We start from the raw sequence: 118,758 nt of genomic DNA on the forward strand, positions 1-118,758 counted from the left end.
TGAAATCTAAGGGTGCTCTAACTTTCTTGTGCTATTTCGGATCCAGTGAGTTACTGTAATAGGGATATTAAGGATGACATTTCCTTCTAACAATGAGTGGTTTTTGCTTATTTAATTCTAAGTTATCCCATACTATCTTCAAAATTATCAGAAAAGCACTTAAATTGAGGATTTTGAAATATGCAAATTTAATCGGTTAAAGGGCAGATGATAATCAACTACGGTTTCTTTAATTGGTTGAGAGCACTAATTAAAATGCAAAAAGCCCCAGGCACTCTTGAGGGATTGTATGCATTAACCCAACACTCATTATAATTGCAATTGGATAGTGGATCACATTACTCAGGATGCACAACCCTAGATTAGTCTGGATCTCTGCTCTACCCTAGATTCATTGAAGGTGCTTTCAGAAATCACCCCTAGCTACCATGACAGTGCTGAGCCAGGAAGCAGAGCAAGCAATGCCTCAGTAAGGAGGTTTTTTTCATGTGCCGGAGATTCAGAACTATCATTGCTAGGTATAGCTATGCTGAGCCTCCTAAGTCCTATTCATGCATATACTCACCCATAGGAGCTGGGGTGGGGCTGTGCTTCTGCATCTGCTTGTGCAAAGGATTCCCTGACTCTGGTTCTCAACACTCAAAGACTGGAGTAACGCAGTGATGGGGATGCAGTGTTGGGAGCTGGGGTGGCCACTAGCAGCTGGCACGATCCACTGCAGCCTGCCAACAGTGACATCCCCACCACTTACCAGGAGATGCCAGCAGCAGTGAGTCTGGGTCTGTGTAGGCTCAACGTAGAACCAATCCAGTTCTCCATCTGGTGTGGCCATGATGCCCTGATCTCACCACTGCTCTGTCCCGTCACTGCCCAAGTAGGCAGGAGTCTTGCCACTGTCTGACAGGCACCTCTGCCACCACTGCCTGACCAGACCAGCCATTCCCAAGCTCCCCAAGTGTCCCCATTTTCCAGGGGACAGAAGCCATCCCAGTTTCTGATTTGACCCCAGAATGTCCCGCTTTTCCTTAGGATACCCCTATTTTCATCAGAGAAATGTCAGAGGGTATAGAGTTATGTGACACCCGAGCCAAGGAAATAAGTAACTATACAATGTTTAGAAGACATCTGAAGGCAGCCCTGTATAGGGATGTTTCTAAATGTTTAATGGGTGGCATATAAATATATTCATCATCATCGTCATCATCATCATTAAATATCTCTATTTTCATCAGAAAAATGTTGGAGGCTATGCATTCCTGCACCTTTTACAGTTCTTCAATATCCTTTTTGAGGTGAGGTGACCAAAACGGTACAAGGCAATTCATGTAAGGTCTCATGAGGGCTTTTAGAATATGGACAGTTTTATTTTCAGACCCTGTCCTAACGATCCCTAACATGGAACTTTGACCGTATATGTATATGCTCACACTGATTGAGGGCACCCATAAACACCCAGGAAATATCTTTAATGTCCTTGGGTATGTCACTGTTTTATAGTTGTAAAAGTACTGCAAAAGTATTAAGGCTTTAATTCATATGACTGTTGGGACAGAAAACCTAAGCTTTACAAAGCCCTTTGGGCAGTTAAAGTGCTACGAAAATTGTTAACAATTATTTAACGAAACTAGGGCAAACTCTCATCTGCCTAGAAGCCGCCTGAGTGTTGTGACATGATGTGATACAGCTTTTAATCCACTGTGTGCTAGTTGTTGCTTCCTTCTTGCTTCTGCATTTTCACACACACACACACACACACACACACACACACACACACGACCTTTTTCTTTTTTTAGAAAAAATCATTGACGAAATATCAGAGCCTATAATCACTGTAAATTCTGTGCATCCAGCATGCATCATTTCAGACAAGTCTCCTTTTTGACATTCCTTGCACATCAAGTCCTTGGAAGGCACCTCAAGCCAAGTGCCTCCTCCCCAAATCTGTGCCATCCACAATCATTACTCACACGCTCAGATTTAGCCTCCCTATCTGGCTAATTGCGACTTGTGCTCATTTGTCTAAATGGAGTGTATAGAAATGCAATTAAACAAAATTAGTTACTGTATCACAGAAAGAGTCGGTGCCGGCTGCTATAGCAACCAAGGAGAGCACATCCTCTGCTAAATTTCATGGCAATAATGACAAATCCATTTGCAGCTAAAGTGGGGTGTAAGGCCATAAAAATGACCGTTTGCTGCCTTATTTTGTGGTGGCCCGTCCTAGAAATGAGTATAAATTTTGCCTCTGATGGCGATGGTTTAGTTGCTGTTCTCGTTTCTGGGCTTAGTATGAAATGGCAAAAGACTGAAATGAAGACGCTTGTAAGGTCCACAAATGTTGATGGAGCAATCCCACGGAGTTTAGCAGGCATTTCAGTTCCATTTATATCAACAAGACTTGATTTTGGGATATGTAACTGCACTAGACTAGATTGTGGTAGATGTTGCATAGGCGTCCGGTCTATTCACGACTATCTTGCAATGTTTTATAATTACACAGGATCTGGATCCCACCAACCCCTATGCCAGGCATAGCTGCCAAGTTTTCCCTTTTCTTGCGAGGAAGCCTATTCAGCATAAGGGAATTTCCCTTTAAAAAAGGGAGAACTTGGCAGCTATGATGCCAGGTATGGGGAACCTTTGGCTCTCCAGATGTTGGAGGACTACAGCTCCCATCATCCCTAGCCATTGGTCATGCTCCATGGGGCTGATAAGAGTTGTTGCTTAGGAACATCTGGAGGGCCAAAGATTCCCCACACCTGCCTTAGGCCATGACTTCCATGACTTAATGGGAACTGATGAGCTTCAGCTGCCTAATTGTTTCCTAAGCACCACCACTCAGACAATGAAGACCTATGCCTCTCTTTTTTAAATAAAAAAAAACCAACAACAACAACTTACTGGTGCTCTGTTATGGACAATATACATTGAAGGTCAGTATTTGGGAAATACATTTCCAAAATATTTATCAGGGGAAGTAGTCAAACATTGTTTTAAAATGAATTACCATCTAAGCATGTAACAAAGGCAGAATGTGTGTGGTGTTGTTACATGAATAAGACTACAAACCTATGCACAGTTTCCTTGGACTGAGTCCCATTGAACTGAGTAAACATATATGAGATTGCACTGGAAATGACAAAAAAAGAGAAGGAAATTCATGTGTGCTTGAAAAGCTGGTGTTCGTTTGAGCCTTAAGTGGGCTCAAACTAGGGGTAGGCAACCTAAGGCCCATGGGCCTGATGCGGCCCAATCACCTTCTCAATCCAGCCCATGGACGGTCCGGGAATCAGTATGTTTTTACATGAGTAGAATGTGTCCTTTTATTTAAAATGCATCTCTGGGTTATTTGTGGGACCTGCCTGGTGTTTTGACATGAGTAGAACGTGTGCTTTTATTTAAAATGCATCTCTGGGTTATTTGTGGGGCATAGGAATTCGTTCATATTTTTTTCAAAATATAGTCTGGCCCACCACATGGTCTGAGGGACAGTGGACCGGCCCACGGCTGAGAAAGGTTGCTGACCCCTGGCTCAAACTGTCCTTAATTGCCCTTATGAAGAGCAGTTGAGGGAGCTGGGAATGTTCAGCTTGGAGAAGAGAAGACTGAGAAGTGATGTGACACCTCTCTTCAAATATCTGAAGAGCTGTCACATGGAAGGTTGAGCAAGCTTGTTTCCTCCTGCTTCATAGGGTTGGACTGGAACCAATGGATTCAAATACAAGAAAGGAGATTCCAAATAAATGTTAGGAAGAACTTTCTGAAGGTAGGAGCTGTTCAACAGTGGAATGGACTACCTCGAAAGGTGGTGGACTCCTCTTCATTGGCTTATCTGCCTATCGGTCTAGAGGTCTGGCATTATCAATGGCTACTAGCCATGAGGACTATGTTGTATCTCCACTGTCAGAGGTGCTATGCTTCTGAATACCTGCTGCTGGAAAGCACAGGAGAGGAGAGTGTTGTTGTGCTCAAGTCTTGCTTGTGGGCTTTCTATGGGCATTTGGTTGACCACTGTTAGAAGATAAAGTTGAACTAGATGAGCCATTGGCTGATCCATCAGAGCTCTTCTTATGTTGTCTTCTGATTGTTGTTGTTGTTGTTTAGTCGTTTAGTCGTGTCCGACTCTTCGTGACCCCATGGACCATAGCACACCAGGCACTCCTGTCTTCCACTGCCTCCCGTAGTTTGGTCAAACTCATGTTCGTAGCTTCGAGAACACTGTCCAACCATCTTGTCCTCTGTCGTCCCCTTCTCCTAGTGCCCTCAATCTTTCCCAACATCAGGGTCTTTTCCAAGGATTCTTCTCTTCTCATGAGGTGGCCAAAGTATTGGAGCCTCAGCTTCACGATCTGTCCTTCCAGGGAGCACTCAGGGCTGATTTCCTTAAGAATGGATAGGTTTGATCTTCTAGCAGTCCATGGGACTCTCAAGAGTCTCCTCCAGCACCATAATTCAAAAGCATCAATTCTTTGGCGATCAGCCTTCTTTATGGTCCAGCTCTCACTTCCATACATCACTACTGGGAAAACCATAGCTTTAACTATACGGACCTTTGTCGGCAAGGTGATGTCTCTGCTTTTTAAGATGCTGTCTAGGTTTGTCATTGCTTTTCTCCCAAGAAGCAGGCGTCTTTTAATTTCGTTACTGCTGTCACCATCTGCAGTGATCAAGGAGCCCAAGAAGGTAAAATCTCTCACTGCCTCCATTTCTTCCCCTTCTATTTGCCAGGAGGTGATGGGACCAGTGGCCATGATCTTGGTTTTTTTGATGTTGAGCTTCAGACCATATTTTGCGCTCTCCTCTTTCACCCTCATTAAAAGGTTCTTTAATTCCTCCTCGCTTTCTGCCATCAAGGTTGTGTCATCTGCATATCTGAGGTTGTTGATATTTCTTCCGGCAATCTTAATTCCGGCTTGGGATTCATCTAGTCCAGCCTTTCGCATGATGAATTCTGCATATAAGTTAAATAAGCAGGGAGACAATATACAACCTTGTCGTACTCCTTTCCCAATTTTGAACCACTCAGTTGTTCCATATCCAGTTCTAACTGTAGCTTCTTGTCCCACATAAAGATTTCTCAGGAGACAGATGAGGTGATCAGGCACTCCCATTTCTTTCAGAACTTGCCATAGTTTGCTGTGGTCGACACAGTCAAAGGCTTTTGCATAGTCAATGAAGCAGAAGTAGACGTTTTTCTGGAACTCTCTAGCTTTCTCCATAATCCAGCGCATGTTTGCTATTTGGTCTTTGGTTCCTCTGCCCTTTCGAAATCCAGCTTGCACTTCTGGGAGTTCTCGGTCCACATACTGCCTAAGCCTGCCTTGTAGAATTTTAAGCATAACCTTGCTAGCGTGTGAAATGAGCACAATTGTGCGGTAGTTGGAGCATTCTTTGGCACTGCCCTTCTTTGGAATTGGGATGTAGACTGATCTTCTCCAATCCTCTGGCCATTGCTGAGTTTTCCAAACTTGCTGGCATATTGGGTGTAGCACCTTAACAGCATCATCTTTTAAAATTTTAAATAGTTCAGCTGGAATATCATCACTTCCACTGGCCTTGTTATTAGCAGTGCTTTCTAAGGCCCATTTGACTTCACTCTCCAAGATGTCTGGCTCAAGGTCAGCAACCACACTACCTGGGGTGTACGAAACCTCCATGTCTTTCTGGTATAATTCCTCTGTGTATTCTTGCCACCTCTTCTTGATGTCTTCTGCTTCTGTTAGGTCCTTACCACTTTTGTCCTTGATTATGGTAATCTTTGTACGAAATGTTCCTTTCATATCTCCAATTTTCTTGAACAGATCTCTGGTTTTCCCCATTCTATTGTTTTCCTCTATTTCTTTGCATTGCTCATTTAAGAAGACCCTCTTGTCTCTCCTTGCTGTTTTTTGGAAATCTGCATTCAGTTTCCTGTATCTTTCCCTATCTCCCTTGCATTTTGCTTGCCTCCTCTCCTCCGCTATTTGTAAGGCCTCGTTGGACAGCCATTTTGCTTTCTTGCATTTCCTTTTCCTTGGGATGGTTTTCGTTGCTGCCTCCTGTATAATGTTACGAGCCTCCATCCATAGTTCTTCAGGCACTCTGTCCACCAAATCTAAATCCTTAAACCTGTTCCTCACTTCCACTGTGGGATTTGATTCAGATTGTATCTTACTGGCCCAGTGGTTTTTCCTACTTTCTTCAGTTTAAGCTGGAATTTTGCTATAAGAAGCTGATGATCTGAGTTACAGTCAGCTCCAGGTCTTGTTTTTGCTGATTGTATAGAGCTTCTCCATCTTTGGCTGCAGAGAATATAATCAATCTGATTTCGATGCTGCCCATTTGGTGATATCCATGTGTAGAGTCGTCTCTTGTGTTGTTGGAAGAGAGTGTTTGTGATGACCAGCTTGTTCTCTTGACAGAACTCTATTAGCCTTTGCCCTGCTTCATTTTGAACTCCAAGGCCAAACTCGCCAGTTGTTCCTTTTATCTCTTGATTCCCTGTCTTCTGATAGGGTGATGAAATAATAAAAAAGAGGGTTGTGCTCCTGAGCAGCCATACAGAGAGAGAGAGAATAAGTTTCTACATTTTTTATTATCACATGCTGAGCTTCACCTGCACAAATGGCATTCTGTACAGAAGTATGAACCATTGCCTTCTTTGCATCCTACCTTGTGTCTGACAAGTGCAGCCTGCAATGCTCTGTGAGGTCTCAGTGCAAAAGATCAGTTCCCCCAAGTGGAAGGGAGAAGTTTTTTGACATTGCATGCCACCTTGCCTGAAGAAACTCAGGTGAGCTCTAGATCAAAAGGCAGTGAGTTGGCAAAGCTGTCAGGTTGAGGAAATTCAGAAGTGCATGAACGGTATGCAAACTCCCTGCAACATAGCAACCCCTGCGTCCTCTCAGCTGTCCAGTGGCCCATTGAGTGGATATGTTCTGCACCTATCTGTCCCTTTAGAATTGCCTTTTTCTAGACACGCACAGTAGAGAGTGGAGGAGTTCTGGGAAGCACTCTGAAGATTTCTCTAAAGATCCCAGAAGCAAAATTTCGTAATCTCTTACACTGAACCGTAATCTCTTACTAAACTGTAATCTCTAACACTGAACCTTCTAATGCACAACACTTCCTATTTAAGGTAAAGGGACCCCTGACTATTAGGTCCAGTTGTGACCGACTCTGGGGTTGCGGCGCTCATCTCGTGTTATTGGCTGAGGGAGCTGGCGTACAGCTTCATGGTCATGTGGCCAGCATGACAAAGCCGCTTCCTATTTAGCCTCTTTTAATTAACTCTCCTTCCCACTCCTACTTTTGGGGAGGGTACCTGGTCCTTCTACATAACACATTTGCTGAATCTAAGATTACCTGAGTTCTTCAGAGAATTTTACAGCTGCAAAAGAGAATCTACCTCAGTCTAGGCTGCCCTGCAAAGGCAAAGTGGGGGAAATTGCTCTTGATGATCCTATCAGATAATAGTCCTTCATTAACTAAAACGGAATATGTAAAAGGTGTTTTTATAGCAGAGTTTGCCTGGGAATAGGGAGAAGCTGGAAGGATTTGTGTGACGGCTCCTGAGGATGCATCCAGAGGGGTGTTTATTGTGGGATGGGGCCCTTTTTCCCTTTTCCTTTTTTCAGCATCCACATGTTATGGACTGGCTGGATGCAGAGGAGTGGGGGGGGGTCTCAGAGCTAGGAGATTGGTGGTGGGATGATGATGATGAGTGGTCAGAGGGAGAAGGAGCAGAATGGGAGAATGAAGTGTCAGAAGCAGAAAAGGCGGCAGGGTTTAGTGAACAGGAAGAGGCTGTGACAGAGAGCAGTTCAGACTCTGAGGCTGAAGCGGAGGCTGGAGGAGAGGGCGGGCAAGAGGCAGGTTGGAGATAGGCTGCTGAAGAATCCAGGGAGTCTCCCTCTCCTGCTGTGACCAGCTCCCCTCCCCCCGGTCTCCTAGAACTTGCTGAGAAATGAAACTGGCAGAGCAGAGGGTTGTTGGGAGATGCACAGCTTTACCAAAAGCCTTTATCAGCTCACCTGCCCTCCCCTGTTGCCAGCAGAAGCAGAGCAAATTGGGTAAATAAGCAAATGTATGCAGGTACACCCTGTCTGCATAATTTATACCATCATGAGCAAACTGACGACTGTGACTCATCTGATGTATCAGAAACAGGGCTGTTGTACCTGTTTGTTTATGTGTGCATGCATATTTTTAATTGTGCTCATGGTAACTGGTGGGCTGCATTATTCACTGTAAACACAGATCACCAACACATCGCATTCAGCTGAGAATCACTGTTTGGTGCAGCTGATGAGTACCTTTACCCAGCAGACTCCATCTAAGAAATCAAATCACAAACAAGTCAACAAAGCCCCTCCCTCCCCCACCTCCCTTTGCATTTTGACAGATGACGGCAAGTTCCCTGGAGGCTGTGTTCTTTTCTCTCTTTTTTAAAGGCTTAAACTGTGTATTATTGGAATGTTCAGCAACACTTTGCAAACTGTGGTCTTTTAATATGCACCTAAATTTTGGAATGCTCTCAGAGGAGGAAAGATGTTCCAAGTAGAATTAGCATGATGTTGCCATCTGTCGGAAATGTCATTCTGTCAAAGCAGTTTGTCACTGCTCTATTTAGAAGGTTACTGATGATGGCTTAGGTTGCTGAATAATGTGGGGTGGAGAGACGACCTCAAGATGATTTTGCCTTGCAAAGGGCAAGGTGATCTATTTTGTAAAGCCTCGCAAAATGACCTCATTGGGTATCAATGAAAGCATCAGGGCAAAACAGATATTAAGCATTCTATTATTCTTATCTCCCAGCTTTGCGTGATGCCAATGCAGACCTCCTCAACCTGGTGCCCCCCAGATAGATATTTTGGATTACAGCTCCCATCAATCCCAACCAGCATGGTTTGCTGGAGCTGATGGATGGTGTGTGGTCCAAAATATCTGGAGGGCACCAGGCTGGGAAAGGCTGGGCTGGTACAAAACACAAGCAGAGCACATGGGCAAAGGAGATTGAGAAAGGGTTTTTGTGGAGGAGTCAGGCATAGGGGCTACAGAAGGGGTTTGAATTAAACCTCAGGGTTTGGGGACATTTCAGTCAGTCAGTCAGTCAGTCAGTCAGTCTATCCAGCACACCTTTTCCTCTATGGAACTCTCAAGGTGGTGTATGTGGTTCCCCCTATTTTATCCTCACAACAACTCTGTGAGGTAGGTTAAGCTGAGAGACCATGACTAGCCCAAGTGAGCTTCATGGTTGATTTAAATCCTGATCTCCCAAGTCTTGGTCTGACACTCTAACCACTACACCACAGGTTTGTATTAAATGAAGGCTTGGGTGCCATCCACAAGGATTTCTCCACGTGCAGTGGGATGTTCTCCCCCTCTCCTCCCACCAGCTGCCCCCTAAATCTGTCCTGGGGGGTTCCCCCAACTTTCTGGAGCAGATAAGGTGGTGGTGTGCATAGGGGTGGAGAGCAAAGAAATTCCCATTGCACCAGCAGCGATTCTCGCCTGAGTGAATTATTTAGTTGGATACCACCCACAGACTCACACGGTTAGAACACTATGTTTTACCTCATCAGAGAAAATGGCTGGGTCTCTCCTTCCCCAGGTGGCACGGGACCCACGGAGTTGGGGGGGTGTCCCATCGCAGGCACCAACAACGGATTTCCTCTGAGTGCAATTATCAGCTTCAAATCACTAAGGGGGCAGACTGTTGAGGTGGACATCTGGGCCCCTGCGGCCCCTGCTCTCAACTCAGTTGGCAGGAAATCCCATCCTCCAAATGGAATACCAGAGAAGCAAATGAGAGGGGAGGACCCTCAGGACCCCACATCTCCCCTGCCATTGCTGGCAGCTCAGCCAGCAGTACCTCCCAGAGAAGGGCTGTTCTTCAGCACCTCAGCAGGGAAGGGCAGGAGTACAGGGAGAGTTGGGGTGCCCTTGGGTCGTATACTAGTCTGGTCACTGTAGCAAAAGGGTGCCGGACTAGATGATGCCTCTGATGTGTGATGCAGCAAGGCTCTGGTTAGGCTCTCCTGAAAGGGTTAAATTCCCCTGCCTCACCTGACCAGCAGCTCTGATCCTATTAATTCTGAGCACTCTCTTGCTGATGCAATTCATTTTTTAAAAAAAATAAAACCCACAACTTCAATGCAAACAAGCATTCAATGCAAACACGCTTCTCATCTTCAGGCAATGGATTGATGCAGTGCATAATGACAAGCAGAAAAGTGTGTTCCATTCCCCTTAATTTTTTAGACTGACGTCACGCATGTCACTTGAGATATTCTTTTTTAGCATCTTTCCCACCATTAGTATACATGCATGAAAGAGAGAATGATTCTTGTGTCAGGTTTTTTTAAATGCTTGCTTGGCAAGCAGGAAGCTGAATATATGACCTTCCTACTTCTTTTTCCTTTTTGCTATCTGTGGAATAAATACAAGCTAGCAGAAGCATGTTTTTAAATCCTCCACTCACCATTTTCCGCCATAGAGTGGAAGGCATTTGAGCATCACTTTTTCCAGACTTTAACCACCACTTCTGAGGATATGTTAGTCATTGTTGAAAGGCTCCAGCAATATTCCTTTATTTGTTTGTTTATTTATTTATTTATATTTATTATTTCCATTCATAGGCCACTTTACTAGCTAAAAGATCAAATGATTTGCATAGCAAAATACATAAATAATATCCATAAATATGCAGTTAATGTCAGTAATCTGTCAAAAAATGCATAAACCAGGGTATAAAGCGTGCATAAAAATGCATATATTTGTATTTTTTTAAAAAAAAAACCACGCACAAATGTGTTGGATTAGGAAATGTGTATGTTTGGGGAAATTCACACAAAAATGCTGATGAATTTTCACAGGGACTTTTTCCTTTTCCTTTTTTAAAATTGCTAACTGATGTGAAAACGCAGAACACTAAAGTTGAGACAGGCCAAGTAAAATACCAAGAGACACCAAATTGACAGATTCCTACATCCCTAGTTGATCCTGGAATCTTCTGCATACAAAGCAGACGTTCTGCCGCTGAGCTACAGCGTCAACCACATCATGATGAAGGGACAGATTTTTAGTCTAGCTCCAGAGAAGCTGAGAGCACCATCTGGAGAAGGAGAGCAGGAGAGGAAGTCTTCTCCTAGTAGAGATTGTGGTGACATTGATAGTGGGGGAAATGTAACTTGTGAATGGTGTTATGGTGTACGGGACGGGCAATTCCCGAGGGATTGCTAAAGCACATGAAAACAACACACATGCCTTTCAAAAAGCTGATTTGACCATTTAATTAAATGACCTAAGCAAAGTCAGCATTGTTGCCTTTTCTTGCCAGGAGCTATTTAGCAGCTTCTTGACTCCCTCTCTCCCTCTCCCACCACCACCCTCTCCGGGTCCTGTCGCTAGAAAGCAAATGCAGAGCCGCCTGCAGTTTAATCGACCGGCTGTGCCGAAATAAACAGTTGCCTTTACAAAAGGAACATGCAGGCCGATCCCCTCTGCCAATGCCTTTGAGGACCCATTGTCAAGCCGCCTTGTATCCAAGAAGACAGAAACAATTTGCAAAGCGAATGCTGAGCCAGGAAGACAAAAGATAAATCCTATCATAACTGGGGGAAATGATAAGTAACTCCAGGGGCTTCTCTGGGGAAATGTGTGTTGCTGAATAGCCAAGGTTGTTGCTGTTTCCCCCCCCCCTCTTTCTTCTCCTTTTTCATTTGAAGGCACTTGAGTCTCTCATGCAGAAATCTTCTGAAAGATATACCTTAGAGGAATATTGGGAAATATTGACAGATAAATATTTCACACTTATTATGAGGAGCTCAGCAGGTGGCACACACACACTGCAGCATGCACAAAGGAGGTAAGATCTTCTGGGGCTCCATCTTCTTCTATAGCATGCCTGCAGTTGGTTTGCCATTGTAGGAAGCAACAAAAGAAACGTGTCTTGAAATAGTAGCTGGGAGCATCAAATATAGGCAGTCATGTATGGTCACAGCATAGATGACTCCAAGGCAAAACCGCCACTATTGCAACTAAGAGTGTCAGAGGTTCTTGTGGCTACTCTTGAGTAACGACGCTCCACACCTCCTTGTCTTTAAAGTGTCTTTATTGTGCATATTATTTACAGTGCAAAGAGTCTGGAAAACATGTCTGCTCAGTCAGAGTCCGAACCTTGCAATGGCTTCTTTCTGTTCCGTGCCCAACATAAGAGCTTGGGAACCCCAAAGCGCCTCCCTCTCGCCCTACAGGGTGCTGTGCGCCTCAATTCAGGCGTCGGGGGCGGCGGAAGAGCCGTCCTTCTGACTGCTCTCCAGTGGCCAATCCCATCATTTCCTCCCCAGCTGCTTCCTTCTCTACTCCGTGTTGAGGCTCTCGCATGCTGTCAGAACCTCTCTCCTCCCTCTCTACTTCCTGATTCCTGTAATCTGATCCGCTACTGGACTTGCTGCTCTGCAAAGAACTCGTCCTGATGGAGGGGGGCTGTTCCCTATAAGGCCTCCCCCTTACAAAGAGCATGGCAGCTCTGAGTGCTGGTGGGGTCATGACAACAGGCAGGAGTAAGAGTCAGATGTCAAGCAAGGATGTTTATCCAGTAACACGGGACAAGCATACAGCTTGGGTTTCATTGAAATCCCAGTTCATAAGAAGAGCCCTGCTGGGTCTGGTCAAAGAACCATCTACTCCAGCATCCTGTTCTCAGCCTTGACTGTGCACTCCAAGGAAGCTCTACAGAGACTCCTCAACTGTTTTGCTCAAGTCTGTGGGGAGTTCAGCTGTACCATCAGCCTGACAGAGACTAATATCCTGGGTTAGGACATTGCCAGCACTCTATGCATCAGCACTGGTGGTCACATGCTTGAAGCGGTAGATGATTTTGTTTACCTGGGCTCCACCATAACCAGCAACCTTTCCACCAGTGCTTGGCAAGACAGCTACAGCAATGGCTCACCTCTCCAAAAGGGTATGGGAGAATGTGATGCTAGCCAAGATGAATACCAAGACCAAGATGAAGGTTTACCAGCCTTGCATGTTGAGCACACCTCTTTCTGGAAGTGAGTCGTGGGTAATAAGTCTTCCACATGCACAGCTTCAGGAATATTTTGAGCAACACATGGCAGAACAGAGTCTCAGGCAAAGATGCGCTCTCCCAAGCCCACATTCCCAGCATGCACACACTTCTTTCTCAGCAACACATACGCTGGCTTGGTCATGCCCACAGAATGGAAGATGGCAGGATCCCCAAGGACATGCTCTATGGGGAGCTGGCTTCAGACACCAGGCCCATTTGTAGGCCAACTCTGCATTGCAAAAATGTCTGCAGATGACACACGAAGGCTGGCGACATCACCCTCACCATGTGGAAATTTATTGCAGGCTACTGCAGTGCCTGAAGACAAGTCATGCATCCACAGCAATGACCAAAGGAGGAATTACCACTGGGAGGAGCACAGAGAGAAGAAACACCATACTCCGCAAGCTGAGCAAAATGAAAGAGATGGATGAAAGAGACCTCATCCTTCTGCTGGCAGCCCTTTCATCTGGTTTCCCCATAACCACTTACTAAGATTCTAGGTTTCCTGAACAAGCATGAAGATGGGGTCAGATGCCTAGAAAACCCAGCACACTGGCTTTAATACCTTACTATGCAGCAGCTATAATTACTTGGAGGAAATAATTGCCTGCAAGTGCCTGTAATTGATTAACTGGGTTAAAAAGCAGATGATTTAATCACCTAACATTCTGTAATTGGTTGGCAGCATTTACACTTAAGTTTTGTTTAATTACCCATTAATATTTATACGGCACCCTTCCTCTGAAGAGCTCAGAGCAGTATTTTTGACAACAGTCTTGTAAGGCAGGCTATGCCAGGACATGATGAATTGTCTGTGGCCTTTTGTGATGCTCATATAGCCAAGGGAGAATTTGAAAGTGGCTTCCTTGCCGGCAAGCTAGGCTGGCCAAATACAAAAGAAGACAAGGCTCTTACACCTGTGCTAGCCCCGCCTGCTGAATTTCCCTCTTCTGCACAGCTATTGAAGGTGTGAGAAGTCTCACCCACTCCCACCACTGTCAACTGCATCCCCCACCCCACATCCTGGTTGACATGAGTAACTATTTCTGGATGGTATCCAGCTCAGCAGTTCCACTAGTGCAAGTGCTTTTGGCTGGGCAACAAACCCCAAATCTGCTGCGGGATGGTGGGGAAAACCCCAGAACATATTTAGACATGCATGGGAGGAGAACAGAGAGAGGATGTTGCATTCCCTACCTGAAGGTGCTTGTATGGTGTAGTGGTTAGAATGTCAGACTAGGACCTGGGAGACCAGAGTTTGAATCCCCATTTAATCTTGAAGCTCTCTGGGTGACCTTGGGCCAAGCACTGCTTCTCAGCCTAACCTACTTCATAGGGTTGTTGTGAGGATAATATGAATGGGTATGCCACCCCACCTTGGAGGAAAAGGTGGGATGTAAATGAAACAAATAAACTGCCTAGTTGGTTCCCACCCTTTGTATTGTTATCAGATATTATGATGTTTTCTTCTGATTTTAAAACTTACAATTTGAATTTTATTTTATTTTTTCATTTGCTTTTCCTTAAGATTTTGTGTCCCTATCAGAGCACAATGATATGCTGGAAAGGATGAGTTCTGAGCTCTGAAACACTCGCTTTTGTTTACGTTGCACAAGTGCTAACTAAAGGAAATTAAATAGGTGGGCTTCTCCCAGTGTTTTACTAGGGACTCAGTGACATGAGTAAAGATAACAGCGGTTTGAGTGTGCTATAAACATGCAACACCAGATGGTGCCAGAGAGCAGGAAATTTTAAAACATGGTTTTCTATAGAGATTTCTTGTGTTAAAATTTCTCACCTATTTATAGTGGTCCCACCCTCCCGTGTCTGGATCCATCCTAGCTGTGTTTTTGTGCCTGAGACAGAGACATTATACTGGTATAGATTATCCCACTAGTTATCCTGCTATCCTGTCTGTGATAGCAAAGGCCGATCTAGGGTTCAGTTGCACAACTCCTGGGGTGCTGTAACAGGTGCCACAACTTTGAGGTCCACTAGAAGGCAAGAGGCAGGGAGGTGCTGGATTTTGGCATTGCACAAGACACCACTGAAATTTGAGACACCAAAACCTGCCACTGGTGTTCAGTTGCTATTGAAGGCAAATATCAGGAACGGGGAACCTGAGACTCTCCGGGTATCTGTTTTTGCTATTGCTGGACTTTAACTCCCATCTGCCACAGCCAGCACAGCCACCAACAGTGACTGGAGGGCAACAGATTCCCCATTTCCAGTGCTTTTTTTTCTGGGGGGATGCAGAGCTACGGATACCCCTAAACATTTTATGAATCTAGGTTTGGCCTCGTTGAGGGGCAGTATTTCAATCTAAGTAGGAAAATGAGAGTACCCCTAAACATTTTTTAGAATAAAAACACTGCCCATTTCTGAAAAAGACAGGAGGTCTCAACATTTTGTGTGTGTGTGTGTGTGTGTGTGTGTGTGTGTGTGTGTGTGTGTGTGTGTGTTTAAAGGCCATTATAGACATTAAGGATGTTTTTTTTAATATTTCTTTTTTTATTTTAATTTTTATTAAAGGTTTTCTTGGTTTAGCATAACTGTTTTTTATTATATTTGATGTGGGCTTTCCATTCCATTGCTACCTACCCAAGTACAGTCATACCTCGGTTTAAGTACGCTTTCAGTTTAAGTATTCTGCGGACCCGTCTGGAACGGATTAATCCACTTTCCATTACTTTCAATGGGAAAGTTCGCTTCAAGTTAAGTACGCTTCAGGTTAAGTACGGACTTCCAGAACCAATTACACTCATACTTTGGGTTAAGTACACTTCAGGTTGAGTACTCCGCAGACCTGTCTGGAATGGATTAATCCACTTTCCATTACTTTCAATGGGAAAGTTCGCTTCAGGTTAAGTACAGACTTCCGGAACCAATTGTGTACTTAAACCAAGGTACCACTGTACTTCAGGCATGTCAAACTAGAATTAAAGTCATTAACAAACCCTGAAGCAATCACCCAATCCTCTTTTATATCTCCTTCCCCATTATTTCTTCACATGACTTATTGCTGCAGTCATGAGCACACTTTGTGAGTAGTGAGCCCCATGGACACAATGGGATTTCTGAGGTTTAGGATGCACTATCACACAATCCTCTTTTATTTAGATGCTGAATGCATAGTGCAATCCAATAGCCACTGGGAATGAGCCCCGTTAAACTGAATGGAACTCACTTCTGAGTAGCATTCTGGGTGGCATTCTGCTGTGAAACTATAAATCTTGCAAGGCGCAGACACCCTTTGCACACAATGAATTGCCAATTCAAATTTAGATATAAATGCATGGCCTCATTTTCCAGGGGTCTCCAGAACCTGCGAGTCAGAAAATGCATCGCTGGCTGCAGTATTGGATAACAAGGGGAGATACAGACACTGCATACTTTCTCATCCCTCTCGAATGACTTTTTTTTCTAGTGAGAGAAACTATCTTGTCTCATAATTTGCAATGATTAAATAAAAGCAGAGAAGTGATCGATACAAGAGCTGCTTCGTTATCAATTCTGCCAGAAAACTATTGTTCATTATTAGGCTGGGGGGAGGGTAGAGGTGAAATGTCATCACTTTGACAGCCGGCTGCCTTTCAATCCAATGCCCTTGGGAGCATCATCCTACTGGTCAAACACCCAAAGATTGGGGGTGGGGGAATATTCATGGTGGCCTACGGCAGTGTGGCATTATGCAAAATAATTTTACAGTAACTGGTTTCAATAATCTGATTTGCAAATAGCCCGGAAATTGCATTTTTAAAGGGTGATTAATAAATCAATGATGATAATAATAATTTATTAGGCAGGGGAGAACTTAACTGCATTTGAATGCAGGGGAGGGTGGAGAGTGTGACATGGAAATACCTGTTCCCACCGCTGGTGTTTGAAGCCAAGTGCACCTGATGTTAGCCACAATCTATATCTATCCTGTAGTTTCTTGAGAAAGGCTTCTGCCGGATGCATTTTCCGTCAACCAGCTGCAGTCCAATTTGAAAATCTGAGCCACATTCACTTCACAGTTAAGCTGAGCTGTGATTGGAGACAACTACTGCATGTGTCCAGGTGACAGCTTCTTGAATAGGGGTTTGGGAGCGCAGGTGCAGGGAAACCCAACAGGTAATGCACATTAGATGAAGGCATCCACCACTCCTTCTCTGGTGTGTACAGCAATATGCACTTGTGATTTGAAGCACAGTGGGGGGGGGGGGGAAGGACCTTGCTGCATTTTAAGTCACTGACGTGTACATAACCAGCTATTCGGTAGGCACATGGTAATATTTTTTGCTTGGCTACCCAACAGTACTCATGCCAGGTGCAAAGGTATGGGGAGCAGGCAGGACTAGAACCCAAAACACACAGTGCATGGAGCTGCTCTTTTAACCATTGTGTTAGGGGGACTCCCTACCGGGAGCCTCCCCCCATCATCCTGACCAGCACTTTGCCCAGCGACAGCGCTAGCAGCGGGTCAGGAGGAAGCGGATTGGAGGAGGGAAGGCTCAGAGAGGCACCAGAGCCCTGGCAACGCTCTGGGGAATGCACCACTCTGACCAACAAGGGAAGGAGGGACAGCTCAGGGAGGTGTCGGAGCCCAGGCACTGCCCCAGCCAGCAAGGGGAAGAAGGGGCACCGCTCCTTCCGGCACCCGAATTGAGGTGCACGCCCAAACGCAGGGCTAAGGGGCGGCGTTTCAGGGTGCCCAGGTTATTATGCTGGCCTCAAAGCAGACAGGCGCCATTGCCAGATTCTGAGAGTGACTAGAAGGTCACGTTTTCCACTATCTCTGCACTGTAAATAGTATGCAAAATAAAACATTTAAAGACACAACGGACTGGAGCGTCTTTACTTGGGAGTAGCCGCAACAACTCCCTGACACATTGGCTATATAGAAATCTCTGTTCTAAAATATATTAAACAAATGCCTTGGGAACTGGAAGAAATGTCTCATGAATAGTTCACAGATCTTTCTGAGGATTTTCCTAATTAAACATTGGTGGAGGAAGACTTCAGGGTCTTGTTGGGGGGGGCAGGTATGAAAATGATGTTTAAACCACTTACTTTATTAAGTGAGATTTGCAAAACAAAACATTTGCAACTAATTTTCCGTGAAGTGTCTGTGTTTACCTGGTAGCATCAGAAAGAAGTCTGAGCAAACTAGCACTCCTCAGAAACAGCAGGCGTTCTGTCATAAGGCCAGAACTCTTAAACTGCCTAGATATTTTGCATGTAAAGTGTGACCTTGCAAGAAAAATAATTCATGAAGGAGAGAGGGGGGGGAGGGAGGGAGACAGACAGAGAGAGAGAGAGAGAGAGAGAGAGAGAGAGAGAGAGAGAGAGAGAGAGAGAGAGAGAGATATTTAATGGGAAAGGCTAGAAAAACAAAGCTTATAAAGTTTTTAAATATATATACCTGTATTGGTACATTAGATATTTTTTTTTTAAAAAAAAATACATTTGCAGAATGATACCTTTATTGGGATCCAGAAAATGTTACAAAATATTCACCAACCTTGTTGAAACCTTATTCAGGCTGGATGATATAATAAACAGAAATAGCCAGTGTGGGATAAGTGCTTTGGGGGCAGGATAGAAAATCCCCAGTAGGGGCCACGGTGCAATTTCAGAAATGCGGAAATCACCATTTCAATATACAGTAAATATAAAAATGAAGGCTTATTAGATTGTGTATGGGATGGGAATGTGGTACAGTACTATGTGGGTTGAGGGCCTTTGTTGCAAGTTTGCATGAGTCTGCAGAAAATGATGCTTGGGCCCCAATCACTCTTTCTTTTGGGATATAACGTTGCCTAGGAAGAGGTTTGTTCCCACCTTGGTTGACCTTGACATGCTGACACGGCATCAAATGGTCCCATCCTGGTGCCCACTTGCAACCCAGCTCTTGGGGCGAGGATGCAGCTTTGCAAAGCTCCAACGCTCAGCTTTGTTTTGTTGGCTTGCATCCAGACAGAAAGAGATTCACTTTTAATTATTCAGAACTCATCTTTCCTCCCATTAAAAGCAAATGGGAAACGGATGGGTTTGGGCAATGAATCCCCAGCAGGATATTTAGGTTTAAAACAAAAACCTGTCCAGTTAAATGTTTCCTTACAGAAATGGATTTGATTACTCTAATCTTCCCCCTTCAGTTTGTGTAGTTTGAGGCAAGCACTGTGCAAGGGATATATAAAAAGCTGTATTTAAAAAAAGAAGAAAGAAAAAGAAGAAAGCCTGACACGGGATTTGCAGTGATGCCTTTAATGTTTTCTTCAATCAGGAGGAGAAAAGAAGGGAGGATTTAGGTTTTGTTTCTGCTTGGCTCTGCTTTGTGTGGCCTGTTTGATTCACATCCAAGACCACTCTTCTCCCTTGTCTCTGTAGGCCACGTGTGGGCACCTGTTGAAACCAGAAATGAAAAGGAGGCACAAAACCAATTTGAAGTCCTATTCACTGCATTGTTTGGCTGAGGCCTGGGTGAAGTGATCAAGGGAAAATATTCGTTGCATTTGTACCCCTCCAAAGCAGCCATCTAAGGTAAGCATGGTGTACATTGTGAAATATGTTGTGTTTATACTGAACTGGGCTTAATGGTGGCTAATGGTGGCTGTTAGCTTTCAGCTTCATAGACACAAGATGGAACCTACATCATAGGTTTGTTAGTTATCCCCTTGGTTCCCAAGCAGGGGGTGGAGCGGGATCCTCATTCCTGGGTCTGGAAAGTTGTCATCCAAAAGCCTGGTCTACCTAACAGGGATGTCATTGAACTAAAGTTGCCCCTAGGAAAGATGGAATACTGATATCTTAAACAAATGGCAGGTACTCCGGGGAAAAGATGAATAAATGCAACCACAGGCCCAGTATCTGATTATAATTGCCATGTTTACTTCTCTTGCATCCCACAAAATCTCCTGCTGGAGACTCTATGACAGACAATATGGAGGTGATGTTATGGCATCAGAAAGTACCAAAAGGTTTCAGACAAGACTCTTTGGCTTCTTTCCCGTGGACTGCTTTGAAATAACTAAAAGCTTCTGGAACAAAAGTGCAATTTGGGGGAGATTACGGGCATTTGCCTGTCCAAGCCTTCATTAACAAACCGTATTACAGGCATTTCTCTCCATGTCAGCTTTCATTTTCCACACACTAATTTTTTCTCTCTTTCACATGGAGAACAATCTTCTCTGCTGAAAATGTGGTGTTAGATTTGAAAGAATGGGAAGTGATTGGCGCTATTGGCTGCACTAAAGACGTCACCACTGGCTCCACTCTTCACGAGATCTGACACAGTAGCCCTGCTTCTTGATGGGTTGTTACTGTAAGTCAACCAATCAAAAAACTGTTCCACCTTCCCTACTTTCCAGCGTGGTGTAGTGATTAAGAACGATGGACACATAATCTGGTGAACCGGGTTCGCTTCCCTGCTCCTCCACATGCAGCTTCTGGGTGACCTTGGGCTAGTCACACTTCTCTGAAGTCTCTCAGCCTCAATCACCTCACAGAGTGTTTGTTGTGGGGGAGGAAGGGAAAGGAGATTGTTAGCCGCTTTGAGACTCCTTAACGGGAGTGAAAGGTGGGATATTGTCACAGGGGCCGGAGCGGGCTACTTCAGAGTAACGACTCTACACAGCTCTGCATTTTATTCTTTTATTGGTGCTGCGTATTTACAGTGCTGAAGTCATTGCTATTTACACGGAGCTATGTGTTCAGTCGGGTTCAGAACCTCCGAATGGCTTTTGGCGCGTCTTTCTCCAACACAAAAGCCTGGGTAGACCCATCCTCTTTCCCCTCCTCTTTCTGTGCAATTCCGGAGTTGGGGGGATGGGTCTCCCCCCCTTATTTGCCCCTTCCTGTCCCACCGGGGACCCTGGCTCCGCTACCTTGCCTGAGCCTCGGACATGACTTCCTGCTTCCCCACTGGAATCGGAACTCTCTCTGCTTTCCCCTGTGCTCGGGGATGGGCTTGAACTCAGGAGGGGAGGGACTTCGCGATATCCCCTGTCCCTCACATCCACCCCCCTCCCAAGCTCCCCTTCTCCCCTCCCCAGGTCCCCCCCAGGTGTCGGTGACGACTGGAAGCCTAAGAACTCAGTACTTTCCGAGCCCGTTGGTGTGAACACCTCCCCCCAGTCCTGCGAGCCCCCCCCCGTCCGCCTGGGAGGACTGGAATCCCAAAAAGTCCGTGGCGTCAGAGCTGGTGGGGGTAAAAATGTGCTGCCAGTCTGCTTCTTCCTCTGACTGGGTGGATCTCGGCGACGCCCATACTTCTTCCTCTGGTTCCTCAAACTCTGCTTCCCATCCCCATGGTGAACTGCTCTCCAGTACTTCCTCCCCCTCCCCCTCCCCCTCCCTTTCCATGTGCCAGGGCTTGGGTCTGTGGGGAAAGAGGGCATGAAATTCTTCCACCAAGAATTCCTCCTGTATCTGAGTGGCTGGGACCCATTCATTCTGGGAAGGCGGGGCATCCTCCCATGCCATGAGGTACTCCAGGCCCCCCACCCCTCTCCGTGAATCAAGGATGGCCGTGGCCTCATTGAGTTGCTCCCTGCCTTCCCTCTCCCCCCCTCCCTCGGGGGTTTGTTCGCTGTCTCGGAGCCTGCTGCTTTCCCTGTACGGCGACAGCAGCGATCTATGAAACACTGGATGCACCCTCATGTCCTCTGGTAGTGCCAATCTGAAGGCCACCGGATTGACCTGTTGCGTGACCGTGAAGGGGCCCAGCCGTCTGGGCGCCAGCTTTTTGCACCTCCCTCTAATGGGAAGGCCCTCCGAGGACAACCAAACCTTGTCCCCCACCCTGATGACCTCCCCTTGTCGCCTGTGGCGATCTGCCCCCTTCTTGTACGCTTCCTTGGCCCTCTCCAAGTGTTCTCTGAGCTGCTGGTGCACCGTCTCCAGTTCCTCTGCCCAATCCTCTGCCAGTGGGCCCTCCTCCTCCTCCTCCCCCTCCCTCTCCGGGAAAGATCTGAGGTCGCGCCCATAATTGGCCTTAAAGAGCGACACCCCTGTGGAGACGTGCACTGCATTATTGTAGGCAAATTCTGCCAGTGGCAGGCGATCCACCCAGTCCGTTTGTCTCTGGCTGACGTAGCATCTTAGGTACTGCTGCAGAATGGCGTTGACCCTCTCCGCCTGTCCATTGGTCTGCGGGTGTCTCGCCGTCGATAAGCTGACCTCCACCTGCAGGAGGTTCATGAGCCGCCTCCAGAACCTGGAAACAAATTGGCGGCCACGATCCGAAATAACCCTTAAAGGTAATCCATGCAGTCTGAATACGTGGTCAACAAACAGTTTGGCTGTCTCTTCTGCAGAGACCGCCCTGGCACACGGTATAAAGTGGCACATTTTGGACATAAGGTCCACCACCACCAACACTGCGGTCTTGCCCCTGGACGCCGGCAGGTCCGTGATGAAGTCCATGGACACCACTTCCCACGGCCTGTGTGGTGTGGCTAAGGGCTCCAGCAATCCTGCTGGGGCTGCTCTGACTACCTTTGCCCGCTGGCAGGTGTCACAGCCCCGTACATAGTCTCTAACATCTTCCAGCACCCCTGGCCACCAGAAGTGTCTCATGACTAGGTGAGCGGTTTTGTCCCTTCCAAAATGACCCGCCGTTGGGTTGTCGTGCATCTGCTTGAGGACCTTACGTCTAAGCTGGGTGGTGGGCAGGTACAGTGCCCCCTTGTAGAAAAGCAGCCCCCTGCGTTCTGCAAAGTCTTTTGCCTGCTCCCTCCCCCCTCTCAGTTCTCTGAAGATGCGGGTGGCAAACTCATCAGCTGCTGTCAGTGCTGTGAGTTCTGCCTCGCTCACCACTGCTGCTCCGCAGGACCATGCTGATGGGGGGAAGATGTGCCTGGGTGCTGGTGGCAACTCCTGCTCCATGTACTCTGGTTTGCGGGAGAGGGCATCCGCCCTGACATTCTGCTCCCCCGGGATGTAGTGGATGGAGAAGTTGAAGTTCGAGAAGAACTCTGCCCACCGTATCTGCCACTGGTTGAGCACCCTGGCTGTTCTCCAGAACTCCAGGTTCTTGTGGTCTGTGCACACCTGGATGGGGTGCTTGGCGCCCACCAGGAAGTGTCGCCAGTGCTGGAAAGCAGCGTGGATCGCAAGAAGTTCCCTATCAAACACTTTGTAGTTGCGCTCTGGTTGGGTCAGCTTTCTGGAGAAGAAGGCACAGGGTCTCCACTCTCTGTTGGCATCCAGTTGCAGCAAAATGGCGCCCAAAGCCCTGTCTGAAGCATCTGTCTCCACGCGTAGGGGCGCATCCTGCACCACGTGGAACAGGTTTTGGTCTGAAGCGAACACCCTCTTGAGGCTTTCGAACGCTGCTTGCGCTTCTGGTGTCCACCTGAACTTCTGCTTGCCTCTCAGGCAGTCCGTGATGGGAGCCGTAACCCTCGAGAAGTTCTTGATGAATTTCCTGTAGAAGTTGGCGAAGCCTAGGAGGCGTTGGGCATCTTTGCGCGTCCTGGGGCTGTGCCAGTCCAGGATGGCCTGCACCTTGTCCTTGTCCATCGCCAGCCCCTTGTCTGACAGTTTGTAGCCCAGGAAGTCTACTTCCCTGGTGTGAAACTTGCACTTCTCCAGCTTCACATACAGGTGGTTCTCCTTCAGGCGCTGCAACACCTCCCTGACATCCTTCACATGTTGCACTGGGTCATTGGAATAGATAAGGATGTCATCCAGGAAGACCAAGCAGTTCTTGAAGAGGAGGGACCCCAGGACGTGGTGCATGAAGGCCTGGAAGCATGCTGAGCCCCCTTGCAACCCGAAGGGCATCACCAGATATTCAAAAGAGCCCAGAGGCGTGAACATCGTGGTTTTCCACTCATCGCCTTCCCGGATCCTGATCAAGTTGTACGCCCCCCTCAGGTCTAGCTTGGTGAAAATCTTGCCCCTGCGTGCCGCTGTCAGGAGATCGTCCACTCTGGGCATGGGGAAAGCCACTGGCTCTGTTACTGAATTGAGCCGTCTAAAATCCACCACAAGACGGCGCTGTTGCGTGTCTTTCTTGTCCACCCAGAAGACCGGGCTGCCCCCTGCTGCCTTGCTTTCTCTGATGAACCCCCGTTTGAGGTTCTTGTCTATAAACGCACGCAGATCCTCCAGTTCCTGATCTGACATGGCGTACAGCTTGGCTGGGGGTATCGTTGCCCCTGGCACCAGGTTGATCTGGCAGTCGAAAGACCTGTGTGGGGGTAGGTGGTCGGACTCCGCTTCGCTGAAGACCTCCTGCAGGTCCCAGTATGGTTTGGGTATCGCCTCACCCCCCTTGACGTGCATGGTGGCCACCGTGGCTATTGGAGGCCCCTCCCCTGGTTGGTGCTGCATGCAATGTTCCAGACAAAAGTCCGACCCAAACGTGATGCATCTCTGGTGCCAACTGATGGAGGGGTCGTGGCGCGCCAGCCAGCTCATGCCCAAGACGATGGGGGGGTCTGAGATGGTGGTGACGTTGAATGCCAGTGTCTCTGAGTGTCTCCCCACCGTCATTCTCATGGGGGGGTCTGGTGGGTGATGGCCCCTCCCAGCAACTCCCTGCCGTCAATGGTGGCTACGTGCAGGGGAAAGTCCAGCTGCAGAAGCTGGATCTTGTGCTCTTCTGCAAAGTTTCTCGAGAAGAAGTTAGCTGATGCACCACTGTCAATTAAGGCGAGGACCGTCAGGGGATAGCCATTTGGGAGCGTTAGCGTCACTTCTAGAACCACTCCTGCTCTGGGAGGGGTGGGCTGGCTCTGCTCCGCGCTGTGCGGGTGGGCGGGCTGGGGCTGTTGTCTGCTGACTGCGCCTGGCTGCTGCCCCTTGTCTCCTGCAACCAGGCTTTCCCGTTTCCCTGCTGTGGTGCTGCGTCAGTGGGGGAGGGCACAACCGTTCCCACCTTTCCTTGCCACTCCCTGCGATGTGGGCAGTCTCTGACGAGATGATGGGGGGAGTTGCAGAGAAAGCAATTCCCGCCCCTTCCCTCCTTGCGTCTTGCCGCCGCTGGGGTTTGAAAAGCCCCCGCGCGCGCGCTATCAATTTGCATGGGTTCCTGGTCCTGGCTGGCCCCTGGCATGGCATGAGATGGCTGTTGGGGGAGTGGCTTCTCCTGCGACCGTGGGAACCAAGCCCGCTTTGCGCGCGTTGCTTGCTTGTCGTTCCACCGGGATTCCTGTCTCACCCCCACCGCCAGAGCCGCTTTGCTCAGCTGATCCATATTACTGGGCTTTGGACCTCTCGAGAGCTCATCTTTCACATCCTCATTCAACCCCAGGTAGAACGCTGCTTCCATCGGAGGCGAGTGCAGTTCCCACCCCAGTCTGTGCACTAGCATGGTGAATCTCGCCCAATATTCGCGAACTGTCATTGTTCTTTGCCTTAAATTATGCAGTTCCTCCTTAGTCTGGTCCATATGGCTATCTGACGCATACATAGTTTTTAAAGCCTCTAGAAATAGTTTGACATTCTTCATGCAAGGATTTTTTGTCGCGATTAACGGTCTTAGCCACTCCCTGGCTGCCCCTGTAAGGTGTTCCACAATAAACGCTACCCTGTGCTCATCATCAGGGAACTCATCATGGTGCAGCTCAAGAGCATACACGATCTCAGTCTCAAAGCCATGATATTCCCTCGGGTCTCCATTGAACTTGCTTACTAGGGTCCCCGCTCTCCTTCCTGGCAGCACTTGGAGTTGGGGGGCCCCTCCCGCCTTGTTTTTCTCGGCATCCAACTTGTTTTGGAGCTCTACCGCCACCGCCCTTAATTGCTGCTCTTTTTCCTGAAGCGCTCTCACCTGTTCCGCAAGTTGTAGCCGGTCCTCCTGGACCTTCTTGGTTTCTTCTTTAGCTGCCTTTAATTCCCCCTGTGCCTGCAGCGCCAGTTGCTGCAGGTCCTGTTGGGCTTTCTCCGCGATCTGCCGCCATTTCTCCGCCTCTGACGCACTCATCCCGGCAACTCCAAAGTAGCCCAAAAAAAGATTCGGAGGTTGCTGTCACAGGGGCCGGAGCGGGCTACTTCAGAGTAACGACTCTACACAGCTCTGCATTTTATTCTTTTATTGGTGCTGCGTATTTACAGTGCTGAAGTCATTGCTATTTACACGGAGCTATGTGTTCAGTCGGGTTCAGAACATTCCGAATGGCTTTTGGCGCGTCTTTCTCCAACACAAAAGCCTGGGTAGACCCATCCTCTTTCCCCTCCTCTTTCTGCGCAATTCCGGAGTTGGGGGGATGGGTCTGCCCCCCTTATTTGCCCCTTCCTGTCCCACCGGGGACCCTGGCTCCGCTACCTTGCCTGAGCCTCGGACACGACTTCCTGCTTCCCCACTGGAATCGGAACTCTCTCTGCTTTCCCCTGTGCTCGGGGATGGGCTTGAACTCAGGAGGGGAGGGACTTCGCGATATCCCCTGTCCCTCACAGATATCAAGTTCAAACTCCTCCTCCTCCTCCTCCTCTTCTTTCCCTGTTGGCTAATTCCAGCAGCAGAGATATGGGTATGAAGAGTGTGCACAGAATCAGGACCCCATGAGGCTGAGGGGGGTGGCAAGATCTTGGTATACATTGCTAACTGAGAGGATACCTTTGAAATGTGACTACAATGAATTGTCATTGTTGAATTCTAGTCTTTTAGTCTGTTGTGTTGTTTCCTTTCTTCATTTCTCTGATGGAAGTCAGTGGAGACTGGTCCCTTAGGCCAACAAGGGCTTAGCCCTACCAAGAGAAATATCCAGCAATCTTTTCTACAGTGGGAAAAGAACCCCACGCATGTATGCAATAAAGACATGATTGACAGATGAGTTGTCCATCCCACTTGCCTCCAGGATGGAGTTAAAGATCTGTCCTCCAGAGACAAAAAAAGGAGGGGAAGGGATGGGTTCCCCACCCTACTTTAGATCATTATTGCCAGTTTAGCAGACAACTGTGGGCAAAACATACTAATGGTCTGACTCACTATAAGGTAGGATCACATAACCAGTTCATAGAGGAACCTGTAATCAGGATCTAGGAATCTTCATGGGCATGAATGCAATAGTAAACCTCTCTTATGGGCCCAATTTTATAGCTTCTTCCAACCGGCAAATGGTGTGCCACATTCATCCTATTGGTCAACTGAAATGAGCCACTTGGTTTGTTCAGTTTTTCCCTTGGGTTGTTTAGCCAGTTTGTTCAATTGTATTGCCCAATAAATTTTGATGAGCACCATGTATATGAAGTTTGGAAAATGAGAGTACTTCATTTTTGGACCAGAGCCAAGGAAACCTTCTCTGTTCAGTGGATATTATCTTCTGTGGATGCTCCTGCCAAAGTCTTTTTCATTCATCAAGTATGTTTTTGTGTGCTCTTATTTGAAAGGAATTCAGCCTAAACAAAGTCTACTGCCTCGTGAATGTGAAAGGAGCCTGTTGTTGTTGTTGTTTTCAAAGCAAATTAAATCTGTAGCAATGACAGCAAAAAACCCAATTGTGTGTGGTTTTGCAAAGCTTCCCTTTTGAGTCTTCTTGGCTCAAATGACAAGAACCTTCTTTTTCATCATTCCTTATGCTTCACAGTTAATCTAACAATTAGAAGGTTTTCCTTTGGTTTCTTCCAGAAGACCTGTATATATTTTGCATTCATTTGTCTGCACAAAATTTGTTTGGCGATTGTTCATGGTGTTGTTGTCAGATGGTCGTTTTTCCAGGGTGTTCCCTCATCACTTTTCTTCCTGCAAAAGTCTAGTTACTTTGATACACAGAGGCACTGTAGTACCCTTCCTATGTATTGCAATGCACCTGCTTTCTTAAGAGTGAGCTACGGACACAAACCTCATTGCATCAAGGACATACATATATATACCAGCATCTACTCAGATAGGTGAGACATCTGTGCAAAAGTGCTGATGTTATGGAAGCATCCTTTGTAGCCCTCAAACACTTAAATAGCAACATTAGCTGTATGCAAAAGGCCAGAGCAGAGCAGTTTGTGCACATGAGTGCTTTGACCCAGGTTAGAGTGGCTAGGATATGACATGGGCAATAATTTGCCCACAGTTCACTACACACCACATTGTGACTGCACATGCAGAGACCAAGTGAATCATGTGAGTAGACCATTGCATAAGCCTTTTTAACATGGCAAAGTCTGGGTTACTGTCCTCCTTCCCAGTAATGATGCACCAGCCCTTCCTAGATGATTAGATGACCTCCACAGTCTCTTCCAACTCTGCTTTGTTTATACCTGTATGTACCCGTATATACCCCTAGTGGATTGCATGCCCACAACCTGAAACTTCTCCTGCATAGAAGTCATTACTGCTAAAAACTGCTTCAAGTGCCTCCTGGTTCTTGAAGACTGTGGGATGGGAGAAGGTGGGGAGTCTACCGACCTGTCTATTGCCAGAGAAGCCTCTTCTTCCTCCCCACCTGCCCTGATTCTTCCTCTTTCCCTTGCCCTGGCTCCTCCTTGCAGGCATTGCTAATCCCCATAAATCATTGCCCCCATCTCCTGGGTCACTCCCCTGGTCCCCTGCCTCCACCACACACTCTTCAGAGCCCTGCCAGTCTCCTGCAATCACTCCCCCAAAATAAATATAAAATAAGGACTGAGAGGCCATATATACAGCAGTTCAGTTCTAATTAAATGTTCGCACAAAGGAGAAGCATGTGTGTGTTTGTGTATGAGTGTTCTTACAGCACACAGTTGCCAGCCTTACCTGCTGTTGCTAGCATGCATCCCTAAACATTATGCAAGCTCCCATCCAATACGACAGCATTGCTTCTCTTTACAGGAACAGCTCGCGTTCCCCATTCCCCAGGGGGATTTGCTGAGGCATTCCACTGCACAGATGGATTAGGCAAGCGGTCAGAGAAGGCAGAAAAGAGCAAGCATTCCTGTATGTCCTGAGAGTTGGCATGAAGGTTCCACATGATCCAGTCTATTTATGAAGCCACAGGGAGAAATCATCCAAACCTTTTGGCGTCAGGTGTCATCTCCCCCCTCTATTTTAAGCCTTCAAACCACTGTGTGGAGAGCAGACTTAACTGAATGAGTGTCAGTCAGCTGAAAGTAGAAGCGATTACAGTTTGGGGTCCTTGGAATATATAGAGGAGAGCAGCCTATTGGTATGAATATCCCTCCAGTGGCAGATCAGGCCTATAGGTTAGATAACCTCCTAAGCTAAGGTGACAGCACTGTTCAAGCACATTCTACTAGCTACACTTTCTCTGGCAAATGTAGAAGCAACTGGAAGAAGCAACTATCACCCATGAGGCAAGGGAAGGTGACTGCCTCAGGGAACAGAATCCACAGGGGCAGCAGATCCCGAAGGAGATATTTCTTTCGTCCCCATTGTTCCTGATGTAGACATTCCCTGTCCACATCTTCCCTGGCAGGAAAGGGTGTGCAATGGTTTGCCTCAGGTGTCACCCCTGCTATCACCCATCTGAACATAAGGAGACAAGAAGATCCCTATTGGATCAGACCAAAGATCCATCTAGGGCAGCATCCTTTTCCCACTGTGGCCAACCAAAGAGCTATGGGAAACCTACAAGCAGGGCATTAGGAAAACAACCCACACTCCCCACTTATGTTCCCCAGAAACTGGTATTTGGAGGCATACAGCCTCCAATACTGGAGATGAAACAGCCATCATGGTTAGTAGCCGTGCTCTGTAACTCTCCCAGCCACTGAATCTTTAGCAGAAGCCTTGCTTCAAGTCTCCAGGCATATGCTACTCCTTCTGTAAAGGCGGCTGTCAAAGTCTGTTACTAACCTTCAAGAAGAGGATTAAAAACATTTTTTGTTTAAGGAAACATTTGATGGCATCTGATGAGGGGTGCTTTTCCCTACCAGGAACTGGTGAGCATTGAATTTGCCATTTTGGAAGCATTTTTCAGGGTTGGTAACCTTATTGATAGCCCCCCCACCCACCCACTCCCTTTCTCTATCTTTTTCTTTCCATCCAAGACAGAATGTAAATATCCAAAGTCCGTTTCAGAAAAAAGAAAGCCTAGAATTATGCTAAGTGGTGAGAACAGGCAAAAATTCCAAGGAGAAGATTATCTACTCTGCATTACTTCCACTTCTTTTCTTTTCTTTTACCATTGTTCTGTGGGATAAATACCTTGCTTTGGCCTAGACAATAAGCTCAGTGTTGTCAAAGAAGAACAGTCTTTGCTACCATCTAGTGGCAAGACAATGCTGGAGAACTGGCTTCTAAATGGCATGTTCATTTCAGGATGTCTTTCTGAAGTTGTGTATATCTCTTTGTTCGACCTAGTAGTTCTTGCTCTCAATGGGTATACCTTGAAATTCAGCACCTGATTAACCTGCTGCTTTCCTGGTCAGGGCCGGCGAGTCCATTTAGGCAAACTAGGCCATTGCCTAGGGCGCCAAAATGGAGGGGGCGCTGACCAGCCTGCCCCCCAAAAACCCCGTGCCACTGCCCGCCGCCGCCCTCCCACGTCGCACCTGTGTGCTGTGGCTTCCTTTTTTAGTTTTTCTCCTCCCGACGTTGCCAGGCGAGGAGCGGGCCAGCGAGGAGGGGCGTCACGCCAGTCAGCCACTAACATGGTGCCTCGCTAGCCCGCCCCTCGCCTGGCAACGTAGGGAGAAGCAGCCCCGTGAGCCTGAGATGTTTAAATTCTATTTTCTTCCTTTTTATTTTATGGACCTTCCTTCAACTGTGCATTGCTGTGGCTACTTATTTAGATAGCAGGTAAAACACCCAACCCTTTTCTCCATTTCCAAAGCTTTAAAAACCCAGGATGTCACCCCCTCCTCCCCCCCTGCACCTTTGAAGGGCCACCTTTGCAAGGAAACACTTGCCCCACCCCCAGCCCGTAACAGGACCCCCAAGGCTCCTGCTTCAGCTCTTCAGCTCCCCAGCTCTTCAGCCCCTCTTCAGGCCCTTAGAGACAAACAGAGTTTGTCACTGGTATGAACTTTCGTGTGCATGCACACTTCTTTGGATATACTGGTGAATAGGATAGTTTTGGGGAATATTTTAAAAAATATACTAAAATCAATTTACAAGCAAGGGTATTCCTATGAACAACAGTTAAATACAGGGAGGGATTAGAAGAGGGAAAGTAGGGTGGACTAATAAACTTTATATGATGCAGCAACGTTCAAAATACCATGGAAGGTCAGGTTGGGAAGTCTGCACAGAAATTATGTATGATGGTAAAGTATGATGTGTAAATAAGAAAAATGGAAAATGCATAAACAATTTTTTTAAAATGGCTTTCTGGGGTCCTGAAGAGCTGCTGTTTCCCCTATCCCTTTTAATGTACTTTCCCCATTAGTGTTTCATTTTCTAGGCAGAAATTCCACAGGTCAAACCTTTTCTCCCTATGGCAATGCTATTTTGGTGGAAAGTTTTGCCATGGTGGTTCTCCCCCTCATTTTGTGTTGTGCCACACCTCCCCCACCCCACCCATGGCAACTAATTTGTGACTGGACCCTCCCTCCCTCCCTCCTTCCCTCTCCCTCCCTCCCTCCCTCTCTCTTTCATCCCTTCCATCCTTGTCTTCCTTCCTTCCTTCCTTCTCTCTCTCTTCCCCCTCCCTCCCCACCCTGCACTATTATTCTGTGGTAGCAGGATTGCCACTGCTTTGGAACATGTAGCAGAGATCATGGTTACAAGGAACAGGTTGGATGTGAAATACATCTGTGTTTGAAATATGATTGGCGGGGGGGGGCACCAGAAGGTGATCTTGCTTAGGGCGCAAAAAACCCTAGCACCAGCCCTGTTCCTGGTGAAGCCAAACTACGTGTGACACTGATTGTATACATACTATGCCCCTGTAATTTTGCTTCACCAAATGTAGCTGTGAAGGCTGCAAACTAAAGTTGAAAGTGTATACGTGTGTTTCTGCATGTGGGTCTGTGTACACTCTTGCTTCTTGAGTTATTTTTCTGCTAATAACCATTCCCCTTTCTTGGTGGGTGGCTGTGATGCTGTTATGCACAAGTTTGAATTACTTTTCCCTTTAAAAATCAACAAAGCTTGAGCCTGTGCATCTTCCTGAAGTGCTCAAACGTATATACATGTGCAAGTCATGTATATTAAAGCTCGTATACTTGAGTGTGTCTTTGAGTGGAATTCAACTAACTAATTCCATCAGAGGAAGCCTGCTTTAGGACTTCCACTAGCACAGCTGGGCTTGTTTTCAGCCATCCCTTTCTCCCCTAAGTCTCCCTCCCTTCCTGTTCCCATGGCCACTGCTGCTGTACAACCTGCCTTCACTTTTGCTCCCCATCCCACTCTGATGTCATGCATACCTAGGAGTGTGATGAGGCTCCCATGAGGGCTATATTCTGACTTCATGCAAATCCAGGACTGGGATGAGACACTACAAATCCTCCAATGGGGGATGTGCGATGACAATATTACATTTTTTTATATAGAGCGTGGTTAAAGCATCCAATATACCATATTATGCAAGTGCTGTAAATTAAAAGCATCTTTATATTTTATGTTAAACACTATCCCTTTCCCAGTAACCACCGTCACTGGTTCTGCTTTTTGAGGGCAGCCATCTTGATTGCAATAACATTATTTATAGTTCCTTAGAACACTGAAATGATTCAGACCTTGATTTGGATCCAGCTCTAATGCTATTCATGGTGCTTCTGTTGAGCTTTCCTTCCTCCCATTCCTCATTTGACTTATTGTGGGTTCTATTTTCCCCCTTTGTTCTTAAGCTAATTGCTTAAGCATCCTTCTAGGGCTATTTAGTGTCTGCTCCTCACTGCATATTTGGAGAATCTGAATGGAAGAGACTTTGCCACCTGCATTTTTCATGATTCCCTTCCTGTGTTGTAATAATTCACCAAGGAATTAGATTCCAATAAGCAAAGACACCTGTGTTTACAGACTGCATAAGTGAAAGAAAAAAACCCACCACTGTAATAAAACCTGACTGGTCAACTTTTGCTTCTCTGCATTAAATGAGGAATTGCCTTCTTAAGTGTTCACATGCTTCCCAAGCACTTTATGTTCAGATAAATCCCATTAGTGGTTCTGTTGATTTAAAGAATCCTGATGTACAAAGCAAATTTTCAAGCAAATTAAATAAAAGCACAAGAGTGAAGCTAAGTGGAGCTGGAAAAAAAAGACATTTAGGACTCACAAAAGAAGAAACATTTGGACAAGAATGCTGAAAATGGCAGTAATTGTGAACACATTCATATCCCTTATTGCACTAGAATTGCTGCATTATAAAACCCGCAAGTGTTTAAACCTTGATGTTAAATACTTTTTAATGAGCTGGCCTATCCATAGCATCTATTCAGGCCTCGTGTTTTACATTCTGCACATATTTATCCTTTAGCTATGCTCCTCTCGCATCCCTTTGTGTTTCCTTGTTTTGCCAGCAGTCTCCAATTGACAGAAGCATTTAAAAGGAACAGCACGCGCCTTTGTATGTTTACTCTGAAGTAAGTCCCACTTTGTTCAATGGGGATTACTTCCAAGTTACTCTGCACAGGATTACAGCCTTAGGTGTCACCCTAACCTCATGTAGGGAAATACCAGTTTATTTAGCTTTAGATGCATATTTTTTTTCTTTTATAAATGTGGAGGTGAGGGCCTGGGAGCATTCTGCAGGTATTTCCCACTCTTCACCCACTCCTGGACACTGTTTCTGTGAACATGCAAATGCTAGAATGTTTTGTGGTAATAGACCCATTGAAAACTTGGCGTTTTTGCATGTGGATGTTCATTTCCTTCAAAAGCACACACACACACACACACACACACACACACACACACACACACACCTCTGGCAAATATCAGAACATACTGGTTCAAAATAAATATTGTCTGCCCCCGAGCATTTGCATATTACCATCAGCAACCTCTTCACTGGAAGGCATCCCTTAGCTTAGTACCGGTATTTGCCTTAGGAGACTCGGGGAGCTGTTCGTGGTGCTGAATTCCTAAACAGCAAATGGTGAGTAAATACCAAGCGAGGCTCCAAGCACTTGCTGTATTTTTTATTATCATTCAGACAGCACATTTCCCCTGTCTCCACAGGTGCTGAAATGATCCTCTACACTGTTTACTGTACATGGTTTTTTTGATTTATTCATTACAGATACCATCTTCAAAGCTCTGCACTATCTTGATCTAATGCTCTAAGAGTTGTTTCCTCTTCTTTCCTTTGAACTCTTCCATAAGGAAAAATTGTGCGAGCCCAAGGCAATCACTCTACACTTTCTTTGAATGGGCTTGCCCTTTTTTATTCTGCAAAAAGAAAAAGAAAAATTAGCAATGTTCCACTTGGAGATTACCCCTCTCCGTGAAGATGGGAGACGTAACAGAGCAGCTTGTTTTCTTTCCTTGTTCCCTTCTCTTATCTCGATTGATTAGGAGCGTCTGATCTTTTTTTAAAAAATCAAATCAAAACAACCCTCTTTTCTTAACTTCGCTGAGAAATCAAAGGGCAGCTGACAAGCAGATCTAATTTTATCATCACTTTGGTACTCAAGAATCCCAAGTCATTACAGTGAAACTGTAGTGAGGGAACCAAAGGCTGGAGCACATAATGAAATGTAGCATCAGGTGAATAAAGTCAGCCTATGTTTCTGGGCTTTGCTAAAAAGCTCCATCCCAGAAATGGGTGCAGTTGTAGGGAGCTGGGCTGAAGGAAGTGAATTTTACTTTTGAAAAGGAGAGCCCCTCTTTGTGACATTTCTGTGTAAAGCAGGGGTGGAGACTGTGACTCTTCAGATGCTGCTGTCCTACATCATCATCATCACCACCACCACCACCATTATTTACAGTTGTTTTAAAGATGCCATTATTTTAGATATGCATGTTACATTGTTACTAGAGCCTCAGGTTCCTGGGTAGGAAAAAAGGGGTATTTGAAAACATGGTATGAATGCGATTCTTAGTACCTAGGAGAGTGTCTCAGGAGCCATAGGATTTTGTGGATCTTCATCTCTGCAGGTAGAGGTCTGCCCTCAGCAACTTCCTCCCAGCTTCCATAACAATGCCCAAAGCCATTGCTCTTGCTCAGTGCTCTGATGGAGGCAAAGCGCGCGCACACACACACACACACACACAAAACGATCAGTGGGGATGCTTTGGTTTCACTAGATCTGAAGCCCCACTAAACCCTCAATGTGCTTCATGAATGGAAGAAAACTATGTCAGCCATGGGGCTTGTATACTCAAGTTTCCCTGCCATTGGGATCCATCAGAATGGAAACCTTTAAAGTAAAAAAAAGAGCAAAAGAGAAAGGAAAAGACACTCATACAGCCCTTCTCTCCTGTCAGCACAACCCTGGCAGGGCTCTGGATTAGACAGCCCCTCCTCTGTTAACTTTCCCTCGCCTATAAAATTCTTCTCCCTTTTTATTCATTTTTTAAGTTCTCAGTGTCTCATGTGAAATAGTAATGGAGAGATTGGGGAAGTAAGCATTATGACCTCTGGATTTCATAGTAGACAACAGAGGATTCTGATCAGGATGAGGTTATTATTATTATTATTATTATTATTATTATTATTATTATTTATATCCTGTCCATCTGGCCGGGTTTCCCCAGCCACTCTGGGTGGCTTCCAACAGAATATTAAAATACAATCATCTATTAAACATTAAAAGCTTCCCTAAACAGGGTTGCCTTCAGATGTCTGGTAGTTGTTTTTCTCTTTGACATCTGGTGGGAGGGCATTCCACAGGGCGGGTGCCACTACAGAGAAGGCCCTCTGCCTGGTTCCCTGTAACTTGGCTTCTCACAACGAGGGAACCGCCAGAACGCCCTTGGCGCTGGACCTCAGTGTCCAGGCAGAACGATGGGGGTGGAGACGCTCCTTCAGGTTCAGGCTGCTTCCAGGTTTAGTGGGGTGGGCATCAATATATTTCAGCCAGAAGACATATCTCTTCTGCCACCCTTGGATTCAGAAGATGAATCTCCTGCAATACAACTATTTCCCCCCAGCCATGCAGAATTCAGGGACTATGAAATAAGATGAGGGCCGCGGGGAGGCAGAGCATATCACATCAGCCTGGATAGCTTAGTTGGTTAGAGCATGGTGTTGATAACACCAAGGTTTCAGGTTTGAACCCTGTATGGGACATCTGCATATTCCTCCATTGCAGGGGTTGGAATAGATGATCCTCAGGGTCCCTTCCAACTCTACAATTCTATGATTCTATGACACCCCAGCTCTTGTCAGCTTATACAAGCATTCAGTTGGCTCTAGCTCCCTGCAAATATTTTACTTAGATATTCCAGGATACGAATGTTCCAGCCAGCTATCCAAAGTCGTCTTTTTGCGTGTTTGGGCTAGACCCTGCCTGCTTCCCCTGTGAGCTTCAAGTTCCCATGAAACAACGAAAAAGTGTGATTCAAAGATAGAATGCAATATAAAGGGCATGAAAACTGGATTCTTCCTTTTCATGGACTTGCAAATCTCTTCTTAGAGTCCATTTTGCTTTTCGTTTCATGCACCACTAATTACAGCATAACAAGAAGAAAGAGCCTAACATTGCCCAGAGACCATATCTGGGTTCTTCCCCTGCTGTAAATTATGAGTAGATACAGCAGATGGAGCACTGGGATATTAATTTCTGTTGTTGAAAACCACAGGGCCATCCACTTTAAATTTACAACTCAATAATAAATGGCATTGGTAAAATAATCAGTAGAGATAAAGATGCTTCAGTAAATCATACATTTGGCTCATAAAAGCTTTATGGAACAGTCCATCTGGGAGATTGTTTAAGTAGCAGTTGTTATGCCTAAGCTTTGGCAAGTAGGCGTTTGACTGATGCTGGTTTCCAAAAATGTCTAGCAAATCATGAGGCATGGCTGTTAACTGCAGGGCTTGTCTCAGCTATCTCTATGAGCTGGCCACGTTTCCAAAAACAAGTGATATGGAAGACTTCCGTAGCTTTGCAAATGTATCCATTTGCAAATGGATTATTCTGGAGCAGTTTCATTGCAATCAGGACTGATGGAGATCATGGCAACACGAGCAAGCTCTGGACCTGTGGACTGAAACGGAAATGCTCTGGTTCTAAAAGAGGCATCAGTTGGCTCCCCACTTTCCTAGGAGATGCTGCCAAAATGCCAGAATCATATGAGATGTTTGTGATAGGTTCCAGCTTGGTTACCACATCTGTGTACATAAGCTATGAGTAGACTGGTTGTACACAACTTGCTGGGATGAGAGCCCATGTGCTTATTATGTATATGAGTTCAGAAGCCATAGCCAAACACAGCTGCCAATCGCATCTAATGACTTAGTGGAGAAAACTGAACCTTTTTAGCAATTGATACCAGTTTGGTCCAGATGAGAAAAAATGGTGCTCATTCATCTTTCAATCCCTTCTTTCTTCCCATGCATCTCCAGGGCATTGGAGAGGTTACACATTTTCCTGGTTCAAGACAGCTACTTTGGAAAGATGAAGAAGCGCCAAAATGAGGCAATTAAAAGTTTCAAGAGGAAATGAAAGTTAGATGAGATGGCTATTGACATGCATTTGGGGTTTGCTATATAAATTGGTTGGGTCCTGTAAAACAAATGGCACGCAAAGGGGGACTGGAAGAAGAACTGGAATCATGTACAAGTTGTTTTCCCCCATTTGTATTATTGTAAGATGAGAAAAGTTCATTGTGAATGTGATGGATGCTGAGAAAATCTCTGGCCATAGTGAAAGACTTGGTGGTGAATGCATTGGGTGTTGAAGACTCTCAGAGAGCAGTGTCAAAGATTGGCACAGATCATCTCAAGCACAGTAGCTTTAAAACAAATAATCTTTCTAGTCTTTACAGCTGAAATAAGAAAACGAGCACTTGCTCTGGTGGAGAAAGAGGGTTAAGAGCACCAGTGGGCCTATTCAAATGATACCTGAGAAGTCCAAACTGGCCCCACACATGGAGGTGATGGGCCAGCCCTGGTCATCCACATGGTGGCAGTACATATGATTGTAGCCCTACAAACACAGGCCAGTACAGTACTGTCCATTTGGGGACAGTACTGCCACCCAGTGGCCACCCAGTTGCCTTTGGGAAATGTATGCAGGTGTTTCATGCCTGTTGGCATGTTTAGATTGCCTGTCTCCCTTCTTGGATGGCAAGTGCCATTAGAGTTATAGGTTGATTCCACAAAAGAGGCTGGCCAACAAAAGAGGTCAACAAAAGAGGTTTAAAGACTGTCTCAAGACAAATCTTTAAAAATGTAGTATAAACACCACCAACTGGGAAACACTGGCCTGCGAGCGCTCCAGTTGGAGAACAGCCTTTACCAAAGGTGTCATGGGCTTTGAAGATGCTCGAACTCTGGATGAAAGGGAGAAATGTACAAAAAGGAAGGCACGCTTGGCAAATCCACACCATGATCAACTCCCACCTGGAAACCTGTGTCTCCACTGTGGAAGGATGTGTGAATCCAGAATTGGCCTCCACAGTCTCTTATGGACTCAATGTTATGGACACACAATCTTACTCAGCTGTGAGTGATTGCTGAAGAAGAGGAGGAGGCTGTTTCCACAATAGGAGAGACTAGACCAAAAAAGGAGAGGCATGGAGAAACGGCTATATTGTACACACACCAAAATACACCAGACAAACAGTCTGTTATAGAGAGCAGCAACAGTGGGATTGCAATGGAAGGTTAGTTTGCACATGACTTGATAAAATGGCAAGACCACATATTTGCCATGTCAGATAAAGGGCTCCAGACTGAGAAACACCCCCAATTTGATAATCAGCAAGTGCTCACCACAAGTCCTTACATGTTTTATTTATTTTGTTCTGTTTTGTTTGTATGTATGTACGTATGTATGTAATGCATTTAGTGAAACTAATAAAGTTTATTTTAAAAAAAAACAAGTAACAGACACAACAAAATGATTGCATGTTGACTTGACACCACATAGCAAGGGCAAACCAGCTTCACACTGGACTCTCCACTTGGGCTCCACTGGAAAGCTATAGCTCTGCTACCTCTGTAGCTGGAGCCGTGTGGCGGGAAATGGCTGAAATCTATGGACATTCCAATTACCCTGAATCACTAGGGTACAAAATGGCCCGCTTTAGGGGATTGTTTCTATTGAAAATTGCCTGCAGAAGAAAACCATTTAGCTAGAACTTGGCATGTGTGGCTGATGGCAGGCAGAGGGGGAGGGGGAGATACACCAACAAATTACAGTAGTAAAAAAAAAAATGTGTGACTCCATTATCAGGGGAGTCAGGAATTGGCTTCTGAATCCATGTTCAGGACTGTGACAGTAACCATATAATAGGCTTTTAAATGTCAATGGGATAAACATGGTCTAATAGCAACAAATAATATGCCAAGCTGGGAAGCGTGTAACAAAACAGATGGAGGGATAGCTCTACCTATTATCTGCTCCCTGCAAAAGAGAGAGAGAGAAGACGATGCAGGTTTATGCTCAATCTAGTGTGTAAATCTCAGGCAGCCGATGTTTTCTTTTTCCCCAGAAATAAGTTGGGGGTGGGGAGGGAGTGAAGGAGAGAGAGAGAGACAGGAGAGGAGATGATAAAATATAATTAGTTTGTTTTCAGAACCATTTCTTGCTTTCAACCAGGCAGGCTCAGGTGAGCTGTACAAATGAGATACATAACATTTTCAAGCTTGCTGCAGGCAAGGGGGGGGAAATGGGGCAGAGGGGAAGGAGGAAAAGTACCAAGTAGTTTCGTTCAGCAATTTAATCCTAGCATCTGCAGCAGCAGATGTCCCCTGTGTGTGGTCAGCAGAGCCAATAATAAGTTGAATGTATGTGTGGCCATGCTCATGGCAGGAGAATTCCTTTACCTGCTTCTCCCTTGCCCACTCAGAAATGTTTGTGGGACCATGGAGGTTGGTGCATTTTTTTCCTGGCATGTGTCCTCTCTGGGACCCACAGCATCAGTAGGAATCTCTTGCAGAATGGACTATCCAGGGTTCAGTGTTGTAGCTGTATGGATTGTAAGGGATGGATGAGCCCATCTGAGACCTGGCCCTTTCCCAAAAGTCCATACAGGCATGTGTTGTATGCTTGTACGGGTGAGTGAATATCTCATGTTGGACAGTAATCAAGAAGAAATTAACAGGGTGCATCTGAAAACTCTCTACAAAAGAAGCCCAGATTTCTTTGCATGAAAATGGCTTTCTCTCATGGGAAGTGTTTAGGACTGAGGGAAAGTGAGCTCTGGCCTTTGCTTCTACCAGAGGCACAAGAAGCATTGGGAGGCTACACACTCTGCCTTAAGGTCATGGCAAGGGAGAGACCAACCAGTCCTTGTCCTTCAGTCTGAGAAGTAACAGCTGCGAAAAGAACAACTCCAAAAGCTCCAATTTTTTGTCTTGTCTCCAGTTTCTCCTGGCAGGTGCAAACATGGCAGATATTCTAGGCTGCCTTTTGTATTTTCACCTCATAGATAACTTATAGTAGTCTATTTTTCCATTGCAGTTTCCCATTGCCCTTTCTGCCAGTTAAAAGAGGGAACATTTCATACTGTAACTGCAAACATGACTCTTCCTAGTTTTCTGTAAAAAGAAGAAGAAGGAGAAGACTTTAGTTCCTGAAACGCCCACCGAGAATGCCAACTGTCTCTCAGGGAGACAAGTCATTGCTTCAGAGTTTTTCCCTCAGCTACTTTGTGTGGTCTGAGCTGCTGTAAAGGTCAATAGAAAGGCTGAACACGCAGCCACAAAATTCTGCTTTCTAATCATATCTTTCTTCCACACACATTTAATAGACGGAGCATATTTTTTCTCAGGGAAGGCGGGCGAGGGGGGGATGAATGACAACATGTACGGAGTAAATCCCCATTGTCCTATGTGGAAGAGGAAGGTATTTGAGCAGACATTTTCAGCTGTGAATGGAATACGATTTGCATAAATCATAAATGGAGCAGAGCTATTGTTGTTTCTATATTGCACAGCCTATCATTACATTTGATGACTTTTTTAAACACACACACACACACACACACACACACACACACACACACCTCTGTTGGTTTAAGGCTAGAGTCAATGCTCTGTCATGTTGGCTCCAGCTCCACAAAGTTGGGAAACTGGAAGCCAAGGATGATGCCATAACAGGTGTACTCAAAGATCAGCAATGGTGTTGTGCAATGTCATAAAGTGTGCTTGCTTACAACTTACCCCTCCATGCACTCACACTTTTGCTTGGTCTTTCAGGCCTAGATCTAGATGGGGTTAGGGTTGAGGATAAAGGACCTGGGGCCAGCAAAGATACCCAGTGCTGTTCATATTGCCTTATGAAGCCTCTGAGCCTTACTGCATTACTAGAGGAATCCTCCTTTGTGCTGACCCATGCCTGTTTGCTGCTTACGTCAGTAGCTGGCACGATGGGTTAAATCAGGCATAGGCAACCTTGGCTCTCCAGATGTTTTGGAACTACAACTCCCATGATCCCTAACTAACAGGGACAGTGGTCAGGGATCATGGGAGTTGTAGTTCCAAAACATCTGGAGAGCCAAGGTTGCCTATGCCTGGGTTAAACAGTGGGAGATTGGGAGGTGTGACCTCCCCTGATGTAGTGCCCCTTTAAATTTCTCTCTTTCAAAGTATCATTTCCAAAGATGTTGTTGTTGTTTAGTCGTTTAGTCGTGTCTGACTCTTTGTGACCCCATGGACCACAGCACGCCAGGCACTCCTGTCTTGCACTGCCTCCCACAGTTTGGTCAGACTCATGTTCATAGCTTCGAGAACACTGTCCAACCATCTCGTCCTCTGTCATCCCCTTCTCCTAGTGCCCTCAATCTTTCCCAACATCAGGGTTTTTTCCAAGGATTCTTCTCTTCTCATGAGGTGGCCAAAGTATTGGAGCCTCAGCTTCACGATCTGTCCTTCCAGTGAGCACTCAGGGCTGATTTCCTTCAGAATGGATAGGTTTGATCTTCTTGCAGTCCATGGGACTCTCAAGAGTCTCCTCCAGCACCATAATTCAAAAGCATCAATTCTTCGGCGATCAGCCTTCTTTATGGTCCAGCTCTCACTTCCATACATCACTACTGGGAAAACCATAGCTTTAACTATACGGACCTTTGTCGGCAAGGTGATGTCTCTGCTTTTTAAGATGCTGTCTAGGTTTGTCATTGCTTTTCTCCCAAGAATCTCCAAATCCAAAGATGAGATGCCCTCTTATTTCCCCTCCTGCAAAATCTATGGGAAATTATCGTTGCATGATCTGTAAATACCAGACATTGTAAAACTTTCCTAAGCAACTGGGCTATTATAATCAAGGTGAATCAATGCTGAACTTGCATATCACATTTTGATACCATGGCAATTGCAGATTTAAAAGGCACATCTGGAATAATTAATGGTGCAAAGTTCACAGGCATGCATTCACCCGTTGTTAATAAACCATTTATTGAAGCAGCTCTTATGGGTTTTTCTACTTTTTATTAGCTACTAGAAAATGCCCATAATTCTGATGGTGGAGTGGGTTCAGAAGGAAGGTTCAAGAGGAGGTGGTAGGCGGAAAGGCAGGCAGGCAGACACATCCACACTCACACATGCACATCCACACATTCTAGGCGAAGCACATGGTGACTGTGTCTCTGCATATTTCACTGGTATTTTTTTTAAGGGCTGCTGCTTTATATTGCATAACTTATTTTATTGACCTCTTTACACATGAATGGGTTTTTTTAATTGGAAATGCTGATTTGTAAGCTGCCTTAAATTTTATGAGTATAAATGCATCCATTAATTATTGCGGGGACCCTAGAGTGGCACAATGTCCTTTGGTGTGGTGTGCCACATAATTCTACCCCTGCCTGCCCACACATCTTCAATGAAAAGTGGCATCACCTAGTCTTAGGAAACAATTTCCTTCCACAGCAATCATGTCCACACAGTTCAGGATGGCTGTCCCAGCTTGTTGTCTCCACTGCTAGGCAGGCAGTCATGCTGGGCAGAGCTTAGTTTAAAAATAAAAAAGGATGACTTGCTGAAATCAGACAGGCTTGCCAAGAAGCTGGAGGATATGGTTGTGCTGAGAGTTCAAGGATTTGTGGTTGACTATATCTGACAGATACGCACAGACACGGGCTCCGGGGAATCACTACATCATGCAATGGAGGCACAGATAGGGGTCATGAGGTCTAATATCTCAGACTGAGTCAAGCCATATATGCCTCCAGAAGCATTTGAGTCTTGTGCAGCCCCATCCTTTGCCTGTATACTCAGAAATGAGTCCCAGTGAGATCAGTACATAGGATTGCATTATAAGTCTGCAATCCTATGCATGTATGCTCAGAAGTCCATCCCATTGAGCTCCATGTGGTTTGTATCTGATAAGCAAGTTTAGAATTGCAGCCTTAGGATCTGTGAAAGGCAAAGATCAGGCAAAGCAAAAAAGAGCAGTCATGTTGGCAGAGTTGATGATCTGTATACATGCTAAACAGAAATTATTTAGGTCAAACTCCATGATGTTACCAAATAACGTTAATATAAGGTTTGGTGTAATGGTATCTTAGAACAAAGTCCCACTTCTCAAAATTTGCAATCAGTAGAATATCGATCTAGCAATCAGTGCAAAGAAATCTCCAAGCCTCGTCCAATGTTTGCACATCCCATTCCTGAGGTTCAGAACTATTTTCAGGAAATACCAACTCTTATTAACCCTTAGGGAATGTTGGAACCTGATTGGTTGTTGGCCTGGACCTTGGAAAGGAGGAAAGCAAGAGGTCAGCACTCAATAATATTCATGGAAGAAATGTTGGCAGCAAGAGAAATCATCACATCTGGAGGGAGTCAGAGGAGCTAAGAGGAATTAAATGCAGTTAGCACCAAGGGGTTGATTTCAACAAATTTGATTATTTTTTTCCCCTGGAAGGGGATGTGAAATACAAATGTGTTTGAATCAGTTGCAATCAAACATATGCAAATTTACTGAAGCACTCCCTTAAAAAAAACTATTTAAAGACATCGTTGAAATCAGCTGGATTTATTTTTATTTTCATTTCTCACGACGCAGAGATAACCAGGTTTCTTCGTACCACACAAAGACTAGCATTTACTGGAGCTGTTATCTAGAATTCCCTAATGCTGACCTACTTACATTTAAATTGGGCTACAGGGCTAACATGGCACTATCCACAAACTACTTGTCAGCTTCCCCACCCCCACCCCAGAGCTAAGGGCAACTACTGTGCCTCTCCTAGAGGTGGAATCGAACCCAAATCAATCAACCCAAACCCAGTTAAGTCAAAGTTGATCAAATTCCTTTGCTCATGAACAGATTGTCAGTTTGCAGCCCAATCCAAAATACTTTTATTCAGAGGTGTGACCTCCTTGAGTTCAGCGGAACTTACTTCCAGGTAAGGATATGAGGGTTGTAGCAGCTGTCCTTTCACATTAAAATCACACCGGCACCATTGAGAGCTGCATTCTCTCCATATTCTGGAAAACCATTTTACCATGCAACTAAAAAATGCCTGCAGACACACACCATCTTTTTGTTGGAGATTCATTCCCCTTGTCCGCTGTCATAGGATTGCTGTTTATCACATGATGGTGTATGTTTTCATTCCACAGAGTCGGACATAACGGAAGCAGGATGTTTGTGTTACTGTGTTTCCTGAAGTGGGACTGTTGTCCTTTGTTCTTTCTCTTTGCTGCCTGATGCTAAAAAGAGAGAGAGCCACGTTGCAGTGCTTAATGTGTGTTTATATGTAAATAAAATAGATTACCCAAAATGCTGAGTTGCTGAGGTCTGTTACACAATTGCACAAACTCTGCGGATCCGTAAGTGCGCTGATGTTTCTTGGCATCAGTCGCTGTGATGTTTGGGCTGGAGAAAGCTTTTGAAGCTCCCGATCGCCCAGGAGGAAGGGAACATGCCAGTCGGGCGTATGTCTCTGCCAGGGCCCTACTCGTGAGTAGGAGATCCTAACACTTTTAAGGCTGAAATCCTGTAACCATTTAACCTGGGATGAGGCCCCACTGAACTCAGAGGGTTGTACCCAATGTAGCACTAAGTCCACTTAGTGGCCTATTTGTTGCACTGGCAGAATGTTGTGCACAGTAAAAATCACATAGTCACACAATGGATTTCATAGCAAGATTTCACAGATGTTGCGCAACAAGATTTTGCTAGTGCAACTGTTGCACCAGATTCATTTGCTGCGCCATCTTTAAACCCTGCCATCTGCTGATATAAAGTATCTTACATTAGTGAGACAGAGTATATTGGATACAGTCTAATGGCACGTACTTCCCAGAAGGGTGGTGGTAGTGGTTATTTTATTATTTATACCCTGCTCATCTGGCTGGGTACTCTAGTCCGTTCTTTTAACTGTCTTTGACAGCTGCCTGGAAATCCTGATTCAAAAACTTCCAGCAACAGAGGCTTCCCTTGTTTCAGTCAGGTAACTTGGTCCACAGTCACCTGTTCTTGCAAAAGGGAATGTCGAAAATTGGCCTTTGGGGTGCAATTCTGTACACAGTGTATCTGGGAATATAAGCCCCCACAATAATTTAGGGCTTACATCGGGGTGCCCTGGGCTGCTCAAAGGGCAGCTGCAATTTGTTTTTTAGCCATTTATGTCTTGAGAGATAAGCGCCTTTGATACAGCCCCGTTCAGAAGCCGGCCTTGGAACGCACGACGGTAGGATTCCATTCAGACCCCGAGAGGGCGCTCTATAACTTTAGGCGCGAACCTCGGAGCCGTGAAGTGAGCGTCACAGAGTTGGAGTCCTAGAGCGGGAGCCCTTTGCTTCCTGCGGATCGCTTCCGCCCTCGAGCCGTGGCCTGAGTTCCGCTTCCGAGTGAGTTGTGCGCGCGCGTGCGCTTTTGGCTGCAGGAGGGTCTGGTGGAAGGTTTGCCTTTCGCGGGCGGCGGGGCTCTCGAGGCGGCGTGGGGGGGGGAGAGGGCGGCGTGTGCGGCCTTCCCTTTTCTCTCCACGCGCTTCACCATAGGACGTGGACGGGGCTGCTGCTGGCAAGAGCTTAGCCTTAATAAATGGTCAGGGTGCCGAACCAGGACCTGGTTCGAACTCCGCACTCTGCCATTATGCTCACCTGGGGTGGCCCTAGCGGTGCCGGACGCTGCCTCTCTTAGCCTAGCCTAACCTTCCTCGCAGGGTTGTCGTGGGGATTGAGTGAGACGGGGAGAGCCATGTATACCACCTCGAATTCCTTGTTGGAGAAAAGGGGTATAAATGCAGTAAATTAATATTATCGCCTCGCCGCCGCCGCCAAAATAGTCTTTTCTTCATTGCCTTACTCCTATAGTTAACAGTACGCGGGAGTTTACTTCCCAGGGCCCAGGGGTGCTCATTTGGACTTTCAGCAAGACTGCCTTGCCTCTCTTAGATTGATTAGTGGGCCATGGAGTAAGGTGGTTTGTGGCAACATGTAGATCAGGCATCCCCAAACTTCGGCCCTCCAGATGTTTTGGACTACAATCCCCATCATCCCTGACCACTGGTCCTGTTAGCTAGGGATCGTGGGAGTTGTAGGCCAAAACATCTGGAGGGCCGCAGTTTGGGGATGCCTGATGTAGATCTTCTGCTCTTGTGGGTAAGAATGTAAAAAGACTGGGCCCAATGGCCCATCTGGTCCAACATCCTGTTCTCACAGTGGCCAGTAAGATGCCTGTGGGAAACCTGCAAACAAGACCTGAGCACAGGAGCACTCCTGTGATTTTCAGCAGCTGGGACTCGGAAGCAATACTGCCTGGGATGGTGAAGGTGAAATCTTTATTGGAACATGTATTTATGTATGGGTCTGTCTGCTTTACTTGATTTTGGGTGCAGTGATTACTCTCTGTGGAATAAAGGTTTTAAGAAGGGGACTTGAGAAAATGCAGCAGAGTAGGTGGGAAGTCCCATGGCTCCAGATAACAGGGAGATTGTAGAAATTGAGCACTGTACTTGGAAAGTAAAGGGAGTTGGGTGATGTGGCTGGGAATTGGGTCATACCACTTGCTCCACCTTTCTGTCTTTGGTCTTCTGGCAGAAGCCAAATTTTAGGGGAAGTAAGAGGTTTTGAACTAGGGCTTGCCGATCAGAAGGTTGGCGGTCCGAATCCCCGCGACGGGGTGAGCTCCCATTGCTCGGTCCCAGCTCCTGCCAACCTAGCAGTTCGAAAGGACGTCAAAGTGCAAGTAGATAAATAGATACCGCTACAGCAGGAAAGTATACTGTGTTTCCGTGTGCTGCTCTGGTTTGCCAGAAGCAGCTTTGTCATGCTGGCCACATGACCTGGAAGCTGTACGCCAGCTCCCTTGGCCAATAATGTGAGATGAGTGCCGCAACCCCAGAGTCGGTCACGACTGGACCTAATGGTCAGGGGTCCCTTTACCTTTAAATTAAAGAGGTTTTGAACTTGCTAGAAGATACATAGAGGGTAAAAATCCAGTTGAGAAAGCAAGACAGTGGGAATTATGTATGCAAGTAATTTTTAAATTATAATATTCAATATTTGACATTCATTGGAGAAATGGTTACAGGTAGGTAGCCGTGTTGGTCTGGATCGAAGTAAAATAAAAAAATTCCTTCAGTAGCACCTTAAAGACCAACTAAGTTTTTATTTTGGTATGAGCTTTCGTGTGCATGCACACTTCTTCAGATACAGTGAAATGGAAGTTTCCAGGCACTTATGTAGAGAAGGGGTGGGGAGGGGTGGGGATGGGGAGGGGGGATCACTCAGAAGGGTGGTGGAAATGGGTGATTGACTGACTGATAGCTGTTGATGACCGCAAACGACTGCAAATGGTTTTGCATGAAAAAGCAAGGGTTGAGATGGCTGAAGATCGCTTATCATGTATAATGAGATAAGAACCCGATATCTCTGTTCAAACCAGGTCCCTCCATGGTTTTGAGCTTGGTGATAAGTTGCAATTCAGCAACTTCTCTTTCCAGTCTATTTCTGAAATTCTTTTGTAGTAAGACAGCTACTTTGAGATCTTGTATAGAATGTCCTGGGAGATTGAAGTGTTCTCCTACTGGTTTTTCTGTCTTCTGGTTCCTGATGTCAGATTTATGTCCATTTATCCTTTGGCGTAGGGTTTGGCCTGTTTGTCCAATATAGAGAGCTGAAGGGCACTGTTGGCATTTGATGGCATACACAATGTTAGAGGATGAGCAATTAAATAGTCCTGAGATGGTATGTTGGATGTTGTTGGGGCCAGTAATGGTGTTGTCTGGGTGTATGTGGCAGCAAAGTTGGCATCTGGGTTTATTGCAGGCTCTGGTACCAGTGTCCATGTTAAGTCTGGTGGTTGTATTATTGTGGGTGAGGAGTTGTTTAAGATTGGGTGGCTGTCTGTAGGCAATGAAAGGTCTTCCTCCCAGAGCTTGAGAAAGGGAGCGGTCATTGTCCAGGAGAGGCTGTAGATCTCTGATGATGCGTTGTACTGTTTTAGCTTGGGAGCTGTATGTGATGACTAGTGGTGTTCTGTTATTTTCTTTTTTGGGTCTGTCTTGCAGCAAGTTCTCTCTAGGTATCTGTCTGGCTCTGTTGATCTGTTGTTTAACTTCATCAGGTGGATATTTTAGTTCTAAAAAGGTTTGCTGTAGATCTCTTAGGTGAGATTCTCTGTCTGTAGAGTTGGAACAGATGCGGTTGTAACGTAAGGCCTGGCTGTATACGATGGATTGTTTGGTATGTTTGGGATGGTAGCTAGAAGCATGTAGATATGTTTGTCGGTCAGTTGGTTTTCTGTATAAGGTGGTGTCTATACGTCCATCCTGTATTTTTATAGTAGTGTCCAAAAAATGTATTTCTTGCATAGATTGGTTCATTGTTAGGTTGATGGTGGGGTGAAAGTCATTGAATGTCTGGTGGAAGGTTTCCAGGGTCTGTTGTCCATGTGTCCAGATAATAAAAATATCGTCAATGTATCGCAGGTACAGGAGAGGTTTGAGTGGGTAGGAGTTAAGGAAACGTTGTTCTAAATCTGCCATGAAGATGTTGGCATACTGTGGGGCCATGCGGGTGCCCATGGCTGTGCCGCTGATCTGGAGGAACAGGTCATCACCAAATTTGAAGTGGTTGTGGGTAAGGACAAAGTGGCAGAGTTTGGTAGCAAAGTCCGCTGTGGACTCAGGAACAACCCAGACATTATAATTAAAGAGGCAGACAAGGGTGGAGCTGTCGTCATCATGAACAAAACTGATTACATCCAAGAGGCCCACAGACAACTTTCCAATACTGCCTTTTACATGAAATTGGACTCAGACCCCACACAAGCATACAAAAAAGAACTGAACAAGATTATTAAGGAGCTACCCCTACACATCCAAGAACAGATCCTCACAAACACACCAGCGGAACCTCGGCCAGGAACTTTCTATCTTCTACCCAAAATACACAAACCAGGAAACCCAGGACGCCCCATCATCTCAGGTATTGGCACCATTACAGTGGGTGTTTCCGGCTATATGGACTCTGTTCTGAAACCATATGCTATCAGTGCTCCCAGCTACGTACGTGACACCACAGATTTTCTGAGGAAAATACAATATTTGAACAATCTTCCTAACAATACTATACTAGCCACTATGGATGTGGAATCTCTATATACCAACATCCCACACAATGATGGTTTACAAGCCATAAGGAACACCATTTCAGATAAAACCACAGCGGACTTTGCTACCAAACTCTGCCACTTTGTCCTTACCCACAACCACTTCAAATTTGGTGATGACCTGTTCCTCCAGATCAGCGGCACAGCCATGGGCACCCGCATGGCCCCACAGTATGCCAACATCTTCATGGCAGATTTAGAACAACGTTTCCTTAACTCCTACCCACTCAAACCTCTCCTGTACCTGCGATACATTGACGATATTTTTATTATCTGGACACATGGACAACAGACCCTGGAAACCTTCCACCAGACATTCAATGACTTTCACCCCACCATCAACCTAACAATGAACCAATCTATGCAAGAAATACATTTTTTGGACACTACTATAAAAATACAGGATGGACGTATAGACACCACCTTATACAGAAAACCAACTGACCGACAAACATATCTACATGCTTCTAGCTACCATCCCAAACATACCAAACAATCCATCGTATACAGCCAGGCCTTACGTTACAACCGCATCTGTTCCAACTCTACAGACAGAGAATCTCACCTAAGAGATCTACAGCAAACCTTTTTAGAACTAAAATATCCACCTGATGAAGTTAAACAACAGATCAACAGAGCCAGACAGATACCTAGAGAGAACCTGCTGCAAGACAGACCCAAAAAAGAAAATAACAGAACACCACTAGTCATCACATACAGCTCCCAAGCTAAAACAGTACAACGCATCATCAGAGATCTACAGCCTCTCCTGGACAATGACCGCTCCCTTTCTCAAGCTCTGGGAGGAAGACCTTTCATTGCCTACAGACAGCCACCCAATCTTAAACAACTCCTCACCCACAATAATACAACCACCAGACTTAACATGGACACTGGTACCAGAGCCTGCAATAAACCCAGATGCCAACTTTGCTGCCACATACACCCAGACAACACCATTACTGGCCCCAACAACATCCAACATACCATCTCAGGACTATTTAATTGCTCATCCTCTAACATTGTGTATGCCATCAAATGCCAACAGTGCCCTTCAGCTCTCTATATTGGACAAACAGGCCAAACCCTACGCCAAAGGATAAATGGACATAAATCTGACATCAGGAACCAGAAGACAGAAAAACCAGTAGGAGAACACTTCAATCTCCCAGGACATTCTATACAAGATCTCAAAGTAGCTGTCTTACTACAAAAGAATTTCAGAAATAGACTGGAAAGAGAAGTTGCTGAATTGCAACTTATCACCAAGCTCAAAACCATGGAGGGACCTGGTTTGAACAGAGATATCGGGTTCTTATCTCATTATACATGATAAGCGATCTTCAGCCATCTCAACCCTTGCTTTTTCATGCAAAACCATTTGCAGTCGTTTGCGGTCATCAACAGCTATCAGTCAGTCAATCACCCATTTCCACCACCCTTCTGAGTGATCCCCCCTCCCCATCCCCACCCCTCCCCACCCCTTCTCTACATAAGTGCCTGGAAACTTCCATTTCACTGTATCTGAAGAAGTGTGCATGCACACGAAAGCTCATACCAAAATAAAAACTTAGTTGGTCTTTAAGGTGCTACTGAAGGAATTTTTTTATTGGAGAAATGATAACCTATTATGGGAAGGACCAAGCTACTTTTAATGGATCCAGATTACATAAAGTACTTCCCTCTCCGATGAATCCTGTCACTCAGGTGGACCCAAATATACTTTAGAACAGGCTTCCTCAACCTCGGCCCTTTAGATGTTTTGAGACTACAATTCCCATCATCCCTGACCACTGGTCCTGCTAGCTAGGGATCATGGGAGTTGTAGGCCAAAAACATCTGGAGGGCCGAGATTGAGGAACCCTTTTTTAAAATATTGAGTGAGTGGGCCCTTCACCTTTGGTAATGGAAAGGGAACAATCTGTATACTGTACTTTTTATTGTTGGTGCTTAGAAGGTAAATATTTTTGCCAATGTTCATGCTTTGCTCATACTGCAACTTTCTTTATATGTAGTAGTGGAACCACCCCCAGGGTAAAAGCTATTTGCATTTGGACAAGTTGACTCTACCATTTTGGAAGTACTGCATTTTTTTCCTTGAGGTAAGACATTTGTTGTGATTTGACTTTAAGAAGGAGGTTTGATAAAAAACAAACAAAACCCAGAATGAGTATTTGCTGCTTGGTATAAAGCCCATGGGCTGGGAAATGGTTGCTGCGTAGCTGGGCCTGCTGTGGTCCTGCCTTGTACCAGCTAGCCTGACCTTGCCCTATATGAAAACCTGGCAGCCTCCTTTTTGGGGTCTGCCCTGTGCAGTAACAGGTGTGAACATTCTAGCAGCAGCTTGATGGTCATGTATGATACTGCATACAGATCTGTTGCGACATGCAGAGAAAACCCAGACTGCATTCTGTTCTGTCAAGTGTCTAATTAAGAGTGGAGGCAAAACTGAGTAACTGCTGGATTTTATATTCCCAAAAATGGAGGGAGGGAGGAGACAGTCAGCCATTATGTGTTCATTCATCTCAGCAGCCTTTGGTACAACCTGAAACTTGCATAGTGCCTGACATAACATCATTTGAATGCCTGCTACCTCTTCCCATATTCCATCTAAATATTGTAATGTAGATTCCATGGCTTCACCATCAGCAAACTTTTTCTTACTTTCCATTTCCCCCCTCCCCACTTCATTTATCATGTAGCCCAGGGATAGACAACATGGTGTCCTCCAGATGCTGTTCTGATCTTCAGCTAACATCATTCCTGGCCTCCGGCCATGCTGGTTGGCACTGTTGGGAGTTGGGAGTCCAACAACATCTGCAGGGCCCCAGCTTGTTTATCTATGATCTCTAGGCTGATGAAGAATTCTGGCAAACTTGGAAGTTGGCATGCTATTTGTGACATTCTGATGGCCGAATAAATATATGAAACCTGATTCAGATTTTTGAATTTGTCTAATAGAGTTATTCATGTAATTGACTTTTCGAGCCCTGCTGCCCAGGACTGGTTTGAGAGGAAGGGTGAGAAAGAAATGCAATTAATAAATTAAATTAAAGGGCATAGACATACTGCTTGTGGTATCTAACTTAGTCTCTAACTTCCACATTCTACTTGGTCCTGGGTGCGTGGCATTGATTTGTCACGCTGTTTAAATTCTGTAGCTGTTTAAATTGTTATAGGGCCACCATTGCTAGATAAGGTGTGTCTGAAAGATGCAAGCAACCATCCTGTGATACGAAGTCTGTTTGTTTCCTGACAATACTTGATACCAGGGTGGGCCCTTTTAAAATTCCAAGGATCGTCATGCTAAATAGTGACGCAGAGTTCTAATATGCCTGTAGCTGATCTGTTAATCATTTCATTTAAAAGTTTAGAAATGTCCTCTTGTACAATGAACTTTGATCATATAAAAAATGACACCATGACAGTGACTATCAAATATATCCTGTAGGTACTGATGGGCCAAAAACAGTACAGAAAAAGGATTCTCGTAGGTAAGTATGACTTATTTGAGATCTACCTAAGAGGTTCTAGATGCATGCAGGGGGACCTGTTACGTATTAGGCCATATGCTAGAGATACAAATTGTATATTTCTATTGTACAGTAGGCCTTGGAGAGGGGAAAAGAATGACTAGGGACACTAGATCTCATTTGTGCATTATCACATGCCTTATTGGTCCCTCTGTGTGTTCTTGTTTTTATTAATTAGCAAGCCATTGTGCCTCTCATCAGTGGAAGCTCAGTGCTTGAAATATGGCTGCTTTAATAATTTGTCCTAATATTCCATACTTAGCAGAAGCCACTGTCCCTGTAATTTTGAAAAATGACTTGGAATGTCTTCTTACATTTCAAAATAAACTTGGTGTAACTTAAAGAGTAAATCAGCCAGCAGCAAATACAGTTTGAGTACTACCGGTATACAGAATAGGTGTTGGGATGATTGCCTCATTTAAGGTTGCTGATTAATTATCACAATGGGGAATTGCTGCAGCTGCTTGGTGGGCAGCAGTTTTATCAGGTAAGGCGTCTGGAGGCCTGAAAACAGAGATAGGGAAAGCTCCAGTGCCTGACTATCTGGGGTGCTCATTGGACTGGGACCAACTGATGGAGGAATAAAAACCAGGCAATACAAGTATTCCAAGCCTGAACATGAGAACTGCAACTATTGGCATGCTTTCCAAGTTGCTTTCTGCCTGTTCTTTCATGTTGCTGAACTGGGCCTTCATCTCCTGGAGGCATGGAGCAGCTTGAGCTCTGCACTCTGTTATTCCACAGGTAGCGTATTAGTTTTGTTTACCTTTGTTCATGGAGTGCTAAACTATCAGGCCACCTTGGCACAGGGAGCCCTTGTGTGCAGTTTTGGAACTCCTCTGTAAAGGTGGCCGACATCATTCCCTCAAAGTGTGAAACACTTAGGATCTGTCCCAAGAGTGTATTTGAACTTTAAAAGCTGTACTCAGGCATCTCATTCTCTGTACTTACCATAAGTCTCATACCAGCCTGGGGAACTTTAGGTTCAGGGTAGTATTCAACTACATTTTACTCAGAATAGACTAACCTGGTTGTGTTCATTTCAGCGAGTAAAACTTAGTTGAACACCACTTTTCCCCCACCAAATCATGAAGTGATCTTGGGCTATTTGCCATCTCCCCTTAATTCACTACATACATGTGATGAATCAGTGTTTTGGGCTTGTAAATTTCCAGCCATTAGGCAATCATGGATCTGGGACATATTCAAAAATGCAGGGGATTGTGAGTAACTCCTACTGTTACTCACAAATAAAACACTTGCAAATAAAGAGAATCTCCAGTTTTAATTCAGAAATAAGTGGATCTGTTCAATTGGAGACTATGGGGAAACACTAGCTTCTGATTTTAGGTGTGAAGCTTCTGACTTGACTTTTCCTTGCCATAATGACCATTATAACTTTTATATTCCAGGTAAGTGCTGTTGGAAGAGCAGTGCTCAGGTTCTGCAGAGGAAAGAGTTGTCAAAATTCCATTTTGTTCTCATGTGTCATTCTGGTTTGTGTAAAGTCACTTCATTAAAATCAGATGTTCTATCCCAACTGTGGCTTGAGTGTTAATGTCCTGCAGAAGGCACACTTCTCAAAATATTTATTTTTGTCTACATGCTGTTAAACAGAAATGCTCCTATCTTCATTATCCCTGCCTATATCCACTTTGTGATGTGGCATCTACAGTGGAACCTCGGTTTGCGACCGCCTCCATTTGCAACGAACTCTGAGAACGACCGCCGTGGACCCGGAAGTATTTACATCTGGGTTCCGCGTGCGCGGATACGCAGAAGCGATCTGTGCAGCACGTGCATGCGCAGAAGCATGCCTTCGGTGCGCGGCGAACTCGGGGAGCAACCGGCTCCCCGGAACAGATTGTCGTCATAAACCGAGGTACCACTGTATCTGCATTCTCAAATTATTCTGGCTGTTGCATCCCTTTCTACCACTAGGGGGCGAAGAATTATACAAAATGACAGTTTGTGTCTCTCTGGTGTCTCTTCTGCAGCAAACAAAAGGCTGCAATTTACATTCCAGGAATTGTTGTCATAATAGATTACACAAGGGTGCTAGATGTTCTATGGTGGTTGGATTTTTTAAATTATTATTACAGTACTGAGCTTTTAGCAACCTACTTTAGAAAGCCTGGAAGAGCATCTCTTTAGAAGCTTCCAACAATGCACACTGCACAAATTCTCTGCACACACATTGCTCTTTAATTCAAACTTCTGCTTGAGATCTGAAGTTATGAGAGCAAGAATGGGGGAGGAGGAGAACAGAGGGGCAAGGTGTGCATAAGGGTAATAAAATGCTGTTTTGTTATACCAACTTGTATCCACACACCCCTATAGTTCTTGTGGTGCTGCATTATTTTAACACTTTCTGCACAATTGAGAGATCTAGAAGCACACCTTATAAAGGCTTAGTTCCTCAGGATTGCAGAAAGCCCCTAACTTCAGACAATGAGTTTACAGTCTTGTTTTACAGAACCATCATGCTCTGTAGCATATATGTGATGTTGATGAGTATGTGGCAATGGTTTCAGAATATGAAACTATTATTATTTATTCAATTTATATACTGCCCTTTATCAAAAGATCCCCGGGCAGTGTACATTAAAAACAAGAGTCTTGTGTGCATACATAGCCTAAAGGGAAATTAAGGTGCACATTCTGCCAATGGTTGTATTTGCTAGGAAGAGAATAGCTCAAGTGCATCTTCTCACTTAATATACTTGCACTTTGCATTATGCATATTCTATTAATAGCTCATCAGCTGTGGCCCCCACCCTAAAATTCGTAGCCACACAAAACTGCAAAAGTGGGGTAATGCTACTAGAACGCTACAAAAGCAAATTCCTTTGAATGACTTTTGGCAAGGGAAGGGATTGTGGAGAAGCAAGGCAATTAAAGGAAGGGGGCAGGTCATGGGAAGCTGCAGAAAAAGTCATTTGGGCTTAGGCACAATTACATATTTTCATGTTTTCTACAATGGAGAGGTCTATAAACATAAATACTTCTGAATAAATTCTTGTGTGCTAAGCTCAGTTAATATGTCCCTGCATTTGGCAATCCTGTTCACAGACTTCTGCAATGGGTCGCCAGCTTGAGCTGTCAACATAGCCTAGTACGTTGCACTTCATACTTGTGTAACCTTTATCCTGATCTGTAAATGCCATGTTGTGTCAGCAGGAGAAAATATCTGGTGTCTCTAGAAAGAAGAGTATTGGCTAATGGTAAGTGAGTCCTTAAGCTTTCTTAAGCTAAACAGCTGGAATTGGGAAGGGCTCCTGTTATATAATCTTTCCATATTTTGTAATGGTCATTCTGGCATAAACTGTTGGGAGTGGGTGTAGCTCGCCTGAGCTAATCACATTTTCCCCCCTGTTGATAAATGTTGGGTGTGTTTGAACACATTTGCGTCAAGGATCCTGTTCCTTAGGGCCATGTACAAACTTTGTTTTGGGGTCTTAAGTGAGCCTTTCCTGCCTGCCTGCATTAACTTCTAATCCAGCCAAGAAGGGGGAATTATTGTAGCTTATAAGGTGATTCACATTTGAAGTTGGGAGTATAACTGGAGCAGCTATACAGTCATGGGCGTAGGCAGGGGGGGCAGGAGGGGGCAATTGCCCCCCCTAGAGCAGCGGGGTACCGGAGGGCGGTACGCGCCCGCGCCCGGGCCGCCAAAAAGGAGAGAGAGCGCTTTTTTCTTCTCTCCGTGTTCGGCAGGGGAAAGCAAAGCCTAGAGCATAGGACTGCCCCCTCCCCTTGGGGAGCGTGGGCGTTGGCCACGCCCCCCCAAGGGGAGGGGGCAGTCCTATGCTCTAGCTTTCCCCTGCCGAACACGGAGGGGAAAAGAAGATGGAGGAGCCAAGGAGAGAGAAGAAAAAAGCGCGCTTTTTTCTTCTCTCTCCTTGGCTCCTCCATCTTCTTTTCCCCTCCGTGTTCGGCAGGGGAAAGCAAAGCCTAGAGCATAGGACTGCCCCCTCCCCTTGGGGAGCGTGGGCGTTGGCCACGCCCCCCCAAGGGGAGGGGGCAGTCCTATGCTCTAGCTTTGCCTTCCGGACACGGAGGGGAAAAGAAGATGGAGGAGCCAAGGAGAGAGAAGAAAAAAGCGTGCTTTTTTCTTCTCTCTCCTTGGCTCCTCCATCTTCTTTTCCCCTCCGTGTTCGGCAGGGGAAAGCAAAGCCTAGAGCATAGGACTGCCCGCTCCCCTTGGGGAGCGTGGGCGTTGGCCACGCCCCCCCAAGGGGAGGGGGCAGTCCTATGCTCTAGGCTTTGCTTTCCCCTGCCGAACACGGAGGGGAAAAGAAGACGGAGGAGCCAAGGAGGAGAGAAAAGGTGATCCCGGCCACGTCACCGCCAGCCAGCCAATCGGGTGGCTGGAGGTGGGGGGCGTGGCTGGGCCACCTTTAAACTAGCGCGCGAGCGGAGAGTCTTCCTTTCCGCTCACGCTTTTCCTTGCCTTGCCTGCCTTTCCTTGCCTGCCGGGCGCCTCCAGAGCTCCCTGCCTGCCTTGCCGCTTGCAGACCGGTCACCAGCAAAGCGGCGCTTGCCTTGCTGGGCGCCTCCAGAGCTCCAGACCTCACCGGACCCTGCCTTGTCGGCCTCCACCAGGTGAGTCTGAGCCACATGTGCTTGGGGGGGGGGGCTTTGCCGCCACTGCTGCTAGCCCTGGAAGACAGAGCCTGGCCGAGGGAGGGAGGGGGTTGCAGGAGGGGGCGTTTGCGGCCATGAACTGAGACTGAGACACAAGCCCCAGGCTAGGCAGGCAGGCAACCTCTGGGGGACCGGGGAGGAAGGAGGTTCATGGTGTTCAGGAAACTCTTCTGTTGGATCCCTGGCCTTTAAGTAAAGTATTGTGCTTTACTTGAACCATGCAGAGCTGGTCCAGGAAGTCTCATTGCCTAAAATGCCCAGCTCTTGAAGTTCATTTGGGGGTTGGGGGAATGCTTTGATGGTGTTTCCTGCTTGGCAGGGGGTTGGACTGGATGGCCCTTGTGGTCTCTTCCAACTCTATGATTCTATGATTTCACTGAGATTATACTGTATTTCATTTACAAACCTTATCTCTGGAAATGTAATGCTGTACTACTTAATGTTTGCTTCTTGAGTCTATTGAAACCAAGAGCCAGAAGTCTGCCCCCCCCCCGCATATGCCCCTGGGCTGGACCCAGGGGATGTGAGGGAGGGGGGAGCTGCAGAGGGTTGGGGGGTGTTTGTGTGTGTGTGTTTGAAGCTGCCCCCCCCCCGAAACTTGAGCCCCAAGGAATCAATTGCCAAGCGCATCCACCCTTGCTCCATCCATGCGCTCAGGTAGCCAAGTGGATGTTTTTTTCTTTTTGCAGGGTTGCCTTGCAAGAGGGTTTCTGTGTCCCCCCCCCCAAACAGTGCTGTGTCTTGGTTAGAGGGTTGAATTAGGAGTGAGGAGACCTGGGTTCAAAGCCCCACTCAGACATGAAGTTCAGTGGTCAGCCTTTGGACACCCCCTCCTCTCAGACTGGCCTACCTTGCAGGGTTGTTGAGAGGAGGAATTGGGGGTGAGGAGGCAATGTCGCCCGCCTTGAGCTCCTTGCAGGAGAGCAAGGTTAGAGACATGATAAGTTAATCTTCTTTTTCTTTGGCGATCACTCGTAGCCGAGTGTCTTCCATAAACACGATTTTAACAATGGGTCCGTATGTGACTGTGGAGGCCAATTCTGGATCCACATGTCCTTCCACAGTGGAGACATTGGTTTCCAGGCAGGAGTTCATCACAGTGTGGATTTGCCAGTAAATAATATGTGAATGCTTCTTCCATGATCTACATGATCCCCCCCCCCCCCGTGCGGCTTCTGTTTTCTTAATATGTGGAACAGTGCTGCTTACCTGAATCATTAACAGCCTATAAGAGGAGGATGATCAATAAAAAGAAGTGAGCTGGCTGTGTTAATTATGGCTGAGTTAATTCTGTGCATCTCCTGGCTGTGTTTATTTAGTACTTCTGCCTGCCTCATTGCCTGCTTGTCTTGCTGCTTAAGGTTTGCTAGGGCATCCTGATAGCCACCATTTTGTTGGTGCCACATGTGCACCATGTGGGAAGTTTTACCTGTTGAACTCTTTCTAGTGGCCTACGGGGGTTTAAAATAAATAAACTGTTTTCCAGTCTGGATTTGAAGTTGATAGATAAATAGTTGATACTGTTAAATAATTTACATAGATAAAAAAACGTGGGCATCAATTATCCCATAATTTGGCCCGGTAGTGTTGTTCTTTTTTTCTGAATTTGGTCACTCCCCCCCCCCTTTAGACCTGAGCTTGGCTCATGTTAATCAGAGCAAAAAAACATTAGTGCACTGGTGAGCAGAGGTGAATTATATTTGATTTGTTAGTAGAATAAGGTAATTTAATCTGAGTTGGTTAGCAATTTGAATTTATATCCGTGGTAGAGGCTTGTTATTTCAGTTCATTTGTGGACAGGGTTTGGTGCCTGATTTGAAGTAAAGTAATAATTATATAACAAATAGGGTGGCAATTTATTTGATGGTTGCAGGAAATATTGGTGCTTGATTAGCCTAATCAATGTTCATAAATGTACCAAGCAAACAGTACAGGAAGACAGGCCTGGAAACCATTTTGACTCCCAAACTGACCAAATGTTTCTCTATGGGGAGGGAGGAAATGGGGGGCAATATATTTTCCTCAAAAAGCATTTTATTTAAAAAAATCCAATTTAAATCAAAAAAATTCGATTTTTGGGATTTTTTTAAAAAAATAATAATTGATTTTTATCCACCCTGCTCGGCACGCATTTATATATAATAAAATTTTGGTTTCATTTTGCACAACCTGGATGACCATGGTCTGCCCCCCCCTAGATTTGATCCTGGCTACGCCCATGCATACAGTATGGCTTCTGCCTAACCAACGACTACTTGGACTACTTAGCCTTGCCTAAGTGATTCCTGTGTGCACATCTAACTGAGTAGAGTGGGGAGAAGCATCAGATGCTGTACAAAAGAACGGTGGCTCCCATACCACTGCAAGAAAGTGGATCTCTGATTGGCAAAAGGCAGCTCCCATTATCCCAGACTATTGGTCATCCTGACAGGGGCTGATGGGAGCTTGCATCCAACAGTGTCTAGATGGCACCTTGTTGGCTGCAGTTGACCTACTTACAGTTTTCTCACTAAGGATTTTTGTAGCTGTGCTATGTTAGTAAGCCAAGTGGTGATTGCTGAGTAAGAGAAGGTAAATTAGAGTCATTTCACTCATTCAGGGAAGGGGAAACGAGACAATGGACTTTATATTTATTTTGATTTTCTCCCCAGCTGCCTTTGCAGGGCAGAAAAGCCTTCTCAAGGTGGTTTACAGAAATAGCACAAAACAACTTTTAAAAGGATGGTTTAAAAGAGTAAAATGGCAGCATGAAATGGTTCAAAGCCAAACCAGCCAATCACAGAAAGAAAGATGAAATAGTATCAGTGGCACATTGGAAGGTCCTGGTTTAAAATGGCTAAACAGGCAGACAAAACAGATGCCCTGTGTGAGTGAGCCACTGGGCCACCACTGAACCAGCCTTGCAATCTGATTGACCTTAGCTATGAATCTGTGAGCAGGGCCCCGGTAGCTGCTTTTGGGACCCAGCCAGGTTCATATGAGTACACACAGTATAAAAGGATGGGTTGTTTTTCTGCTTTAAAGAAAAGCAAGCTGTCTTTTTGTTGTGTAAGATTTTGTTTCAATGCAACAGACTGAGAATACCTGTTACTTAAACCGTTTTTATGACCTGTTGCTGTAAAGTTAAATAGCAGCTTTAAGCAAGGAATGCATCCATTACCGTATATAGCCTTTAGCTGAAAACGTCTGGGCTTGGTTCATGTGAACAGGTAATTTCAATGCTCAACCTTCTTGTTTTTTAAAAGTAGATTGACTGCATCACTCTGCCCAAATGTGTTGCAAAAGGAAAGGGTGAGGCGAGTTAAAGGTTATATGTGGCTTGGAGAACTGTAACTTTCCTTTTTGATGGAACGACAATGCTTAAAGGCCAGCCGTTTTGCTTTACAAGTGTTAGAGCAACCTGACTGTTGGGCTCCTTTTACTTTAGCATTCTTTCTCTCTTAAAATGGCTCGTTTGTCATACGCAGGCATTACTACCAAGGACCCTAAGAGGGCTCAGTTTCTCTTCTAGCCTTCCACAAAGTGCTATCCTTCAGATGTTGCTAGACTACAACTCCCATCATTGCCGACCAATGGCCATGCTGGCTCAGACTGATGGGAGCTGGAGCCCAACAACATCAGGATGGTGCCAGGTTGAAGAAGGCTAGTTCAGTTGATTCATTCTGCACCTCTAGTGCTCAACCTTGTAATTCATAAGACCAATCTGGTCTGTGGCACTGTTGCGGCAAACGTCTCACCGAGCCCCATCTCCTCCTTTGGTCTGGTAAGGATGTGAGGCAATGCAGGGGAATGCAATATGTGCAGTTGATAATGTCATCTACCTATGCGGAGTTATTAATCTGAATAGGGATACAGTGGTATTCATAGGAAAACCTAGGCCTCTATTGCAGGCACAACATAGCAGCAGCCTGTTTCTTCTTCTTCCCTGCCCCAAACATGTGCATCAATAGGTAGGGAGCCTTTTTCGGTCATCAAGGTCATCATGCTCTTTCACACATAGGTTTTTGTGTGGATGAAGCGCAGGGGTGGGCTTACAAACAACTTAAAATTTCCATTGTCAATGTAGTACAGAATTATTCCCATATAGTGGCTAAGCCTGAGTAAATTGACAAACCTGTACTGTAATCCATTGAACCAAGTCCACTGTTTACATGTCCATACTGCAGATTGGTGTGGGCACTACAACAGTCCTGTGTTTGCATTTGGAATGGAAGCTGGTTTGCAGGAAAAGCATCAAATTAGTATTTTTAAAGAAACTACAGGATACAGATAGACTCTGGCAAACATGATGTACACTCAGCATCAAACACCAGTAGTGTGATAATGTGTAGGTACGTGCCCATTGTTTTTCTGTAATTTTATTATTGTGAGTCCCCCTAAGCTCCCTGTGGGGAGGAAATTTGAAATGATCATTTAGCATATATTCTGGAAAGCAAGGTGGAATGCGTTTGGACACTACATAAGGTATTGTTAACAAATTTTGCATGATAGTCCCTGAGATCAAGGAACACATTTTCATCTGTGCTTGGATACGATTAGATGCTATTTTGAAACAAGATGGTGGGCTCAAGTTTTCAAAACAGCACTGATTTTAACCACTGATTTGTTCAAAAGTATACTGATTTTTCATTGTTTGCTGCTTAGAATTCCTGAGGTGTGAGGCTGCCGGCAATAAACAAAATAACAAGGGATCATGCCCCACCAAACAAAATTTTGAGATAAAAAAACAATTGAATAGGATAGACAACAGGAGCTTGTGGAAACTTAAAAGGCTAAAAAAATTATTTTTGCATAAGCTTCTGTGAGCTACATACTGTGGGTGTTCTCTCAGCTTCATTCTGTATTCAAAAAGCAGGGCTTTTAGAATTGCTCCAAAACAGAAGCTGTGGACCAGCACAAATTGGCTATGTAAAGTAACTACTAAATCATGACTACAATCTGTGAAATTCTGTGGAAACTGTGTGCAAACTATTCTATGGAGCATGTGATGTGACTTCTGATTAGGCCGTTCTGGCGTTACTAATGTAGTTCAGAGAACTGGGCACAGCTTCACTGTGGTACTTACTGCCATCATAATATTTACCTAAAGTGCTGTGGATACCTATATCTTGATTGTCTCCTTTTTTCCCATCTCAAGCAATCAGTGGTGCTCAGTAAACCTGCCACCCCCTTTCACAGTAAACAGTCCCATTATTAGTGATGTCTTTAAAAATAATAATAATACAGCTCTGAACAGTGTTGTTTGCTCAAGTTTCCAGTGTAAAGTTGGATTGTTGTTTTTCCTGAATGGGTAAGATCCTGAATGGTCACTTACTCTACATGGGCCTCTAGAGGAATGATCTTATCTGCTTGGAGTAATGCCATGTGTCGATTGAACGTCAAAGAGGAAATGTCCATTCTGTTTGAGGAACACGCTAATTATTTTCCGTTTTTAAAAACACAACAACAACCTCTCGCTAGCGGTTCCTGCTTCTACTTGCACTTTGGTTCTAGCATTATGGGCTGTAACCACACTTACCTGAAATAAGTTCACTTAAAATTAAGTAGACTAAACAAACATATCTAGGATTGGGGTATAAGAGCCATTGCACTTCAATAACCACGTTGGAATGTAGTGTGAGAGCAGAGCTGAAATTTGGTCTAGTGCTTGTCTCTTTTCCCCCCTTTTTCTTTTTCTTTTTCTCATCTCACAACATGGAATAGGGATGGGAAGCCACAGGCCTGGGGGCCAAATGTGACCTCCAGGCCTCTCAGTGCAGCCCTCAGGCCTTTCCCCAGATGACACTTTCCCTCACTTTGCACTGTTGTGGAATCACTTGCCCACGCCCATTCCTAACGTGCGCAGTCTGGCACATAAGGGCTGCACTTAACACTTACCCCCTCATGTTGTTTCAGCTGAAAATTCTCCCCTTGCTCCTAGTTCTGCTACCCAATCAGGATAAAGCTTGCCTTTTTCTTTTGAGTCCCAATCCATGTAGCCTCCTAGAGGAAGAGCACAAGGTAAACAGAGGATGATGCTGCTGTCACCGCTCACTTGTTTAGCAGGGATGACCTTAACCATTGAGTGTTATTCTTCAGCAGCCTGCAAACTCTTCTCTTCCTCCAGCATGTATGAAGAAGCCTGCTGGGTCAGGGCAGTTGCCCATTTAGTCCAGCATCCTTTTCTCACAGTGGCCAACCAGATGCCCATGGGAAACCCTCAAGAGAACACAAGAGCGCTCTCCTCACTTGTGAGTCCCCCCAGTCACTGTTATTCAGAGGCCTACTGCCTCCCAACACTGAAGGAGCAACATAGCCATCATAACTGGTGGCCGTTGATAGCCTTATCCTCCAGGAATTTGCCAAAAACTCTCTTAAAGCCATCCAGGTTGGTGGCCATCATTACATCTTGTGGAAGTGAATTCCACAGTTTTAAGTATGTGCTGTGTTCAGAAGTACTTTTTCCCACCCTGAACCTTCCAGTGCTGCGATTCTAGTGCTGTATCCACGTTCTCCACACCATGCCTACTTTTATTTGCCTCTATTTATACACCTTCCAAATCATTCCCTAGTGAGCAACAACAGCAAAACACCAAACAAAAACAAACAAAAACCGAACAGCTTGCAGTCAGGGAAACTGCAGGAACACTTAAGAATTTCCTCTGAGATAAATTCTTGGTCCTTTTCCACTTGGTAAACACACAAGGCTTTTAATTCCAGGGTTTGCTGACTGTTTTGGATTTAGTGGTCCCCCAAGAAACTTTTCATCCACAAACCATTTCGTAGTTAATTGCCTGACGTCGGGTGCTTCAGTACACTCTATGTTTAGCAAGAGCAGCGGTCTGTCCTTTCTACAAACTGCCAGAAAGGTCAGCATGTTGTTTTGGGAGTGTTCAAGAATGATCCCAAGTCTCACAGTCAGGTACGCTTTATAGATATTAAGAGAGAGAGAGAGAATTTTTCATGAGTGCAGGAGCATCATGGCACTTAGGTTCCCATATAATTATTGTCAGGGGTTTTTTTTGTTCTTTTTTAGCAGGAACTCAGTTCTAGCACCACGCAAGTAGTGCCATTACCATTATAACAGAACAAGAGAGGCTTTCATAGTTCCGGCACCTCTTTTTCTAGAAAAATAGCACAAGGCTATCATGTAGGTTACTTGTGCAAACTCACATAGGAGTTTTTGCATAGGAGGGAGCTAAACAAAAGAGTTAAAGGTAAAGGACCTCTGACGGTTAAGTCCAGTCGCAGATGACTGGAGTTGCGGCGCTCATCTCGCTTTACAGGCCAAGGGGGCTGGCGTTTGTCCGCAGACAGTTTTTCCAGGTCATGTGGCCAGCATGACTAAGCCGCTTCTGGCGCAACGGATCACCGAAACCAGAGCAGTGCACGGAAACGCCGTTTACCTTCCTGCCGGAGCGGTACCTATTTATCTACTTGCACTGGCGTGCTTTCAAACTGCTAGGTTGACAGGAGCTGGGACCAAGCAATGGGAGCTCACCCCATCATGGGGATTAGAACTGCCAACCTTCTGAAAGGCAAGCCCAAGAGTCTCAGTGGTTTAGACCACAGCGCCCCCTGCGTCCCAGGAGGGAGCTAAATCACATCATAACACTCCAGTTTTTTTCAGCTCTAATGACAGAGATTGTGGAATAGTGGAAGTTAGGTCAATCCTCATATTACTAAGGTCACATGAGCCAGGTCATTCCATGCAACTGCTCATAAATGAATACACACGTCTGAAAGAGATGGGTTCATGTACATTTTTCCCATTTGGAAGTGGCCTGGCCAGGCCAGGAAAAGCATAGCCATATATCACAGGGGGTCACCCTGCTTGCCTTTAAGAGATGAAGCCTGGGGTCCAGTTTGGTGACCATGGATTGTGGAAGAGCGATGAGTGGAGGTGGTTCTTTTGCAGCCTAGGTGGATATGTGGCTGCTTGTTGCTTGCCTGTCCTTTTTAGAAAGAAGAGTGCTTTTATTTTCCCAGTTCTTCAGCTAAACTTGTTTGCCTTTAAGAAGTTGTCTCTAAGACCCGTCATCAATATGGGAGGTGTTGATTTCATGGAACTGTGAGTAGGCCCTGCACTGGTTTCCTGCGTGTTCCGTTGTAATTCTATCTCGCCTTGAATGTTTGTGCCAAGTCTATAGTCTACATCAGACAGATAAAATAGGAAATTGGGGGAGGAGATGCACAGTACACAGGTGCAAGCTTGTAAAAGGAGGTGAGTCAAATGGCAGTGGAGGAGGAAGAGATACGAGGAAGCTGCATTTTCTTCGTCAGAGAGGAATGGGTCTTGTAGGGGGATTTGAAAGAGGAAAGAATCTTGAATGAATTATCTCCAGCCTCTCTCATGATGAAATACTTTTGTCTGTACATGTATCCTAGTCCTTTTCATTCGTTTGTTAGGCTCATCTGTGCTTCAGGAATCTTCAAGGACCTGAGAGCATGGGCACATGTTCCATGCCAGCTTCTAGAGCTCTCACTAGAGTCTAATTGTGCTTACAGCACAAAATGAAGTTCTTGGAGAGGTGCCTATGAATGTGAGATGGCATAAAATGATAAGGTCTTGATTGGTCCTTCCCAGCATAGCCTCTGTTTCTGCTAGGGGCAACATGCAATGTATCTTGGGGCTTCTCGCCATTACCATAGCAGCACAGCAAGGGGGTAACATGAGGAAGGGCAGTAGCATAGGGACAGGGAGAAACTTGATTCACTTCCCAGTTAAGGCAAACTTCGCTAATTCACATGTTCCGAAACTTATATGGAAACCAAATCACAGCTATCCTTTGAAATTCACCTTCCTTCCAATTTTGCAATGCTGTTCTCCAGCCAATTAATGGGTACAAAAATACATTATGCTAGGGGGAAATGTTCACAAAAATCCATATACAAGTGAAAATAACATACAGAAATGCATTCTACCAGGAAAGATTGCTTTGCAAAAATGTGCAGAGTAGGCAAATTGGCATACAAAAATCAGGAGAAAGCCGCACTAAAATGATGGTGGATTTTCATGGGGACTTTCCCCCCTAAAAATTGTAAACTGATCTGGAAATGTGAAGAACTGGATTTAAGACTGGGGGAAAAACAAGAAATGGGGGGGACCTCAAATTTGCTCATTCCTCCTGCAACTCAGTGGTGGTATAGCACCCTCTCTGCATGCAGAAGATCCCATGTTCATTTCCTAACATCTCCACTAGGACTGGCAATGCCTGAAACCCTGGTCATTGTAGACCAGGGATGGAAAACCTTTTCCAGCCTGAAGACCACATTGCCATGTAGACAACCTTCATGGGGATGCATGCCATTGGTGGGTGGGGCCAGAGGCAAAAATGGGTGGAGCAACAGATGGGACTCATTTGTACGGTAAAGGTAAAGGGACCCCTGACCATTAGGTCCAGTCGTGACCGACTCTGGGGTTGCGCGCTCATCTCGCATTATTGGCCGAGGGAGCCGGCGTATAGCTTCCAGGTCATGTGGCCAGCATGACAAAGCCACTTCTGGCAAACCAGAGCAGCACATGGAAACGCAGTTTACCTTCCCGCTGTAGCGGTTCCTATTTATCTACTTGCATTTTGACGTGCTTTCGAACTGCTAGGTTGGCAGGAGCTGGGACCAAGCAACGGGAGCTCACCCCGTCACAGGGATTCGAACCGCCAACCTTCTGATCAGCAAGCCCTAGGCTCAGTGGTTTAACCACAGCGCCACCTGGGTCCCCATTTGTACGGTAGGCTACATTAACCCATGCAAAAGTCAAAGGTTTCTACACATGCATCTCTACATATAGGCAAGCAATGGACACTATCGTACTTCAGTGGCATCTTCCAGCCAGGCAGAAGCAGTTAAAGGAAGGCATAGCACCGGGTGGTCAGCAACAGGAGAAAGATAGGCTTGGAAGGCCACATTCTGCCCCAGGACTTGAAGTGCTGCACCCCTGTCATAGACCATACTATTTAGATGGACTGATAGTGTGACTTAGTAAGGCAGCTTTCTGCGCTCCTCATGTTCCAAACTGCAGTGGTAACAATGCACCGATCACCTTAACACTGAAGAATATGTCTAAACATGCAATCTTGCCTTCCCGTGTTCTTTAAAAACAGAGCAACGCTCTGTTTTGTATGTGCTCAAATAAATTAGCCTGTTGTGATGCATGGGATGGAGTCCCACCCTGGCTCCAGGCTCCTGCCAGTAGTGTGCGAAGCACAAAAACAGCACAGACAAAAGTCTGAAGTCAAGAAGTGATAAAGGAAAAACTTCGCCTCTCCTTGCCCTGGAAATAGATCAGCTGGTCTAAATGCAGCTATAGCCAGTTAATATAGTTCCTCCATGAAGTTTCTGATCATGGGTGTAGCCGAGGGGAGGGGAGGACAGCTGCCCCCCTAAATCAATAAAAATATGTACTTAACTGACTGAGGTTCTGCCCACCTTAATATAAAGCCTGCCCCCCTTAACATAAATCCTGGCTATGCCCTGTTTCTGATCTGTTGTGGGTACCACAGCCTTGCCTAAGAAATATGGAAGCTAGTTCTATTGCTTTTATTATTTTACTCTTAATGTTGTAAACTCATCTGAATAACTTGGCAAAGCAGTATAGCAACTTTATGTTTAAAACAGACAATACAAGAGGTGGTGGTGGAATCCTTTGGACGTGACATGAGTTCTACCTGGATCTCTCGTTTACTGTCACTGCCAGGTTGACATAACAATGGTGACATAACTATGGTGAGAAACCAGGAATTCTTTGTTGTATCCCAACGTTAGAAAACATATAACCATAGAATTGTAGATGAAAAGGGAAATGCTAGTCCTGGAAATACTTGAATGAGCGCACTGCCTGTTTTCAAAAAAACATAATTGGACGGCCATTTCTTAAATATTTAAAGAGCTGCTGGGAATAAACTGAACACAGCTGTGCAGTGACCTAAATTCCACTTGCTGTAGATTTCGTTAGAAAGTGGATTTGTTTGCTTGCCAAAAATCTGACCAAGGCCATTTGCTGCTTCAAAGAGTGCCGTTGTCAGCAGACTGTAAAAAGTGTGAAGTTAGCAAAGCTTCTTCCAGCCTCATTCCTCTCCTCCTCCCTGCACCCCAATGCATTTTTTTAAAACGAGCAAATGTTGCTAACCAATTCAAAATAAAGACTAAATGCAGAAGCACCATACAGGCCCCTTACCCTGAGATGGGGGTGAAGCTGCTTTGCTTCCGTATAATAAGCACTGGCCCTAGTCATTGCCATCTATGGCAAACACTTTCCACTTCTTACTCAGTTAGGCTCTGCAATAGGAACATGTGGCATAACTGGAATGTACCCCTGGAGATAAAACAGCAACAGGCAAGACCTGATTCAAGGGCATTGGCAACTTCCCAATAATTCCTAACATTTCCATTTGCTCTCTGATTGTCGGAGTCCTTCTCATACACAGTTTCTCAACTACAAGATTTAACACAGAATCAATGCACTGCATTAAACCCTTGAACCTGGTGACATTGAGTAGTAATGTGTAAGATTGTTTATACCTCTTCAAGATTGATCTGAGACTACATATATATATGTATATTCTTTAAGCTCGCATTATTCCGAGTTCTAGTACATGTTGCATTGAGAGATTTAGTGTACATTACAATATTCTCTTATTCCGTATTCAGGGTTGTGCTTGATGAGGTTCTACTCTCTGTATTCCTTCGTTGTTTGATACTGTTCTCCAGTTGCAGCATCCTGAGTTAACATTTGTGCTAAGATCACCTTCGGTGACTCTAGGATCTCTTTCATGAATTGGAAATTCTAATTTTAGAACTCAGGCTTGCGTGTGCATAGTACTTGCAATTATCTACCATATTTCTCCAGCATGCATCCTTTCCAGGACACAATCATTCTTAATTTTTTAATTTTTTCTTACCAAACGTCTCTGAACTTACACCAACTGCACTTTTGACACCAGTGATGTTTTTGCATCTATGGCTGCATCCACATTACCACTTACTCCAGCTTCATCGTCTTCTGAGTATGCATGACATTGGCCGCAATCCATTTGTATCCTATAGTTTCTTGAGAATTACCCATTTGATGCATTTCCTCTTAAAGCAGTCTCCATCTTATTTGAAAAAAAAAGTCAGCTGCAGTTGAGCTGAGGTGTGTATATTTCATATATCCATTGCTGTGTGCGCAGATGACAGCTTTATTGGAGTTTGGGTGTGTGAGTGCAGGGAAACAAATTGGGTAACGTGCATCAGGTAAAGACATCCCCACACCCTCTCTGGTCTGGACAGCAAGGTAAAAATACCCATTGAAATGCAGCAGAGGGGAAATTACCTCATGGTGTTTTCAGCCACTAATGTGTATCTTGCTTTCAGTGGGTTGGCTGGTAACTTTCCATCTGGGCTTGTAAACCAGAGAAATCTTCAGGACTGAGGTAAGGAGCAAAATATACAGCAGCCACCTTTCCATTAACTGCCTGCCAATTGTTGGCTTCTTTTTCTGAGCAAATTCTGAAAGGGAATGTGATTATTTTGCTTCCTGGCACAAAAGAAGCCTCAGAAGCAGCAAATTATACTGGTGAACATGCTTCTGGTAAGCCACCTTGAATTTGCCTGCCCTCAGAAAGCTGGATACAAAGATAATGAACATACGGTACTGGAAGGCAAATATTTTGTTTAAAAAGAAACATAAAAACTTCAATATCCTTCTGTTCACCCTGATGGCTGCTTTTGCTTTGAGCCTGCTTTGAGTCTTGATAATAATATGTATTCCACAGAAGCACAGACAACCTATAGATTGTGGTATTGGGTGTGATATCATTAGTTTCTTGACCATCTTCTTAGCTGTCTTTTTCTCAGTCATCATAGTTTGGGAAGTGTGAGGCATTCCTGAGGAGCTCTCAAAAGTCAATATGTGGTCTGTGGTGCTTGGGGAAGTATGCTTTCCAGCGCTCAGGTGAAGTGCCTTTGTTCTCCCCACAATTAAAAGAAGCAAACTAAACAATGCAAGAATGAGCATAATATGCACATTTGTTTCATGCACATAATTTATAAATGTTATTTCCTTCAGCTTTTCTCTGTGTGACTCTTTCCTCTTTTTATGGCTGAGCTGCTAATGGTTTATTAGGAGGAGTTGGGCAGGAAGTTTTTAAGTGGAAATTTTACAGCTGCGCTCCCCACCCCACTCCGTGACCATATCCTGTTCTGTTTCAGACTCATTGAGTTAGGATTTAGTTCAGGTGGTTCTCTCTCTCTCTCTCTCTCTCTCTCTCTCTCTCTCTCTCTCTCTCTCTCTCTCTCTCTCTCTCTCTCTCTCTCTCTCTCTCTCTCTCTCTCTCTCTCTCTCTCTCTCTCTCTCTCTTGATCACACATGAAGTGGAGGGGCTTCCCAACCCAGACTTCCTCTCCCAGTTTCTGAGAAGCTAGGAAAACTTTGCGTGAGTTGCTCACAAGATCATTATATTCCACCGGAACAACCACAAAAGGTGACTCACAAAAAAGTCAGGTATTTTCCTACAGCTGCTGATAATTTACTTTAAGCTAAGTGATGTTGTACCTTCTGGGGGCAACACACACTACTGGGCCTCATCCACAGTTGCAAGCATTCAGTCAAACTTTTGTTAGGGAGTGGCATAGGGTCTCACATCCTTCCGATAATTCACTCAGCCTCTGTCTCTTCTCAGAAGGCCCCTCCAATTACAGTTTGTAGGACACATTTCTTTATATCCCACAAGGTGTGTGTGTGTGTTGGAGAGAGAGAGCTCTATTGTGCATTTCATAGAAACTTACTGAACTAAAGGGATGTATTTCTGAGTACAGAAACGTGGAATGCTTGTATTGTTAATCCCTGAAAGTATTCAAGACAGGAAAGGATTTTCCCCCTCCTGTATATAACTTCAGAGAAATGTTGAAATCTTGATCTTATTCTGTGTCCCCCACCTTTGTTCTCCTAGCTCTTGTCATCTGCCAACATATGACAATTAGAGAGATGTTTGCTGTTGGTGATGAAAGAACCAAATGGTGGATGCTTCCATACAAGCTGTTTTGTCTGGAGCTGTTATTCTAAATTCATTCATTTTTATGCAACAATGTTATTTCAAACCATTCATTCTGCTGTGCACCACAGTCCTCCCATTCCACCCAGGTGATTTTTGGGAGGTGGGGTGGTGAAAACTCCTGCAACTTGACATATAACACTTAAAATTACTAATGCTTACGATCTCTCAAACTTTGGTTCCAAAAGTTCCATAGTAAAAAACAACAACCCTGAATGTAACATTGAAGGGTGTGCTTTTATAGGGTTTTTAAAAAAAATAATTTTGTATTAGTTTTCAATTACGGTCCAATAATAGCCTCATTATAATAATACCAATTTATAATACAGTTATTAATACCAATTGTTCAAATACCAAATTATATAATTTAGATAAAGTGGGCCCCCGATTGCTAGATTTGATGGTTTGATGATTTTCCTTATTTCTGCATTGCAAAAACTTGCTAATTTCAATTACATTCTGGTGATAATCACTGATACAACAACTGCAATATTAATAACTCCGATTTGTGTTGACATATTAAATGATTTATAAAATTACAAGTGAGGAACTCAAACTATATCCTTGTTCTTCCTGTGTATGGCAATTATTCTGTCCGTGGTGTTTATTCCTGTCCTTGTAAGATGTTATGTCTTTCTTTCCCCTGGTTGTTGCTGTTATTCATCATGTATAGTTGTAATTTTGACCAAATCTCAAATTCGGGCAAAATTCCAATTTGGCTTACATTTATAGAACTGACATTTCATTTAAATTATATCAAAACTGCCTCCATTTGTGCGTATGTGCCATTTCCTATGATGTCAGCAAGATGAAGGGAACACTGTGGATGTAGCCTATCTTGATTTCAGCAAGGCCTTTGACAAGGTGCCCCATGATATTCTTGTAAAGAAGCTGGTAAAATGCGGGCTAGACAATGCTACCATTCAGTGGATTTGTAACTGGCTGGCTGACCGAGCCCAAAGGGTGCTCATCAATGGCTCCTCCTCATCATGGAGAGTAGTGACTAGTGGGGTGCCACAGGGTTCTGTCTTGAGGGCCGAAGTTTGGGGATGCCTGACTTGGATGATGGGCTTGAGGGCATCCTGAGCAAGTTTGCAGATGACACCAAATTGGGAGGGGTGGCTAATACCCCAGAAGACAGGATCATACTTCAAAATGACCTTAACAGATTAGACAACTGGGTCAAAGCAAACAAGATGAATTTTAACAAGGAGAAATGTAAAGTACTACACTTGGGCAAAAAAATTGAAAGGCACAAATACAGGGTGGGAGACACCTGGCTTGAGAGCAGTACATGTGAAAAGGATCTAGGAGTCTTGGTAGACCACAAACTTGACATGAGTTAGCAGTGTGATGCAGCAGCTAAAAAAGCCAATGCAATTCTGGGCTGCATCAATAGGAGTATAGCATCTAGATCAAGGGAAGAAATATGGTAGTACCATTGTATTCTGCTCTGGTCAGACCTCACCTGGAGTACTGTGTCCAGTTTTGGGCACCACAGTTCAAGAAGGATACTGACAAGCTGGAACGTGTCCAGAAGAGGGCAACCAAAATGGTCAAAGGCTTAGGGAGCTGGGTATGTTTAGCCTGGAGAAGAGAAGGTTAAGGGGTGATATGATAGCCATGTTAAAATATATAAAAGGATGTCATATAGAGGAGGGTGAAAGGTTGTTTTCTGCTGCTCCAGAGAAGCGGACACGGAGCAATGGATTCAAACTACAAGAAAGAAGATTCCACCTAAAGATTAGGAAGAACTTCCTGACAGTAAGAGCTGTTCGGCAGTGGAATTTGCTACCAAGGAGTGTGATGGAGTCTCCTTCTGTGGAGGTCCTTAAGCAGAGGCTTGACAGGCATATGTCAAGAATGCTTTGATGGTGTTTCATGCTTGGCAGGGGGTTGGACTGGATGGCCCTTGTGGTCCCTTCCAACTCTATGATTCTATGCTTTGCGGCTTCATTAATCCTAAGACCTGGTGAATGATGGCACTTAATTCTGTATCTGTTTGGAAACCGTGGCATGAATTGCTTTTTGGCTTTGCAGGAAGGAAATAGGGGTTTGGCTTGCCAAGGTTGTTGTGACCACGTGCTTACCCTGTTTCATAACCTCCATGAGTCAGGCTTGGGGCTTAGATGCATGCCACTTCTGGTTTTGCATAAACTTTGGGCAATAGTACATTGACTTTGGAAGATGGGAAGGCAGAATGCTGACACCTGAACTTATTTGATCTGTCCATAATAATTTTAATGGGAACGGATGAATGAAGACCAATCAGAAATAGTACAAGAAGCTGAGGGGGGGGAAGGCAAGTTGAATGTTATAAACAGACTGAAAACGAAAACGGCGGGTATTGTAGCGCCATTTTATCCATAGCATAACCACATATGGAATCCTGTGCACAGTTCTGGTTGCCACATGTAAAGAAAAATGATTTAACAGCATTGAATGAATAGAAAAAGAGAATTTCAAAGGTTAGAGCACCTTTCCTACTGAAACAACTAAAGAGGCTAATGAGGGGAGGGAGGCAATAAGTGAATCAAATCTGGCGCAGATTAAGCCCCCGCCTGTGCCAGAAACATTTCCAGCCTGAGAAGTCCGTATTGCTTTCTGGACCACCATCTGAGGGTGACATGTCGGTGAACTTCTCCCCAAGAGGAGCAACAAATGTCATTTTTAGTTTTGAGCAGTAGGCTAGCTTCTAAACTCCCTCCCTCCTTCCCTCCCTCCCATCTATGCAGGAAAGAATAATTATCAGAGTACAAGTACATATCCAGCCAAGCAAAAACACATGAGGATTGGAGGAGGGGCAGTGGGGCACCTGGTGAAAGTTCCAACTAAAACTTGACCAGCCTAGAGGGATGCATTTGGCCCCTCGGACTGACATTCCCCATCCCGTTGTTGTTGTTGTTGTTGTTGTTGTTGTTGTTGTTTAGTCGTGTCCGTCTTTTCGTGTCGTGATCCCATAGACCAGAGCACGCCAGGCACTCCTGTCTTGCACTGCCTCCCGCAGTTTGGTCAGACTCATGTTCGTAGCTTCGAGAACACTGTCCAACCATCTCGTCCTCTGTCGTCCCCTTCTCCTTGTGCCCTCCATCTTTCCCAACATCAGGGTCTTCCAGGGAGTCTTCCCCTCTCATGAGGTGGCCAAAGTATTGGAGCCTCAGCTTCAGGATCTGTCCTTCCAGTGAGCACTCAGGGCTGATTTCCTTCAAAATGGATAGGTTTTATCTTCTTGCAGTCCATGGGACTCTCAAGAGTCTCCTCCAGCACCATAGTTCAAAAGCATCAATTCTTCCCCATCCCTACCCTAAGGCAAACTGTTTCTCCTCTCACTTCCAGGTATTTGCAGCAAAGAGGAAGCTAGAGCCAATTTTTAACTAGAAGGAGGGAGGGAGGGAGGGAATAAGCAACCATCCAATGAGAAGCCACAGGTACCTTGTGTTGGCCGGATAGGTTTATACGCAACAGCAAGATGATGTAATGTGCTGAGGTTATATGATGCCAATCCAGAAATTGCTGATTTGGAAAAGTGCCCATTTTCAGAAGCTTGTGTCCTACTTTCAGGAAATGACTACATAATGAGAATCTGTGTTTCTCATTCTGTGTTGCAAGCAAAGTAGAGTTGCTTAATATGGGTTTGTTTTCACAAAACACTCTGCACTCTTGAGGGAGCCGGGAAAGGTTTCATTGCAACATGTTAAATTTAAATCAAAATGTTTTTCTTTAGAATCAGGGGATGAACATTTAAGATAGTGATGAATGGTAAACTACTTTCCTTATACTTCACACACACAAAAATGTTAACGCTTTGTTAAAATGCTATCTATAGAGACGTCTTCTCTTTTAAAATCTATCTCTCCATTCGCAAGCTGAGCTTTTAAATATGCCACATATGGCCCAGGAATAATTTAATCCTGCCAAACAAAGAACTATAAACCCCTGACATGAATAAGGAAAACTGAAATACCATGTATTTTTATGCCAAAAAAAAGATCATACATTACATTATAATGCTGGGAACCTTTTGTATTATCCTTCATATAGAAATTAGTTCATTTCATTACAACATATTAGATAAGGAAAGATAAAGTAATTTTAGAAACTACAGTAGTTAAAGTGATTTCATAAAAAGGATACAATCAGTAGGGGAGTTTGGGACTGCATATATATACTGTGGCTTATTAAACATCAGTTCTAGATTAAAGTATTTATTGAACAATCAGAGACAGAGTAACTTACTCTTGGAAATTTTCCACCATTCCTCATTCCTCTCACATTGCTCTCTGATGACATCCATAGCCTAGTAATGTTGCCAACTTTTTAAACAGGCCCCTGCTCATTTGCCTTCAACAGCTTGATCTGCAGGTGTTAACAGGTGATGATGCTTATGCCAATATCATGAAAGGTTTCATCTTCTGATTTTGGCAGGTGACCTGGCTGTCTTTAAAAGGAGCTTGGACAAATTAAGAGGGAAAGGCCACTGTTGCACGCCACCCCAATCTCTGAGTGGTGCGAGATTCCAGGGGTTCCAGGTGGTCACCCAGGGTATTTCCTTTCAGAATGAGGCACAGCAGAGACTGTGGTGTCTTTATGATATATGGTTTATTTACACACATATATACAACCTGAACCTACAATGGAGGGGTTCACAGCATTTACACCCCAAAATGATATTGTTTCTCCCACAGGAAGCTTTGGATTCAAACAGAAATAAAACATTACTCTCACAGCTTCTGGCTTGCATCACACACTTTCTGCTCTGGTCTTTTGTTTTTCAAACCATGAGCTGGGGGAAGGGGCCCCATCCATTTGCAGAGCCCCTTTCCTTTGTTTTCCTTAATGGCCAATCTCCCAGGCTGTCTCTTCAACACAGGAAGGTAGCCTGGCTTCTAATCCAGGGGTTAGAAGGATCTCGCCTACAGTCTGCTCTCCCACCCCAAACTCATGTTGTTGTTGTTTAGTCGTTTAGTCGTGTCCGACTCTTCGTGACCCCATGGACCATAGCACGCCAGGCACTCCTGTCTTGCACTGCCTCCCGTAGTTTGGTCAAACTCATGTTCGTAGCTTCGAGAACACTGTCCAACCATCTTGTCCTCTGTCGTCCCCTTCTCCTAGTGCCCTCAATCTTTCCCAACATCAGGGTCTTTTCCAAGGATTCTTCTCTTCTCATGAGGTGGCCAAAGTATTGGAGCCTCAGCTTCACGATCTGTCCTTCCAGGGAGCACTCAGGGCTGATTTCCTTAAGAATGGATAGGTTTGATCTTCTAGCAGTCCATGGGACTCTCAAGAGTCTCCTCCAGCACCATAATTCAAAAGCATCAATTCTTCGGCGATCAGCCTTCTTTATGGTCCAGCTCTCACTTCCATACATCACTACTGGGAAAACCATAGCTTTAACTATACGGACCTTTGTCGGCAAGGTGATGTCTCTGCTTTTTAAGATGCTGTCTAGGTTTGTCATTGCTTTTCTCCCAAGAAGCAGGCGTCTTTTAATTTCGTGACTGCTGTCACCATCTGCAGTGATCAAGGAGCCCAAGAAAGTAAAATCTCTCACTGCCTCCATTTCTTCCCCTTCTATTTGCCAGGAGGTGATGGGACCAGTGGCCATGACCTTGGTTTTTTTGATGTTGAGCTTCAGACCATATTTTGCGCTCTCCTCTTTCACCCTCATTAAAAGGTTCTTTAATTCCTCCTCGCTTTCTGCCATCAAGGTTGTGTCATCTGCATATCTGAGGTTGTTGATATTTCTTCCGGCAATCTTAATTCCTGCTTGGGATTCATCTAGTCCAGCCTTTCGCATGATGAATTCTGCATATAAGTTAAATAAGCAGGGAGACAATATACAACCTTGTCGTACTCCTTTCCCAATTTTGAACCAATCAGTTGTTCCATATCCAGTTCTAACTGTAGCTTCTTGTCCCACATAGAGATTTCTCAGGAGACAGATGAGGTGATCAGGCACTCCCATTTCTTTAAGAACTTGCCATAGTTTGCTGTGGTCGACACAGTCAAAGGCTTTTGCATAGTCAATGAAGCAGAAGTAGACGTTTTTCTGGAACTCTCTAGCTTTCTCCATAATCCAGCGCATGTTTGCTATTTGGTCTCTGGTTCCTCTGCCCTTTCGAAATCCAGCTTGCACTTCTGGGAGTTCTCGGTCCACATACTGCCTAAGCCTGCCTTGTAGAATTTTAAGCATAACCTTGCTAGCGTGTGAAATGAGCGCAATTGTGCGGTAGTTGGAGCATTCTTTGGCACTGCCCTTCTTTGGAATTGGGATGTAGACTGATCTTCTCCAATCCTCTGGCCATTGCTGAGTTTTCCAAACTTGCTGGCATATTGGGTGTAGCACCTTAACAGCATCATCTTTTAAAATTTTAAATAGTTCAGCTGGAATATCATCACTTCCACTGGCTTTGTTACCCCAAACTCATAACAGCCACTATCTACCTTACCTCCAATAGCAGTGAACTGTGTGCTGGGGAGCACAAGTACTGTGGACTGTTGTGGGCATCCCATAGGCTGGCCACTGTGGAAAGATTGACTGCTAGAGTGGTCTGATCCAGCTGGGTGGTTCTTATGTTTTTAAGCTGCTATTAAAGGCACAGGAATTGGGTTTTTGTTTTTGTTTTGTTTTTTGGTAAATTAAGAGACTACAATGTAGTAAATCACTTTTCTTAAGAGTAATCCTGGAGCATATGTATATATTAAAACAAGTCAAATATTCATTACTCTGGAGGAAGAGTTTGTTAACAGTAGCTTGAGAACTTCTGATGGGGGAAAGGAAAAATAACTAAGGAAATTCTTGCACAGAACAGCAAACCAAATCCCAAATTTTGGCAGTGTGAGAAGGAACCATGTGAGGGTCACAACCTAAATAACTCATGCCAGATTCTGTCTCAACGGCCATTAATAAGCAGTAAAAGTTTGTATCTGGAAGAATATTATTATGGCTTGATTTCAAAGTCTACACCGTTTACACTCACCCTTTTCTGGTTACAGACAAACACATTGGCTAATATTTAATTAAAACAAAACAAAACTTGCTCCTCCCTTGAGGCTAACAAAAAATGACTCAACAATAATATAAATACTGATTTCCCCACTCCGCCCATAAAAGCATGAGAACTATTTACAGTTGTTTTCTTGAGTAACCGCACAGAGACCGATTCTTAAAATACGGCATTGGGCTTTCAAGCTGCATTCCTAGGAACTCTGGACTTGAGCAGAAGCTTAACAGAAGTTGCTTAATTAGAAGCTCACTAACACGGTGGGCAACTTGAAAGAGAGCTTGTTCACCAGGTTCAAGCTTCTCTTCCAAAACACAAAACCAGTTGGTGCATTAGGAGTGTTGTAGGGTTCACTCTCATGAGTTGACAGCTAAGTTCACCAGGCTTAGACTGCAAACACCAGAACATGTCCCAGAATCCCCAGTCAAGTGCACAGAAGTAAAATATCCAAATATAAGAATGCTCCCTGCAGAACATGCCTCTGAGACATTCCTTCCCACGTATCTGACCCAGTGAATAGTTGGGTAGCATTACATTGACATGCCCATGCAAATTTGCCTGTTATAGGGTGTTAAGACAAGCAAAATTCTTCCTGGTCTATGACACCGTAGGGGTGAAACCAGCCTCCTGAAGAGCTGTGTTTGGGGCATGATTAACTCCCACAAGTCTTCCTGAAAACAGCAGACTCTCTACTGTTCCAAGGATGCTGCAATGAGATTCTGAAACTTGCAGTTTTATAAGAATAGTGTTTGCTCACACTAAGCTGGCAGGCTTAGATGTTTTGGCTTTGGGATGAAGAGCACAGGACTGGAGCAGACTGAAGCAAAAACACAGCAGGTACAGCTGCTGAAGTTTACATGGAAGTTCACTTGCATCAGCTCAGATTTTCAATGGTGAGGCACAGATGATCTGCTCTCAGAGGCACTTTTAATTTTTTAAAAACTGACATGTTCTAGGGCTGAATCCTGGTATTAAAAACAAACAAAATCCAGCTTGTGCTAATTTATTATGGAACTAGTATCATGAAGCCCATTAAAATAACGGGTGCTAGAGCAGACCTGTTGCTCTAGCAACGTCGGGGACATGTCTCTCTCATCCCCGTGGGGCACATGCGCAGTAGCACAAACCCAGGGACCATAGCTGCCAAGTTATCCCTTATTTTAAGGGATTTTCCCTTATGCTGAATAGGCTTCCTCGCGAGAAAAGGGAAAACTTGGCAGCTATGCCAGGGACTGGACGCAGAGACACTTGGACTTTATTATATAGGATTATAATATTGTTTACCACAATTCCCCAAGTAGTGATTTTACTTCTTTTGGAATAAGGTCAAATGAGGCTTACTGGTCTTTTGTAATATTGGTCTTTATTTGAAAATATGCAGGTCGAGTGTAGGTGAAGGCACAGCATCAAATCCTCCACTAGGCACCCAAAGTTCACTGCAGCCACTCAGTTTTCCAGGTCTATTACTTACACACATATGTGTGGCAGGGGTGAGGCAGATCATGGAAATCTTTGCTGGCCACTGATACAGAGAGTAATTAAGAGTAACCCGCCTTCAATTTCTGTAACAAGCAAAACATGTCCAACCTGTTTAACACTAACAGAATCCCCAAAATGAAAGGGAACCAAAGAGAAAATCCAGCTCAGTCCCCCATCCATAACACTATGCATGGCATATAATTGTACAGTACTGTGTCACATTAAAATGAATTTAAAGTAACACATCGGTAAGTTGTATACACAGTACAAATGAACACGAGGTTTTTATGTGCGTGATGTTGTGTCACACATAATTATGATGTTTTATGTTCTTTCACATTTTTGAGCGTAAATAAAAGGTCATATGGGTGGACAACCTGCCTGTGACATGATAGTCACAAATAAGTAAGCATGACACAGACAGTGGGAATTTGGAGTCCACTTGGACCCAGGTGGTGCTGTGGGTTAAACCACAGAGTCTAGGGCTTGCTGATCAGAAGGTCGGCAGTTCGAATCCCTGCAACGGGGTGAGCTCCCATTGCTTGGTCCCAGCTCCTGCCCACCTAGCAGTTCAAAAGCACGTCAAAGTGCAAGTAGATAAATAGGGACTGCTCCAGCGGGAAGGTAAACAGCGTTTCCGTGCGCTGCTCTGGTTCGCCAGAAGCAGCTTTGTCATGCTGGCCACATGACCCGGAAGCTGTCTGCGGACAAACGCTGGCTCCCTCGGCCTATAGAGTGAGATGAGTGCCGCAACCCCAGAGTCGGACACGACTGGACCTGATGGTCAGGGGCCCCTTTAACCTTTACCTTTTTTGGAGGGGAGCAGAAAGGTCTGTGAACCTAGGGGCAGTTGTGCCCCACACTCCTGCCTGTCCTTCAGGCATTGTGCAGCCAGCTGCTTCACAATTCAGTAGCCTAGACTAGAAGCAAACTTATTTGGGAATGTTGCCCCCTGCCCCCACCAGTTGGGAGGGGTGTTTTGACACTGGCGGCAGCTACTTCAGCCTGCCTTATGAGTGAGCCGGCTCCAGAAAGTGTAGGGGCGTTCTCTCTCTCTCTCTGCTTTAATTTGAGTTTTACTGATTTTCAGTTATGAATGAATCGGATATACAGAAGGAGGGGGGAAATAACAATACCAACAGATCGGAGTACAGACACATCACAAAAAAGAGGGAAATGTTATAACCGAAACAATCCCAGCTGTGGTTCGCTGGATGCACGCTATTCAGATAAAAGTGCCATTGCACCATGTTCCGAATGTTCTGCTGGTGGACGAAAGCCATGCTCGATCGACTGCGCCCATTCAGCGTCGTTCTCTATACCAATCAGCTGCCACAGCAACACGGTGGAAACTACCCCACTTGCTGCGCAAAAACAGCTGCGCGCCTTCGCTCTGAGCGTTCCATACAACCTGCGCGAGCCGCCTCTTGGGAGCATGCGCAGACAAGAGGTGCAGGGGTGGGGTGGAGCGTCCTCTCGCCTCCTCACAGTGCGCAGGCGCACGGGTTGGAAGGCAGCCGGGCCCCTCCTCTGCTCCGTCACTGGCTAACAACGAGCCGGGCCGTCTCCGCTCTCTGTTCCCCCCTCCCTCCTCCTCCTCTTCACCCCTCCGGAACCGGCGGGGGCAGCAACACCCGAAGGAGGGAGCCGAGCAGAGAGTCGACATGAGACAAGAGACCAGCCGGCCTTGGCAATAGAAGAAGAAGGTGGGTCCCGCGGCAGCGGCGGTGGAGCTCGGCTTCTCCGTTCATCCGCTCGGCTGCTTCCCTCGTCGCTTCCCCAAACAGCGTCTTCCTCGGGCTGCTCTCCCCACCCCCTGAGGAGGCCCCCTTCACCCCCCCCCAGCCGCCCCCGGGTTCCCCTTCCCCTTCCCCTTTTAAGCACCTTCTCTTCCCCCCCAGTTCCCTTTGACTCCCACCCTCAGTGCTCCTCTCCCCCAGCTGCCCCCCCCATCCACGAATATGGTATCCCCCTGCGCCTCCTTTTCGCTCTTCTTCCTCCTCTTCACCTATGGCCATCTCCCATCCTCTTTCTCCTTTTCCTCTTCCTCCTCCTCCTCCTCTCGGTCCTTCTTCCCTCGCCTAATCTCAGCTGCTTTCCTCGGCCCAGCCCCTCCCGAGTCCCTCCACACCTGGCTTGCCTTCCCTCTCAGGGTCTTCTCTCTTCCTCAGCTCCTCCCCCCCCCCTTCTCGGTCACCACGACTTCCCTCTCTTTCTCTGGCTTATGCCTCTTTTGAGGATTATCCTCCCCCCCCCTTACCTCTCTGCCCCAAAGTGGCTGGTGCAACCCAGCCAGATGAGCGGGATATCATTATTTTATTTATTTATTTCCCTGTTCCTGGCTTCCCACTTCTACCTGACTCTCAGCATTCTCAGTGCATCCTACCTCTTACCTCCGCAATCCTTTCCTCTATCTGCCTGCCTGCCTGCCTCTTCCCTTCCACCCACCACTTTCTGGTACCCAAACTGTACCTCTTCCCCATATTCACATTCACATTCCCTCTTCCAGCTTTCCCACATGTGCCATTGCTGTCTTTCTCTGGCTTCTTTCCCATTGATCTCTCCCCACGCTTGTCCTTAAAATGCCTTGGCTTTCCCCTTTGTCCCCTGGCAGCTCTTGGCTGTTCCCTACTCTCTTTTAATTTTCTTCTCAGTTTATTAACCCCAAACTCGGGCTTTGTTTACTTGAGTGCCCTTTGCTTTGCCCCAGAATACTACTTTCTTTCTCATCCAGCCCCCACCACACTCCCCCACTGTGGCTTTTTGTTTGTTATGCTATTCTTCTGCTTGCATATTCTGAAGTTAGGCAGTTGTTCCCTAGCTGGCTCCTAAAACAATTGCCCTACCTCCAAATAAGTCAGATGGATAGTGGCCAAATCTTTGGGAAGCTTCCTCCCTGCTCACTGATTCTCTTCTGTGGTTCTTAAACCCTTCCCCCCTTTTTTTAAGTTTAGGGAAAGTTATTTGTCCCATTAAAACCTGCCTTTTCAACTTCAGTTGCTGGAAAGGGGCTACAGTGCACAGGAGATTATTAAAATTTGCTAAAGTCACTTAATTCTATGAGTCTGTGGTAGATGAATTCAGAATAAATAGACCCCAAACTTAGTCACACTTGATGACTTTTTCTGTTTCTGCTCTCGACTGCTTTGCAGGCTGCAAGTGTGGTGAGAAAGAGGGAAAAAACTGTTTCGAGCCTGTACTTTATCATTATTTGGATTGGGTTTTTCTGCTTAGATGTGTCAAAAATACTGTGACCAAACGTTTCTTTTCAGTTCTTGTCTTTCTAGCTTCCTAAGAATAATGGTTTGGTGGCTTGCTGACAAACCGATCACTGTGTTGCAGGGAGTTGATCTTCCTCCAACATTCTTCCCTTTAGCTGCTTACAGAATTATTGTTGGAATCTTGGAAGAGACTGTTAACTTCCATTGGCATTCTGAAGCTAATTTGGAAAAGCAGCCGTTTGTAGACTTTTTTCTGTAGCTGTAGAAACTGGTCCTTGCCACCCAGACTGGCTGGAACAACCCAGTCAGATGGGTGCGGGACAAATAATAAATAATAAATAGAATGGCCTCCTAACACCCATTTATGTTGGCTGTGTACACAAGATTTGTGTACATTCTTGTGTGTGTGGAAGAAGTCTTGATTGTTAAGCAATACACACCAGGCAGTAATATTCAGTCCCATGAATTCCTTAAGGGCGTTCCTACTAAGTGCCCTAGTGGCAATTAATTATCTGTAGAGCATTGTATTTTTCATCAGCTTCTGTGTGCTTGTGCAGAAGTAAATTAACTAAACATATACCAAATGTATGCCTGGAAGGTATTTATTTTACTACTTACCATCTTTATTGTGTTTATAAGAATGAAATATTCATTATTCTTTTCGTAACTTTAAAATATTTACTGTCTATTAAAATGATTGGTACCAGCCCTGAGTCTTGGGGAAAGACTGAGCTAAATTTCAATAATTAGCCCATGTTGCATTTAGATTTCAAAATAGGTCAGTTTTTTATTTACAGTTTTGCAACATGTCACTCTTAGATATCAATTCAAAAATCTTATTCTAGGTATACTGAATAATTTCCATACTTTTTGCTAAAAACAGATGTTGTTCAGAGCCACTTTAATGGGAAAAATCAATAGAGAAAGTAATAATAAAATCTTATTCCTAGTTTCCCCATTATATTCAATATACAGTACCTTGTCCCATTTTTAAAAAAGAAGTTGCCTGCTACATTTTCCAGTTAAAGTTGTTGAGTCTGTGGCTATTTTGTTTACATTATATAGATCTGCTAGTTTTAGTATGAGAACATACTGTATTTTTAGAAGGTACCCCCCCCCCCAATTTCCTTTTCAGAGGAACTTATTTGAATATATGCTTAAGTAGCACATAGCATAGAAACCTGTTCTAAGGCTTTGTATTTGCCACTTGTCAAGTAACATAACTTACACCATTGAGATGAACGAATCCTTTTCTGACTTTCAGCTTCTTGGAGTTAAGTAAAGATAAGAATTGCTACCTCCCAAGGTGCAGGTGCCAAGTATAATACAGGGAGTCTTGCAGACGTGATTGGAAATATGTGGGTGTAGGATTGCATTCTTAGTTGCCTTTTGACTATTGGTTATTTCAAATGCATTTATTAGTGTATTCAAGCTTATGTAAAACCATGAGGACCACAACCTTGAAATGCCATGGCTGAAGTGAAAACACATGCGTAGTACAAATATTGCTTTGTACTTCCTGTGGTTGATGATGTAATGCTTGTTCCTGGTCTGTATCAGTAACTGTGCATGGTGTTCTGCCATCCTCTGAATGTGAAATTATAAATTGAGCCAGAAATGTGTTGCTTAAAATAGTAGATTAAGTACCCCTCCCCCAAACACACATATTTTAGCCCATGTAAATGATACTAATTTATGACTTAGTATAGTTATTCAGATTCCATGATGATAATGACCTTGGCTATTGCCTTTTTAAACATGTGGTGAACAGTGAACGTATTCTGATAGTAGCACCACCAGTAGAAATTATTGACCTTGAGTTCTTAGTCCTCAAAATATTCTTGCATATGTCATCAGGATGTGGAATTTTGGTGATGGAAAGGAACATGCAAAAAGTCTCCATGGTAACTGTTTAAATTAGTGTCAATGAATGCATTTATTTCCCACTATTTTTGTTCTCTTTTCCCAGATCTGTATAGTACTAACTCTGTGCAACCATGGTGCAGAAATACCAATCTCCCGTGAGGGTGTATAAGAAGCCCTTTGAGTTAATTATGGCTGTAAGTATCAGTTTATAATATATTAATAAATTACTCATTTGCTTGGGTGGGTAACATTGGTTAATAAAAACTGAGTGCCATGGGGTATCTTTGCTCTGAAGTGGGTGCTATGTAAGGCAATTTCCCGTTAACAAATAATTTAGGCAGGCCTTTCACATTTGCTCCAGGATATGATGGTTGAAAAGTTTCAGCAGGTGATCTGGAGAAATACCTGAGGGAAATTAGAACAGTATGTTCTGTGTTTCTTGCTGTCTGTTCATCTAGATTAGGCAGTTCATGGGATCATTTCCATCACCACACCAAACCATGATTAATGAAACTTAGCTATAGTTTTAGCATGATATGTGAGTTGATAAACAATAGTTATGGTTGTTGCTCTGTCCCCAGAGCCTGTTGCATCTAGAGATCAGATTAGATGAAAAACAAAAGCAGTCAGGCAGCTCTAAAGCCATTGTATTTTTAAAATATATGAGACTATGGTTTGCTCTCAGACTTTGGTTAGGTATGCCATGGTTTGATGTGATGTCTGAATTGAAGCCACTGAAGCATATGGTTTAGGCATTGCGATGTTGCACATATCTTTTCTTAGTGTAGTCTTGAGATAAGCAACGTCTTTGGGGAGGAGTGAAATACGTATTTGTAACTTTTAAAAAACCTCTTGCTCTGAAGCCTAGCAGGAACTCCGACAGACTTGTTGTAGGAGGCACAGCAAGTCTGAAGGTGTTGGCAATGGCCTTTTAAGCAGATCACCAGGACATGCTGTGCAAAACAGCTTCTTTTGACTATAGTGCCAAGATATATTTGAAACACTGGTAAAGAGGATCAGTTCAAGTTGGCACTGTTTATACCTATGACTTGGAGATACGTCAGCACAAGTATAGGAGCAGGAAGAAGAACTCCTACATTAAGACAGTATTAAGTGATGATATTAATGCATGTATTTAATCTGATTTTCCTTCTTAAAGTCTCCTCAGTTGTAATGACATTCCTGTGACTTGTCTATGCACACCTTGTCTGAAGTGATGTTGAAATCTGGGGGGGGGGAAGAGATCTTACCACCATTATATTTTATTTTCTAAACATCCTAACTGAGCATAGCATGATAACTCATGGGAATAGGGGTCAAAAAGAAGTTAGGGTTTGGTTAAGTGAGAAAGAGAGCTGAAGCCATCCTTTTTGTGTTTGTAGGAATTTGCATAAATGAACATAGAAGGCAGCAAGATTAATAAAAAACAGAACAAAACCCAACCATGCTAATAGAACTTCAGTTTTGTTGGCAACATGTCTCAACCCTGAGCATGCATCTTAAGGACAGAAATTGTGCCGATGAGCACATGAGACAGATGTGTTCAGTCAAGTTCTGCTGATGCTTTTAGCAAGTTTGCAGATAAAAGTGCATGTTTGTGGACATGCTGAAGGGGTTGTTATTTCTCATTTTGCACAAGGGCTTAAACAAAGTTCGGTTCAGGAAACAGTATCCTAGATCTAGGAAATTCTACTAAGTATCCTTGTTCAGAAGTCCTTGAGAAATCTTAGCCTGGTAATGGTATCTCCTTAACACAGTGGCCAACCTTCCCTCCCCCACCTCCCAAATTCCTCATGGGAATGGACTGGCAGCAAACAATGTGAACACTTGCTAGGGTGAGACTTGTTATTGGTAAGTAAAGACTTCCAACACTTCCCAAAAAACCACCTTCAAAAAATAAAGTGACGTTAGAAATCACTAGGCACCAAAGCAAAATAATGTGTATTTTTGGTACTTCTGCTTACAGTTTTAAGGCAGAGGTTTGTCTATGAAAGATGGAGACATGAGAGTTCTCAGCGGTTTCAAGCATAAGCTTTGGGCTTCACTTTGAAGCCTTTGTTCATGGCCCACTAGCCATATATTGCAAACATCTTTGCAATAAGTATACAATAATAAGTACTGTATGTAGAGTTCTGCTCTAGTTGTGTAAAACATAATTTGTGCATCATACCTAGAAGCCCCCATATATGCAGTGAAAATGTTCAGCCTGTTGAAAAGAAGACGAAACCAAGTTTACCAATATCTTTGTAAATATCTTCAAAACCTAGCAAGAGCAAGCTCTTTATTGCTGGCGTAAATGGGTTTCATGCATGAGCAGTGCAAACAGCTTAATGGATTTGTTCAAGCTTGGAATATATAACCTACTGAGCTCTGAACAGCAGATGCATTTCAAAAATACACACTTAAAATTTGAGAATTTGGCTGAAGGGGTGCTTTATAAAAAAATACCCCTGTAATGCAACTAAGTGATTTATTTTAAAAACTAGACTCCCTGAGCTCAGTCCTGCAAATATGTGTACAGTATAGCAACACAGTTCTAGATTAAACAACGTTATCTTTGTCCTGATGAGGAGTTGCAGCCAAAGTTGGTCAGGGCTTGATAACAATGAGGGTGGAGTAGGAATGTTTTTTGAGAAGGAAACTGAAAGAGAAGGTGGTGGTAATTCCTTTGCGCTGTTCTCTTCTTTCAAGCAAAAGCCTTTTCAGTGGAATTAGATTTCAAAAAGGGAAAGTGTTGCATGTAATTAGGAAACCTTTAAAAGGCTTCATTACTTCATGCTTCATAATGCTAACTATATTGATTCTTTTCTTTAGTAGGGGAGAAGTGTGGCCTAGCCAGAAACCAATAGAGCAGGATTGGTCTACATAGATTTTAATCAGTTTTATTGATGCTGAAGATGGAAGATGCAAGCTTTTCTTGTCAAGAGTTGCTAAAAAATCAGCAAATGTCTGACTGGCAGGCACCATAAATATTGGCTTGAAGTTCAGTTCTGTTGATGTCTGTTGCTTCTGTAATGCTGGCTAATAGTAGTTTTGGCTTTTATAAGATTGTTGTATCGAAAAATGAGACTTTTCTTGAGTGTAGTATGCTTAGGCTTGTGGCTGCACTTGATCTTGGCAGGGTTGTTGAGGGTTTGGAGAAGACGACACTACCTGTGAGACAGAAGTTCTTTGCAAAGCGGAGGCCTTATTTACATCTCTTTTAAAGCTGCATATGTGATTTCCTGAGTGCAACCTTTATTTGCAGCAGAATCCTATACAGGCTGCTCAGAAGTAAGTCCCATTGAGTTCATTGTGGCTTACTCCTATGTACCGTAAGTGGGTGTGGAATTGCAGCTTTAGTGTAATGTTAGGCTGACATGCAGAGAACCACATGTCTAGTTACCTGAAGATTATAGTTGGCTGTTAAAATGAGAAAAGTGACCTCTCAAATTACAAATATTGTGTGTAGTTTTGTTTTGTTTTTAAGACTATTAAGCATGCTAAGTTTTATGTATATATGGCTCCTGGCACAGCAATGTAAAATGGGAGCTGCATAGAAATCAGCCAACTTTTTAAAAGCCCTGTCTCTAGATCATGAAATTAGCCTTGGAATCCTGTGACTTGAAAAATCAGAGTGTGTTTGGATTTTGTATCTGTTACACTGCTCCTTATTCTTATTTCAGAGCATTCTTCCTCATTTAACTTATTTAAATGTCAGATTTAAAGCATTATTTTACAGTAAGTGATTACATAAAAAGAACTCTTAAGAAAGCTTAAGTAAAACGCAGGAGTTTCTGTTCCTCTATTAACAGCCAAAGAAATTGTGGGGAACTTAACTCTGCTTTTGTACTATACTCCTATGAATTAAGGGAGAGGCTAGTTATTGCATTGTGGATTGGGTGTTTTATTGGCTTCCAGCCTTTTTGCCAAAGTCTCTCCCTCCAGAAAGTATTTGCTGAAAAGGATGGTTGGGGGTTAGCATCAACCTGCCTTGATGCTTATGTTTTGAAGATTCACTACCCCTATTTCAGTCTATAAAAAAAATAACCGAGAAATGTAGCACAAAATGAAATTGAGGCTGTTTCTGGCACCTGAATAGGAAATCAGTTTTCTTTTTCTTTTTCAATTGTTTTATTTTTTTCATGCTTATTTCCATGCATATTACATACACACACAAAAACAATTCCAAAAAGGGGTACTACTTAAGAGGGGAGGGAAAAGGAAAGAAATTAACATTTTCACAATTTATAAATGTTTATATTTATATAAGCAATTAATAAAAACTGCTGGGATCACTCAAAAGCTGCTACAGATTTTAACATGGTATAATTCTGTTTAAGATATGCTCTGAAGGCCTCCCATTTTGATACAAATTCAATTTTTTTTCAGATAGACTATCTAATTCTGCATATTCAGTCAATTTTTGTATCCACTCTTGTCTAGAAGGAATTATGTCGCTCTTCCACCTTGTAGCTATAAGAACTCTCGCTGCCACTTTTGCATACAAAAAAAATCTTTAAATTTTTTAGGAATATCTGAATCAGTAATGCCCAACAGATATGCCTCTGGTTTCCTAATAAATGAGATTCTTAACATTTTTTCTAGTTCAAAGTGGATTTCTTCCCAAAATTTCTTTATTTTGCTACACTGTCACCATGTATGGTGCAGTGAGCCTATTTGTCCCACCTATCATTGCTCCAGCTTTGGTTTCACCTGTGCTTGGCTCCAGCTGTGGTTCTGACCTGCCAGTCTGTTACTACCATGTGCTGATAACAAGAAGCTGCTCTCAAGGTACCCTAACATAATGGCCTTTCTGAACATGTGTTGTGGTTTAATGCAGCAGCAGACATTGATGTTATCATGCTTTTGCTTCGATAATATTGTGATACATACACCCTGTGTGATTAAAAAGGGCACATTTATTGTATTTGTAGCCTCTTGTCTCCCACAACATTGTGGGAACAAATGTCATGGGATTTAGATATGCTCGGGCCACAATAGGAGAGCAAGCAATGAGTTTCCTGACAGAATTGCTTACTTTTCCAAATCTTATTGTGTTTCTCCACTTGCTGGAAAATGTGAGTGACATCAGCCTTGGATTTAGTTCCAAGAACCTAAGTTGTTCTGCCAGTAGGTCTTCCTCCCTCTTGAGGGTGTTTTCTAAATCTGTGTACTGAAAAACACCCTTTGCTTTTGAGTATACACTTTCTGTTCTGCAACTTGTCAGAATTTAGTTGTCAACTTCGCAGTTCTTCCTGTGTGCTTTTGTGGTGGTAGTTCATGGTCTGTAAACTGCAGATGCTGCTGTTGTCACAATTTGTCTATAATGTGAGGGGCTGGTTGTAAATTTATTTGTCAATACTTTCTGGGGTGGTTTGGTTGGACTCCCAAAGCTGGGGAAGGAAGAAGAGGCAATGTCAAAGGAGGGTTTATAAAGGATGTTGGGGCATAGTAGGAAAGCATTTGCCAAAAGAGACTCTCAACTGTTCTTCTTTGATGTTGAGACTTTGAGAATGGAATTAAATGTAGTGCAGTGCTCAGCAGATATCTGTATCAGCACAAGCATTTCTACTTGTCTGATGGAACAATCTGTCCTCTCTTCCCCCTGCACACTGTTTCAGGGATTCTCCCACCCGCCATGTGGTGGAGAGAAGCCTCGTTGTACTAGTGGAAGTCCTTATGCAAGCTTTGGCTGGCAAGGCTTGTTAGTTGAATCTCAACCATAATTTACATTTTTGTAAGGCTACTAACTCCTGGCACTGCATTTTTGCATTTTACCCTACTTTCTGAGTTTAGGTAGCCTACCGCTACAAAGCCTAGTGTTCACAACTGTTTTCCAATGATAGTTGGAGCGTATATGTCCCATTTTGACTCCTGTACTGCATTGGCTACTGCTGCAGTTAATGGTATGACTTCGGTAAAGGTAAAGGGATCCCTGACCATTAGGTCCAGTCACAGACGACTCTGGGGTTGCTGCGCTCATCTCGCTTTACTGGCCGAGGGAGCCAGCGTACTGCTTCCGGGTCATGTGGCCAGCATAACTGAGCTGTTCTGGTGAACCAGAAGCAGTACCTATTTATCTACTTGCACTTTAATGTGCTTTCGAACTGCTAGGTTGGCAGGAGCAAGGACCGAGCAACGGGAGCTCATCCCGTCGCGGGGATTTGAACCACCGACCTTCTGATCAGCAAGCCCTAGGTTTTGTGGTTTAGACCACAGCTCCACCTGCATCCCATGACTTCTGTACTGAATCACAAATTATGGGCGATACTCTGCTAAGTTTTACTCTGAGCAAATCCATTGAAATCGGTGACCATGACTAAGTTAGGCCCATTAATTTCATTAGGTCTACTCTCAGTAAAATTTAGCTACCATCCTACATAAGGAGAAAACACCATAGTAGTGTTCGAAATTAGCCAGGTGCCAGGATGGCACTTGACACCTCCACCATCTGGGGATCATTGGATCTGGACTGTTTTCACACACTAATACCCCATACTGTAGAATTATACCAGTTATATTTTTTCTGCACAATCGGAATGAATTTTGGGAACCAAATTGCTTTTTTGTGCAGCCTGAGGAGGAGCAGTCACAATTAAGAAAAAGTGGACTGTCCCTGGATCAAGTGACTTTTCTTGTTTAAATTCTCAAAGCTCTTAACCTAGCTCAAGGTTGTCATTTGAACTAGTCAGATGTTTAACTGATGATCAATCACAGTAAGTTCATCATTTGAAAAATATGACCATCAGGCCCAAAAATGGCACCTAGGCATTCTGTAACCTTGGTTTAAGGAGTGATTTCGCGCCTAGCATACATATCTGAGTTTCTAACACTGATCCATATGTCCACCATATGGTGGTTTTATGATTGTGTATGCTGCCAAGCAAGTGAATGCAGCTGGTGTTATATCCTTATATGTGGTTTTTGGCTATATTTATATCGAGTCCCATTGCCTTGTGACTTCCTTGCAGACATCTGTTTGCCTTATAGGGGAAATGCCTGACTTTCCTGTCTTGTAGCATTTGTGGAAGACCATAGCATCAGCACAAGGGAACCTGTTAACATAGCATGCCATCCCTCCATTTCCCTTATAAGCCTGCCTAATATTCCATCATTTTCAGTAAGAGGACACCTCAAACTCCCCTGCCATTTGCACTTTATCACAGTCTTTGCTATTGACAGACAGTTCAGGGTTTTCTTGCTGAGCGAAGGAGAAGCTTGCTATTCCAGTTTTGTGAGTAGCCCGTAGCAGTAGAAGAAATAAACATAATTGCAGAACAATTGCATAACTGGAGAACAAAAGGTCACAGCTGCCATGCTGGTGGTCTGTACCTTGTTGCGCAGGATTCTCCTGAAATTCCATTATTGCAGTGAGCTAACCAAGATTTAACTGGGGTAGACCACACTGTAGCAGCTGCATCTGGAATCCTGGCAGTATTCTCTGAGTTGGGTCCTGCTAATTGAATCTGGGAGACCAGAAGACGTTTTTGGTCTTAAATGTTTATTTGGGGAATGGACATGGTGTGTAGAATGAGGTGGTGGTATCCATATGCATAGATCTATGCCCTTGGAACAAATTCAGGTTCATTGTGAGTGCAGTTTCTTCAAACTGCCATTTCATTGAACTCCAGGTTGGCTGCCAAAGTCAGCTCTACTGTGTGACCTACTCACCATGTGGAAAATTGTATCTAAGGGGAGGGAGTGGTTTGCACAAAATTGCAAAGCTTCAGTATCTGAGACCCTTAACCAATGTTCCAGCCACTGAGCCATGCATTCCGAGTTAGAAAGTTTTGCTCACCCCACAAAGGCGCAGGCTTCAATGATTACTTGACGTCTTAAGAACAGGGAAATGAGTTAATTAAAACATTCCAGCCGCTTAAAATTTTGTGATGGATTTAGCATAACCCAGTAAGGCGACAGGCAACCTTTTAATGCTGGGCTTCACTGATACATCGTTACTAGAAAGCCTTCTAAAATTTACCCAAATGAGACCTGAAGCTGTGCAAGTTCAGAACAGCATTTAATAGCTAAGCTACCCTTTCAACCAAAATTTATTTTAAATCTTATGGTTGCTAGGCAACCCTCTGCATTGTCATGGGTTGAGCTGAGATTTTAAGCTAGGGGAGGGTAATGTCGGACGCTCTTCTCCACTGTCTCAGCTGGTGACAGGCTCTGTCATTTCCCAGCATACCAATTGCTGTGGGAAAATGAAATGGTACAGCCGTTGACTGTGCACAGATCATGAGGGAAGTCTAGCTGCTGAATGTCTTGATAGAAATAGAGAATGTCTGTTGTAATCAGATTTTCACTGAAGAGTTCTAAGCATGGCTGCGTTTAGAACACCACCATCAACCAAAATCATGCACTAGCCACACTTAAAATTGTGTAGCCATAGAGCAAAGTAGAAACTAGTAATGCTGATTAGGCCAATGTTTCCAGATCTAGATGTCATCCTTAGTGTTGAACAAAATGTCTACTACTAACATGGAGCAATTACAGGCCAATCAAATATCAATAGTTACCTGAAACTATGATGTTTGTGTTGAGGCATCAACTTATTGCAAGACAGCTACAATGCACACCACATATTTCAATATATACCGGTATATTTGAATTGTTAAAGCTAAACATATGTTACCATTTTCAGATCCAAGCTTAGGCTCACTTTCTCCAGTCTTCTGAACTAGAATGAATTATTTGCACAATTATAATTACAGTCATTTGTACAAATCATGCTTGCTCTTCATGCACAATTCTTTTAAGCTTGAGAGTAAGAGAAAGCATTTGGTCTCCTAAGTTCCTCATGCTCTACTATGTATTTAGTTTACCTGCCCAGTCTTGTAGTAGTGCTTTAGTTTTGTTCTTTTCATAATCCAGCTGCTTCCTTTTGAGTCACATAATAAGTATGATGGGGTATTCATGTGCTTTGCACCTTCAGGGGTTCAAAGCCAGCTTTAAAATAAGATGCCATTGCCTCTTTAAATACAAACTATAATCGCATTTGATTCTGCTTTTCAGCTACATTTGGGGCACTGAACAAAATGTGATCAGCACTATAATCCCAGAACCTAGGGTTTTAAGAGTGAATGGTAGGGGCACAGAAAAAGAAACATTCAAATGAATTTAATAAGCTTCCTTAAGATACTGATTCACAGGAATGTTGAGTGCAAGCAAGAGCAGCAGTTAGTCTATGTGGAAATAATGCAAAATACATTATGTAAGTAGATTCTGCTGGGGAGCTTATTTCTCTTGTAATCCTGTTCAGAAGCAGAATTTGTTTCCAAACCATGGTACTTGATTGTCTGAGCGCACCTATTTCGGGCGATATTTGGAAACCCATTGCTCCTGCCAAAATTAAGGTGACTTAAATGGGTGCACGAACAGCCTCCTTGGTGTCTTGAATGCAAGAAAAATACTGTTAAAATGCTATTTTTTATGGTATGTGTAGCGGGGCCATCATGACATTTGGTATATCACAATGAATGCAGGGTTTTGTTAAGGTATTGGGGTGGATTCATCAAGCATTTGGAGTGTTATATAAGTTGAGACAGTTATTTAGATGGCTGAAGACAACATAGTCATACTAAGTACTGCAGAATCTTGAGACAGATCATTGCTGTGGAAGTGGATTTGATATGGAAGCTGCATTAGACTCCTCTGTATTTTGGGAAACAGTGATTTGTCAAAAGCCTCCTAAGTGAATTTATGACTGAGTTAGGATTTGAACTCAAATCAACTCGCAATATCCATTGACCCAGATGACTCCATTTGTTGGCAGTCTTGATGAACTGCCAGATTAAATCAGTTCAGACCAAGTTCACACCTCAAGTTTTGCAATATAGAAATAGAGGCTATCCAGTTGGCAGAATGCTTTTTGTGGACTGGATTGCATCAAGGCTGCAAGTTTATGACGGCTTTGGGTGTACTTCATATTTGAATGTTCTCCACCAAATGAACTTTCTGCACATGCTGTTTTTCTATGGCATGTGCTTCACTCCCCCCTCCCCCAGCATGTGTGTTTGTGTGTGTGGTCTGTGCACTGCAGAGCATTCCAACATTCAGCTGCCCTCCTTCACTGGTACAGCTCAAGGAAAGCATTCCCACCTGTTTCTGCTGACTATATAAGTTGGCCCAGAGTTATGCTTGGTCTTGGAATACCATTATTCTCTCTCTCTCTCCCCCCCCCCCCAATTTCTCTGTTAAATTTGGGAGTAGAAAAGCTGAGCCTTTTCAGTAACTGACACCTTGGACTGAGTTAGCAGTTTTGTTTTGTTTTTTACATAATAAGTAACTTCATAGAGTTACTTAATTCTACATTGTTATTTAATTCCACGAAGCTACATAGCTTGGGCAAGTTATAGAAAATAACCGTTTCTCAGTCCTGGTGGGCAGAGTGTTGATTTTATGCTCATGACTAATATCAGGTGAAAATGAAATGCCTGTGTTCAGTAGATCAGAGTGTAAATATTGATATTTGATTAATGATCAGACCGGTTCCTCATTTGCACAGAAAAACTTTCCTTAATGCTGAGTGCTTTGTGGTGACATTGAATCAGTTTAGGCCAGCTTTCACCAACTTGGTGTCCTCTGGGTGTTTTGAACTAGGACTTCCAGCAGCACCAGCCCAGCCAGCACTTGCACTATAGCTGTATAGCACAGCCTAGCATGAAGAAGCAACTGCGCAGGTTCCAGGAGAGGAGATGGCAACAACTTTGCTGCTGTGCTAAATCTTGGTTTGGTTTAACATTTTGTCTAAACCCAAGACAAACCACAAGCTATGGACCATAGTTGGTTGTTGTGTCTTCAAAAGCCCCCTTCAAAGTGTTATTTCACACAGCACTTTAAAAGGCACTTCATAGGCCCCTTTAAGCCAAGTCAGGTTTTTACCTGCTCTGTTTTTGACATCATACGACATGAAGTATAGAGCAGCTGGGTGTATCCTGTCGGAAATTGCCTCTTGTGCCAAAAGGGGAGGCCTGTAAATAAACCCACCCAGTTTTGATGAAAAATGAAGAAATTCGCATGTGCTTGAGAGAGATCAAAAGTCTGATGTGGTTCAGTGCAGCGGAGATTCTTTACTTGCAGAAGTGGACAAGAGCAAGGATTTCACTTCTGCATTTAAGAATTCATTTGAATGTGACCTTCAGTTTGTTGCTGTTGTGGTAAACCTGTGTCTGGGCTGTGCCACTTCAGATTGTTGGTAGGCTTCTCACGATTGAATACTCCTTCCAACTGAATACTAGTGTCTTAGTCGGGTGGGCTTTGTGTGCTAGGCTTTCAACCTTTCTCATGGACTTGTAGCTTTGCATATGAAGAGAGAGGTGCAGGAGTTGTGTGTGTGTTTGTACAGAGGAGCCTCCACTTGCAGTCTGAAGCAGTACAAACTGGACACTGTTTAACCAACTAAGTCAGAACTAGGCCTAAATCAATCTGTGCCCTGGACATCATGCCTGCATGCTGCTGCTGTTGCAGCTGGGTCTCTACTCTGGCCATTCTAGCCAGGCTGCCATTTTAAGACATTTTACTTCCCTTGTAGGCAATAGTATTAATGCTTCTACTTCCTTATTCCTCTCTCAGATCAATTCCTTTAGGGTGTATGTATGTTTCTCTTGAGTAAATTTGTTGCCATGAGAGATGGGAAAGGGTATCAATTTAACAATTCAGCCACCTACCCTGTTGTTTTCAGCTGCATGCTTCCAGCCCATAGAATCCCCATCTCTTCTCATGACATCTCCATGAAACAGTCCACTGTGAAATAAAGTAAAATGGAACAGAAAAAAAGTCCTGATTCTATAATTGGGCATTATGGGAGAATAATGGTATTGGATACATGTACACAACACAACTGTTCTCTCTGCTTCATGTGAGGCCTTGATAATAGGGAATGCAAAACAGTTTGTCAGTCTGTGTTCAGGGATTTGAAGGGATTCCAACCCTTGGAATTTGTCTTTTGGAGTTGTCTGGGTTTTTTCTTGAAATGCAGTACCATTTGGGGGGCGATTCAAAGGTTTATGGATGCTGTGACCATGTTCTTTGTTTAGTTGAACTGAGGACATTGCTGTGTGAGTAACTTACTAAAAGGCATTAAGTTCTTAGGCACAAGTATAGTCTGGTAATGGCACATTGTAGTCATTACATGAATGTAGCTATTGTGCTTGGGGAGAGCTATTATTGCAAGGAACAGACCTTGAAAGTCTTTACTAGCCTCTGGGGAAGTACTTTCGAGAGTCGCCTGGAGAGCTTTCACAAGGAGTGAAAATTAGACTCAGAGCCTGCTAGTGCCACATACTGTTGTTGGTAGATACTTGAAGTGCACAAATCATCATCCTTTAATTACTTTAACAACTTGAAGAAAATGCAACGGGTTGTGATCAGCTTTAACTCAAACATATTACAATGCTATCTGGAAAGTCTTGTAAACGGAGCTTTGACATTTGTTCTTCCTTTCTTTTACAGGCTTACGAAAAAAGGTTTCCTACATGCCCCCTCATTCCCATGTTTGTAGGCAGTGATACTGTGAACGAATTCAAGAGCGAGGACAAGGCCATCCACATAATTGAAAGGCGCTGTAAACTGGACGTAGATGCACCACGGCTCCTGAAAAAGGTAGCTGAATAACAATGGTTGGCCTGGATAGCAGTCTGCAAGGCTGCTGCTACTCCAGTTTAACTTTGCCTCTTCCCTTCTCTCAGATTGCAGGAGTTGATTATGTTTACTTCATCCAGAAGAACTCGCTGAACAGAAGAGACCGCACTTTGCACATAGAGGCCCACAACGAGACTTTCTCAAATAGGGTCGTCATTAATGAACACTGCTGTTACACGGTGAGTCAAGGCAGGTTGGTGTGGTTTAAGCCTTTGGGGGCATTCAGTGGAGGCTTGCACTTTGGCTTTTCCTTCAATAAGGAAGTCCAATGCTGCACATATTTCGCTGGCATTTTTAAGCTTTTGGGAATTTTATTGTTTTGGACAGAATCCCATAACACCAAATCTAGTCAGATCTAGTCATATTTAACATTCTGTGCTCAGGCAGTACAAACATATTGAATATGTTAGGACTGGCATGTGTTCAGAACACTTCATTTTCATTCTGATTTAAGTCTGCATGGGTGCTAGCAGGTGTTCAGACTCCCACTTGATAGTATGTCAGTGCCAGGGCATAGGATATGATGCAGGTGAGTCGGCAAGTTCTTGTTCCAGTGTCTTTTAAACTTCCAGACAGCCATGATTTTATTTTTATTTTTAGGAAAAGCTGGTAAAGAACTCTGTTGCATGCATAAGTTTCCACATTCTTGCCAACAGGAAAATCTAAATACCAGGTGAAATAGGCATATAAATCAAGCCTATGTTCACTGTCTGCTTTTTTGTTTTGTTTTTTGTTTTTGCTTTTAATGAGGGTTAAACACCAGAGCTGAAAAATCTAGAGATAGCAAATCAATTTTTTCAATGATAAGGGTTTTTTAGCCATAAAAGGGGTTTTAGCCATAAAAACTCTTAGCTGCTAAGAAGAAATAGGAGTAGTGTGTTGCATTTTGAATATTAAAACCCAATTTTGATTCTGGCTGCTAACCCCAAACATTTAATATTCCATTAGAATTACTTTGAAGGCATACACCATAATCAGTCATAATTTTCCAAGTAGAATTAATTTAGCAACGTACAGGAGTTGCCTGCCCAAGTTAAATGTGCCAGATCTCTGCTTTCAGCCTTGCCGTATGCAGAGTTATATTAGCCCAATTAATCAACTCCAGTGAATGTAGGAATGCCTTAAGTCTGCACAGGAACAGGCTGTTAAATTCCTTATGCCTTGAGTTAGACAATGCACAGCAGTTCCTTTCTCTGTGGCAGTTTTCAGGATGACTTGTGTGATTTGTGACAGGAATTGAGAAAAGTTGACTTCTGTGATGGTGGAAGCCATGTTGAGAAACTAGCAAAGAGTTGCCCCAATAACTTGAATGTGAATACTTGGAATAGTTCTGCTGAAATGCAGAGAATACACATGTGTCTTGCCTTTTTGGATCTTGAAATGGGACTAAAAACCAAGAGAACTGAAAACTCATAATAGAGCCCACTTAGGTTGATTACTATTTTCAAACCTGAGTCCTTGACCAAAGTACCATGGCACTCTTAAGCCACTGTGGTTTACATTGCATAGTGGTGCAACTTTAAAGTGAAGCTTAGTTGTGTTGTGCATTGGTGAGCCCGCCAGTTGGCTGCACTAAAAAAGAACATTGTATGCTGCACGTCAGAATTTTCTTGTGATACTTGATCAGATTTCTCACACTATGTGCCAACCTTTTGTTTCTCAACTCCCCAGGTGCATCCAGACAATGAAGACTGGACATGTTTTGAGCAGTCTGCAAGCCTTGATATTAAATCTTTCTTTGGATTTGAAAGCACAGTAGAAAAGATTGCCATGAAACAATACACCAGCAATATTAAAAAGGTGAGTTTTCAAGTTGGCCTGCTGGCTCTCGATATTGCAGCTGGAGTGATTTTGAGCCCATTTGGGATTTGTCCAGCCAGGTACGGCTTTATTGGTGGCTGTTCTTGTCTTCTATGAATGGTGCATTCTTATTTAGACAATATTGATTGATCTGCTCTTGTTGCAAATAGAGGAGCCCATGTGTGCACTGACTTTGTGATTTGACAGTTGATTATGCGGTTCCTGGAATGCGTCATAGGTCCTTAAACTCTTTGTTATAACAAAGTAAATAAGACACTGCTTTTTTTTTATTAATCTCCCTAGAGGCAGTTGCCCAACTGCAAGCTTGGCTTGGATTGGCAGTACTTTAAGTCATACTGTGCCAAACAGCATGCGACTTTAGAAGAAGTTTCCCCACAAGAATAAAACAACTTGTCAAAAATAGGAGGTTGCCTAGCTTATTGCGTCCAGGCTTTAACCTGTGTGTAGAGGAGATGCTCAATTGCCCTTGTCAAAAGTGGGAGCTCCATGCTTCCCAGACCAACCGTATCCATGCTTGGCCAAAAAGCAGTCGGTGGGCACCTGCATTGCCCTAGGTCTCCTTGTGACTTTGAGTTGGTGTATCTTTTGAGTACCATGGAAATAGGTTCATTCTTTTCTAAAATAGTTCATGCTCTAGGAGGGGTGATGCTTAAATGTAGAAGCATGTAGTGGGGCTCTCACTTTCTTAGAGCACACCTTGTTTTACATAAGGAAGAACTAATAGTGCAATTTCCTCTGAAAACATGCCCAAAGAGAAGTTTGCATTGACTAAAGAACTGCCTTGTTTTCAAAGGGCAAAGAAATAATCGAGTACTACTTGAAGCAGCTAGAAGAGGAGGGAATTAATTATATTCCTCGTTGGAGTCCCCCGGCTAAATTTACGTTTGAACGTGGTGCATCTCATGTAAGGCGGCCACTGTCCCCTCCAATCAACATACCTGAAACTACCACCAAGGAGGGACTCAGCCCTAAGGAAACCAACAATTGCAACAATGCATCAGAGCCCACAGCTGGAACACCCGATGGTGCGTTGTTTGCCTGGCCTGTCTCCCTTTTGGGGTTATTTTGTGTGTCTCCATTAATATAACAGCTATAGTTTAAGCAAGGAGTTAGTGAATCTCTATTTCTTTGCTGAAAGTCTTCAATTTCTGTAGCCAAACTTCATGATTTTACCTGCATAGCATAAATAGCACAAACAACTGCACACTGATATGTTTTCAGATATAAAATCTGTAGGTTGCATTTTATTAACAGAGACCTTGAGTGAGGGAAAGGCACCTAGTATTGACTAGGGTGATGCCTAGCTGGAACTGGTGGAAGAAAAACAGCTCAGCTAGTAGCATTTTATTCTTTTCAAACTATGTATTAAAAATGGCAGCTTGCTCTGCAAAGGGACAAGCCAGAGCTTCAGCTTGAAGAATGTATACTGAAAGCTATTTGTTAATTGATCCAGCAATCATTGATTCTAATAGCATTTGTGTAAATAATGGTTTCAGACAAGCTGGATGCAGACTACATCAAGAGGTATTTGGGAGATTTGACACCACTTCAGGAAAGCTGCCTCATCAGGCTTCGGCAGTGGCTCCAGGAAACGCACAAAGGCAAAGTAAGTATCTGTCTCCCTGCTTGACTTCCTGTTCATCGGAAAAGTGCACAGCATGCAAGATGGTCTGGCAGCATGTCAATAATCCATCCAAGGGAATGGACATTTTTACATAAGATGGCCTTGAACTAGTTTGAACCTGATACCTTTTAGTTTTTCTGTGTGCTGTAAAAAGTCTAATCTTTAAATCTACTTCCCAGAGTGCAGAAACCAGATGCTTTTATACTTAAAGAAAACAAAGCTTTGGCTTGGTAGCCTAGATATCCTTTCATATATGCTAAAGGTTATGTATTGTAGAATCATAAAATTGAAATGTCAACAAATCAACCAGTTTTACTGTGTTCAGCTTGGAGATTTAGTTGCTTGCAAGGAAGCTCCTGTTAACATTCCTCTGTTAACCACTGCCATGCCTTTCTCACAGCATAGTTTGAAAGCATGCAAGACTGCACACTTGGGCAGGTGGTCCGTAATTCATGGAACGTTGCACTGAGATTATATGACTAGCATAAAAGCTAATGGCCAGTTGGACATGCAAATACATCTTTCCTGAAATACCGCAACAGCCAAATTCCATTTTCCTGTTTTGTTCTCCCCACCTTCCACAGCAAAATAAAAGTTAGCTTACTTCAGTTCTAAGTCTGAGGTTTAGGTAGAAAATCGCATAGGAGAGAGATGGGCACGACGTGATCCAGCGAATTGTGAATAGCTGTGGCTGCTCAAGGAATGTACCCCACTAGTGGTAAAACTTATTTGCTGCTGTATAGCATACGAAGCTACCCTAAGTTTGAAGGCAGCTTTCAACATAGTAAGTACCTAGCTAAACTCAACTTGAATCCAAAGCTTCCAGCTCCACATTAGAAGCCACATTGTGCCCTGATCTCTTGGTGTGAATGTGTTACTTAAAATGGATTGTGGTTCATTCTAACTTTTCATTATTTGTTTTCAAAATCAATGTAGCATCCCCCCCCCCCGCCTCATCAGCTTGCAAAGTTTCTGTGCCCCTCTGCACCCCAATATGGTGGTTTATTCACACCGGCCCGTGCTTTTTTGTGTTTCCTTAAGTTTCTTTCTTGTACTTTCCTTCTATCGTAAGTCAGCTTGTTCACTCCTACAGCTTCCCGTTTCCATCCAAGATTTAGAAATGGTCATTTTCTCTAGCCTAATATTACCTTCGGAGCTATAGGGCAGAAGCTCAGTTTAAATCACATTTTAATCATGATTATGTCATGTTAACATCTAGAATGTCTGGTTTGATTTGGCTCCATTAGCAGTAAAAAAAAAAAGATGCTTCAAGCATTACCTCTCACCACTCTTAAGTAAATATTTTCTGATGTAGAGGCCAAAAGTTTATTATATTTTCCAAAATCTGGGCTGTATTTTGTTCCAACAGATTTTTAAGTACTAGTGCTCTTTCTTTCAAACCTGCTTATTTTTATGCTATCTGCCATATAACCAAAATCTCCTTAATTACTTTCCCAATATTTACTTAGTGGCTTGATCTTCACTGCAGATGAGATAACTCTGTTATCCAGTTCACTGCAAAACCCTTGGGTGTCTGCCATTTCCCTTCTCGTCTCTTAAATGTTTTGCCCGATTGTACCCATTTTTCTGTGGATTAAACTAAAGAACTGATGACATTTCCATCTGATTTTTTTGAACAAAACTCTCCTCAGCTGTTCATCTCTTTATCACACATTTTCACTCTGGTCTGCTTGGAGGTGGCATAAAGTAATGTTTTTCAGGATGGCATTGTAAATCAGTTATAGTTTAACACAGTTAGAGCAGAGGAATAACAAATAACTTTCTTACAAAGTGTGCAAAAACTTCCCAGCTTGCTTCCCCCCCCCCCTTGGGGCACATGAACAGCAATGCTGTGAATGGAAAAGTGTGCTGTGCTGTGGTCAATGTCCACAAAAGGGGGTAAACAGGTGCTATTGGGAATCTAATTCAGATTATTAATCCTGTGTGTGCGTGTGTGTGTGTGTGTTTCAATATGAGTCTCTTTTACTGATTGCCTCCTGTTAATTGCTAAAAGTCTAACAGCTATACTATAGCAGAAAACATACAACCACCCCGTTTTACTATTTCCTGCTTTCTCCATCTTTTCTCATCCAAATTTCATGGAAATTGTAGAGAGGGCTTCAGTAGTTTTCTTTGCTGTTCTCTTGATGCTTGTATCCCTGCAACCATGATGTAAAGACCTAAGTGGAGATACTGTAACCCAGAGCTTTCCAAACTGTGTGTCATGACCCATTAGTGCAGGGGGCAGCGACCTTTTTCAGCCGTGGGATGGTCCACCGTCCCTCAGACCATGTGGTGGGCCGGACTATATTTTGGAGGAAAAAATGAATGAATTCCTATGCCCCACAAATAACCCAGGGATGCATTTTTAATAAAAGGACACATTCCCAGACCATTGTGGGCCAGATTGAGAAGGCCCACGGGCCTTAGGTTGCCTACCCCTGCATTAGTGTGTCGGCTGCATTGTGTAGGTGTGTTGCATGAACACTCCTCGTGCTCCTCCCAGGGAAAGGGATTACTTTAACCTCTGGTTTTGTGTCACGAAATGATGCATGTCTAAAAAGTGTGTCACCAACATGAAAAGTCTGGAAAGCTCTGCTATAACCTGTATTTCAGTGGACAATAGATATTTTTCTTCTTTAGTTCTCTACTGTTGGTGTCTTCCTGGTTCTCCGTGAGTGAAAGGGATGGGGGCGGCCTCATCTAAGAGAAACTTCCTTTGACTCATGTGCACCATCTAAAGAGCATGCAATACCTAACATTGTTTTATCTAAGATAGCATAAGCCACCTTGGGTTGGCAATTTGCCTTAAAAGCTGGGTGTAAACATTAATGCAAATATTAGAACAAGTTATTTATGCAGAGTAGATTTAAATCTAATCAATTAAGGCAGCTGCCCCAGTTTTCTGCTATGAGGGTGGAAAATGGATATTGCTCAGTAGCAAATGAAATTCACCTCCACCGTTTAGATAACTTTGGAATCAGCTGGTTTGTAACTTTCAGCCCCCTTTCACTGATGTTTGCAGATCCCAAAAGATGAGCATATCTTACGATTCCTGCGTGCGAGAGATTTCAACATTGACAAAGCCAGAGAGATCATGTGCCAGTCCCTAACGTGGCGCAAGCAGCACCAGGTGGACTACATTCTGGAGACTTGGAACCCTCCTCAAGTACTTCAGGATTACTATGCTGGAGGCTGGCACCACCATGACAAAGGTAAAGTAGCCCTGCTGCCCTATGTAAGTATAGGTTGTTAGCCCATTATTCACTTTGGCTGGTATGTGTAGCAAAAGGGGCCATGGGAAAGGTTCTCTGTAGATTTTTAAAATGTCCCTTGAACATTCCTGCAGACTTAGGAACAAAATGTTTCTGAATCACTACACTGTTTTCAAGCAGCATTCGGGCAGGATTGAAGTAATGAAAGCATAGTTTTCAGAAACGTGGTCCAAAAGACACACACAGTGTGCATTTGTTGGAACAAGCAAGGAGATGTGTCTGTTATCTCTGCTGCTAAAGATAGTGTTTTAAACAAAATATTGCCACTCTGTTAAAATTACTCGACCCCTGACTCGGCCCCGGAAAGCTGTGCTTCAAAGAATAAAAGCTGGCAATAATGTATATTGGAATTCTGAGAAATTCAGCTTGATTTTTAAAAAATAAAAAACTAGCCTTCATGGTGGAGAAAAATAATGATGCTTTACTCCATCAAGTTGTGCTTTAACTGAAATACCTAAACTTTTAAAGGGGCTCACAGCAACCTTTGTCTTCTTCTTTTTTTGCCAAGTATTCTGCTTTCAAGTACTAAAGCTTCTACAGTTTTCTCACAAACTTATAAAAGATTTTATTCAATCCTCAAAGCCACACACTGTGGGTTAAAGAATAGTTTTAGGTTTTCATCTAGCTGCATTCCATTAATAGCTCAGACTGTAGGAATGTTAAGCTTTTCCAAGCTGTTCTGCCTGAAGCTGCAACTATTCAGATAAAATTGAAAGCTGCAATTATTCAGATAATATTGACCAATACATTAAATTGGTCCTGCAGCCTGATTTTTTATAGCTTTGTGCCAAGTTGCCAGCATTGTCCTGTTTCTTAAGAATGCTAATGAGAACATACAAAGTGTGTTTCTCCCTCTCCTTCACCCCAGGATTCTTGCTAATACAAGTTCCTAATGAGGTGGTGGAGGAGTTAAGCTACGCCAAAGTTCAGATTTCCTTTGCAGCCAAGGAGTGACAGTTGCTTTCATGGAAACCAAAGTAGCCAAGCAAACACTGATCATTCTAGTTGCCCTTGCAAAACCACAGTTGTTGCTGCTCTTTCTTTTGTTCAGATGGGCGTCCACTGTATGTGCTGAGACTTGGCCAGATGGACACCAAAGGCTTGGTGCGAGCTCTCGGGGAAGAAGCCTTGCTTCGCTATGTAAGTGCCTTTGATGCCATGTGTTTTGGTAGTGAACACGATGTTCCTGTTTTATATCTCTGCTTCATATTAGAAAGATGAGCACACTGTGGCTGTCTTCATCAATCTGTGTTCATTTTTCACACTGTTCTGCCAGAATATCAGAAGTTTTGGTCTGTTCTTTGTGGGTTGGGTGGCGTTGTCTTACTTTGTGGTCTACATATGTAGGAAGGTGAAGTGGTGGAATCCTGAGGTCTTAGAGTGGCTTGCATTACTTCCGGCTGTAGGTGGTGGGTATTTTTTTTAATGTTCCCCATCTTAAAAATAAAAATGTCAGCATGCAAAGGGGAGCAGCACATTAGAGGAGAGTTTCTAAACCAGCTTGTTTCCCATTTGCCAGGTTTCTAGTGTGTGGAAGGGGATTTGCAAAAAGGCAATTTCCCCACTGTGAAGTAGAACCGTCCACTATATTACCTCATCCCATAACATTCTGTGGTACAGCTAGACAAAACGGTTATGGAGATTGGTCTGTAGTTCTTCCCTGGGCCAGCTCTTGCGACTTTTTAAGATAAGATAAGATATCTTTATTGTCATTGTCCCCTTGCGGGAACAACGAAATTATCTCCTTTCAAAGGTAAAACAGATGATAAAAGCAGTTCGCTATGTCCTGATTTTGGCCATGGCTATTCTGCTACAGCATCTCTGCAGTATCCTTGTTTCTCATTTTTGTGTATGTTTAGGTTTCTCATTTTTGTGTGTGTATAGGTTCTCTCTATTAACGAAGAAGGACTGAGAAGGTGCGAAGAAAATACGAAAGTGTTTGGAAGACCTATAAGGTAAAAGAGAATAGCTCTTAAATGAAATATAATGAGTAGTGGAATGTGAAGTGTTGAGAGACTCCATGCTAATCACTCTAAGATTGTTTCATATGTTAGCTAAAAGGATATACTCGTGAAATTTCTGTGTATGAGGGCTCCTACCTGTCCCCGTGCCCACAGATGCAGTGGAACGCCATGTTTGGCCACTGCAGTGCATCATGCCCAAAGCCATGATTTCAAAGGGAGGTGCATGGCCCACATATTGATTAGGAGGACACATCTCATATGAGTTTCAGCCAAATGTTTAGGAAAACATGGGAAATGTCTTTACAGGCCTTATGTGGCACTTGGAAGTAGATTTTCACCTGCTCCAGGGTGAAGACAGGTTGTCATCCCTCACACCCAGAGTATAGATGAAAGGGAGTTTTGTGACATTGGGGACTCCCTTGAACAGGCATGGCCAAACTTTGGCCCTCCAGCTGTTTGGGGACCACAACTCCCATCACCCCTAGCTAACAGGACCAGTGGTCAGGGATGATGGGAATTGTAGTCCCCAAACAGCTGGAGGTCCAAGTTTGGCCATGCCTGCCCTAGAAGCTTTGGATGTCGTCAGTTCAGTGATGCACCCAACAACTAAGGCAAGGGTGACAAGAGTAAAACATCTTTCTAGTGATTGATACAAACCTCTTCAGCAAATCTGATTTTGGGGGAGCTGTGGGGAGGTTTTTGTTGTGTTTTAAAAAGACACATTTAGTAAGTTCATTGCCTTTGCTTTGGGGCAAACAGTTGTTGGACCTGTTTGGTGGATCTGGAGGGCCTGAACATGCGGCACTTATGGAGGCCTGGCGTCAAGGCTTTGCTAAGGATCATCGAGGTGGTTGAAGCCAATTATCCGGAAACCTTGGGGCGCCTCCTCATTCTGCGAGCTCCCAGGGTGTTTCCAGTCCTCTGGACACTGGTACGTTCATCTGCTTTTGTCTCCCTTGGGACCTGTGCTTTGGAAAATGGGACCCAGCCCAGTACTATAAAATAGGCATGGTCAACACTTGCAACATTGTTTTTTATAGGGAGCATCATTTCTGGAACCAAAAGCAATCCAGTTACATACAGTAGTCATGTGGCCTGGTGGAATAGTTCACCTCTTGAACATGCCACTTTTATGAGCATCGCCAATAGTAAAAGTATCCTCTTGAAGCCATTTGAGGATCCGGGGACTTGACTCCCTTGGTGTCAGCAGCCCTCTTGGCAAGTGAGCCTGCTCACAAAGTTGCTGACCGGCAGAGCCCTCTGGCCACAGGGAGAAGCAATTGGAGGCTGTAATTTACCCCCTTCATAAAGAGGAATGACTGCAGCACACCCTGCTCATTTAGGTACCCCAGAACTTCCCATTGTGTCTCTGAAGCTGCCTCTGCCTCCAGAGCAATCACCTCAAAGCCATTGAGCTACCTTTTTAACTTCGTATTTTACTTGCAGGTTAGTCCATTCATTGATGACAACACAAGAAAGAAATTCCTGATCTATGCTGGCAATGACTATCAAGGACCCGGTGGACTGCTGGATTATATTGACAAAGAAATCATTCCAGATTTTCTTGGTGGAGAATGCATGGTAAGTAAACAGTAGTTGTAGCAGAACTGCATTCATTGATAATTTTCTTTATTCCATAAAATGTATACACTGCTCAAGTGTAAAAACCACCACCACCCAGAAGTGGTCCACAGCAGATAAAAAGAACAAACGTACAACCCTAAGTTAAAACATGCAAATGTTTAAATACTAATACAGATTAAAATTACTTTAGCTTTCTAAACATCTGGGTAGGCTTGTCTAAACAGGAATGTTTTTAGCAGGTGCCGAAAATAGTACAGTGGAAGGCACCTGCTTAATCTCAATAAGCAGGGAGTTCCAAGTGGAATTGAGTTCTTACAAAATGCAGAACGGATATTATGTGGCACCTGTAAGTAGTGGCAGTTACACTGATCCAAGCGGTCGAGTGGCCATGTGTAGGGTAAGGCGATCTCGTAGGCAAACTGGTCCCAGGTTGTTATGGGCTTTATATACGAATAGGAACACCTTGAACTTGGCCCGGTAGCAAATGGACAACCAGTGCAGATCTCTGAGCAGAGCTGTGTTATATGCTGACATCTGGCAGCACTCTTGCTGTGGCATTCTGCACTAACCGCACCTTTCGGATCAAGCACGAGGGAAGCCCCACTGTCAAATGTGTAACCCCCGCCCCAAGTTCAGATAACTCAGTGGAGCACACTGCAATTCTAATTAACAATGCATCTAGAATCACTGGTTCCCTGAAAGGTTTATACTCTGGCAGTTCTCAGGGTTACCCAACTTTGCTAATGACCACCTTGTGTGGCTGTTGCCATTTTGGCTGTAAAAACAACAGCACCAGGAGAATTGAATAAGAATATGGGGTGGAGGGTCCAACCCACTATATAAATTTTCCAAACTTGCAGTTTGGTCTTGTTTGAAATTGTATGAATTTATGAAATTGTAAGGGGGGCAGGACACACACACAATTTTTAAAAACCAATTCACATGTGTTCTTCAGTATCTTTGTTCAATGATAACACACATCCATTAAGAGCTTTACTTCTGAGCAGATTCTTTCTGAGGTGTGATCTGTTTGAGATCTAATTCTGATTTTTCTCTCCCCTCCACCTTAATTAAATCTCTGAAGTGTGAAGTTCCAGAAGGTGGGCTGGTTCCCAAATCTCTATACCGTACAGCAGAAGAACTGGAAAATGAAGACATAAAGTTGTGGACAGAAACAATTTATCAGTCTGCAAGCGTCTTCAAAGGAGCTCCCCATGAGGCAAGTTTCCTTGTTTTCTTTCTTGCATCCAATTGTCTGTCTATGACAGACAAGCTCTGGGCTTCGTGCCAACTTTGTGCAATTAGAGGTGCTTCAGATGATATTTCAGCTGGTCCACTCTCAAAATAATTGTTCAACTGTGTAGAGGAATCTTCTCTTCCACAGTTAGAAAAATGCTACCTTAAGAATTTTATATTCACAACAGAGGAGCTAAAATCTTAATTCAGCTTTGTTCAGCTGTTTTGTTAGTAATGCAAGCCGGCCTCGCATGAACAGTTATCGGTAAGAGTGGACTTTCTGAAACATCTTCTTAGTTCCTTCTAAGTCCTTTCTTTTGCACTTGTGTTGGTGAACAATGCTGAAATAAGGGGAAGAAGTAGAGAGGCACACAACTCCATCCCCATTTTTAGTCTAACATTGTTTTCCTGCAGTCTGCTAAAAGTAGTAGCATGGGCTGCCTCAAAATATAAGGGGGTCAAGCCCTTCTGACCCACCTGTAATTTGAGCACTGCTCAGATTACTGTTCCTAGTCCTGCTGTGAAGGCAACCCTTGACTCTCCCCCTTACTAAACTCCCCCCCCCCCCCAGAAAACAAGAAGATGTGGTGCACTTTGAATACTCTCTGTTGGTGCCTGTAGCATACTTTTAATCTACCTTTTTTATTATGTAGTAATTGGAAGAATATTGATGCAGTTGAGCCACCAATTATTGGAGGGCCAGTCTTTTAATCTGCATTTCCTTAAAGCAGAGATGTGCTAGATGTAGCAACTGTCCCTTTCGAGCACTGGAAGGCCTATATCTTATTACTTGCCCTTCAAGCAGGTTACAACAATTAAAAACATATCATCATTAAGAAACCTCAACATTGCAAAAAACCATAAAGGATAACATCTAATGAAAAGTAACAAAAGTTCAGACAATTGCTGTCATAAAGCCAAGGGTGAATTTGTCCCCCCCCCCTTTATGGCTTCTAAAATAACATGGGTTTTGTTTTGTTAATTGTAGGGCCTAAATGAAAATTGACAGTGTAATTTGACTTTGTACTGCTTTTTAAAATGTTTGTTTGTAAATGTTACGCATTTGGATGCAGAAGCAATTAAACTCTTGCATATGGTTACAGAATCCCTCATAGCAGGTTTTGTAGCAAATACAAACACAGTGGGTTTCTACCCCAGAGCATTCGAAGTGTGTGGAATTTGACAGCAGCGCCAAATTGGCTCTTCTCATTGAAAGGATTTTGCTTTGACCTAATTTTTAATATAATTATCCTCCAACTCTCTAGATCTTCATTCAGATTGTGGAAGCTTCGTCTGTGATCACCTGGGATTTTGATGTTTGCAAAGGTGACATTGTATTTAACATCTATCACTCCAAGAGAGCACCACAGCCTCCGAAAAAGGACTCCCTGGGGGCCCACAGCATTACTTCTCCCGGTGGCAATAATGTGCAACTGATAGAAAAAGCCTGGCAGCTGGGGCGGGACTACAGCATGGTGGAGTCTCCGCTTAGCTGTAAAGAAGGGGAGAGCGTACAGGTGAGAACCAGCCTCTAGGCAAAATCCATGTTGTTAGGGTACTTTCAACTGGCTTCTTACCCCAAGCAGAAGTCACTTGAATTGGTAATAAGAGAACTACAGCAGGGGTTGGGAAAGCCATGAGACTTTTGATATCAGAGTCGTGGGTTTGAGCCCTATGTTAGGCAAAAGACTCCTGCATTGCAGGAGGTTGGACTAGATGTCCCTCTTGATCCCTTCCAATTCTATGCCCCTGCAGATGTTTTGACTCCCAGTGCAACATCAACCCCAGGTAGCGCAATTAAGATGATGGGAGCTGTAGTCAGTAATGCCTCAAGCGCTATGGGGTTTCCATCACTGGACTCTTGGATGGGCTATCTGATCACAACCAACAGTAACCGGGCAGATCTAAGAGAATTCTTAAGTTGCAATGAAAAGTTGCCTTGCGTCACGAGTGGCCTTACTGAATGTATGTAGCCTTACTGTTTGCTGTGGAATGGTAAGGGATTTTAGGATGGTGCTGGTCAGTTTTTAAAAGGAAAGCCCTGGTATTGCCATCCACTTCATATCCCCAGATATATCAATCGAGTACAGTGGTGCCTCACTAGACGAAATTAATTCGTTCCACGGGTCAATTCATGTAACGAATTTTTCGTCTAGCGAGTCCCAGTTTCCCATAGGAATGCATTGAAACTTAATCAATGCGTTCCTATAGGCCCTGGGGGACTGGCGGCGGCATGGGATGGGGCTTCGGAGAAGGTCTCCGAAGCCCCGTCCGATGCTGGCTGTGTGCAAGGCGGCGGGGGGAGAAGCTCTCTTCTCCCAGCCACTGCCTTGCTTGCCTCCCCCGACATGGAGCACAGCTTCAGAAACCTCCGAAGTTGCGCTCCGTGCCGGCTGTGCGCGGCGAGAGGCGGCGGCGGGGGAAGAGCTTCTCCCGCCTGCCTCCCCCAACACAGAGCGCAACTTCGGAGGTCTCCGAAGTTGCGCTCCGTGCCAGATGAGTGTGGCGAGAGGCGGGGGGGGGAGAAGAGCTTCCCCCCGCCTCCCGCCTGCCTCCCCCGACACAGAGCGCAACTTCTCCCGCCGCCACCTCCCTCCCCCAACATGAGGAAGCGCCGTCTCATGGCGCTGGCGAGGCGGCAAGGGAGAGAAGCGCTTCTCCCTCCGTCGCCTCCCGCCTGTCTTCCCTGGTGGGGCGGTGCGGTGGCTCCGGGGGACAAAGCCGAATCACAGCAGGTGCTGCTTGCCCCCGCCTGTCTTCCCCGAGCCAAGGGGAAGACAGGCAGGGGCAGCCGCCGCACCGCCGCGTTTTGGCTCCGCCCCCCCTGGCAAAGGAAAATTAGCTGTTAGCTTCCCGCGCTGACAGCTGATCTTCCTTTGCCGCTTTCTATGGCCGCACTTCGTAAGACAAAGCAGCGGTCATAGAAATTTTTGTCATCTTACGAATGCCTCTCGCAACGCAAAACTCTTTCGTCTAGCGAGTTTTTCGTTGTGTGAGGCATTCGTAAAGCGAGGCACCACTGTACTTGAAAAGAAGTTCCAGCCAATGGGGGTTGGGGGAGTTGAGTTTCACCACAACTGTAAGGCTGAAACACTTTGCAGCCCATCAGTTTCCCACAACACAAAAATTGCCACATGCAGCATTCTGAGAGGTGATTATCTAGCTATGAGTCCTGGAAGACCTGGTTTCCTATAGTCCATCTGGGGAAGGTGAGGCCTTGACTGACTCCAGCTATAAAGGCTAAACCTACTGTTCAATTTGCCTACAGACCACCTGTGTGGGGTTTGTTTCAGGATTGTTGTTGGAGTAAACAGTTTTAGAGAAGATGTATACCAGGCATCCCCAAACTCCCATGATCTCTAGCTAACAGGACCAGTGGTCAGGGATGATGGGGATTGTAGTCCAAAACATCTGGAGGGCTGAAGTTTGGGGATGCCTGATGTATACTACTGCTGCTTCTTAACTATGAGTCGCAAACCAGAGTTGTGAACAAAGCTCATTCGTATATCCCCCCCCCCCGCTTTGCTTTCAGGGGTCCCATGTGACAAGGTGGCCTGGTTTCTACATTCTCCAGTGGAAGTTTCACAGTATGCCTGCTTGTGCTACAACCAGCCTGCCTCGTGTGGACGATGTTTTGGCATCTCTACAGGTCTCATCTCATAAGTGCAAAGTGATGTACTACACGGAAGTAATTGGGTCAGAAGATTTCAGGTATGCTTAGCTGTGGCTTTGCAAGCACAATGCTGGGGAAATCCCAATGGAAAGACCCCTGAAAGGAAAATCAAAAATGGTTCTTAAGATTTGCTTGGTTGAAAGGCAATACCGTGAAGGCCTTCTAAACATGGAAGAAGGGTCCTTGCAGTTCTGCCACTTTGCCAGAATTGCTTAGAACAGCAATGTTGTGAAAGTACTTACTGCAGATCAAATACGAGTATTAAGTAAAGTTGGCAGGAACCAGGGAATAGAAAGGGGGAGGGAGGGAGGCAAAGCTATTGTGAATGGAGATACCTGACCACCAAGATCAGGGATGCAGCAGTAAAACTGCTAGCATGTTTGCAAAGCTAAGCAAGGTCCAGTATGGTTTCAAATTGGATGGAGGACCATGTGCATTTCAAAGGGTTGGACTAGATGACTGTTGGGTCCATTTTAGCTCTACAATTCTATTACAAGGGACTGTAATCATAGGGAACTATTCAGGGCTCTAAGCCGAAAGGATCCAAAAACTGCAAGTATATTTTGTGAAGGAACAGATTCTCATGAAGCCGAACTCGTATGTGAAATGCCTACTTGCAGAATTTGTCTAGAGTAGACAACCTGAAAAGTTGGTTGCCCCTAGTTTCAGATGCACTTGGGCCCAAGGATCACAAAGCTGCCTCACTCTGGCTGCATAGTATTGTGCAAATCCATTGGCATATTAAAAACCTCTTGGTTTGGATACAACCTTCAAGATGGTCAGAAGTGAAAGAAATCTCTCTCCCTATATATCTGAACATTATCTTGAATTGAAATTCTTCCAAGGGCATTAAGGACTGAGAATTCTTAAATATTTTCCTACTGAATCAAGTGTTAAATTGGAATTTAGATTGAAGAAAAGAGCCCCCCATTTACTCTGGTTTCTTGGGTTTACCTTACCGTGTAAATCAGGGATGAGCAACTTTTATTATTATTTCTGTTGAGGACAACATTCCTTTTGTGGGAACTCATATGCTGGTGGTAGGCAGAGCGTATAAAGAGGTTTTTTAAATAAAAAAATAAATAGGACAACAAACCAATACAGTGGTGCCTCGCTAGACGAAAATTCCACTTAACGAAAGGATTTTCTGATCGGAGGTTGCCTCGCTATACGACGAGATTTTCTATGGCCACCGCTTCGTCCTGCGAAGCGTGGCCATAAAAACCTCCGAAAATCAGGGCATTCATCTAGCGAAAGGGGAACCAGCTGTAGCAAGGGAAGAAGGCAAAGGAAGCTCAGCTGAGAGGCGCTGTCACCGCCTCTCAGCTGATCTCCGTTTGCCTTCTTTCCCTGCTGCAGCTGGTTCCCCTTTGTGTTCCGCTGGCACTGAATGCAACTTCGGAGGTCTCCGAAGCCGCGCTCCATGTCGGGGGAGGCAGGCCCCTACGATCCCCACTGTGTGACAGGCGGGATGGGGGGGGGCGCAGGAAAAATCCTGCGTCCCCCCCATCCCGTCCGACACACAGCGGGGATCGTAGGGGCTTCTCAAGCGCCCTACGATACCCGCTGTGTGACAGGCGGGATGCGGGGGAAATGCAGGGTTTTTCCTGCGCTCCCCCCCACATCCCGTCCGACACAGAGGGGATCGTAGGGGCTTGAGAAGCCCCTACGATCCCCGCTGTGTGACAGGCGGGATCCCCCGCTGTGTCGGGCTTGCCCGGGCGCTTCACCTTGGGGAAGCAGGCAGGGAAATGGCAACAGCCCGGGAAGCTGCGGGCTGTTGCCGTCTCCCTGCCTGCTTCCCTGAGCCGTAGCGCATCAGGGGACGGAGTCGAAGATCGGCGGACGCTGGTTGACAAGCAGCGCCTGCTGATCTTCGTGTGACAGGCGGTGGGGAAGGCAGGCAGGCAAGAGAGCAAGCGCCTGCCTGCTTGCCTTCCCTGCCGCCAGTCCCCCGGAGCCCATAGGAACGCATTTCTATGGAAAACTGGGACTCGCTAGACGAAAATTTCGTTTCACGAATTGACCCGTGGAACGAATTAATTTCGTCTAGCGAGGCACCACTGTACAGTTACTGTTCTGGAAAGCACAGGATAATGCCAAGGTTGCAGGTTCGATCCCTGTGTGGGACAGCTGGAGACTGCATTGCAGGGGGATGGACTAAATGATCCGCAGGGTCCCTTCCAACTTCTGTGATTCTATGGAAAGAGGGAACTTCCACACAACCAGGATAATTAACAGAAGCAAAACAAAAAACCAAGTTTGTATAATACCCTATTATCTGTCTCTTTTGCAGAGGGTCCATGAGCAGCCTTGAATCAAGTCACAGCGGATTTTCTCAGCTCAGTGCTGCTACAACCTCTTCCGGCCAGTCTCACTCCAGCTCCATGATTTCCAGGTAGTGCCACTGCCAGCCAAAAGCCAGTTGATGAGATGGCCGGACCTTCGTCTATGGCAGCCAACTGCAATACAGCTTAATCATCGGTGACAAATGCAAAAACAAAAAAAAACATGTGGAAGGCCTTTTTATAGATAGTAAAGTAGCTGTGTGTGCATTTAAGTATACTGGTTTTGTTTTGAATTAGTACTGAAAGCATATCCACAGTCTTAATGCGGTAACCATAGTATTTCCCCCCTTCCCCAACCATAAGCATGCTTGCACAAATCCTAACCTGGACATGCAAGGGCTGGTTTGCAACGAAAGGAGTAATCAGTGTGGTTGAGAATTTATTTTTTAAAATACCATCCTTTCAACACGTTCTATAGTGCATTAGAAATCTAACCTAAAGCTCCTGTCAGTGAGGTTCTCGCAAAGCTCGAAAACACTTCCTCCTTTTGGGCTGCTGTGAGACTCTTCCTCTGCTTCTGCCCAGCATTTAGGTCTAGAGGAAGGCAGTAGCTAGAATACTTGACATTTCATGAAGTGCCAGCTGGTGCCTGGCTGAACTGCTTACCTTTTTCTCTAGCTCTGTCACAGGTGAGTGCTGCCTTCGGCGGAGGAAGCAGGATTTCTGGTCTTCTCAGGCAGCCCTTTTGACATTCATACATTTCACTGCTAAGGGCTTAATAACTCCAGCTTTCGGCACTGAAAGGTTTTTCAGGTCCATAAAGTTACACCTCTGAGCACTGAAGAGGACAGAGCAAGCTCGTCTCAACATCCTAAACTTCCAGAGCCCCATCTGACCATGCCCCAACTTGCATCTCTTCACCCTGAACAACCACCCACTGAGTGCTGGCATCTCTTCTGCCAAGAGCTGATGAGTGGAAGGGGGTGGCTGCTCTTTTCTCAGATTCTTATCTGTCCTACAACTGCAATGAAAATCTCACATGTCACTAAGATGCCACTGCATCCTGTTTATAACACAAGTGTAGTCTGCTGTGGCTACAATTATTGCAGCTTCAATTTTCCTATAACCAGGGCTTTAATTACTATGCTAAGTGCTCTTTTAAGCACCCTTCCCCTGCTACTTCCTTAATATTTGAGAGACTTCAGCTTCAAACCTTGCATGTATTTTTTGGAAAGCTCAAAACATTCAGCCAGTCTTAAGTTTGCTGTGTTGCATCGGACCTTAATAACCAGCTAGTTAAAACATTTCAAAGGCTGCAAATTACTTGGAAAAGCGGGTAGCGGCTGAAGTTGTATCCTCTTCAACCCACCCCAGATCGGAAATATATTTAAATTAAAAGCCCCTTGTTTATAAATAGGACTAGGCCAGAGAAGGAGCTTGTAGAATATGATGGTGCTGTGCTCTGTGGAAATCGGTTTAGGATCAGGGTGTCAAATGCCTATGTTCATTTAAAGGTCGTAAAACGCTGACTAAAACAGTTGTCCTAAGAATTAGACAACCAACAGTTGTGGTGGTTGAAGTATTATGTCAAGGTGGCCCTTCAAGTATTGGTCAAATTGTAGGAAGGGTGGCAGAATATACATTAGGTCACAAACTCACACATGCTCTCTTGCTCTCCTGCTGCCTGTGATAGTTGCTTAACTAATAAGACAGGGCCCCCCCCCCACCCCATGATTTCAGAAGCGGTTTTAATGCTTGATATGCAGTCATGAACATAGCTCCTGCCTCAAAGAAACATAGTGCCATGTGCAGCCAGTTAGTGTTCCTGGTGCAAAAAGGCATGTCCTCTTTTTTTCCCCACTTGTAAGGGATGGTCCCCTCTTTTTCTCTCTCTCTCTCTCTTTTTCTCTCAGATGGCGATTTTGCTGACAGCTGTAAAGAAACCACTTCACTCAAGAGTCCACATCAGCTCAGAGATGTCTGGCTTTGTAGTTACAGCCACTTCTCCTGTCTGAAGATCTATTAAGTTTGCTCAGAAGTGTCCCATGGGGATACTTTCCCCCCCTAGAAGTCAAATGCATCTTTCAGAGCTCAAAGCACAAACACTTGAGGGGGTCCATACATCACAAAAAGCAGCATTTTTTAAAAAATGGAGTGCCATGGCAACTATTACCTACCCAACTTATCCTCTTCTCCATAGTGTGTGGTCCTACCTACGCGATCCTTCCTGTCAGAACTGATAATTCTGCTGGTCCTACCTTTACTGAACTTAATTTAACAACTTTCCCCCTCTCTCCTCATCTGTATTCATGAACTTCATATCAATTTCTGTAAATGTTTTGTAAACATATTACCTCAATCTTGGTAATAAGATAACGGTCTTTAAAAGATTTTTTTTTATTCGTATCAATAAATGTGAACTGTTTGGGAAAGTAAGTCTGAATCATTTCTTCCCAGCTGAAGAAGAGGTGGTATAACAGGGCTGAGCTGAGGAAAGTCAAACTATACATATGACTGTCCCCTTTTTCCTTTTACCTCTCTGGGGCTTAAAGCAGGCAGTACTTCCAGACCTCAAAGGGCTCTTCTCTAAGGCCGCTTTCAAATGGAGGATTTCACAGGATTCTGCTGCATTGATCCAATGCATTCTTCATGACTTTGGGCCAATATCAATCTGATGGGCGTGTGTTTGTGTACACACGTGCACACAAACACAAATCAATATTTTTCAAAAACACCTCAGTATGGGAATACAGGTGGCAGGCCTACTACTGCACTCCATACTCAAGCTCTCTTTATTCATGTACTACAAGCCCACCCCCTTAAATAGTTTGTGTGATTACAGCAAGAGAGGCTAGCTATCCTCTACCATTAAGAAGAATGAGGCAACCACTTCAGGCAGAATATGCTAGGGGGCAATAGAGACAGACCCTGGCAATTCTCTTTGGTTGGGAGGATAGAACTGTTGTGTGCCATACACCCAGTCCTGCAGCCCTTAAACTAGCTTGCTTTCCCCAGGTGCACCGAAGGAGATTCCCCTGCCAGCCCACTTGGCTACTGCATATGGAATGTCCGTAGGAATTGCAACCCTGCCCTTTGCCACATTTAGCAAAATATTTGGGGCTGGTCGTGTGTGTGTGTGTTGGGAGCAGGGGTGGGGAATTTGGCATACCTCTAAATACTGTTGGGCTGCTAGACAACTAACACCATTGCTAGCCATGCTGGCTGGGGCTGATGGGAGTTGTAGCCGCCCTTGCTGTAGAGCAGGCACGTCCAACTCACAAGAGACTGCGATCTCCCATTATAAAAATTCTGGAAGTGATCTACTTTGGGAAGCCAAAGTTGTTGAGCTTTT

The 118,758-nt window shown here is 44.4% G+C and overlaps 1 protein-coding gene, 1 long non-coding RNA gene and 1 other non-coding gene across 6 annotated transcripts; all 3 read left to right on the plus strand.

The window, feature by feature from the left end:
- Nucleotides 1-45,766: 45,766 nt before the first annotated feature.
- Nucleotides 45,767-54,625, plus strand: LOC118079876 (uncharacterized). Its single transcript, XR_015948046.1, has 4 exons — nucleotides 45,767-46,709; nucleotides 51,568-51,654; nucleotides 53,004-53,046; nucleotides 54,498-54,625. It is a non-coding gene; the product is annotated as an uncharacterized LOC118079876 (long non-coding RNA).
- Nucleotides 51,748-51,927, plus strand: LOC118081643 (small Cajal body-specific RNA 16). The gene has a single exon (XR_004692110.1).
- Nucleotides 54,626-56,262: 1,637 nt separating the features above from the next.
- Nucleotides 56,263-117,838, plus strand: SEC14L1 (SEC14 like lipid binding 1). Of its 4 annotated transcripts, none has more exons than XM_088661615.1 (17): nucleotides 56,263-56,309; nucleotides 85,418-85,508; nucleotides 97,753-97,902; nucleotides 97,989-98,120; nucleotides 99,613-99,741; nucleotides 100,556-100,787; nucleotides 101,259-101,368; nucleotides 104,412-104,601; nucleotides 105,713-105,801; nucleotides 106,546-106,616; nucleotides 107,385-107,556; nucleotides 108,072-108,206; nucleotides 109,294-109,428; nucleotides 110,711-110,962; nucleotides 112,978-113,156; nucleotides 115,415-115,516; nucleotides 117,320-117,838. In XM_088661615.1, exons 2-17 carry the CDS (start codon nucleotides 85,446-85,448, stop codon nucleotides 117,333-117,335), a joined length of 2,157 nt encoding a protein of 718 aa, XP_088517741.1. In that variant the 5' UTR covers nucleotides 56,263-56,309; nucleotides 85,418-85,445; the 3' UTR covers nucleotides 117,336-117,838. The 4 variants fall into 4 exon arrangements, with proteins under 4 accessions (XP_088517741.1, XP_088517743.1, XP_088517742.1 ...); XM_035104569.3 differs by lacking the exon at nucleotides 56,263-56,309 and adding an exon at nucleotides 81,714-81,933; XM_088661617.1 differs by lacking the exon at nucleotides 117,320-117,838 and having other exon boundaries at nucleotides 115,415-115,678.
- The last annotated feature ends 920 nt before the right edge of the window (nucleotides 117,839-118,758 follow it).

This window comes from Zootoca vivipara, chromosome 2 (genome assembly GCF_965207765.1).
Source record: "Zootoca vivipara chromosome 2, rZooViv2.hap1.1, whole genome shotgun sequence".
NCBI lineage: Eukaryota > Metazoa > Chordata > Lepidosauria > Squamata > Lacertidae > Zootoca > Zootoca vivipara.

Bases quoted from the DNA above. Each gene is read 5' to 3' on its own strand.
- SEC14L1 (XM_088661615.1), top strand. From the start codon at position 85,446: ATGGTGCAGAAATACCAATCTCCCGTGAGGGTGTATAAGAAGCCCTTT. The intron at 105,802-106,545 runs GTAAGTGCCTTT...GTGTGTGTATAG, and splicing joins AAGAAGCCTTGCTTCGCTAT to GTTCTCTCTATTAACGAAGA. The intron at 110,963-112,977 runs GTGAGAACCAGC...CTTTGCTTTCAG, and splicing joins AAGAAGGGGAGAGCGTACAG to GGGTCCCATGTGACAAGGTG.